Here is a 105,661-nt window from a genome sequence, read left to right as displayed (position 1 = left end):
CCGATTGTGTGTCAGTTTGTTGCCGTGTTGCCGTGAATAAAAGTGATTGCATCACCATCCTTGTGTTTCAATCTAAATTAAGCCTCAAATACCATAATTGGCGACGAGGAAATAGTATTTCACACATAATATAATATTATATAGTACAAAATACGAACGTGTCAGTATTACCCCCAGAATAAGAATAAAATTGCAAAATATTGTTTTTATTCACAGTTCAGACTCAATTACGAATAACAAACAAGTAACGTCTCTTTCACATGTAGTATTTTGATGATACTTGGCAAATAAATAAATTTTTAGAACTCGTTGGTACGAGTGAATATTGTCCAATTGCTATTAGGTAAAATAATTAATCTTTACTAAGAAGGTACTATTTATTATTAATTCGCCTACCCAGGAGAAAACTACGAATCGAAGTGATTGGAAAATATATACTTAATATGAGCTGAACCGGTGTTTTGATGCTCAGACAATTTTTATTAATTAGGTATATGGATATATTATATACCAAACTAGCCGCTCCGCGCGGTTTCACCCCCGTGGCTCCTCTCCTGTTGGTCGTAGCGTGATGGTATATAGCCTATAGCCTTCCTCGATAAATGAGCTATCTAACACCGAAAGAATTTTTCAAATCGGACCAGTAGTTCCCGAGATTAGCGCGTTCAAACAAACAAACTCTTCAGCTTTATAATATTAGTATCTATAGATAACCAACCATAAAGTTAACATCCGTTTAAAAAAAAAGTCGTGCGCCTAAAAGAATGAATACCACAATGAATACCATAACTAATAAGGGCTTGACATATTATTTCGTTTGTATTACAACAGATAATACTTATAATACTATACCTACTATGTATCAGATACCGCTCTAGTAAATAAAGCATAATATCATGAATGTGGGTAAGACGTTGGACAATAAATAACATTTCTGATAGCTTAGGTACTCCTATCCTACACACTACCTAAAAGTATTCATTCAAATCCGTTACATAACTGGGTTCATCTTCTCACTATAATCGCAAACCTTGGCTGGTAATATCTTCTTAACTCAATAGTTGGAAATAAATAACGTCATTAAACTATAAGTAAGTTACTTGCCTACGCTGTACAGCGTGGGTATAGAATGAAGATGGTAGAGCATTTTGTAACTTATAGTATCTACATTTTTTTGGTAAGAAAATTCTTCAAGCATCTTATGACACGACGAAGATTCTGAATAAAAATTAACATAGCATATTAAGTATAAAAATTAGGATACATTATTCTCTCGTCTCCTTATCCAGAAACAAAAATCTTTCCATAAAATAGCTCAGTCGCAACGCATATGAAAACCAAAAAACACATTGCGTATTTGTAAATCCTGCATACAAATGGAATATGACCCTGAGGCCTGACTCGCAATACGTCTTAAAAACTTTTTCAGCAAACTGAATCTCTCATGGTATAATACAGTTTGATTCTTAAGTAACTACGTACAATAGATGTACGTATCTAATATATGGATTCAGAATAAAACACAACATTATGTAAACTACAGTAGCTACAAAATGTTACTAAAATATGTTTCAAGCTGAATTTGAATATCTACGAATATAGGTTCATACTACTCGTATGAAAAGAAAAGCTTTTATTTAGAAGACAAAGCAGAACCCGAGTCTACTGTTACAAGTAAGTACCTAAATCTTTTACAATTCAAGTTTCAGGCACATAATTTTTTGCAATTACTAGATATTTAAATTAGTTTAAAGTATTAGGTTACATCCCATATTCATATGGGAAATTTATTGAAACTGTACTTTTGAAATATTTACGAAAATAGAGCTAATTTTACATTCAAGTCAAAGTCAGAACATGTGCGCGGTCGTTACCCTGAACAAAACGTTAGAGCTTTTCTCTTAGCTCCAAACGAAGTGCACTTTCTACGAATGAGATTGGATGACGTCAACGTTTTCACATTAAGGTCATACAAATTAGTTCTTAGTCATAATTCTATGATTGTTTTAAGACAAATGGTTAAAAATAGAGTTTTGTAGTTAGGTAGAGACATAATTATTTTTAAATAGATACAGACTTATCCAATGTTTATAGAGTAGGAATGTTTCTTTGTTCTCATAATAAGTAGGTAGGTACCCCACTATCAAACCGGACAATGTTGATCTAAACCTATAATGCAGCCTGTATATTTTATTAATATTAATCAAGATAGTGGCAATTTCAATTATCGTATATAACTAGACTTGTCCAGTGGCTACTTACCTACTAGTGTGTACTCCACAGTTATATTAGTACCTACAATATTATTTCCTATATAGCTATTGTACTTAATACTGTGCTAATACAGTCTGTAGCACTATGTCCAATGATACAAGTAGGTACCTAAATTTTACGTTATTTTATGAACGTAATAAAATAACGTAATAAATAATTCACGTCCGGAGCAAAATATGAATATGAAATAATAAAAAAGAATTTAATTCATAGATACTATTATAATGTATTAGTGTGCAAGGATGGATATATCTACCCGTATCTGCTTTTCATACTAAAATATCCAGTTAAAGCAAGAATAAATTATACACTATCGCACTGTAATTAACTAATACAAATGGAACTGTAGTAGTTATTATTATTGCCAGTAGGCAAATGATTACAACTCGTAGGTACTACCTACTATCATAATTAATCTTTTACAAAGGACGATCAATAATTAATTATATAGGCAATTCGCCTAATAAGTAACTAAATATGTCCGAATATTAAATAATGATCGATTTCTTTGTAAATATATTTCATGGATTGCATGGTGCTTTGTGCTGTAGGTAGGTAGATTAATATGGTACAAATATTATTAATAATGGTTTGTACTATGTGCCTACTGTTAAATCATTTTAATAAGTAGGTACCTATTTCTACAGACATCCATATAATACAGAAATTCACAATGAAAAAACAATACCTTTTTCGCCTCGCCTTCGGCCTTGGATAAAAAGGGTTTACAAGAAATTCTTACATTGATATTAGACTTAGGTACATTTGGATTTCCCGTATTAAAGTTAATTAAATGCTTAGGAACTGTTGATTATTTATATGTATCAAAGTCACCTTTTTACCACAAAAATAATAAACCTACAAGAAGAAGCTTATTCGATCCCGATCAAAAATTTCTGCTTAGAAATATAAAGACAATATTATGATAAGTCGCATGGTTTGTCCGTATTGTAAATACCTACCTATTTGATGCTCTGAAAAGCCAGTTTCTACTGATTGAAGCGTTTCCGCTACAACAACCGAATAATTTATTTTATTTGTTGGTTTTACTATCACACACCTGCATGAACAATGTATCCTACAATTATAGAGGTTACTACAATTTACCTCCTCAATTGTAATCTACATGATTTTTAATTTATCTTTAATTCCTGTTAAGTGGTTGGTATATAGAAGATAAGTCCGAAGGGAAGGAAGTACCTAAGGTACTAGGTACAATCAATAAAATAATTTATTCAGTTGTAAAATTTATCTTTCGACCGGTCGAATAGTGACCCGAATCACCGACACGAGGCTTTGATTTCATATCATAAATAATTAATACTTTTATGTAATATTTTATTCAATTCAAAACTTTCGAAAATTATAGAATTAAAGATATTTTTAATTATATTCATAGAGATTATATTCATCGTATTATTTTCATTCAGTTGTTTCAGCCTAATAAATTGAAAACTAGCGTAGTTATGTTTCTTAGCAATATACTTAGAATATTATTATAGAACCTAGTATTTGTATTATCAAGCAAAGTTCCACTTAGAAAATTTTGTAAGAATCGATTGTCGTAATGTTTATTTGTTCCCACATCACGTAAACGGCTTAACGGGATCCGACCAGTCTTAGCACAGAGGGATTTGGGAAACCGAACTTCGGGCGATATTATCATCAATTATAATAAACTTATCGAAAATCTTACGATATTTGAAAGATTGTGTCTATTCTCACTAGTTAATGAATTCTTTGCTTTTTTATTTTGTTAGGAAAGTGCTACGCAACAGAAATTCTTAAGACAGAAAATACTCTACGAAACGAAGTCCTCAGTCGTTTATATTTGAATAATACGGAGCATGATAACAATATTTAAAGTTTCATTCCGTTTAAATAAGAATTTTAAATAAAAAGTTCTATTTATTCGATATCACATAGAATCATTGATTTCATGTATAAAATATGCGCACAAATAAAAGCTCCGAGGCCAAACATTGTAAGTATTCGCCTGCTGTTTTGCCATTATTGTAGTTCACGCGAGGTCTTAGCAATCTAACCTCTACAATGCTCTACTATTGACTTTCCACCACCCTCGTATGATAGTAAGCAGACGTCTTATTACTATTAAATTCAAACGATATTCATAACTAGAACTCAATTATTTCTATCTCTATAAAAATATATACCTAAGTACATGTTACGTAAACTGAATATATTAAAAATGGTAAAGAAATCAATGATCGACTGATGTAACGACAAACTCAGTATTTTTCTTGAAAATAACATCATAGAAGAAATGACATTAATCACGGCGTTCTAAAAGAAACTTCAATGTTATGATTATAATAAAATATTGTCTTGTTTTATAATAAGGAGACGAACAAAAGAAGTGTATCGGGATGTGAGTGCGCATGCCCGTCACTGCGCCACTCGGCAGAGCGCTGCCCCCTGGCGGACTCACGACGCAGTGAATTGCGTAACAAAGCACACTCGCCTTCAAACCTTACTGAAAACTTTCGTTCCGCGTGTGCTAACGGATCGCTGAAGCTTAAAAGGACAAAAAAGTTTTTCGCGACGCGAAACCTTCGTTTGAATCGAATATAATACGCAATTTAATATTTTGGGTTTCGAATTATTTTTTGTTATGGAAAATATTTCGCTTTTAATCAATTGAATACTGTGTAAAGTGAACCGATGTGTATTTCGCCGGTCGCGTATATTTTAACAGTGCTAACGTTTTGAGTGTGCGTGCTATTTGGTTTTGTTTCTTTTTGCTTGTAAGCGAGTGGTGGCAGCGGCGTCCGGTGGGACCGCGCTGGTGGTACGAAGGAATCGATACTGCGGTGGGAGCGGCAAAGGTAAACTTTTAACGTCTTCTAAGTTTTAAATAAACTGTTATTTAAATTATGTTTTGCTTATTGTATTGATAGCTGTTGTGGTAAGTGGCTTTTTGTTAATTTATTTAACGCTCTTTTTAATTGTTTGTAGTTGTTACTTAGGAGTTCATGTAAATTCGCATTTTTTTTATTTTTTATATCAATTTTTTATGAAAGATCTACTTTGCCTCTTTTTAGCCTTAGAATGTTTATTAATATCCTAATTTACGGTAGTATAAATTACTGTGATAGAGTGCTCGAAAAATTCCCTGCAAAACGTCCGTTTTTAATGAGACTTGCCTAAAGTTATGCGTATTACAATATTTTGTCTGAGCATCAAAGTTTTATTACGTATTATTACTTGTCTATTGACATAAATTGTGTTTTGTAGAAAAATTGGGCTTAGGCCAAAGTATGACGTCAAATATCCTCAGAGATTTAGGTCACAAACAGGTCTGTCTGTGTCGATATAATCTTAAAAGGACAAAATAGTACCTACTTATGTAATTCGCTTGTTAAACTTTACGTAGAGTTTTTGAATATCTAGATATTCTCAGTTTCAAAACATGATTATCTGAATTTTACTAAACTACTGCTTCTTTAGGATCTTAATCATAATATTGGTGTTTTGTAAAATGAAATGACCAATTGAATGTATTAAATGTACCGAAACCCGAAAATTTATGGTGAGATTAAGTACCTCATACAGCTTTTACGAGTACTTAGTCGTAGTGGAGAAAATAAACGGACGACTCAGATTTATTGTCAAAACTAGAAAATGTTTATTGCTGAATTGTAGCTACAATGTAGTACTTCGCTCGAGGAATAATACTTCATCTATAAACAATAGATAAACTAAATCTATGTATACTATCTTCCCAAATTTGTAATTGTATTTAACCTTCTGCTTTTCTTTTTTTGGTTGCTTAGAAGAAATTGCTGTTAAGAAATAAAGCCGCCAATTGCTTCTGCTTTTGCCTGCTTTTGCCAAACTTTGTGTGTGGAATATGTAAATAAAATAAATAAATAAATGTAAAGTACATATATACAGATGAAATATTAGTTATTTCACGGTCTTTATAACTATTTACAAATTCAAAAATTGAAATTTCTTAAAATAGGTACACCTTTGTTAAAAAGTGTAGAGACATATTCGTGAAACTGTTCACTGTTGCTGTGGTCAATTCGCATAATCAGATCAATCTTATTATAACCATATCTCTAGTCAATTTTCCCTTTTTGGTGTGGACTATGAACTTATTCTTTTGGGTTCCTACATAAAGGTCATCCAATTTCAACCAAAGTACGCTCCAATATCGGATAGAAAATTAAAGCTTCCGAATATATCTAGGTCTCTCGTTACAGCTTTTAAATTTTGCTGTCTTGTTCTTTTTGGAAATTCATATTTTTATAAGATCTACACAACTGAAACAGATTAAAATTTCTAATTTAAACGTTTTGAGCTTAGTCTGTATATTAAAAAATTCTCTTTTATTACATTTATTCCATGAACCTATTTAATTAAAAATATAAAGTGTTATTGTAAACATTCATAGTTATCTACTCATTACATCAGGAAGCTTATGTTCATTGCAGATATTACGAGTATAATCATTTTGATAGTAAATTTAATCTCTAAAACGAGCATAAAAACTAGCTCCGGATACAAGAGGGATTATGAGATTAAAAAATTAATTGAAAACACAAAGAAAGTAATAAAAACAAGTTACTATGACCAATAACATTTCAACCACACATTGTATTAATATGCAGGTACGATGGAATGTTTAATGTTTATTTTGCCGTAGAGAGATACTCGGAAAATTACGTTGGTTTCGTGGAAAAAGTACGCATACTGTGTCATTTATTTATCGCCTCATCGTACTAGCAGAGTAAATTCGATCGTTACCTTAGAAGTGACATAATTTCATAAAAAGCTATAGGTACTTCCGATAGAAGTGAAAGCACGAAGGTAACAGAATTTTAGCAGGGAAATTTTAATTTTCGTAACATTAGCATGTCGGTGTCTAAAACCCGTAAAATTTTCTCCTACCAAAAGGCTGCTCGATGTGGTTAAAGAAGCTTTCACTGATATTATCAGTAATTGGCCCATATTCAGCCTGTGTCTATGATAGTGTTTTGCGAAAATAAAAATAAAAATTTATATCTCTTGTTTTTGTTTTGTATGCAAAGTTTAAATTTTCTAAGAATGATAGAAAATTACAAAACTCACTTTCATTTCAGTTGGGTTACACAAAAAATATAACATAATATACTAAATGGATGCTATGAACCACGCTCTTACGGAAAAATAAATAAGTACGTACAATGTACATACCGAATATGTGCAATTATTAACATGGTACAAATTACTTATGTTAGTATTCCACGTTGGAATGACATTTCACGCATATTGGTCCGCCATGTTTTCATGTTATTTTATTACGTCTGTATTTTTGCCCACTGTTAGCGTAGAATAAAATAAAAACAGAATTTAAAATTAAACTGAGTGCATTTTATTTAAATAACCAAATTGAGTTGTGTGTTTTTGTTGTGTACCTTTGCTTTACTTCTTTGATACCTATATATTGGCAAATAGCTGAGCTTTTATATTCACAAATTTTTTAAGAAAATAATCAGAAAAAAACAATATAACCGCCTACTTGCTTTCTAGTGAAACACAATATAATGATATGTATATTTATGTCTTTGTATAACGGTTAAGCGGTGATGCTCTATTGTTTAGTTATTTTTAAAGAACGTACGATCTACCAGCCCGTTCTATATAATTTACTACCTTTAAATTAAACGTCACATTTCCATCAAAATATACTTAAAGTCGTATTTATTTTACAGGATCATAAATCAACGAAAGAAAGTAGGTAAATTAAATACATCGATAATCGCAATCTTTATGAAATGTCAAATACGACGGACCTAGGTTGATCCAAAAGTAATGATAATTGGGTATTTCCTGTGCACATAAAAATATAAAATAAATGTTTTTTGCTTTCTCATGTACTCACTAAGTTATCACAAAAAAATCATATCAATAGGCCACGTTTCCAAGTATTTATATTAATTTGAATGTGAACCGTGGGTGCCAGAATGTTTCCCGACGAAAAGAAGAAACAGCGATTCGACATTTAGAGGGTGAAATTTCTAAATTTTTTATGAGATCAGGATAATTTTTTTGTCATGATTTGTGATCATGGATGTTACCCGGGTTCACCATGTTTATGCTGAAACCAAGAAACAATCAATAGCCTGCAATGGGAGCTTCCAAAGTGACGATGAAGAAATTCAAAGTGAAAATTGGTGGGATAGATTAAAGCGTTAGTTTTTTTGGGACGCTGAAGGAATAATTATGGTGGAATATTTTAAGAAGGTAGCCACTATATTGGGCTCTTACTACACAGACCAAATTAAAAGATTGCGGTAGGTTAATAAGGAAAAGAGACATGGTAAAATTTCGGGCTTGAATGCTGTTTCACCCAGACAACGCACCAGATCACAAAGCGTCAGTTGCAATGGCTGCCATTCAAAAATCGGCATTCCAAATGTTTGAACACCCACCCTGTTTGTTAGATCTAGCTCCTAGTTATTTCTATCCCTTTCTTCGGCACAAGAAACACCGTCTTAGCAAGAAATTTTAAGACGACAGCGAAGTGATGGCCGCAGTAGAGGGGTTTTTGTTGATGAAGTCAAAGTTTTTTTTTTTTAAGTTTAGGAAAAAAATATCGAAGTATATTATCTAGTTAGAAGACTATCTAGAGACATACATAATTATTTTAACTGTAATGACCTTGCTTATTATTGATTATCATTACTTTTGGATCAACCCATGTATGTAAATATGTTTGACATTTTGGATTACCAAGCTATTTCAGTTCGTATTTCTGAAATTGTATATTTTTACATTGATTTAGTCACGTTCATTACGCATTTAAAAATAAAGATGCAGTGTAATAATGTCTATTATTGGATTCGGCCTGAGCAAACGTCATACGTACTAGCGAATACTTGCTGACAATTATTCATTACAATCAATTAGCATTCCTCGGCCTAGTAGCAATTTGGTAATTAAGCGGTAAACAAACCATCATTTAGGAGACCATTCAATATTTACTTTCATGGCGACAATTTACCTAAACATTAAAATATGTATCAAACAATTTCGACGAAAATAGTCTATAATATTTTTTTAGCAATAATAGAACTCTTCAATATTTGAACAGGTTATTGGACGTTAAAATATGTGCCATACGTTCAATAGTGTCTAAGGTAGACAACGATCAGAATTGATTTCATGCAGGCAATAAAATGAAGCAATAATAGCGTATATATGAAACGGTAGCGAATGTATTATTCAAATGAGTATTTATAAAACTTTGTAACGATGAATTTTGTATTGGTATTGATTTAAAGTTCCACGAAGCCACTTTCTACTCAAACGATTGAAAGGTTGGTCTATATGATTAAATGATAAATGTTTCAAATGATCAACCCTAACAACCAACTCTACATTGCAAGATTACTAAATAATAGGGTAACCATTGAAAGGGTCAAACAAATTGCTTCATTAATCGATAGTCTCTACAGTTAAATAGGTGATTAGCCTTATTTTTCCCGCTTGACTCAGACTTTCTTCGTTCCACTGGGAATCGGAAAAATCGGGACAGTTGTACTGGCTTTTGTGCATGATTGCTCTCCTTTGAAACGGTTACGTGCAAACCGTTGTAGGTCATATACTTAAATCTAGCTATCCTAACGTTTCATAAAACTGACATTTCAGAATAATTTGTAATAATGTGAGTCTATAGTGTGTTTGTCTAATGAATGATTGAAGTTGGTTTAAACTATTTTATTAATATTTTTACCATTACCAAAAAATTATTCGAATATGCGACAAATGAAATGATTTACAAAGAACCTAAGTACTGGTAAGTAATAACGATCGATGAGCAAGTCTGCCTTTAGAATATATCATGTGGTCCACAAAGTCGGAATTTATTTCCATTTTTCGACAGTTGCCGGGGTAAATTTGGTCATTTGATTTTGTACGGCATCTGTGTCATACTATTTCTATACTACTTTTAATCAATTATTCCGCAACGCCGTACAAAAATCATGGAGACAAGGGGAGAAAATCTCTACCTGAACCTTCGAATTCTCATCTGCACTCAGGTGGACAGCTTACAAGTGACGTCATAGTGCTGAATCTTATTATTTTATGCTCTTATATCATTCTAGATAGGTCAGGTGGTGGGTCAAATGACCCATAATTTTTTCAACACGGGCCTGTAGTCTATTATTACGTCTTAATAATTCCAATATAAAACATTTACATTCTAGATTTTACTTGTAGTTTTTAGCTCCATTAGCAGAATCGCATGATAACAATAAAGATTACATTTTCGTTTACACTAAAAGATCACGAAATAATGCGCTTGCTCTATCTCTAGCTCTACGTTCGTTAGATGTAAATACACCGTTATCGCAACAGAATCAAACTACGAAAGAATAAATAGATAGTTAAATAATTAATGAAAAATAACAAATTTTAAGCTATTGCATAGCTTCTATCGCGGGCCTTGAGCGCGGGGACCGAATCCAGAAATTCCGTAACGAAAAAACCTCACGCTCCTCACTCCGAAGGGCACGGAGGTGTGGCTTGAAGGCATAGCATGCAATAGCTTTACCGCGGCAGTCCTCGAGTGCCACACGTCTTTTTTGTCACTGTAAGTACATAGTACGTTCACGATTCTATCCCGAATACTCATCAAACAGTGGCTTCATACACTGTTTGCATTAATTGTCTTGTTAGCACGCTCATTCTTTGTACAAGCTAAAAATAATACTCGTGTCTATATTTAGGCGAATGGTGTGTTTGTTTTGTTTAAACTTAGGCACGTTCATCCTAAATTATATATACTTACATGTCAAGTTTTCACGCCAAATTGTCATTTTAGATGATAAAACCGGGGTAGTTATAGTGCCACAAACTTATCTGACCCGGTGACAGTGTCACTGATGTCGCTTTCTTTTATATAAACAAAATATTCCGTATGAAAAGTCTGTGAAAATGTGACATTTCAAAATGGCGGCACGTAGTTCCAGTTTTTGCCACCGGGTCAGATAAGTTTGTGGCACTGTAGACAGAATTAGGTACGTAGGTGTTAGAAATAGTATCAACAATAATTTTGTAGTATTTTCTTACTATAAGCTTTTAAAAGATGTCAAATTAAATTAATCATAACGATACCTTGTAGTATACCGACGTTTATAATTTAAAAGACGAATACAATATAATTTTATATGCTACAATAATCATACATTCTACGTAGCCCGAGGTGCGCGCCAATAACTTCAAAGGAATTGTCTGTAAATTATAGAAGAGGTTAACTGGAACTACTTGTGCATTGAATTAATACGTAACTTCTAAAAATGTTATTTGAATTTCATTTAAATATTTGCTTATATTTTTCAACATTCAAAACGTATAAATTCGTGGAATAGAATGACATTACAATAATCTACTATCGTACAAAGTTCTTAAACAAAATTAGATATTAACTACTGATATAAGAAAACCAGATAGAAGTTATGCATAAGCATCAAAGTTTTAATTAAAATGTCAGAATCGTACTGACGATGAAGTTTAATGAGTTCCTAGCTCCAAAAAAATAAGAACGAAATGTAAATAAGACTATGAAAAGAGAACTTGACCCTTAGGGCTAGCTTATGTTTTGGAAAGCCAAATACTGAAATTGCGACTAAACTCGTAACTGCATAAAATATTCACCATGGAGCTGGTACTATTCAAATTACACCAAACCTTATGAATAAGATATAACGAGACATCGAGATGAGAGAGTAGGCAAATGAAGTGGAATTAATGATAGTCATTATTTAAAGTTATCATAAAATGAGCAAAGGAGCTGTAGCGACCAAATACAATTACAGGACTAACATTGCGACCGCGGCTTCGCATTCCAGCTTGCATTTTATGCGTGTTGTAGATAGGTATATCTACTAAATTCTTTCCTCTATTTCGTCATTTAACAATAAAAAATTGTTTGACTGCGTATCATATACCTAAGTCTTAGATCATTACCTAAGTTGATAATCAGTTTAGTATTTTGGGTTAAAAACATAATATAAGTTGGATTAGGATACGTATTGACAAACCTGTCTATCTAAAATGTTGCATAATAGATTTTTCATGAAACTGAGCAAAAAAAAATGAGTAAGAAAGCTTACTAAAGAGAGGAATAAACGGTATTTACGTCGTATTTTGATCTGATAGGTATCATTCTAGAAATAGAGTGTGAATTTTATAATCCGTGAGAACTAACTTTCATTACTAATTCCTTCATTTTTATACCGCACTAACTTTTCAATCTCCGCCGAGGTTAAGTTTAAATTTTTCATCTGCAGTTGAGATTGGGGAAAAAAGATTAAAATTGCCTGTCGAAATGGGTCGGCCTATATTGGTTTCCACACAATGTTTTTTCCGGCGAGTCTAACGACCAAAAATTTAATAGCTACTCCGAGGGTACTTGTGTTAACGATGTTAGCATTTACCTCATTTTGGGTATGGTGGGAACTGCCATCGTCACCCTAATACATTATACATACATATATTATATAACATTGTTTCTAATTTTATCATTGTTTGTTTCGAAAATACAACATAAAGTATGTGTAAAGATAAGATATAACGTAAAACGTTTCGTGGAAAAGTAAAATGAAAACCAAACTGCATTTTGATTTTATATAAAGGATACAAGGGGATAAAATATTGGTTGACAAATAATTTTAACTAAGTGTACTTATTTAATAAACATTATTTTCTTTCTAGCAATGATTCTTTGAAAATTTTCGGCGCAAAATGTACAAAACCAACGAATTCTGTTTCGTAACGGTCGATACGCTGTGTTCGTGGAGGCTTAGAAGCTCATAAGCCTGGCTCCGTTCAATGAGTAAACGTGAATTTGATACAAAATTGCTTTGTGGTCGAACTTTACGATTATTTGTTATTCTTTCTTGTTTATGACACTGCACGAAAATAATTTCGTGTATTGCTTTTATTAGAACGAACAAGTCAACTAATATTTTACTTATAAATATTTTTTTACAAGGAAATCGATTGGTCTTTTATATTTTTGGATAGCCTTTAAGTGGAAATTTACTCGATCTGATCGATCTTTCAGTCAGTCTTACCTTATTTTCACTGCTTGTGAATAAACCCATTACATATTAATTCGATCAAGTTAAAGGAGTTCCTCTGACCTTTTCGTTAAAGCCTCGAAAAAGTAGGTACCGCCCTCCTGGCCGACATTCGGTCACTACTAATTTTATTCGAATCCACCTAAATATTACACGCCAATTTTGCACAAAGAAAAATAAACATTCGTAACTACGATTATATCGATTGCTAAATTAAAAATATAAATTGTGAGTTGTACCTAGAGGTACCTTCATTACGTTAAATATTGTAAAATTATACTTATTCATCAAGTAGGAGTTTCCATTTCAATTCACACGATACTGAAACTCGTTCTTTTTCATTAAACTGCCATAGATTGCAGAATCCCAAAGATGTTATTTATTTAGCCGGTTATCTGAGAGTATCCGGCTTTATTTTGAGCGCGGTAAACATTTGCTTTATAATTCAGGCCGGTTGTAACTTTTGTTCCACACCGATACTATTAAATCATTTTGATATAAAGACAAAAATAAATTACTAAAAAAGAGAATTAAAACTACTTCTACGAATCGAGCTTCAGTTGACCCAGCCGCCTAAACAATGTAAATTATGAAGTCCCTTGTCTAAGATTCAGGTCAAATAAAACTATAAAGGTATAGGTAGCCACGAGCCAACCAATAGTCCATTGCCTGATAACCTATATAATGCTAACGAATTGAAAAATATAAGTATCATACAATTGTTGATGTGAAGATGTGAATTTACGCAAACATAATATAGGTAACTGAATCTGCTTTAAGTTTAGCTCTAAGATCCCCGACTGTTTAAAGATTGTAGTAGGTATTAAGGCTGCAGTCTAGCAAAATTGCGTTTTCAACAAGTTATTTGACAATTTTTTCCCGGCTAATGAAATGATAAACTGAATTTTTTTTTTCTTGTTTATCAATTAGTGTTATATACGCAATGCGCGTGAATTTTTTCACATTTATAAAGTTACTTTATGTTACCTTAATCAGGCCTTCAAGATAAGTCTCTTTCCCCCAAAATCATTTCGAGCTAAGTTTGTGCACTCACTACGTTGCAACCGATTACAATTTACATAATCTGATCAGCGCATTATTATCCTTATATAGTCGTTATTAAAAACTGCTGAATACAATTGCCGAAAAACTTATGATTTTCTTAATTAGAGCGTTATAAATTCATTAAATTTCCCATTTTTTGCCTTACAAAATCGATTGATAAATACTGCTAAAAGTTATTTTTTCCATTAATTTATTCGAGTTGGTTGAAGATCAATGAGTATTAATCCTTTAAAAATTTTTTTTTTGAATTTTGATAATTCTTTAAATATTAAAAAAATATTTAAAATAATAAGGAAAAATCCTAGCGAATTTCTTTAGTCGCGCTCCTTGGGCCGGAGCGTTCTGACGTGTGCTCTACGCTCGATTTTCCTTCATACCGAAGTGAAAGTTGCTCTACTTCATTAAATTTAATATTTTTGTTAATTGATTATTTTTATCTTAGTTTTGTGCAAATATTCGTATTTTTAAACATTTGATTTCGATATGGAAAATAAACGAAAAAAATACGCGTGTAACTAGTAACTACTAGAAAAAAAATTATCTTCGAACATATAGTTAATGAAACCAAATAGATTGCAAAGGTGATTGGCAACAATTTCTTTATTTTACGGGGTGTCAGTAAAGGGATGTATATTTCTTTAAAACTAAAGTAAGCTCATAAATTTTCTTATAATATAATTTTTTTGAAGTTCCAAAAATGTTTATTTTTCGTTTGAGAAATACAAAATATAATATAAACTTGTATTGAGAACTTGAACTTCCCAAGTTCATCCGGGGAAATCCCCATACGGGGAAAATGATTTGTTTACTCCAAAATTGATCCGAGGTGTTTTAATTTTTTCTTTTAGTCATTTTCAACGTAGCGGCATGTTGTTTGATTATTAATTTTGTAACTTAAATACAGGATGTTGGTTTTATATTCTGATCTTACAGACGCGCTGACAAATTTAGTCCACCATTTCTAGTTTAGTCTAACTACAAAACTACCAAAAAACTCTAAGTACCAATATTAAAACAAATGGATTATCATCACATCATCAAAATTCAGTGGGGTTGAGAACTAAACAAACAGAAGTAACAGAGACGCGAAGAATAAAAAAAGAGGACGAAAACGATAATTCGTTGATGCTTTCCCTTTTCGACGTATTGTTAGGGTACATCACCAATCTGCAAAAAACAAAACTGATGATTCCCAATTGCTGATTAAAAATGAAAAACAAATAATCGACAACAGTGGTGAAAATTTGCTGATCACAATGAAACATCCTTCAGTGGTAGCAGATTTACTCATTTAAAATGTATCGGTGAACAGCGTAAAGGAGAGGAGGACAGGAAAACATTATGAATGTGGATGGTGGATTGTATACAGGGTGTAATCGATAAGTATGTGCAGGCGATTATGACGTTATTATTGCAGGTATCAAAAAACTTAAAACTGATATCGAAATTACTTTACCTAATGAGCAAAATGACAATAATAACTTTTTAAAAGTATAACGAGAAATATCTAAAAAATTTACTTTATACACTCCCATATCAAAAAGGGAAAATGGGACTAGTAGAAGTTAAATGTCTAATTCCGGCAAAAGACATGAATGCGGAAGATGCGGTTAAAAAAAAATTTAATATTTGAAATACAATGCAAAAAATAACACTTTTGTCATAGATAAGAATCATGACTATTTTTTCCAAATTCAGGGACAACTAAACGTTGCAGAAGCAGAAGTCTGCTTATTTGCTGTTTGGACTGGAGTGAATCATTCGTTAAAAATAGAATATATAAAATAGAATATATAAAATAGAATATATAAAAAAGTATGTAACGTTTAGGCAAAATAAAATGATGGACCATTATTGGATTTTACATAAATTGCCTACTGTCAGAATTGATTGATTCGAGACTTCAGCATTCGATGCCCATCAAGGACCCATCCTATATCATTCAAGCGATTGAAAAAAAAGAGATAAATCCAGTGCAACCGATAAAGCATCAGAATGCTAGCAAAATATTTATTAGGTTTATCAATATAAATCTATATATTATACATAATATAATAAATCTGTAGAAGACGCGAAGACTGACATCCGCGCGGACGGAGTCGCGGACGGAAGCTAGTCAGAAATAAATATCTTTTGTTTTCATTTGCGTATTTTTCTATTTTATAATTTTTTAACACAAACATTACATTTTTTTTATTAAATACAAAATTTGTTTATCCGTTTTATTAGTTAAACTGAACAACTTTCACTAAGAAACTTAGGTCGAAAAAAATGTATAGAGTTATGCATTTTGTATGGAAAGCTTATTTTTTTTATATTTCGTACAAATTTCTTTGTAAAAGTTGATCAGTTATATAAACATGAAGTTGAAGATATCAATAGAAAGTATTCGCAAATTTTGTGTACTGATAAAAAAAAATCACCCGGTGTAATTTTCACGAAAATTGTTTCAAATTGTCATTTTTGGTACTTATTACGAATATTAAATTATACGAATGATTTAATTTTTAAAAATGAAGTGGAGCAACTTTCCCTTAGTACATTTGTATTATTTACATATAGGATGACAGGATGCATTTGTTTGCACTACTAGACCAAGCCCTTAAGTAGAATTTAATTTAATCAGATCTAATATTATGTAAAATATTATTAACTAATTACAACTATATTAGGTAATAAATATATATATAACCAATTACACAATTTAGGAAAAACAACGAATATAAATACAATTATTTATATTCGTTGTTTTTCTGCCTACCTCTTAAAGGTTACAAACGGGAAACGAAGTCAATAAAAATGGCAAGTATAATTAATCATAGTGAAATATTATAAAATGCAAATATCTGAAGCAATGCATATTAAATTTTAAAGTTGAACAACACATCCATCAAGCCAAACGGCGTGGAAAATAGTGTTAAACGATAGAGCGAGCATTAACATAATAATATTTCCCGAGGGAACACACGCCAGGGATAGATATAGGACCACTAGATTACCCAGATGGATTAACCCAACTTACCAACTATAACCAGCTATTGAATAGATTAAAATAATATTATTATGATAAATAACAAATCATAAAATTTGTAGTCCTATGTAGCAAAGCTTGAAACGGATACTAAATATTCGTCCCTGTAATTTTTTAATTTATTTTATTTGCACATGATGCTACTTTATAGCTTTAAACGTTTCAGTTTTATACAGTTCGAGAGTTGTAGAGATAGAACTAAAAGTTACAATGCGCTTATATTATATAGTTTCATGGTAATCTAATACTTACGGAAAACGTTAGAATAACCTGATTGAAGTGAAAACTTAGACTTAAATTACGTTATTTTAATTTAAAATACTTACTTGTTTTTCAAAATATTTGGTGCACCTGTGGGTGCACCCCAGTAGATAAGATGTCTTCACCCTCTCTGTTGACTATGGTTGACATTTTGTCGGAAAGTGAAGTGATCCATAATGAAGGTTGATACATTTATTGGCTGAAAGGTTGTAATAACATTGTTAGCACCGTATATGTTTTATGTAATAACAAATCGTGCTCTTCTGTATATGTAGACGTGATTTTCTTTCCCTTTATAAATATACGTTGCTCTACCTAAAAAAATAAAATGCGAATATAAATAAACTGAATTAAATAAACAGGTATATTATTTAGTGCTTTATCGCGCTTTCTTAGTTTTAGTTTAAAAGAAGATGAAACATGATGTCTCTCTTTTATACCAATAAATAATAAATCTAAAATGAGGAATGTCTTTTATCTTCTATGAATTCTCGGAGCGAAGATTCTTAACAAGTACCTAATTGTCTTCTGCTATACTATAACGTCGAGTAATTTTCTTTAGAAATCAACCCTTTCCTAGGTCGGTACTTTATGCAAAAGTCCTTGAGTCGAACATTTTAATTTTTAACATTATTAATCATAGTTTCAGTTAACAAATCATAATTTGCCATCTATACAAGATTTAGGTCATTATTTATACTTGTTAAATGTAGGAAGTTGGCACGACACCATGCAAATGATCTTTATCGACTTACCATACCGCTTTCCGGAATATGCTTACTATCTGGGGCATGCGACGGGCGAACTATAATTAATTCACATTCGTATTGTACGTGAAGCCTACTTCAAGATATTTTGCCGATTGTCTAAATGCATTCTCTTTTTTCATCGTCCATTGTAGATATCGCTTGTAAGAGTTATTATCATAGAATATACAGCCGCGTTAATTACAGGGTTATAAATAATTGTGAATAAGTACTTATAAAAAGAATACCCAGAGGATCTGGATAGTAAGTTGAAATACAAAAAACAACATAAAACGAATACTCACCATAAATAATGTCATTTAGTTAACTCCCTGAGCGGCCTTGAATTTAACAATAAATGTTTGTTCCAAAAATTATGGCATTTATTCAACTGTAGCACGTTTTATTAACATTAGATAATACTTTACTAGTGCATGTGTCGTTTTTGATATTTATATGTAATGAAGTTGCCCTATTGAATCATGCCTGAGCTCTACCTACTCTTAAACCTTTTTCCGATACGCTATCAACTACAATATTCCCCGCTGCATAGTATCTACCAAACCGCTTACACGTAATTGCAAATGTTTCCTGCAAATTGCACTATAAACACTAATAAACAATACGTTGTAAAGATTGTGAGAAAGCTATTGCATGTATGAGATCGATAAAATTAGCTACGCAATGTTGCCAAGTTGGCTTCTGCCCGTGACCGAAGACGACGACGGTGTTCGCGTCACCTAACGCTTGTCATAAGTACAATAGACTCACAACATTGCCTATTATTAATACCCTACTGACTACGCTGTATATCAATATCAAGGATGCTACTAGATTTTGTCAGCGCCAAAGGTTAACCACCAATGCAATGGAAAACATTTCCGTTACAACACAAGGTGGGAAACTTCGTAATAGTCGAACGGACATAAATAAATATATGGTGATATATTTCATCGATTAATATACTAGAAAATAATTGACGGTAACTTTAGTTATTATATCTTTACCTTCTGCACTGACGGAATATCTTATCGAAAATGGAAAAATACTAAAGTTTAAAAGTTTAAAAGCGCCACGTTGAGGCAAATTTAAAAATGTTCCGCATTCAGATAAAAAGAGAGATATTTCTTAAGAATCTTCCGTTCTAATTACTCATGTAAATTTAGAAATAGTCATTCCGACATTCCTTTGCATCGACTTATAAATATACCTATATTTGTTAGTAGCTTGAATATAGTAAGTCGTTCTGTAAGAAATAAGTACTCTGCCATCAAATTATAAATTTCTGCCGTAATTAAGCCTTCGTGTGGAGTGTCAGTGGGTCAACATGGTTCTATGTGATACATACTGATGATACTGAAGCATTAACTGGATGAATGATGGCTTACGTCGTAAATAGCCACTAATCATAATGAGGGTCTGCTATGCAATGTCGGGTGTTATAGTTCGCCTGTCGATCATTTAGTCAATAGCGAGCGACGCCATTTGCGCCGTAGACTGTGAAATTATATTAGAGAGTGCGTAACGCATTATGTAGGTATCTAGCTAGTGCCTTGTTTGTTAAATATTAAAAAATGTTAAGCACTTTATCTGACAGCTTGGTATGCACGAAAATTTTAGAGGCTTCAATTTTACGTTTTATTTTTTAATCTAAATCCTTATTAATATAACACACACACACACACACACACACACACACAATCACATCCTACTTACCATATCTTACTTAATTTTACATTAAATTGGTTTTAATTTATTTGAATTCGAAGATATTTAAAACATTTCCTTTCTTTATAAATACTTATTGGGCTTGATCAATGCTTACTTATACCTACAAAAAATTAAAATCTTTTCTCTTATCATTTGTAAAATTCTTATACTAGTATTTGTTCACATACGTATATTATTTTTACTACCTATTGGTGTACCTTTTAATTGGCGTAGCTTAGTATTTATTCATCTCAAAAATTGTATCACTAGCTGTAAGGTACCTTATCATAAATAAATAAATAAATAAATAATAACCCGCTACGCTGCCTATTCATAAAGTTTCCCACGCAAAAATAATCCCCAATGTTTATGCAGGACGTGGTGTACCTACGTATCATGTTTCATACGGGGATGTGTGAAAACAACAGCTGTAAATGTAGGCCTTATGTTGGTGGCGTTTATAAGTAATAAAACCGAGGTTATTTATAACTTTTTTACAAACGACGTTGCCTTTATTTTCTGACAGATATCGACTGTATTATTTATTCCCACTCGTCATGATTATAAAAATAGAAAAAATAAAAGGATCTTGACAATGATATATTACAAAATCATTTTGTACACATTGAACCTTAATTTCAAGTGGTATTATTGGAAACTGGCTGTAACAACTATGAGAAAGGTAAATAAAATATTATTACGTTTATCACCAATTCTAAGTTAAGATGAAAAACTGAAGTGTGAATCTACCAGTTCAGAAGAGCCAATTAAGCGAACTCGCAACTTGTAGAAACTCATTCCGGTAAATTGAATCGGATAAAATTTTTGTTTGAACAATCTCTCCCAAGAGAAAGGAATACGTCGAATACAAATGGGCAAACTCGTTGGGAACGTGGCCTTAAATAATGGTACTAAATAATTCAGCCCATTGTAGCCAGGGGACATTATATAAATTATTCTCTATTTTGTTATTAGGTACTTCTAAAAAGCAATTGTTTAATTTATTAAGTAATATTTTAACTAAGAACTCGCACATAAACAGAAATATGAATGAATCATGCGAATTGTGAATCTTTGTGTAGTAGGCAGTGATTGAAAACATTTAAATTATACATTGATATTCATAATATGTAACTATACAAATATTGCATTAACTATATAAAACGGTATGTACAAAACTCAACAATTTTTAAAATTTAAGTATAATTTCAACTTTCACGTAATTATACAACTAAACTAAATTAGAAAAGTAATTATACCCAGCATATTTTACGTGGACGGAGTGGCAATGGCATCACGTGAGTTATATTTAAAGCTACATTGCAAGCTGCCGCTTTTCACAGCTAAGTTTCAAAGGATTAATTATTTCTAGTGCGACGAGAAACCTGAAATAGACATGTTACTACTGTTATTTAATTACAACGTAAATTGACTGACGCTACGAGATTCACGGCCTTCGTAGCTCTTTTAAGTAGACCTTACAGAACTCCCCTCTCTTAGCTGACCTTCTCCTTAGCTAGTCGCATCTGTTAGATTTCATTTATTCACTTAGTTTGAGAAAGCAAGATGAAACATTAATACCTACTATTGCTATAGCCTATACGAGTGAAACCGACCATGACGCTACGAGTTTCACGTCACGGCCGACGTAGAGCTATTAGTTTACGTCATAAAATTCCCATTTCCTGAACTAACCCTTTGTGCTGGTACATTTCATTTGTAAAATTACACTGCGAAATAGGCGCGAAACGTTAACACTGTTATTCAATTAATGTTGAACTGAATTGTGGCTCTACGAGGTTTACATCACATATTACGTTATGAGTTAAGTTTCAGTGACAGTTTGCATAATAATTGAATAATAAACAAACATACACTATTCATAGATATAGGTCCTAGTCTGTATTCCTCCAAAAAAGGTGTAAAAGCCGAATGTTGTTCGATGCGTGTTGTTCTCCTAAAACATAAGGGTAATTAGCAAAGAGGACATCGCATGCAAAATATAGCCGTAATAAACTTAGTTTACTGAGTAATTATGTTCTGCTTTTGCAATCTTTTATGCTTGTAGTCACTATAAAAAGGCATCATTAATCGCGGTTTAAATGTTAAGCGCCAACGGAATGTCTTATTACATTTAAACAAATAGTCAGTGCATCAATTTACACTGATGCTCACAATGCAGACCACGAGTCTAGTGTGGACTAGGTGCGCATCTTGGTTCAAATAATGTATACTTACTTTACTGTGTTAACAGCCTTATTGCCATAAGTATCAACGAGATTGTGTACTTAATTTTTTAATAAATATTTTTTACACTTTGTGGCTTTTTATTCGGCGTGGTTCTGACGATATGTGAGTAAAGTAAACAATGTCTAAACGTAACATTGCTGACCTCGTATCCATTCGCTTCGCCTGCGACCACGCCCATTATTTCCGCACCATTACATTTCTTGTAGCTGTTACTGAAATCGTGGAGAAAAGTGCACATTTGGTACATGGGAGCTTAGTTTTTGTTTAGTTAAGAAAATATATTCTTACTACGACAAGGGTAACGCACGTAAGTGCTTCTTAATGGCGCATAAATAACGAATGTCGACCTCACATACTATACTCTTGTACGCATAAAAAGTAAAAGTATGAAAGCTATGTAAATCACAAAACAGATACATATGTTTACTAACAACAATAATTTCTGCTGGTATGTAATCTCACCTTTGTTATATATTGTATGTGCCTACAAAATATATGCTACAAATAAAGATTTTTTGCTAATAATTGTTCGCATAAAACTGTTGATACGTTGTTAAATTTTACAATCTCCATTTTGCTAATATATTTTATAACATCATCAAATAAAGTAATTTATAATAAGTAAGTAATATTTTATAGTGTTATTAGTCGTGTAAAATTAATAAGATTTACCACGATAAGTAGGTGTTTTTTCATGAAAAAATAACAATGTTATGGCTAGAGAAAAAAGATTCAATGATAAATTCGCGCAAATCCGTTAAACCGTTGTCTCAAAGATTCTCATATTACTGTGTTCATATAATATCAGGTTACCGTAGCATCAGAGGTCCCACACGCTCCTTCCCTAGCTCTACCATTATAACAGAATCCATTTCCTTTTAGGTTTCTATTTATTTGCTTATCCCGAAACACAATTTTATTATTTATAATTAATATAATATTAAATATCTAAAGGTTCATTATCATTAAGTGAGGCTAAAATAAAAGTTTAACATTCATTTTCTTAAACGCTTGTTTCAACCGCAACAATGGCAGTTATTATTTTTTATTCTAACGTTAAATACAAGCGTTTTGCTAAGATATACAAAGAATATTTAAAACAAAAGAACGTTGAATTCGCTATAGATAAATAACTGTGGTTTTATTGCTCTTTTTTTCTTATGAATACTAATTTATTTCTTATTTTAATCTACATTATTTTTCTCATTTCTAAAGGCAATCTCAGCGACTTGAAAAAAAAAATCGTTTTCAGTCAACATATAAGTATTTAAAGTATGTAGTCATAAATCATAATATAATTAATAATTTTACCTACGTATGGTAGACATAAATAATTTGGAAAATCCAAAAGTGCACGCCTCATAATTTTTTTTTAATAATTATTTATTAATTATTATTTTTGTTTATTTAATAACAATTAAACCACATCGAATCAGACCCTGAAAAATGAAAGGGTTCTATTCCTGAGCATACTCAAGCGTAAGAGAAAAAAAAAGACTCGATTAGTAAAGTATTTCGGTCGCTATCGTGTTAACAAGAAAATCCTCCGCACATACAGACACACGGACATCCAAGACAGAACTTTTTTAAACTGTTTTTTAACTAGTTTAAATAACAAAAATGACATCAAAAATATCATGAATGTTAAAAATAGTGTTTTTTTCTTAATATGTGTGTGTATGTATTATCTTACAAGTGCAATGTATGATACATAAAGACATTTTAAGTTTGAAAAATCAGATGTTTTGCGCGAAGTGACAGTAGTACCCACCTCAACGCTTCGCTTATGAGGCGTGCAATAGTCCTATATAACAAAACTGTCGATACTTTACACACAAATTGTTTATGTATGTAATGTAATTACATCTTCCGTAGTTAATATAAGAGAGCTATCATTTATTTATCATGTCCTATTTATATTTGATTTAATTAAATACCAGTATGACCTTAATCCAATTCCTAGAGTCATCACAATTAATCCCTAATCTAGATACAAATGGCAAAAAACTAGTATAAATCCTAATCCTTTGAAGGTATTTTCCGTATAATACAACACGATCCAATCGCATCAGGCAAGCTTTTACAGATATTGAATGAATCCCACTGATCCCATAAAGCATGTTTTGTTTTAAGGTAATCTCTTGTCTATTTATCTTGCTCTCATATTGTTATTCTGTAATAGAGGAGTGGACACATAGTAATTTTCCATAAGCTCCTTTAATAAATTGTAGTCATAAGTCATTAAGCTTTTAGTATGCCAATAGCGATGCTATTTCGGATAAATATGGATCAAATCTCAAAGACATTTCTAATAATAACTTCATAACCACTATAATATTACTGTGGTATAAAATAAATCTTTCAAAGCCATCAATCAAACCCCTGATTAAAATCTATTTAACAACATATTCATTAACCACAGAGTATTTTGTGTATGTCAAAACCACAGATAGAGAAAAATTGTAAGTAGCTACGATAGTTTATGTAGGGATATGAAAACTTATATATGATATGGTACCCTTTGAATATCTTTCAAGGATCAGGGTACATTATCCAATATATCAAATTCAAAAACTAACAGAAACCTCCCTAAATTAAAAAAGTGACGATCCGCTTGTAATAGCTTCACCAAATAAAAAATGAATGAAACGAAATACTTTATATACAAAAGAAGTCGCTGTTTACTTTGCTTTTGCATTACCAAAGGCTTCCCAAGCAAACATTTTCAAATAACAGATCCCAAGCCTCGTTTAACTCGCGCCGAAACAATTTGAGTGCGATCCGGACAGTAACAAAACAGTACATTACGGAACAATGGCTGTGTTGTGGCCCATCTTGTTTGTAAGACGGGATGATTTAATTAACTGTGCCTGTAAAATATACTACAACTTTCATAATTTCCAGGTACAATTTACATGTTTACGTGCTGTGAAACTAACCTAATGATTATTATTAGCCTAGTTGGAGATTCAGGTTTACGTTTTATAAATACTAATTTTTTTACCTACTTCTCTTCCCTGTTATATAAAAGTTATAATTTTCACATCTAAAATAAAGAGCCTGCTCCAAGAAACTATACAAAGAATGGCTGTTAAGATGTGGCACATGTAGAAATATTTAAAATATTACCTTCATGTTCAGGGTGTGCGGTAGGAATGGGATCAGAATTTTGCATACCTTCATCCCTTACCTTAAATATTTAGAATTCATTCCAAGAAAATATTTCATGACACGAACGTCATATTATTATTTATTCTCATATGACATCCACTGAATGACCCCTCCTAATTGAGCTATTTATTCTGGGAAAAATATATTTTTTTATATTTTTTGCGATAGATGATTATCAAAATAAAGACCATAGTTTTAGGTAATACAATTATAGTGAATGCCGGCCGGCTTCTATTATATTTATTAAATATTGAATGATAGGTGAATATTGGTACAATTAACGTAAATAACAATTATTGTAGATATCTACGCGTGCGTTACAACCTACCTACCTACCAAACGACGATATATAGATTTTAAATAAAGAATAAAGAAAATAAATGTACGCAGTAAAAATAAGCTATACATAGTCATTACATAGTGGAAAAAATATTTATCACAAAACGCAGCAAAGTCTACAAAATAGCTACAATATTTCCTAAAAATTGCGATCTCATACGATATTTCTAAGTCACGTTGTTGGTTCTTATTATGAATGTACGTGACTCATGTGTTAATATTGTGTATAATAAAGGCACCAAATTGCTCCGTGTACGTTTAACATGTACGATATTTATTTATACTACAATAATATGAATATAGTTGTTAGTAAATAACAGTGCCAACAGCCGATAGGTGAATTTCGTAGCACCGTAGGCAAGTAAGTAAGTAACATTCAAGATTGAAATTTCAAATAGCTGTTTCAACTCGTTTTCATTTTATGAAAGTAAATATTTTATCAGGCTATTTCGTTCCAGTTTCTTTTTGAAATAACAATAGGAAATAAAAAGAGTGTCGAGTACAAAACGAAAGGGTCAAGATTAAAATTAACTCAGAACATTACATAAGAGTTGCGGAAAGTTTTGATAAGCTAAGTGTTCTTGTGCAGCAGTCGAGCTTGGAAAATGCTGACTAAAAGCCCTCTTAAGACTTTACTAAGAACCTATTGACGGAAAGTACATAAGTAGTTTGACAAAGATTATATTACAAATTGTCTGACAACCTGTGATGTTTAGATATTTTATTATTTATTACCTGATGATCGTTAATAAGCTTATAAACAATCATCGGGTTTTTATCGATAGGTACTAATACATATTAAAAAGCTGAAGAATTTGTTTGTTTGTTTGAACGCTCTAATCACAAGAACTACTGGTCCGATTTGAAAAATTCTTTCGGTGTTAGATAGCCCATTTATCGAGGAAGGCCATATATTATATCATCGCGCTAAGACCAACAGGAGCGGAACCACGCGGGTGAAACCGCGGGGCACAGCTAGTGAGTTATAAAGTCTGTTTTACTACGCATGAAGATTTATAAACCTAGTGGGAAGGCAATTTTTATTGATTAACGAAATTCACTGCTCAATGGCGACACAATGGCGATCTTCAAAAGAAAAAATTTCAGATTCTGAACAGAAGGCAATCATTTGTTTACTCTATCATCCATCGTATAAAACGTGACCACATTATGGCCAACTAAAATAAGGAAATCGTTTTCCGACAATGCTACCTACAAGCAATAAATTTGATTTGTATGTACCTATGTATAATAGGTAGGCCGTATAAAATTAATACATATTTCATATACCTACATAATTATTATTGGCATTCAGTGTGGTAAAAAGAAAACACATTCATAACTTATTTTAGTCACTAAATAGATTAATGATCCCTTATCATTCCCTTAACATTCATATAACATTTCAGAGAAAAAGTTTACCGTACAATATTTTATACGGTAACTTTTTCGCCAATATAAACATGTTGTTAAATATTAAACAAAACTGTTCTGCATCCAAATAGAGCGGACTAAATTCAGAAGCAATTACAGTTGACAATCAATCGATACGATGAATCTTTAAACGACTTCGCCGACCTTTGGGTCGAAAGTGTAACGAATGCGGTATTCTAAAACAATATGTCTTAAATCTTTTTGAACAAAATCAATAAGCGTAGCTAATCGCTTTACTTATATTAAACGACATAGTGATTAAACATTGACAAATAGGTGTTGCTTTCACCTACGAATTTCGAAGCGCTAACGCTAACAACCTTATTTTTTCAGATACATATTATATTATTATAAATAAAAACTAAATCATTAACTTCGTAGGTTAGGTAGGTACTAATTGTGAGGACTAAAATAGTATGAAAATTTGCATAAACAAATGATTCAGTTTCGGACAACGTGACTGAAGAATTTGAGGCAAGATTTGTGTCAAGTCACCCAGTCTGTCCGTGTAGAGCCCTTTTTGGACTATTATAATATACATTTTCTTATTTCACAATGGACCATTCCTATAAACCGCATCGGAACATCTCTCCTAGTATTACCAAGATTTCTTATTGTACTTATAAAAAGTTCGCAAATTGATCAACGTTATATATTTAATAAACAGATCATTTTAAAAGTATCATCACAAAAAATTTTATCGATGTAAATAATTAACTTTATTTCGTATTCTAAACTATTTTATTTCAGAAGCTATGAGTAATTAAATGTTAGTGTCATCTTTGTCAAAATAATATTTACATAACGTGACTCATGTGTACCAAAATTATTAATTGCTCTTTCAATGTTTTAACTTTTAGTATTATTTTTAGGAATTAATTGTGTTGATTAAACCATTAATTTAGGTATGTTCTTTATGTATCGGTTTGTCTGACATTTTATTAAAATTAATATAGATTATTACCATTCAGTTATTCAGAAACTTTATACAATTCTGGAATTATTCATATGGATAAAATACGCATTTATCATAGGATTTCTTTAACAGGCAACACGAAAATGCGATGCTATAAATCAGCCGGAAACGTGGGATTTCGTTTCGTGAGGTCGTTTGTGAAAAAAGCTCCAAATTTCTATCCGTACCATAAAAGATCTTTGATATCACGCTGAAGGAACTATTTTTTGCGATATCCGTTGAGATTGGCCGCTAAATTAGGATCGAAGTTGGGTCCTTTTATACTAAAAACGTAACGTACTATTCTATATTTTTCTTAATGAGTTTGTTAGTATTTGTTTTATCTATAATTGATATTGTCCAGAAATAGCTCAATGGTGAACTATCGTCTTCCTAAAATATATAGATTGTAGGTACCTATACAGTTTTCCGTTAATATACTTCTAGAATTATATAAGTTAAATAAAGTTCTACGTAAAAAATAATAATAAGGTAATAAAGTACTAAAAATGTACTTACCTAAAAGCTTTTCTGAGTCTAGGTCGATAAGAGAAGGGTAGAGAAGAAATACTGAAATATTAATGCGAGATTACCTCTTACAAATGTATAAAAATAACTCTACATTTCTTCAAAATTTTCTTGTGTGCTTAGATGCTAGCAGCTTCCATAAATTATGTTTTGAGAGGAAATTACCGTTTCCATTGATGGCACAAGTGAAGCAAACGAATCCAGTTGGGAATCGAGTTACGCTTTACTCGCTAAATTAAGTTCAGCGTCTCAACTCCAAAGTTTAAATTTATTAGATACGAATTAGCTACTTCAAGCAAATAGGCTATATTTGAACATTTTCAAATAAATCCAATTGTTTAAATGATTAAGAGCAGAGTTAGGTAATCCAATTGCGTTTGACTTCAAACATTATTACAGAATTAACTAGGCACCTGTTTAACATTATCAGATTTTAGTCAAGACAATATTCATAATAGACGATAGTAGTACCCATCTATTGACCAAAACATTTAGTGAATAATAATTCTTTTACGCGGCGCACACATATTCATCACAAAATATTGTATATTTTCCAGAAAAACGAAATAAAACGTTTATAATTAGGTACCGATTATTTATTGCAGATATTGGTGAAAACCTTATAACTGCGAAAATTCCATAGTTTTTCGCATTCAACGGGGCATTTATTCATGTCTTTTATCGGTGTGTGGAAAACATTAAAACACAATTAATACAGTCGCCTTGAAATCTTATAAATATCTCATAATCAGTCTCAATCAGAGTTCCACCTATTAATAACACTTAGAAATTATTATAGACGAATCGCGTTTCAAACGCGATTAAAGTACTAAATGTTTTATTTAAATAAGCTGGTTACCTAGGGTTTTGTTAGCCTAGAAGTGTACAAGGACTATATTTGTAACTACGTTATAAATATAAAGTTTATAATCTAAATACAAAATCTGTGTAAAGAACTTATTTGTTGCGAGTGTAATGTGTATTAATTGTAAAGCTTATATTATAGGTACCTAGTTATCGTCCTATCTGTGTCCCGAATCTAAAGATACCTACGTGCCCCATATAAAGGTTTATGCCAAAATCTACTACAATAGACTAGTACGGGTTGATGGATGTCATAGAACTTTTTCTGTGTGTGACATGTGGATTTTGGGTCGCCACGATGTTTTCCTTTACCAATTCGTATTCCAAGCGGGAATAAGGTTGATGCCGAAATATTGAAATATCCGTTTATTTTTCTTCATCTACCGATCGCCTGATCTATTTCATTAAAGCGGCGTCGGAAGCCTTAATCAATTAGCCACAGCTACTTCCTATTCTTTTAAGTGATCGTTATTGCAGATGTATAAAATCAGTCATATTAATAATATTATGAATAGTGTCGTCTTTTACACGAGGAAGTTCATTCCTGCGTAATACAATATGACTTGAAATTACGTTGAGTAAACTAGTGACAAAATTAAAGCAGATATGAAAGCACTATGGGAACATTAAAAGCACTCCAACAGCCCCCAGCACTTTATTGTTATAATGTAAACATTACAAACCACTGAAACATCAAACAACTTTATCCCATACTGAATAATAAACTAGCTCTGTGAATATCTTAAGAGTTAAAGCCGACGTCATCATTATGTAAAGAGCATTTTGTAGTTCAATGTATAAGTAGCTATCGCTTCTTGAGGCATTAACTTTCTTTTAAATTCTATATTATAATTTGTACTGACGTGAAGTTGCACAGATTTAAATAAACTCACTTTTATTAAAAATCGAGGAGATAAAGTCAAAAGTACCCAATAGTACCTAGAACTTAAGTCGTCGCAAATGTAGAGACGGAAAGTCGGACGTTAAGGTATTTTTCTTTTGTTAGAATTTTCAAGTATCTCATTTAGTAGGTAAATTAAATTAATAAAATAATTAATAAAACTAAACTCAAAAAATATATTTAAAATAGTAGACCTTAAAATATAACTTGAAACAAAATCTATCTACATTAATACAATATTCAAAACGGAATTATTTCCGCATTTTTTTCAGTGAAATGATTCACTAACAGTCCTAAAACTGTTATCTTTGATATGATAAATGTTCACAAGATATACACTCAAAAAATTATGACACAACGAGCAATTAAAAATTTGTCACCAATGAACATCAACGCCAGGAAATAAATAGTTCAAGTACACGTTCCAGTTGGCCCAGTTTGTTATTTTAACACTAACCCAGATCTTACAACTTGCCAACATTTCAGCTTATGAGTGCTACTACGGAACCACTTTTCCAATCACGTATATAACGACATCAAGACTACAATCGTCTTACGTAATCCTTTGTTACTGCACAGCGGGCATAGGCTTATTGCTTCTACGTAGAACACCCATACAAATGACTATATAGTGTAGGTGTACAGTATTGCCACAGATAATGTCAGTATTGCTACTGAAGTTCAGAGACAGTTTGGTACAAGATACAGACAACTATGATGAGGTCACTGGACCCTCACCGTAACGTAATAATTGAACACATTTACATGGTTAAAGTTTTGATTGAATCTGTCATGACATTTTAATAAGAAATAAGAGAAGGTCAGGTTATTATCATCCCAATTCCCATTAGGAATTAAAGATGTATTTAAACATAAGAATTGGCTGAATTGAACTGAAATTTCGAAGCATAAATTGGAACAAACGAAGTATTACCTAAGATAATAAAATAAACAATTAAAACAATATTACTGGAAACATTGTTGCAAGATACAAGTACAGTTAAGAATTATATTTTATGCGTGTATCTAGATATTGCCTTTGTTACTAAAATTAAAACAAGATCCGTTCAAGTTCGCTTTGAAAAGGCTTCTTTCTTTAACATTGAGAATAGTATTATCGTTGTAAACGAGTTTATAACGTAAATGTAACACTCCTTGTTATTTATAACTACTCAATACTCCTATTAAATGTGTGAATTATAACCAAATTAACGCAGAACATGAATACAATAACCAATTTTAGGTTAAGATCTTCGAAGTTAGTACAAATCACACTACTAGCAATATTATTTTTAATGTAATTAAAAAATAATCATAATGACTAATTTCAATATTTTCAGTTAATACAGTCTCTAGGGTCATAGCGTGCATTGCTTAAACGACATGATAAAGACTGTTCACCCTTGGATTAAAGTGAATTATATTTTTCATTTACAATGGACGATAACATTGTATCTTAATGTCGTGATATTTAAACGCAAATTGTTACAATTAAAACATTCACAAAGTAATTGTCGAGAACACAATAGAGGAAACGAATCTCGGTTGAACACATTGTTAACACTGTCATTGTTTTAAAAACCCGGAACGTATGAAAAGGGCTTTCCGCTACTTTCCCGCCAAACCCATTTTATTTACAGTGATAACATTTTTATATTTTTAGATAAACCGCCATGTGGGTGAAGGCGAAAAAGGTGTGGACAAGTTAAGGGATTCACATGCCGACAATATTCTGCAGTCAGCAGAAAGGTAAGATTCATTCAAATATTTATGATACGGGTAGAGATTCTGTTGTAAAACTCATACTCAGAATTGTTTCCTTTTGATTACGAGTGTTGATACAGAAATCTTACATTTTTTTTTAAAAGATTGGAAAATAAAAAGACGACGACACACAGCTTTTAGCAAGTATACCGCTGCTTAAACATAGTAACTAAAAAAACTTCAATAATATTAAAGGACAACACCTCCAAATATTATTAAGGTATTTCACAATATTTATAATTGTATGTTACACTGAGTTGCTTTAAGTCTAAATCCACAAACCCAACCTTTAATTTTGGTAACATTCATTTCCCAGGGGCTTGTCTACTTTCATTTTAATTAGAAGGTTGCGGGTTAGATGTATCTCCAACACCATTATGAGTATTTTGGGAACTCACGGTTATTTGCGTCTGCAAGTTTTTGAGTTGTTTTGTTATCTCTGCCACCATCTTGAGTGGAAAAACAATTGCAGTATTTGGAACGACTCATAAAAATACTGTTGTGTCAAACGGTTAATTAGTACCTAATTTCATTAACATATTAAAAAATATCCTACAAAATATTTTACTCCGATTTAAAATTCGAAAATAATACAAATCATTTCAAAAGAAACATGGCGCGTTTTCGCGCAAAGGTCGGTTCGGAAATGTTTTATGGAACGGTTAGTAAAAGCTGTATTAATAGCGGCCATCACAACAAAAGCACGAAGCATTCACGTTAAAATTTGTTCGTAGCAAAGTCTTTTAGCTGACCGATGAAAAAGGATTCATTAGGCCGAGTGCCCGTTTCAGCAACTCTTTTAATCTATATAGTTTCAAGCGTATATTTAATAAACAGTGCATTTATTGTGTTAATGGCTTCCATTATTTTGATTTAATTTTCGCAATTCATGTGATGAAAGTAGTTACGTTGCTGTCTTCGTTATCTATTAGATAAATTATAACCTAACCACGGACAGGCAACTATTAAATTTAAGTTTATAAATTTCTAAAGAACCTGATTCATTTAGATATTTTAATATTTGACATAAATTATCCAACTTCGAACTGTGTTTATTTATTTTTATAATATTTTTTTACAAGGTACTTAATGTTTCTACAATTTAACGCTTGATTTCCCTGTTAGAGCTTAATTGACGTCATACCATTTCATAGGTTCAAAGTAGGTCACGTATTCAATTTCAGGTAACATAAAAACACGTTAGAGCCCCCGCAGACCGCAGACTTTTTATCGGCAGATAGTTTGGTCGGGCTCTTAATCAGTACGCAGATATAAGCAAATGCGCACACTATGACGATTAGGTATCGGCCGATAAACAAGTTTGATGGGCTTCCCGATTCAATTCAAACTATACTGTCGGCAAACTATCGGCCGACTGTATAATCAGTATTGGCTCCCTACCACACGCGCAAACACGACGATTTTTTAGTCGGCCGACTAGGCCAATAGTTCAGTTCGCTCCGAGCTTTGACAGCGAATGGTCGGCCGTGCATGTTTTGTAAAATGGCGTCGCTCAATTCTCAGTCGCTTATTTCGGAATTTTCGATCGTAACTTTGATCGAGGAAGTCGAAAAACGCCCTCCACTTTATAAGAAAGACTTACGCCCGTAGCACACCTCCGCTGCGATACCATGACCGCGGAACCGCTAGATGAATTCCGCTGTGATCAAGTGTAGTTTGATTAGTGGAACCGGCATCGGCGAAACCTCATACGAGTCAGTCAAGAATGTGGTCAAGAAGCAACGATCGAAGCGAAATGTTTCGTTATCGGAGTCAGAGGAAGAAGAAATATTATTGTGGACTTTAACATTGAAAAGACATAAAACTCGTAGAAATTGGGTGCATGAGATTAATAAAAAAAGAAAGAAATTAGGAGAAAACCTACTATGTAAAGAACTCGAGTCCCATGAAGATCGTTTCTATACATATACATATGTATTTTTAGAATGACCCCTCAGAGTTTTGATGATTTACATACTCTTTTACAAAAATAATGTAGTTCCGCGTTTTATTTTTTTCGGTTTTGACAAACACAGGCGAATACAATGCGGCACCGCAAACAAATAGCGGCGTGAACGCGGTAGTGTGGCTGGCGTTAGAAGAGATCGGCGAAACCGCGCGAAGAAAGAGATAAAAAATAGTTAGATGTATGTGTTAGAACAGGCAGTTTCGCTACTGTTCCGCTTCTCATACACGGGACAAGACAGAGCGAAACTATTGCGGTTCCGCTGTTGCAGTTCTGCAGCGGAGGTGTGCTACGGGCGTTAAAAGAGTAGGTACTCTGTATTTGACAAGTTGGTTGAAGCTAGTTATGCTCATTCGATAAAAGGCGAAAATTTTTTCGGGTAATGGAGTAATTTGGAATGCATAGTGTAAAATTTTCCATTTTAATCTATCACTAAAGATAAGATGCACCCAATACTCTCGGGCTCTCTTTTTAATTTTCCTCCTCCGGTGTATGAGAGCAATAATAACAATTCTATACAATGTTTTATTAATTTTCATTGTGCGGTGTGACCACTCTTTTCAACAGTTGGTTAGAAACTAGCAAATAGTCGGCAGACTGTTGGATAGTTTGCGCACTCATAACCGACTGAACTGTTTAGTTGGCTCGGTGTGCGTACTAGCAGGCCAACCCGACTAAACTATCGGCCGATAAAAAGTCTGTGGTCTGCGGGGGCTCTATTATACAAAGTGACCTTGCCACACGCTATTGCCTTGCGATTCTATTATACAAAATCACAATAATTTAGCATAACAAGATCCTACTTTCTTCAATCGATATTTGCTGTAACATAAACTGCGAAGTGATCAGATGCGGCACAATCTCACAAATATAAGGAAAAAAATATTTTGGAAATATAATTATAACGTAAAATAAACTATATCACTCATTAAATGATTAAAAAGATTAAAACTTTGGCAGTCTCTGCTGCTCTGATGTTACAAGCCTTGGACAATAAGGGCGTATTCAGAAAGAAAGCTTGAAACTTATAAGCGCTTATAAGCGCTTATCGGCGCTTATAAGCGCTGGTAGCCCGCGCAGGAAAATATATGAACATGCGCTTATAAGCGCTGATAGGCGCCGACAAGTTCCAACAAGTTTCAACAAACTTGTCGGCGCCGATCAGCGCTTATAAGCGCATGTTCATATATTTTCCTGCGCGGGTTACCAGCGCTTATAAGCGCCGATAAGCGCTTATAAGTTTCAAGCTTTCTTTCTGAATACGCCCTATAGCTTTAACAATATTTACGTCGGTAGGTACCTAATCGTTATAATATTATGATACAAACAGTTATTTATAGCTTTTGAACAAATTATGAAATATAAAAACGTCAGGGAATATTTCCCTCACAATCTTTATTTTTGTAAAAAAAATATACTTTATACAAACAAACAGCTTTTTTTTCAAACGTTATAATATGTCATTTTCGTAACGGTCTATTATGCTATGAGGAAAATCGCCATGGAATAGATCAGTGAAATAGGTTAATATAATCAATATACATATTATTGTATACATGAAACATACGACATAATCTAATGCCAACCAAATGATTCGATCGGTGTAGGCACTTGACAGCTGAATGCTGATAGGTTTGCTGCGTTGAATCGAGGGAACTCCGATAAAATTTCATTAAAATACCGAAACGCGTTGCAATATTCACATGCAGTATGAAAAGCCAAACAAAGCTTGAATAAAAGATAAAATTGATTCGTCGATAACTTGCGAATTGTTTGTCGACATATTTTATTTACTTATAACCATAAAACTCGACAATTTAAAGTAATCTTACGACAATATTATGCACAGTAACATTCTAAAATATTTCTGATAATACCAATTGCGTACCTATGTTTGTTTAATTATATTTTACCGTCTGTGTTTCACTAGTTGAAAGCTTCATTATTGCTGAGTTACGTAAAATATTTTTTTACCCGGGTCAAACCGAGTGAAGAATGGAGGAAGGCGAGGTTTTGAAATAATTATATTTCAAATTAATGTAGCGAAAAAATAAAATACAGTCTATGAATAAAGTACCACTTATCATTCCTTTCCTTCATGTTTTATACAGCAAAAAGCTGTTAGCAGGCATCGATTATCATTAAGCTTATGGTATTTTTAGCTTTTACGATGAACGTAGAAAAATACCGTACGCTGTATTTTCTGAAATACTACTCTTCAGTTCTTTTATAAGACTATTAATTTTTAATTAGTAATAGCGGGATAAAGCTTCTTTACCAATGCCAGCTACATCTATGCTATAATGTATAAAGGTTATATGAAAAGATTGTTGTCATGTACTGAAATAATTACTGTAACGTAAGTAACTTTTTTTTTCATCTAGATGTCCTAATATGGGTTGGTTATGCGTGGTGGCACGCGCCGGAGCCTTCTTCCTAATGCTCACCAGAGTATCCGCGCTAACGTCCGACATGTAAGTAATTACATATTTTATTCTACTATTACTCTAATAATTATGTAGTCCAAGAGCTAAAATTAAAAAATCAGATAAATTGAGCGTACATTAATGGTTAAGTGGAAGGTTTTTTAGGTATCTTTGTTACCTGTTTTTATCGTATCAAATTTGTAGCATTATGTTTTCAATGCACTTAATCAAACTAACATATTATTAGGTATCTGTAGCACATCATGTATTACTTTTTCCTGCAGTGGATGCTACTTTAAGGCAATATAAAACACGCTTTTAGCTCACGTAGTCCTATTAATGTAAAAGCTGTTCAAAACAATCTACGTAGAAAACTAAATGTAAGATTCGTGACGTAAAATACATATTGAAATCTACTGCGCGATAAAATATCAAGCTTCACTTTATTAAGGAACTCATATATTTTCCCTATCTCCAAAAATTACATGCTGAATTTGATCGTAAATATTCTCACGAAAACGTCGTGAAGATCATTTAACGAGTAAATTTATGCCGTAGAGATAGCACTCGTAACATGGGGTTCAGAAATATCACAACTCGAGTTAAAGACCATAATGTTATATGAATGGCATAAATGAGAGCTTGGAAGGACAGGCGAAGGGTGGCGAGGCGTAGCTAACACGGTCTCTGAGGCCGTTCAACCGTGAAGTATTATGATACATTTATAGAGCCGGGAGCATGAAAATACCATAAATTACAACGCTACTCACTACGTATGAAGATTATTCTAAGTTTAAAAAGACCTAAACTGAGTGACGTTGATAAATAATGTCAGTAGTTGTCCTACTGAGAGACGATAAACAGAAAAAGCTTCATACGAAAAACACTATACATAATATATTGGAGTTCATAATAATGAAATTTATTTTTATAGCTTTGCAGCGGGAAAGTCGGACAAAGAGATACTGGACAATCTACTGAAGAACTCCCGCTATGATAAAAGACTGCTACCGCCAGTAGACGGTAATTACTTAATTAATTGATAATTCTATTTTTGCTTCTCTCATTATAATGCACATTACCAAATTTTATATAGGCGTAGCTTTGTTAGCTATCATTTAAAACTTTTAAATAGCCAACTCAAGCTTATTACTAAAACAAGAAAATACTCTTTTCTTATTTGTTCCACTAATTTAGCTACGCTTATACGCATTGTCACATTGCAGATCCAGTATTCTGTTGTGGTCTTACGACGCCGAACGACACTCTAGCGCAGAATAGAGTCGGCCTCTCGTCCCTTCGGCCCCAATCGCACAACCGTGGTGCGTTCTGCTTAATGTTTATGAAAAGAGAAATGTTCTAGAACCTTTCGTTTTGTGTGTTTACTGTTCACTCCGTACGAGCCCTACTGCACGTAATGTTTAATGTTTAAATTTATTCTTATCACGCAATGTAGGTTGCTTTAGATTAAAAATTTATGTACACGTACTTTTACTTAATTCTCTGCACCTATTTATGTCCTCTGAAACACGTTTGCGTCACTTAATCTATGGCTTATTCTCGTTTCAAAATAATGTGTATTTATTGTGTTGAATAGTTATAAACGCCAAATGTTATTTGTGGAATAAATATAAACTGTTATTTTTCTCTTTTCACAAACATTTAGTAGATATTTCAAATCATTGGCATTTTTAAAGTAATAAACCGGGTCTGCAATGGTGGTTTTCTCATAAACTTTATCGACACGGGCATTATGACTCACGCTTTATAAGCAAGTCTTTCTATTTCATAACTTTCTCTCTTTCTTAGTTAATCCTATTAGCTTGTATACTTTTCTAGCTGAATAATTTACAGAAGTTTATTATAATCCCAACACGTTTCTATTAAGTTGTGCATGATTGTATTTCTTTTATTTTTGGTGTTTCTAGCAAATGTTAGTTAATGTATTTACCTATTTTATGTATAAACAGTAGTGCGATGTTAAATTAATCAAATACTTTTAAAAATGTTGTAATAATGAGCCAGTTATATGTTATATGTAGCAATGAAGGGCACATGAAATATACTCAATATGAACTTACTGGTTTTCAGGTGTCCTCACGGTAAATGTTAGCGTGCTACTTCTTAGTTTAGCATCACCAGATGAATCTAGTCTCGTAAGTCTATCTTCTGATTATCTTGCATGTTAATTTTCCACTTCTCCTTTGTTATTTATATTAAACGTATACATATATTAACTAACGTTATCCTTAACATTTATTTTTTCAGAAATACGAGGTCGAATTCCTTCTGCAGCAGCAGTGGTATGATCCTCGACTTCGTTATTCAAACCAGTCTCATTACGACTATCTAAACGCTATACATCATCACGAAGACATTTGGTTACCAGATACATATTTCATTATGCATGGCGACTTCAAAGTACGTCTTACTGTTAGCGATATATTCTCCATGTAGTTGACCTAAAATTTGATTTTAGGATTGTATGTAAAAACAGTTTACATTTTAATATTCCATTGTCTTTCAGGATCCAATAATACCGATGCATTTTGCGTTACGGATTTACCGCAACGGCACAATCAACTATTTGATGCGGCGGCATCTCATTTTGTCCTGTCAAGGCAGTCTCAACATTTTTCCATTTGATGACCCATTATGTTCTTTTGCACTAGAAAGTAGTGAGTAATAATTTACATGTCGATGTTTATAACTCTTTATTTATTTTTCTTATGTAGTTGCATAACGCGTTGATGTTAAATTACTTTTTAATTTCCATGGCCAAAATGGTCATCTATTTTCGGTGAATATTTCATAAGTTATAAGTTGTTCTTTATATTTTATTACCTATGAATTAAGATTGAAATCCTTTTGCGATATGACTCTACGATAAATACTATTTGTGGGTTAAATATTAATATGTTATAATTGATGAATGAATTCTAAGTATCATTGCCTGATGTGGTGTACAATAATCTAGCTGGAATTATTAGAAATGTATTAGGTATATAGTAAAATATCAAAATGATTTCAGTTTCTTATGAGCAGTCAGCAATAACGTACGTTTGGAAGAATGACGAGGACACGCTGCGGAAGTCACCGTCGCTCACCACACTGAATGCATATCTTATACAGAACCAAACCATTCCTTGTCCTATAAAAGCTAGCTGGAGAGGTAACAAACACTTTTTTATCACTAAACATGCCAACATTGCTTCAAATGGAATTATTTACATCAAAAATATATATAACCGCAGTTGTGCCTATATATATCGGCCCCAAATTATGTAGCTTAGTATCCCAACATCAATGTTTTCTTTGTTACAAGCACAACCTTATTCTTTGCACAGGGGAGGATATCGTGAATCAATAGAATATTCTGATTAACTCTTTTCAGCTTGGTCTTGTTTCGTGAAATTTTACTTTTAAGTTAATGCATTATAGATTACATTAGATAATATATTAGAGTGTATTTTTAATAGTAATAGCTTTCAAAAGTATCATATGGCAATAGAGTCGATGGTTATTTTGTATATAGCGATTGGTTAGTAGTGATCGATTGTCGCATGTTCATTTTTCATCCAGACACTAAGTATATGTTTATAAATTTCATTTATTAAATATAAATGTTGCATAAAGTGAAATAGATATAGAAAATAAAGAATAGTTCGTTCACATTTTTGCAAGCAGCTGATGGTATTTCACTTTACGAGGATGACGAAGAGCTGACATGTAATCTTTGCCAGAGACGCTTTGAGGAGCAAGGTACTTGAGTCGCACCGGATAAACTAAAAACGAGTCCGGTGATATCGTTATTAAATTATATAGCCCGCTTATGTACGAGTAAATGCGCTGTTGTGTTAGCGAGGAAGTCGATCGAGACGGGGCTAATAGTCAAACTTTTCATTACCATTTTCACTTGACATTTACGTGTTATTATTATTTTTTAATCGTGTGCACGTAACTTTGTGTAAATGCACGTGTTAGATTCTCGTTTTATTTTAATTGGATACTAAGACATTTCACAATAATGCTGACACACTCAATAAAGTACACAACACGCATTACTCTTACAAGCAGGATTGTAGAGTTTGTGAAAGTTTTTTTTGTTTGTAGTAATTCTGTAATACAAGGCCACTGAATGGAGTTATTTAGAATTAATAAGCATTCACAAGAATTTTAATTTCAAGTGTAATAAAAAACGGGAATCTTTTGAGCATGTTGCAGACGTTACGAAAGCTATTCAATCCACAGGTAACTACAGCTGCTTAAAGGTGGATCTAATTTTTACAAGAGACCGAGCATTTTACTTTACCACAGTTTTTATTCCTGGCATTATCCTGGTGACCTCCTCCTTCATCACCTTTTGGCTGGAATGGAACGCAGTACCAGCCCGTTCCATGATAGGTAAAAATGGCTGGCAATTGGAATGTTCTCGGTCTTGAAACTGTTGTCTTCTTCTCTAAGTATGTAGATGTGATGCGGCTGCCATAACACGCTCCTCTCTCACAGGCGCTCGATGCTTTATTGTTGGCAATGTAAAGTAGATGTACATCTAGGGAATGCCTTAATCACGAACGTAGAAAGTATTTTAGAAATTGCTTCGTATTTTAGGTAATTACAGCTGCCTCAGGGTGGACCTTATCTTCACACGGGATAGATCATTTTACTTCACAACAGTTTTCATTCCTGGCATCATTTTGGTGACATCATCGTTTATTACTTTTTGGCTGGAATGGAATGCAGTGCCCGCTAGAGTTATGATAGGTTTGTTCAGTTCTATTTTATTTGCTCATTATATATTGATTTCAATTTACTTTATTATTATTACCTATCTACACTTCAAGACCTTCCAATTAATTAGTAGCTAAAAGGTTTGGCTTAATTAGAAATGTACTTAGATAAACTTTAAATTTTGCATGATTTATTAAAAATTTAAAGTGCTTGAGCACCACACAATTATTTTCTTATCTCGAGTGCAACATGTAATTCATTCGCCTGTAAAACGCAGAGCGCTATGCTATTTATTCGTAGGTTAGTGATGTTACACCATCAATCGGAGACTTATTAAAATTTATGTATATGGAAACCTCTAGGTGTAACAACCATGTTGAATTTCTTCACAACATCCAACGGCTTCCGCTCCACATTGCCCGTGGTGTCAAATTTAACGGCCATGAACGTGTGGGACGGCGTCTGCATGTGCTTCATCTACGCATCTCTACTGGAGTTCGTGTGTGTCAACTACGTTGGCAGAAAGCGGCCTCTTCACAACGTTGTCTACAGACCAGGAGAAAATCCTGTCACACAGGTGAATATACGTGTTTTACGCAAAGCTGCTTTTTCTGTAATTAATCCCGCGATTGGTGTATTCTGGCAACTCATTGTAGTGTTAAATTTGCACTCGACGAATAGTGATACAATAGGCACCACGTTGAAGCGACTTATAAAATAAAACTGAAGACAGTTAATTTTATATAACTTTTTTTACTATATTTTCATATTTTTTTGCTTAATCCTACAAATTAATAGATTTTGAGAATTTTAACTAAATATTTTGAACAATTATATAAACATTTAATAGAAATTATAATAGTCGCAAAACTAGTTTTAATAAAAATAAATAAACTGCAGTGCACTAAATACTTCGCTATACCTCACAATTCATACGCAAAGGATTTAAAAACTTAAAAAAATTCAAACTAGTTAGTAACTTGAATAGCTACGAAATATAATAATATTTTAATATTTTTTTCCTTCGTGGATGATTTGCATTTCTTTCTATAATCTTTGCAATGTTTTCTTTTTTAACTAATCCACAATTCAGCATGGTTAATTGTGATATTGGTTTTTACGCATGTTGTTTTTATTTTATTTAAATCTGCATGCCATCAATTTTTGTTTTTATTTCTAAACGCAATTCGTAAAAAGAATAAACATAAAAATACATATGGATTTAAAGACTATTTTGTGTGGCCGCAGCAAAATTTTTTCATCGGAAATTTTACATTACTTTTACTCAGATCACATTGTAGGAAAAATAAAACATTGCAAAGATTATATTCGATGTCGTGAATACTGAACTTGTGATATATACGCGTAGTGATAAATTTTATTTGTGAATCAGTGTGCTCTTGTGAATAATGTTTGTTTGGCCACAACAATCTAGTCTTACATTCACGTTTGCACATCGTTAGACCATCTGCCACGAGTGAACAATCTGTCTGTATAATGTGTTCGCAGCGTCTACCCGCCGTTCTGAGCAGAATTGGCATTATACTGGCCAGTCCTTTGGTAAGAATTATCGCCATTCTCATTGGCACGATCCAAACACTGTTATATTTCTTGTTCTATAAAACACTGTCCTACTTTTTTAGTTGATTGAATTCTTATGGATTTAACGAGCTTACTTCATTAGATAGGAATGTTCTGTACATAAAATACATACCTACTCTGAAATCGAATACCGCTCCATTAACAGAGAAGGTTGGTTAGGCTTGAATGTGGGCTTGAACATTGTCGATGCTCTCACCTCGTGGTTAATATGTACTAGGAAACTTTGTCACATTGCAAGCACTTAACTAATAAAGTAGGACTAGGGCTCGTATTATTGGATGTATGAATGTAACTTAAAAAAGTATTAAGAGAAAATATAACAGGATAGTCTCTCATACCACCATCACACAAATTAACCATAGTCGCATGAGTAGTTTATGTAATTTGTAGTTATATTTCCTAGTTATGTAGTTCCCTGGTAAATAAAATGACTAAAAATAAATAAAAACAATAGGAAATATAAATAGGTTACTTCACAGAATTGGCAATACATATTAATGTACTGTAGCTAGTAAAAACTAGTTTTATTTTTCAGCTTACATAGAATGTATAGTGAACGAAATTCACGTAATATTTTGCATGTAAAATTTGGCAACGTGACAAAATTTCATAACCAATCAACCATTTTAATAAAAATATTGCTAATATCGAAGAAAATGCTTCGTTAAAAACATCGAGAAGTTTTGCAGCTTTTGCAATTCACTTATAATGAGCTTGCTTTGTCATAATAAATCTTAATATTCATCTATATAGGAGGCGATGGCATTCCTCCATTGGGCCAAATCTGAAACCCCCCAACCGGGATCAAGCGGTGCTGTAAGTGATGTCACTGAAACATCAAAAAAACCATTCGCCAACCTCCATTTCATCTTAGACCTGATATCACAAAACTAACGCATACTTTTGTTTTAATGCCTCTTCGGATTGCTACAGCCTGTAAGTAGCCTATCATTTAATTTATGTAGAGTATAATTTACATGTATTAGCTATATCGACAAGTTAAGCTTTACTTTTCACTCGTCACGGTCCTGTGGACTCACATAACTCAGCACCTCGATTATCCAAAGCATTCAGTAAATGCTATTAGACAGTAGGTGATGTGTTAGAATTCCAAGGGGTGTTTTAATAATTGTTAATTGTATAGGGTGATAAAAAGCGTGAATCAACTGGTGCAGCTGATTTAGTGACATGTACGACATGCACCGGGGCCCCCGGCTCTTGTACACACACGACCAATAACGGGGGCGTCACTGAGGTAAAAATACTTTATATATGCTTCAAGTCACCTCAAAGCTTCTTATGCTTACAAGATTTATTTTAATTATCAGTAAAGAACTTTAAAAATGGGGAGCTTTAAGGATATTTTGAAGGCTAATAATCATAATATATGAATAATATTGAATATTTAATATACTTTTAAGGTGCAATCTATTGATAATTTTATTTGCTGCCATCATTCATTTACGAAATAATATTTTTCAGCAATGTTTCGTCCAGGTCCGTAAAAAGGAGCCCCCTCACCCCATCCGAGTGGCGAAGACCATCGACGTCATAGCACGCATCACCTTTCCGACTGCCTACGCCGTGTTTCTCATATTTTTCTTCATCCATTACAAAGCCTTTTCTTAATGCTGCCTTAAATCCCTCGCTACAAGATGCTTTGTACAAATAGACCTTAAAAGCGTCTTAATATTTTTCTAAATCCCCATTTATCACCGCTATTTGTACTTTTAAAGAAATCACAATTTATAATAAGATATTTTTGATGAAGATAAGCGAGCACTTACGTATATGAAGTGTGTTTAAGTGACGAACAATTATGTTAGTTGGATTAAGTTACAATCAGAAGAATCATTCGCTTACTGTTAAAGTATATTTGTGATAGAAAATAAGAGGCGTAATTGGAGTTTATACAGGTTTTGAAATAGGTTCCATTACTTAAACAAAGGTCGATTATTAATTTAATGTGTATTTAAGGTAACGATAGGATAACGAGGGATCAATGTAATAACAATGTAAAAAATGATCTCGGATGCGAGATGTTCAAATGGTTATGTCGTCCTTGTAGTAAAGAAATCTATTTCAAAACTAAATTCAGTCCAAAGAAGTATTAATAATAAACAGATTAAATTACTAGCATATAAGAGACTATAATAATTTTATAATTATAGATTAAGAGATCACCGTTAGTTGTAGTTGTCATGCATGATACACATACATTGTGATATTACGTATTCATAATGACTAAAATACGATCGCTTTATGAAATCACGTTGGTACAATTACAATTATTATTTATAAACACCCTGTTTGTACTGTAAAGTCGATTTGTAATCCATTAGTTTTAGATATGGAACGCTCAAATTGTTATTACGTGTAAAGTTTACGCTTTAAATTATTTTGCATTCAAATTCAAGTCTTAATATTATGTAAATGGATAAACCATGAACATGCCTTCTAATGTAATTAGAATCATTTTGTTTTGCTAATCCTTACTCTTATATCTTAAAATTATTAAGAAATAAGTAACTACATAAGTAGGTAAACATGTTTGATCGCAGTCGTATGTTATTGTTACTATTTCTATTCAAATATGTTTAACAATTCCTACAATATTATACAATATATTTTATGTTCTACGTGTATATTTATTTTATGTAATATGTTTTATATATAATACCTATAAAATCAAAATTATTATGTCGTTTCAAAAAACGTTTACCCTTGAGCAAAATATAAGCGTAACTATAGAGTAACGATAGATATATTCTAAATTCTTCGAATGTATAAATATATATTATATACATATTTAATTCTCGTTCCCTCATAACGTCCAATACTTTAATATCTAAATGTTATTAATTTATAAAAAGCAGTCAATCTTTTGTAGATTTTTTTATACATGTTTAGCCAGCCAGACAGACAGCCTGCGCACCTTATATTCTAATAATTCCTGACATTTGTTTGATAATGTTAAAAATTATAAGCTATATGTAAATTGTATAAAGATGATGTTTACGCTATATATATACGCCGCTTTTATATTATATGTACCTAATATTTGTTATTGTACTTGTAGTAAAATTATATAAACACGGTTAGAACATCAATTCCCATCCTAGCGCACACTGCTATAATTAAAGACAACGTAGCGTTGATCATTTCATTTTAAAAAGGAAAATCCGAATTCTGATTAGAGTCACATTATGAGATATTTTAAATCCGTCCAACAACCTTTCATTCGCTATTGCACGCCTCATAAGCGAAGCGTTGAGGTGGGTACTACTGTCACTTCGCGCAAAACATCTGATTTTTCAAACTTAAAATGTTTTTAAATTTATTGGTTATTGACGGTATAATCTCAGACGATCAAATAAAATAATTATTATGTTATAAAATAATACTTAACTCACTAATCAATGAAAATGTGACAAAAATATAAGAACCCCTCAATTTCTACTAACTCCGAAAAATAAGACTTTATTAATAATTATATTATGTGTTTAATTCCTAACTTAGTTTAAACTCGGGTGCTTCTTTACGGCCTTTAAAATTTTACAAGAATAGGATATCACATTACACAATTATTGTGAACTTCATTCACACTGTAAGAAAAAGTTTCAAACGTACAAAAATGGTAATCCTTATTAAATTATTTTTGTTCGCTTTTCCATAAACGTACCTATAAATAATATGCTTGTTTATATTGCCCCTGATTTAACCAATAATATTTCTCGTTCGTTGTAGAAGCACCATACAGCACGTAGGCACCTATACTCGATTTTGCTTAAAATTTATGCGGACCAAAGAGTCAACGGTTTAAGATATAAATATTTGGATAAATCTAAAGTAATTTATATAGTTTAATCTTATCTATGTAATAAGAACACGTTTTGGCTGTGCTTTAAAACATAATTTATAATATTATTATATCTATTAATATGAGCCAAAGTTTTTCTGTACCCTGTCAATTGCTGTCGCAATTTGAATTACTTATAATATTGAATTGGTACTTATATAGTAATAGTAAGGTATGTCGTAGGCAAATTGTATAATTTCTTCGTTTCCAAATGGCTTCGTTGGCTTACAAACGCTCGGCGTTTTGTAAACCGAGAACCGAGAATTGGGTAAGGTTCGGTGTTATTTTAAAACTGGTACACATAAACAGGAGCCCCACTTCTGAGAGCACTATCTTCTCGCAACCGGTGGAAAAGTAAATGCTATATAGGTAAAAGATATATTTGAATGTAAAATGCTGAGCGTTTGTAAAGGTGAATTTAGGTATTAACAATTTGCCTGCTACAGATATAAATTTAAGTGCGGCGGTTGCCTTTATACATTTTTTTATTTGAAATTGGACATAATATTACAATCTAATGAAGATTAAAAAAAATGCAGTAAATCTAAGATTGGACGCTAACAACAAAATTGAACTAACTATTGTACGTCGACAAACGTATGCATACAAATATATCTAATATTATTAATTAAAATAATTCGCTAATTTGTACCTACCATTTATTTAGTGAAGATACACAAAAAGCGATGCTTTATTTTATTTTTAGCAGTCGATACCTATCTCGATAATATTAGCAAAACCGCTGCTTAAAAAGATAATATCTATAACCAAATACTTAATTATGTACATTGGGAATGTATACGTAAACTTTATCATATACATATATAAGTACCAAACTTATCTGTTATAAAATATATATTTGAAACAATAGGTTGCAGACAGCATTCCTATTTCCTACATAAAAAATACAATTTGATTGGCATATTTTACTAATATTAAATTGATAGATAAAATTACATATCATTCGCTTTATAAGACCGATAATAAATTATTAAGTACCTTTTATATGTATGAAAATTATATAAACAATATGCTTACTTATAAATATTTTTTTTTTCTATAAAAAAATCTATAGTTAAATAATCATTTTATTTTTATAATGTATCTACTTATATTCTAACTAATAGATAATGAATAATTATTATATTTGACAATTGTTTAAGTTTGACCTTTAAAAATTTAAATTCTAATGCAAGTTAAAGTGTTGATGTTAAACATCTGGAAAAATTTAGTACAACACCAACGAAAATTGTTTGTTTACCTTAAGAATTTTAAGCAACATACCATTTATAGATATTTATAAAGAAATTAGATGTTAAAGCATGTCTGCTTTCTATATTTTAGGAGATGAATAGGTATCTATTCTAGCATTGCTTTAAATAATCATAAGACGGATATTTTTTGTTATTCATAAAAAAAACTTGACAGAACGAATAAATTGGCTCATCCAAATTCGTTCCTATTCATATTTTCTTAATACCCTAATTTTTAATAAAATTACAGATTGAGTACCTTACCTTATTTGTATTCGTTCATAGATTTAAAAAATATATTCATGCCTTTGTGCTTTACTAGGCTAATTTCACGAATACTGCGCATGCAATATGTCAAATCGATATAAGTATATAAATTTAAGATAAAAAAAATTAAATTGAACAAACAGAAATGACAATTATTATCAATATTACACATTACAGATGCATCGTATCACATGCAAAAATTGTATGGCACCAATACATATACCTACTTATATTTAAGGGTACCTAATTAAGTACATATTATATCAGTATTCTCTGACCTCACTAAATTTTCTGAATGCTAACACCAAATACTAGGTACTGTGTTATTTAAAAATATGTAGGTATATGTATTGTATGTAACTACTGCACTAGGGCTAGCTTCGATTCAATTTACCTACACGCTTTAACTTAGCCTTCATAGATTAGTTCGAATTTCAAATACATACTAGTTACAAACCGTCTCAAATTCATATTTAAATGATTTTGGAACATTATATTAAATAATAGATATGTTATTTTTTAAGGAAATAAATAGATCTTCTCATTTATTTTATAGGCTGTCCTATTGGAATTGATTTACCACATTTGCGATTATTCTAATTCCAGCTTTGATTCGGGTGCAAAATAATGTATGTAGGTCTAGGTAGTAATAAACATACCTAGTTAACTTTTAGAATTTTTAGGTTCTAATGTTGTTCATTATACTTAATTATGATGATTATTCAGGATCACAAAAGACATTAGTGAGATAAATATGAAAGCTTACGTAGTTTAAGTAAAAGTTCTACACACTTTTCGTCTGTGCTGTGCACGTGTATGGATTTTTTTATTATAGTGAATTATTAATGGTAGGCATTTTAATTAAACCCATATTATAAAGGTTTTTTATTGAAATTGTTTTATTTATGATTATGAAAGTGATACAAATATTTCTTGAGAAATGTAAAATAACATATTCACGAATTGTTGAGCTAATTGACTTAAATAGTGTCCACCTGCCAACCTACAAAATTTTTTGCTTGTATGAACATAATACCTGTTTGTTATTTAATTTAATCAAGTAGTGCCATACACTTATATAGACAAATATCTGTGCGCCACACTTTTAAATATTTTATATTTAATATTTATTCACTTATTATTGTGAAGTTGTGAAAGTTTGTGTTAATTATTGTCAAGTTTACGTATGTTGTATATAAAGTACGCAAAATGCGCACGTCAAATTGTATATGTATTGTTGCAGTGTAAATAATTTTACTGTAAAGGTTATCAATTTCATTAAATAAAACACAAGTTCGAAATAAAGGCTGTCTTTAAAATTTGGTTGAAATATTATTTAAAATTAATTACCCTTTCCATAAAATATGGACATTCATGAAAATTTAACGCGAAAAGACGTCAATCCTATCCTATTCTATCCTACTAATATTATAAATTATGCGAAAGCACAGAATACATAATATGTAGTAGCTAAACGCTACAGAACGGTCTTGGCCTCCCGCCAAAATTAAACACTTACCTCACCCCGCACGATCAGGCTAAAAATGGTCCACATTTTTCTACAGGGACGATACGTAACGAAGATTGACAACATTAATCAAATTATTGACTTAAAGCAGTTTTATTATTTTGGATTTGTGAGTATCGTTTTTTTAGAAAATGGTTAGATATTGTGCTGTTTACGGATGTTTTTCATGAGAAAACGAAAACGATAATTTTGTATGGAGTGTCCGGGGTGTGACGAAAGTTTGTGATGATGGATGTATGTGTATATGTATGTATGTTTGATTGTACGATTAGGTACATTGAAATTTAGCACACATATAGAGGGTAACTTGGATTGGAGCGCGTATGCTCGGCACACACGCTCTTTTTTTAACGTTGGGAAATGCATTTACGCATCCCCTCGGTAGTTTCACTATTCACGATGTTTGCTTGACTTACCTACCTATATCATTAATTATTAATTGATCTTTATTTACAGCGTTACATTAAAGCGCTATAGCTAGGTGTCATCTATTGGATAGGTGGATCGCATTGTTGTACCCACATTGTATAATGTTATACCTGATTTATAAAGCGACATGTTTAATCACATCTCCCCTGATATCTCGATAATCGATAACTCATAGAGATTTGCCACCACGAGCCGATCACTGAACTCTTTGATAGGCTTAAAATATAAACCAAGTCATGAGAATATGTTTATTATACCTAGCGGGGCTACTCGAGCTAGTCTGTAAAAAAAATTGGCAATGCTTTGCTAGACAAATAGAACTCAATACAACTATTTTGACTATGGGGCCCAGTCAGTATTGCGCTTAGAATAAAATTAAAATAACTAGCGACCCGCCCCGGCTTCGCACGGGTGCAATGCTGATACTAAATACACTACAGAAAAACTGTGAACGTTGTCTAAAAAACATAGCGGCCCGGCCGGCCGGTACCGCCGCAAATGCTACGTCCCGCAATTTTTAAATCTGTAATATCTTCGAAAATATTCATTTAAATCATACGGTGTAAAGGGCCATATAGATCTATATTAAATGAACAATGTATTCAAGGTATTTAATTGGTTAAGAATTAATGCTGTATTGGTGAAAATCGCTTCGAAAATTAGCTATTATTTGTCGTAAAAAGTAAATGACAAAAAAATGTTATTGTGGATTATCCATAAGAGATATACCATCGCGGACTTTTCTGTAGACCTTTTCAATGTATATAATACTTAGTACATTATTTTGATAAAACTCGTAGGGTTTAGCCTGCGTTTGCAATATAAGCGGAAAAAATGTAATTTTTTACGACATCACATTAGAAACCTCAAAAATAACAGTACTTCTCCACTATTTAATGGATGTTATTATACATATAAACCTTCCTCTTGAATCACTCTATCTATTAAAAAAACCGCATCAAAATCCGTTGCGTAGTTTCAAAGATTTAAGCGTACAAAGGGACATAGGGACATAGGGACAGGGAAAGCGACTTTGTTTTATACTATGTAGTGATAAGCTAAAAGCCTAGTAAGTATTACGCTTAGAATAAAATAAAAATAATTAAAATAAGAAGCCTTCCTCCTTCCTTCGTCTAAATAATCTCTCGATTTATGTATTAATTCCAAGGCATGTTAATAATTGTGATTGGATTTAATACGGGTAGAAAATGCACATCATTCTAACGGTTGTACCTACTACCAACTTTACCAATGTACTAATACTGTATGGAGGGTAGACGGTAGACCGACGGTAGAAGTAAGGACGACCACCTCTGATCTCAGTGTATTGAAAAGTGTTCGTTGATAGGGAGCGCTACAGTAGCATTATTTATTTGTAAATATCAAATAAAAAATAGTATTGAAGAATTAGGTACCGAAAAAAAAATTGAAGTTGAAAAGTAAATTCTCATTTAAATTTTTCAACTCAGGATACTTCACTCTGTTTAGGCCTGTTTAGGCCATGTTTAGGCCAAGGCTTAGGGCCAAGGCATTAGCTACTATTATGTATTCTGTGGCCAAGGTTAGGCGAAGTTCTGAATGATATTATTCCTACTTTCTACACTAGCGCTATTTCGTTGACAGTACGAACAATAATAATTTGCTTTTTTTAGAAAAAGCAAATTATTATTGTTCGTACATACTTAGGTACCTATGTGTTACAAGTGGTCACATTTTCGACTAATCCTCCATACAAGACAGTCCTGCTTACTCGTGTCCTTACTTCTACCCACCTTCTGGCTTCTACCAATGCTTCTACCCTCCTCTTCCAATTAGTGTGCTAGACAAAGAATAGATAAGTATATATGTACTAGATGTATACGTAGGTATAGGCATTAGGGATAGAATAACCGAGATATAAGATTTTTTATGATATTAAGTGATAAAGGGTCTGATGAGTCGGTACTGTGGTCGGTACAATATTTTAAAATTTTAACCAATAGTCATAATATTATATTACACTGGTCAACAATGATTTTGTTACCCTGGATGTGAAAGTGTTTTCAAATAATTGAATGCATATAAAATATAAATCTATTAATTGTTTTGGTAGATTGGCTCTAGTTTTTTTTTAATCCTAATTTTCTTATTAGACCATAAAACGCACCATGAAATAGAAGGTACCTATATTTATTTAATATCATTTATTTATCACAAAGTTTTACTAATTGTTTTGTTTTAGTTTTTAATTAATTTAAATGGTTATAAAAATACAGAAAAATCATTAAAACTTATGAAATAGTACAAGGAAATAGATTTTATAGGCTGCCCTTCTATAGTTAATTTGGGGACAATAGTATCTTAAGGACCAACAGTAACCTATATAGTTATATACTTTTATTCCATAATAATTAGTTCCTTTTCGATGCGTTCTTCCTGTTTCTCACAGAAATGTCCAAGATTTACTGGAAATCTATCTAGGAGACTGTGGGGAAAGTGTAGCTTTATGCTCGTATTTGCTCATAGAATATTGAAGTTATTTATTTATTTATTTAACAATTTTATGTACCATTACAAATTTTACAATCATATAATATTTACAAAAAAAAAGGAAACATTCACAGCACATAAGGCAGTTATTTTAACAACTTTTACGCAATTTCTTTATGGGTCATTTTCAAAATATTTGTACGTCACGAAATTGTCAGTAAATTGTTTCGTTAGGAAATGTCAGGAAGTTGTAAAAGTAAGGCTGTATTCAGAATAAGGTAATATTACATATAAAAAAGTAAGAAGTCACTAGTTAAAAAAAATATATATTTTTAGTTACAAAATAATCAACAAACAATCAATTTTTATAATTCTCTGTTTGCTTTTCCTTTTCTTTTCTTCTATCATTAGCTTTTTTCCATTTTTGTCTTCGAGCTTCTTTTTCACTGTCATTAAGATCTGATATTTTTCTTTGTCTTTGTTTCACTTTCTCGAGGTGTTTTTTCCTTTTCTTTTCATATTTTTCAGGGTTTTGCTTTTTTAGTTTTTCAATGTATTTTTTTGCCGTTCGGCACCGGTTAGCGGCATTCTGAAACTAAAAAAAGCTGTTGGATATATGTATTTTGAATAAAAATAAAAACAAAAGTAAGCATCACTCGTGTGGGTGGAAAAGCGATCAACACTAAATGCAATAAGGCAAGCGTTATCCCATCAGAAACCACTTGTAAAATTGGAGGCCAAGACTCACTGATCCGCTTTCACTATAAAAAAGTTATCAGATCCCAGGAAAAGTCAAGTCCCTAAGCCCGACTTTACTAACCCTACATCATGGTTTAAAAAAGTATGGCCTGTAGTTACAAAAAAATAATCTTGAGAGATTTATTGTTTTTCTCCTTTATTTTTATTCGTTACATTAATTTAACACACATTTTAATATCTTATTTTCATACTTTACACATGAGACCACAGCTTTACCGTCTACAATTTACTGACGTCAGTAAATGTCAAGAAATTGTTCGTCAGTAACATGTAAAAAATAACCTAAGAAATACTTTTACACAAAACATAATCACATTTACCATTAGATTGAAAGTGTAATCTATTACTCTAGTCATAATTTAAGTATATTACAATTGCGGTAGGTGAATTCTTCAAAATGTACTTACTTTTGTTGAGAATACGTCGTTAGGAAATTGTAACTAAATTTTTTGCACAGCACACTACTGGACTTCTTCCATGTCTGGACGACGAACAAAATGGCGACGCGTTAATGTGACCTTACTTTTCGTGACATGACCAGTATTGCCAATGATTAGAGTTAGATTCCTCTTCTTTGTGATACAAGAAGTTGGTTAATTATGTCAATAAATCAGTGTCACGAAATTGTAACGATTGATAGGGACATTTTTATAATATGTAATTCTTCGTTTATTTAAGGTAATTTAAATAGTTTAATCTATCAGATATACACTTCAAACATTGCTTTTTAATTATGATACAAAAAAAATAGGAAGTTTCATACAAAAATTCTGATAAAAATATTGGTTTTCATTGTCGTCCACATAGGGGACAATAAAAAAATGTATGGAGCTTTTTTTGTTACTTTATTTTCACATTAAATTTATGTAAGAATTTGAATCGCAATTCATTGCTTTTTATCAGAAATGATATGCAGTATGCTTAAGTTTAGTCTGTAAAACGTTAACAATGATTTATTTCAGTCGTAACCATATTTTTTTCGAAGATTTTTTAGGGGGACAAACATTTTTTAGTAATGTACAATTATTTTGAAAACGACTCTTATAAATTGGTGCTTTAAATTTAGCTTAAATTTCCAATACCTACTATACCTCTCCATAATTTACATTCAGCATCAGTTATTAATTTTGTTAAATTTTCATAATTTTTAATTATTTTCGACTCGTCTGTCCTGTAGGGCCATCGATATTCTTCCTATACTTCTAGCTAAATTCTCATATTTATTAATTATTCCCTATGAATTTGCTTTTTCTAATCCCATTAATAAAAACCACAAGGGAATTTGGTGTACCTAGTATCCACTTTTCTGACCAAGTGCTACTCAGTTGCTTCAACTCAATACAAACCGTACATTGTTATTCATAAAAATTATTTTTTAAAGAAAATAATTATTATTCTGATATTCTACATTCAGTTTTATAGAAATGGGTTATGTCTGAGCGAAGAAATGTGCAGAAAACGTAATTCACCAAAAAAATAAACACTTGTTAGTAACCCGTATTCTGAAGAGCCGTAGGAGAATTAAATATATGAAAATCTAAATTAATAAAAAACTAGAGCCAATTAAATAATTTTAATGATTACATTCGCAAACTGGGTACTTGAAATATATAAATCTGTAGAAATATCCAGGGCAACAACAAAAAATTGTTTTTTTGTTGAGCTGTGTTAAAAAAGCTATGCTCCGTTATAAAATTTTGAAGCTATCCACCCTGACGAGACCCTGACAATGACATTGACCAGTGACCACTAGAGATTGACAGCCAATGTCATGAAAAAAAGATTAAATTCATAATTCAACGAAACTTGCACCAGTGATACATACAACCATTCTTATTTTATTGATGATTTAGTTTATAATTCAAAGTACTTCTTGTGGTGATAACAGATAAAAAAGATTGATATGAACGAGGCTTAAATTCCAGATTTCCTTTACCCATAATTGTGTACTTTTTGTTTGGCAAGTTGTTGCTAAGGTAATGTTTGAGAATTCGGAAGAAATGATATTTCTTCAGAAAATATAAATTAAAATGGTGTTTTTCAACCTTTGGACTGTATTGCATTGGTATTTAAGACCTTTCATAAAGTGGTTTCTTCGGAAAACAACACGACTCTGCGAGTTACAAAGAATCTGTTACGGTGATAAACTTGGAGCGCAAAGAACTTGCAATGTAGAAAAGTCATTAATGCTCTCACGCACCAGAGATATTAAAGAGGTCATCGCTTTTTTAGATGCTGTAGTCATTGAACGCAGATTTATTCCTATTAATTTTGACAATATATTAAATCCATCAATATCTATAATCATCCGTACGAAACAAATAAACACAAAATTACATCCTACCTTTAGTCCGACATTTAGATACTGTTTACAACAAATATGGTGCTACAGACAATTATTAGATGAAGTGGAAGACCTTAGGTGTACTCAATATGATAGCAAAAATTTACAACATGAGGAAAAATTGTTGACGCTATGGAAATTGTTGCAACCCAATGAGTTATTAGAAGACAGAGTGACCAAACAGTGGCAGAATATAGGTTTTCAGGTTTGTAGAACATTTACAATGATTATAGATTTGTGTTTTATTATAATTTTTGCTAACCTCAATTTTTTTGTATTATTTTTAACAGGGAGATGACCCTAAAACCGATTTTCGAGGAATGGGCCTGTTGGGTTTGGAAAACTTGTTGTTTTTTGCTTCAGAATATCCACAGGTGTCAAGCCATGTATTGAGCCACTCACATCATCCTAAGTATGGATATACTTATGCAATCGTTGGAATTAATTTAACATCAATGGCATACTACCTTCTGAAAGATGGATCAGCAAAGACATACATGTTTAATGCTAAGCAATATATACCTAATATAGATTTATTCCATAGATTTTATTGCTACCTATTTTATGAATTTGATAAAATGTGGATAGAATCTAAACCAGAAAACATAATGGAATTTTCTATGATATTCAAGAAATTTGAGAATTCAATTCGATCTCAACTAGCTGATCCAGCTTCTGTATTTAGAATAAAGATAGAAGTTGATACTATATAGTTGAAATCTGTTTTCATTGACTAACTTAAATTTACAATTGTTGTTCATAACATTTTTTTGTTTTATCTAAAACCATTTAGACTAATTTATTTTCTTTCTTAAAATAAAACAACTTAAGTATGAGTTTGGAATAGAAAGTATGTTTTGCTAATTAATCAAACAGTATTTTTTGCTTATAATAATGACAATGAATATATTTTTTATGAAATAGAAAATGTAGGAAGTTTTTAAAGCTCAAGCTTGATACATTTTTTATAGAAATATATAAAACTAGCCTTTTGTTAATTGACAATACCTACTAAAAATAAAAATTATCTCAGTTTACTAGAACAAAATAATTTGGCAGTAAATTTGCCTTTATTAAATTAATATAGTACCTAGTCAAAACTATTTATTTAGTTAAATTTTTATACATTCTCAAGATGGGTAAAAGAATGTTATCTTTATTAAATAAATTAATCAATAACAAAAAACAAATAAAGCATACCAGTAAAATAATTTACCCCATGCAATGAAAAAGCACACAAAAGTAGTAATTAATAGTTTTTTATATTAAAATTACATCACATATTTTAGCAATACAACACATTATTTTTATATTAAGTAGCTATATGTGTATTTTTGTAATAGGATTATTGTCTTTAGATAATAATTAATTGAATAACTTATTAAACAAAATACTGAGATGTGGCATTATACATGCTTACTAGTTAGTTAAGTTTTATGTCTTAAATACACCATGACATTACTTACTTCTGTTTAGATTTTAAATTTACATTAGACTTATAAAGAGTAGTTTTTTCATCTATACTATCATGTATAGTTTGTAGATCACTTGCAATATGAGTCTTGTAGTATGTAATGCTATAATATACAGGGTGTCCCAAAAAGAAGTGATGAACGAAAGCTGGGAGGTAGAAGACCAAGAGGGCTATCCGAATCACCCCCATGTGTGTTATGCGATTTTTCGTATTTTCGGAGTTATTACATTTTTTTCAATTTTTCATCTATCGCCGAGTACGATGAGATTTTTATTTATGGTAACGTGAATTATTGCGCTAGATGCTTGATTTTTTTTGTGTGCTAAGCTGAAAGATAGGCCAATTCAGTATGGTAACATTTACTATCGTTAGATCTTCGAATGGAATAAAAAAAAGAATTAAATGACAAGAAAGATAAAATTACCCAGTATGTTCATAATTTCAAGGGCCCATAAAAAAATAAAATCACATAAAAAAGGTTTTCCATTTGGCTTTTAAAAACTTGCTCTATCGATCAGGTAGCTACCCTAAAAATTTCATTTTATTATTCTGAAGGCTTCAATCGAAAAATTGAAATCTAAATGTGGTAAGTGCAAAATTTTTATTAACATGATGATCATTAAAACCAATAAATAGGTGTTTAATTACCAGAATTTTTTTAAATAGCCCCGCTGTTGCTCAGTGCAAGTGCGACATCACCGTAAAAAGTTGTCTTTTAAATGTCTGAATGCTTTTTTATCATTTTTAATGGTTTCTTCTGCTACTATGAATTTCCGGGTTATTTCGTCCAAATTGGGGCATTCTCTCAAGTAGCCGAAGTCTTTTTAGTATCCCCATTGAAACAAATCAATGGGGTTTAGGTCGAGGGACCGTGGAGGCCAGGCTTTAAAGCAGGCGTCACCGGCGCATGCGCAGGCTGCAACGACCAATCCATCTTTCAGGGTATTTTTGCCCTTTAGCCTGGCCTCCACGGTCTCCGGACATAAACCCTATTGAATTTTTTCCGTGGGGATACTACAAAGACGAGAGACTGCCACAATTTGGACGAAATAACCCGGAAATTCATAGTAGCAGAAGAAACCATTAAAAATGATAAAAGAGCATTCAGACATTAAAAAGACAACTTTTTACGGTGATGTCGCACTTGCATTGAGCAACAGCGGGGCTATTTAAAAAAATTCTGGTAATTAAACACCTATTTATTGGTTTTAATGATCATCATGTTAATAAAAATTTTGCACTTACCACATTTAGATTTCAATTTTTCGATTGAAGCCTTCAGAATAATAAAATGAAATTTTTAGGGTAGCTACCTGATCGATAGAGCAAGTTTTTAAAAGTCAAATGGAAAACCTTTTTTATGTGATTTTATTTTTTTATGGGCCCTTGAAGTTATGAACATACTGGGTAATTTTATCTTTCTTGGCATTTAATTCTTTTTTTTATTCCATTCGAAGATCTAACGATAGTAAATGTTACCATACTGAATTGGCCTATCTTTCAGCTTAGCACACAAAAAAAAATCAAGCATCTAGCGCAATAATTCACGTCACCATAAATAAAAATCTCATCGTACTCGGCGATAGATGAAAAATTGAAAAAAATGTAATAACTCCGAAAATACGAAAAATCGCATAACACACATGGGGGTGATTCAGATAGCCCTCTAAGTCCTCTACCTCCCAGCTTCAGTATATCACTACTTTTTGGGACACCCTGTATAAAATCTACTTATATAATATTATATATGTACCATGTTGTGTGTTCACTTATGCATTTTATCGAGCTTCTGTATGTACTGTTATAAGTAATACATATAACAAAAATAAATAATTTTAAACTATACATGTTGTATTATTCACATAAGCGAATTCCATTTATATTGAAAAACCCTAAAGCTGAAGAATTTATGCTAATTTCAGGAAATAAATACTTAATTATTTTTGTTAATTTATTGATGATGACTATTTGTATACATATAATAATTATAATGTTACATCATGCTACGGCCAAAAGAAGCAGATCATCAAACATTAAAGAATATGGGAGAACCTTTTGAAACAATAAATAATGAACATGATACTTAGTTACTTAGTAATTTATTTTTGTTTTCTTTATACATGTCTTAACTATAATATTTAATCAATCAATATATGAAATTGAGTATTTCATTTTATAATTCTTAGATGGTTTAGATATTTATGATAGGTACCAAAACAAATAATTATTGAGATGATATCAGTGTATCATCAAATTAAATAAAAAAAGGAATAGGTTTTAAGAAATTAAAGTACTCTTATTAATTAAAAGTGCCAATATATTATACCAAAAGAACTATAAAAATATAAATATTATGTAGTACATAGTGTTTGTACAGTGATTAGGATATTAATTATTAATTAGAGGAAGGCAAAAGTTGGTAATCATGAAAATTATGTATTTAGACACCTTTCTTTAGTATATAGTATTATATTTTAGAGAGACTAGGCCATGATTCATTGTTATTATATATTTTGTTCATGAAAAATATAATTTTATAATAGAGATCATAGTACTTATGATCAAAGAAGTTACTATATTATTATAAATTTGTTTCCATTTTTTGTATTCCTCTAAAAAAATCAAACTTTCTCATTAAAAAAAGTATAAATAATTAAAATTTGTAGTCCATAACTATTTACATTGGAATGAACAATAATGGACGGACTTTCTCAAAGATATATAGTTTAAGCTTAGAAAAATTTATATTATTACATTAAGTATTGTGTTTTGTACTTTAATTTGATGTTTACTTCTTCTTCTTGTCTTTTTTCACTTCTTTGGTAGGTTTTGGTTTCCTTGCTTTCATCAAGGCTATAAGTGCTGTTATTGCTACCAACCCAAATCCAGCTACTCCTATTTGCCAAATCCAAGGATGTTTCGCTAATATTTCAAGTCCAAGTTTAATTGAAAACTTAAGCATTTCCACACACCAATCAACTACATCATCACTGTAAAAGAAAGTGCTAAATTTCAAGTCTGAATGTGGGAGTCAAGGAATCTTCGGCATGAAGTAGCCAAAACACATCTTTGCATGCCAACTACACAGCTATTTAAAAAAACAAATATAGTAAATACTAAATATGTATAAAATTAAAAATACTTACAATGGCGATGATAAAAGTGGTACTGTCTCTGCTTTCACATTTTTGTACCAGTCTTGAGCAAATGTTACGAAAGATTTAATATCATTTTTAGGTAGATCATATCTGTACACTTTGCCTAAACGGAAGCTAAAATATAAATGAATTATTGTTACTTTATTGGAAAATCTATTAGAGATATATAATCAGGGTGGGTAATTGTGAACAGAGGTGACTGTAATAGTCCGGGATCCATCGCCCATTTTTGCAAGTGATTACTATCAAGCTAATTTTTCGTGAGTAGCTTTATTTTGATGAGATGCCCAATAATTTCATGTACGAAACTCTCGATTGTGGTAGCTACCAGAGGAAACAAGGATAAAATATTTTGATTTGATGGTTCTCAAAAATTAATTACTAACTGAATGTTTTTTTTTTTGTTTTATCTCAAGATAATTATCTAAATTATTCGAAAAAATAGTTGTCCTACAAAATCTATGGTTTGATCAAAGAGTCCCCCATTCCAATGTGTATCGATAACAAAGTCATCATAAATGATTACTAACCAGCTGATTTTTTTATTTTCACTTATTTAATACTTATACAGGGTGTCTCATAAGTACCCAACGATTTCATGATGCAAAAAATTTAACTTTTTATTGGTTTTAAAATATAATATTGACAAATTTAATAGAAAACAAAAGGAATTTTTATTTTTTGAAGCTTACATCGTTGAGATGGCGTCCATTACGATGCCGACATTCTTCGAGTCTTTGGTGAAAGTTTCTGAAAACTTTCTGAAGAAGAGGTCTATCTACGGACGCAATTTTTTCTCCGATGTTGGTCTTCAAGTCGTTCAAAGTTTGCGAAGAATTTTCATACACATTTGACTTAAGATACCCCCATAAAAAAATCGGGTAGCGTCAAATCCGGGCTTCTGGGGAGCCATTCAATGTCACCCCTTCTTGAAATGACTTTTTCGGGAAACAATTGGTGTAGGGCTTCAGTTGAGTGGTTAGTTGTATAGGATTTGGCTCCATCCTGTTGGAACCATGTCCTGACATTATAATGCTCACATTCTTGAAGCTCTGGCTCGAAAAAGTTGCGTAGCATGGCCACCTAATGCTTATTTGAGGTTGACGTCGCACCGAACTTGCCACCAACTCAATGTTTTCATCCGTTCTTACACTTCTTGGGCGCCCAGATTTCTTGCTTCCTGTTGTGTTTCCGGTAGTGTTGAAACTCCGGATCCATGAGAGTATGGTAGAGTTGCTGGGCGTTTCATCAATATGCCTCAATCGATAATTGAGACGATACAGGCGCCGTCGATTTATTGTTTTGAAAATAGGCGCGAACGCAAAAACCGCGTTGCTCTCCCGTGAACGACATGGCGGCAACTAAAAATCCTTGGAACGCGCTAGCTAATGCCGCACTCACCGCTCCCATCAGTTGCGCCGGCTAGTCTAGACACGCTTTTGAAATCGTTGGGTACTTATGAGACACCCTGTATAATTCAACAGACATATTGTCCTACAAATTGCGTAATAAATATTTGAGAACCGTCAAATCAAAAATTTTTATCCTTGTTACCTCTGTAAGCTACCACAATCGAGAGTTTCGTACATGAAATTATTGGGCATCTCATCAAAATAAAGCTACTCACGAAAAATTAGCTTGATAGTAATCACTTGCAAAAATGGGCGATGTATCCCGGACTATAAACAGCTAACAAGAATTTATTCTATAATCATTCGGGTGGATTTCCAAATGTTTCAAAAATCGGATTTATAGAATTAAACATTATAACATATTATACAGTTGTAAAAGAACATTAATTTAGAATAGGACGTATTAAAAGTGTAAGGGTAGTGGTTTCCAATCACCCCTGTTCACAATTACCCAGACTGACTCTTCTTAAAAAGTGGTGTATTTATTACTTACAAAAGGAATGCTGGTAATTTCTGAACTTTAAAACGTTTAGCTGTGAGAGCACCAGCCAAATTTGCGTCAACCCTTGCGACATTAACCCTGCCGCGTAGTGTTGCGCCCACACCCTCCCAAACTGCGTGTAGCCTTTGGCATTCAACACATGATGCGCCATAACTGTAAGATTTAATAGCATATTTATTTGTTTTAAAATATTGTTAATATTTTTGGCAATATATTTATTTTATGTTAAATTTCCTATTAATAATATCTAACAAGATAAAACTTAACAATAAATAAAATTTACTTCTTGAAATAACATTATTTGTGATCCTGATCTCATTTTATGCATATCTTTGAACTAGCTGCTCCGCGCGGTTTCACCCCCGTGGCTCCTCTCCTGTTGGTTGTAGCGTGATGGTATATAGCCTATAGGGCTATAGCCTTCCTCGATAAATGAGCTATCTAACACGGAAAGAATTTTTCAAATCGGACCAGTAGTAAACAAACTCTTCAGCTTTATAATATTAGTATAGATATGATTTTGTTCATACAAATATAAGATGCCGTAACATTAACATTAAACATTTACATTATTAATTATGAAAGATTTAAGTAAAAATAACTTTGTCATTTACTCACAACATAACAAACCAGTCCCCTGTTGTGGCCCCAGTAGCGGCCTGCGTCATGTGTTCAAATATTTTATCTGATAACTCTTTAACTGATGGAGACTGGTTCTTTTCCAAATAACCATATACTTCGCCCTCATCAGCCGCACCTGGAATATTATGTTAAAACTATAAAACCTAGGTTACTATAAATCTATAACACACCATTTTATTTGATATTTTTAATTTTGTATTTAATTTATTGTCATGTACAATGTATGACGAGTACAATATCGGGGCCTTCAAGCATAGAGTGAACAGGTAACTTCTACAGAAGCGCGTACCATCTTATACCACATCTCAGCTTAACATCGGGCGAGATTGTGATCAAGTGCTTCCATATTCACAATAAAAAAATATATTGTAATTATAATATTTGTTCTTTAAATTCACTATTTAGCATTGCATATGATAATTTTCAAATAAAATAACATAAGAAATATCATAGAAATATAAATAATGTCCAATAAATGTTCCAGAGGTGGCACGAACACCCTGTGATAGTAAGTGCCTAACAAAATTAAAAATGTATGCGTATACACACGTAAGAAGTGAAACTTCTTTATGACCTTAAAAATGTCATGCGTACGGCGTAACGCAAAAATGTCACGCGTACGGCGCAACGCAAAAATGTCACGCGTACGGCGTAACGCAAAAATGTTACACTAAATTTTTGTCCAACCCCGATAAAGAAGTTTCACTTCAAAAAATCTATAACACTTGTGGTTACGATCAAAGATAGCATGTAACTCACAACATGAAATGTCATATGTAGAAGAAGTCATCCCCTGTCTTTATTAAGAAAGAACAATACAAAGCATAACCTGTAACATTTAAAGTAGTGTATTACCATCATAAAGCAAAGGTACTCCATGTCTGAAAAATACAAGTGCAGGTTCCTTAGTGGGACTGTATAGTCTAGCTAGATGACTATTCACAACCTTCACAGAAGGTGCATTTAATTCTTTTTCAAAGTCTTCCTGTAAAATGTCTATTACTTTTTCTAGTTTGTCACATTCCTTACAATTTGGTTTATCTGAAAACAAATGTATACTTTAGTTATTGGGTTCTTAACTTAATATAGCTAAATTTTTGTCTGTAGGTACTATTACTGATATAGAAAGCTCTATAAAATTTATTTAGATATTCCATCACCTGTTACATACATTAGGTAACAGTTAGAGTATTAGATCAAGAATTCACATTATCATAGAAAGGTGTAGCAATTGCAGTGTGAGCAGTGACATGCATGCGTTCGTGGAATGAACCTTTGAGGTGTAAGAGGCAACTTTTATTACTTTGTGGGCTAAATTTTTGTAACTCTATTACCCTAGGAGCTAGGGCATCCTGGATATCATTGCATCTCATAGTAAAAGGATTCTTGAATGTGAAAATATCACATCACATTCAAGAAAACTATCCACATTGAGCTTATTGACTATGACACTTTTTAAGAGCTTTATTTATTTAACATTATGCCGTATCAAAAAGAAAAATAATACTTACGAAACAATACTATAAGTTTTTCTTGCTCTTTTATAAGCTGTAATAAATCATCATCGCTTACACTTTGTAGGTTTTGACTGCTAATAATATTAATGTTAAAGAAAAAGGTCAATATGAACAGTTTTAGCAACATTTCAAAAAGTTATAAAGTATTCCTGATGGAGTAAAACTTAGGAACCGGCTTTGACTATGAAGAGACGTTAAATCAATTCCTTCCTTACGGCAGCTTTAATTATTCTGAAATATAACATTCCGCAAACTATAATTTAATCTTAAAGACTAAACCCAATAAAATCGTGAAAGAACAAAATAATTATCATGGAAATCGCGTTGCTGACCGCTTACTTGGTAATGACAAATGACAATGTCAGTAACAGTACCAAACTACCAAACCGCAAACGTCAAAAGTCAAAACTCAACATAAAAAAGATAGTGTTGGCCGTAGAGGGCAGGGAGAATGAACGTGTTGGCATTTGACAACAGGTGAAGATTTGGAAAGAAATGCAATTTATTTGGAACTCTGGAATGATACAAACACAGGATACAAAAATGTCCAAAAGTATTTAATTAATTATCAATAAACGAAACTACATTCAAATTAAACGAACTAAAACAAATTGAAATGAGATCTCACTGAAAGAACCAGTGGAAGTTGAGATCGTAGTATTATTATTTATTATACCAAGATTATACCACGCAATGGCACCCAATTAAAAAAAATCACACCCTTGCGAATCGAACTTGCAACACATAATAAAGGGAATGGATCCGGTTATATGCTCCAAATAGAGCAATATACTTAAGTGTGGCTATGGCTTTGTATGGGGGAGGTTTTGGGGTAAATTATAAGATTGAGATAATTTGAGATAAATTGAGATATTTATTATTAATTCACTATAATGAGATGAGATGATGTAGCTCCGCCCGGTACGGAATCCGATCACCGATGGCGAACTGACTTATTGTGTGGTAAAATAATAATTAATATACATTATAATAGAATATGCAACATCGATGCATTGCATTCCGGGAACATGTATTGTCTGTACGATTAGGTAATCGTACTGGCTTCGTGCAATATACTTAAGTGTGGCTATGTCTGCACTGCATAACATATTTCACGTGTTTTACACGTCGTGCAGAAGATCCATCCATTACACATCACATGTCACCAAGAAGCATAGAAACTGAAAGTTTCCAGTCGATAGCTAACCACAAAAAAAAATTACGACTCCACTCGACGTCCTATAAACTATAAAGTAGTAAGTACCGTTCATCTCTGCGGTTCATGTTCATCATGTGTTCATCCGAATATTTTGCTGTGTAGCGTAGCGTCGCGTCGCGCCGCTACGCTGCCGCGTAGTTGCGTCCACGTTGCGTCTAGTGCGCTTGAACCTTTAGTAACATAATACATATGCCATTATTGTCATTTTTGACACTAATTTAAAAATTGACAATTGGCAAAATACGAATTGAAAATAGACTGCTCCACTTTTTTTAATTATTTTATAGTAAACATAATATATTTGGTGCTGATATTTAATTTACAGCTATTTATTTTATATAAGCGGTTCTTCCTTTTGCTGTAAGTATATTTTCCTGCTTCAAGGAAAATGAGTCTGCGTACTCCTTATCATAAACGCCCATAAGTTTGAAAGTTGGATACATTGATCTAACAACAAATGTATATTTACTGTGCATTTAATCGCTCCTTATTATTTATAACCTTGGCTTACAAACATGCTAGTAAAAGCTCTATATTATTGACGTTCGCCTCGAGACATTAAAAAAGGACAAAGTTTATGACTCATCTCTGATCTCACTGTTAATTTGTTTTCAATAGGATTCCATAAGCGAAAAGTAAGTTATTTTTAAAATGGCTGAAATTGAAGAAAAAGTGGTTATGACTCCTAAGAGTAAAACACCTACATCTACAACTTTAATTGTGGAGAGAAAGGCTGTAGAGGCTGAACCCAGTGACAAAATACATGTAGCAGGTGGTGACCATACAGGCATCATTATAAACAAGGAAAAAGTTTATGGTAAGCTTAACTTAATTAGTCTTATCACACCTACTATGTTCTGATAACATTATTGTATCATAACTAATGTATTAAAAAAATTTTTCTTACAAATGCACAAAAAATTGTATGAATAAACACAGACATTTCAATAAAACATGTAAATTATTGTTTCAGTTATTTTAATTAATGTGTAATATTGATATTTCTTTCAGAAAATGGTCTAACAGAACCATGTCATGCCCAATTGGAGTTTTGTGTGTATTTAGTGTCGTCTGTAGATGGCACACACACGAGGGAGGCGCGGGCATTACGTTTCTGGTTCAAACCGGAAGTATCTTTGTATGAATGCCCACATGAGGCTCAAGCATTTTTCAGAGAACTTGTCAGTCCCCAAAACTTCCCAAAAGGTATGTTATAGTTTATTTATTAATTGTAAATATAATTTCGAGCTTTTTCATGTAGAAGATTTATGATATAGTAATGATTTTTTACCACATAAGTCAAACTAGAAATGGCCATACTGTCTAAAAAAATAAATTATACATTATGTAAAATATTCACCAATAATTAAGTAAAGAAGAAGGCTAATTCAACTTTAATTATTTTATTCAGATTATGTTGGATTCATTAAGAAAATAATAAAATTGATGCAGAACAAGTATCATCAATTAAAAGTGCTAGAAGTTGAACTCAGACAGGAAGGAAGTGGATTACCACCACCAGGTAAGACATAATAAATACAATAATTTTATACTTATACATAATTTCTTTTGTTATTCAAATTTTGTGATACACTTGGAAGATGATATAAATATATACTAATATTATAAAGCTGAAAAGTTTGTTTGTTTGAACGCGCTAATCTCGGGAACTACTGGTCCGATTTGAAAAATTCTTTCGGTGTTAGATAGCCCATTTATCAAGGAAGGTTATAGGCTATATATCATCATATGGAGCCACGGGGGTGAAACCGCGCGGAGCAGCTAGTAAATTATAAGACTACACACTGAAAAGTTTAACAGGCAATGATAAAAAATAAGTCTGAATAAAAATTGACTGACTGAAATTTCATAAGGCCAAAATTCATATTATGCTTGTGTATTTTTTTTTCACAGTGAAATTTTCTTATTAAGGGGTGGATTTCCATTATAAAAAAATAACTTTTATTAAATTATGTTATTTATGGGTTACCTATCTATATATTATATTTTATATTTATATGATATACCAAATTATTGTTAATTGTATACTATTTATTTATATATTATACTTATTTAATACCTTTAATTTTATATGGTACAGAGGCAAATGGTGTGATAACGAGTAAGGATATTGTAAACAAATTATCTAATGGTAGTATGTATATTATTTTATTTTTAGTGTTGGCATGAGTTTGTCAAACGGTTTAACATCTTAACTCATTAAATTTTTTGTTTTATTTATTCACCCTATTTGGAAACTTAGCAACTAATAAGCATTAACTTTAAAGTTTGTACATTTTTTGTGTGTCAAAATATCTAAAAAAAAATACTAATAAAATCCAAATTACATTGTATAGCTCACTCTTAAATATCAATAAATACTATATTTCTTTTAAATCATTATTAAACCTGAATACAGTGTGCAACCATAAAATACCAGAATTTTATAGTTTGCAGTAACTTAGTAAGCACAATGTTTTTATAGTTATAAAAACATTAGTTTTAGTGGACCCCTTATTAGTTTTTAGCTCTAATTTCATATTACCTTCATTATAATATGCTATCATCGTGAGTAGTTTTTCCTACGGTATACATATTATACATCAAACAAAAGCATGTAGATTGATGCATAGAATTTAGGAACTGCGCACTATTCAACACATGTATATACACATGCTAATGTAAAGTTTTACCAAACTTGCATGTAGTGTACATTAGCCTTATAAATGTATAAATATGAAGATACTAATAAGTTTCATATTTTCAGCTTTCATGGAAGACAGTTTTGCACACCAAACACGGTTTTCGGAGCAAAGAGTGCTAGATATGATTGAAAATGCTTACCCAAATCCTTTGAGCGTTGATGATTTTGTTAAGTAAGTGTTTTTATGTTTTTTTTTTCGTGAAGTCAAAGAAAAAACGTATAGTTCCCGTTCCCGTGGGATAAAACCTATCCTATGTCCTTCCTAAATGTCTCAAGCTATCTCTACCAAATTTGAAGTAAATCCATGCATTACTTATTACAGACAAACAGACAATAATTCTTAAAACTATATTTTTGGCTTTGTTATCTATTGTACATCATGCCCTAAGTATTCTTTTATAAAAGATTTCAATGTACAGTTTTGACTTTCCGACGATTTTATTGTATGTATAGATTGTAATTAATAGATTTTGTAAAAGTCTGTTCTGAATTGAGAATTTGAAGGGCTTATAAAGTTATAATAATTTAAAAATATATCCAATGAGCTTTTTTAATATTTCAATAATGTAATTCATTAAACAAAATAGGTGAGTTCAATTTTGAGAAATGTATTTCTTTCTATCATAATAATATACCTACTTAATATGGATTCTATTTGTAGTGCCGAAAAATGGTCAAAAGCAGAGGTAAAGGATGCTTTAGAGTCGTTAGAAGAGAAGGGCCTGACTCGACCTCTGTCAGAAGGCTTATACATTCGTCAGCATAGTGTTGACACACAGGTATGAAGTATTCTTGTTAAAGCATATATAACTACCTATATGATTATAAAATAATATAAAACTCAAAGGTGACTGATATAGTGATCTATCAACACACAGCCCAAACCACTGGATGTATCGGGCTGAAATTTGGCATGCAGGTAGATGTTATAGGACGTAGGCATCCGCTAAGAAAGGATTTCCCGAAATTCTTGCGGGAACGGGGAAAAACTGGGATGCACGTACAAAGTCGTGGGCGGAAGCTAGTTATAAAATAAAATAAAACATTTGGCGTTGCGTGAAAAATGTTAGACATATAATTTTGATATACCAAACATACAGATTAATCTAACAGCGACTAAAATTCATTTCGCCGCGCCGTTTATTTGACGAAAGAGAATGCCAAATAAATTGACATTAATACGCTTCACATTCGCCCTTCGTCAGCCTATCCCTACGAAGACGTCGACGAAGGAAAAAGAAAAAAAGAGCATGGCATTCTGGTGTAATAATGTATCAGGTGGCCCTAGTGCACTATATTATATTTTATAATATACTAGCTGCTCCGCGCGGTTTCACCCCCGTGGCTCCACTCCTGTTGGTCGGAGCGTGATGATATATAGCCTATAACCTTCCTCGATAAATGAACTATCTAACACCGAAAGAATTTTTCAAATCGGACCAGTAGTTCCCGAGATTAGCGCGTTCAAACAAACCAACAAACTCTTCAGCTTTATAATATTAGTATAGATATAATATCTTCTCTTTAGGTTGTGAAACAAATGCCCACATTGAGTTCAGCCCGGCAGCCAACAATCGCAGTGGTCACAGCGCTGTATTGTGAAAAGCAAGCCGTTGACGCTATGATGGATAATCAAGAAACATATGTGCGGTATACAACTGTCGGTAAGTTCTTTATATTCTAATTTACTTAAATTGATGCTATAGGTCCGAAATTGAGGAGCCCGTTTATCGATCGTTTATTTCAATGACACGTGCAACCCTAATGACTGACGTCACTGGCGCGTTTTGCAACTCCGCATGCCACTAACGTTCTCGTCGACTAGAGTAAAAATACTGCTTGGAAGAAGCTATAATACGATCCAACTAAGAATAGGTATGTCAATGCCCTTTATGTGTCTATGCCTTATGTTCGTATGAAATGATTTATATTTACTTAAAAAAACCTCCTTGCATTTTAATAACAGCATTTTATTTTGCCTGATTCTTGCATCAAATGTAATTGCTTGATTTAGATTATTAATAATTCATTTGAGTTAATACGTATGACGTCACAAAATGGTGCTGAATCGATTCTATTCTTAGGACTATTACTATTGGATCGCATATTACAAGCTCAAGTGGCCGGTGCTGTTCCTCCAACTTCAATCAAAAGTTGGGGCCTAGATATTAAACATAAATGCTATACTAAAAAAAAAGAGCGCGTGTGCCGAGCATACGTGTCAAAAGTTAAACTTCTTTGGCAAGATACAAAGATACTAAAATCGTCGCCTTACTCTATAACATGACGGTGTTGCCAAGAAGTTCCACTTCAAAAAAAAATGTTGTGTGGTTTTATGAAACCACGGTAAAAGTGAAACTGTTCGAACTGTTCCGAACACTGCTTTGTGTAGCGCATGTCGCGTGACGGTCGGCTGCCGAGTAGGTATACCTACTCGGCAGCCGCGATACACGCGACATGCGCTACACAGACCAAAAAGTTTGAGACGATGTAATAAAAGTTTCACTTTAAAAAAGCTAAACTAAATTTTAAACTTTAAAATTAAGACGGAAAGGTTTTTTAAAATAAAAAAATGCTTTTATTTATCTGTACTTTATTTTGCATATTAAATACGCAGGTGGGACAACAGTATTATTCTTTATTTAAATAAGAACATAATCAATAGTTACTAGTCAATGACAATAAATAAATACGAAAAACATCAAATACGCATGTGCTGTACATATATTGTGATTTTAATTATAAAAATAGGCAAGTAGCATTAAGGTGATGTAAAATGTAGGAGGCATTTATTTTAGGGGCATTCGTGAACGCCTACTTATTGTGTTGTTATTTAATGTAACACATAGAACTAATACTAATACATACATGGCTACAATTAAGCACTTAAAAATAAGAAATTTCAAAAAACAGAATCAAATGGACGTTAAATATCTAATGGACTTAAAAACACACACACACAAAATAGATGCAGTTTATTCCTATCTTTAAATGCGATTCTGCCATGAAGACAAACATATTAAATCATAAATAATTATTCAAATTTACCAGTTACACATCAAGAGTATCATTGTTAGAAATAATTTTTATGTATCTTTCAAAAACTCAAGTCAGCTACACATTACAAAAAGTAAGGTATGGTACGCATACAATAGTATTTATATATTTTCATTATAAACAGTAAATTATATTATTCCATAATATTATAGTTATTATACATGTCAATATTAAATAGAATGAGATACAAAATTAATACATATTTATATAAAAATTACATAAATAATGAAGTTACACTTCTAAGCTAAATTCTACTAAAAATAATACTTATGTATCATTGTGATGGACGGGTGTAAAGAACCCCATGACTGAACAGTGAACACACCTTAAATTTTGATATTTGTTGAAAAGATTAAGGCTCTTGTGGTAAACATTTGTTTAAAAAACTACTGGTGTTCAAATGACAGAATGTCCAAATATGATTTTGACCAAATAGATGCCAATAATATGTACATCCGTACATGTTTACGAATATAAACAACATCCACTTTGCAACAAGCTATATTGCCAGCATTATTTTCAAAGAATCTTATATCTTGTTTCAAATTTGTTGCTAAACAAATGTTTACCACAAATACAAAGTTTATAGACTACAGGCATTCTATCATTAACTAATGGCAATATTCATTATTTTCCACTTTATTTTCTACATGGGAAGCAAATCTCTATATAATAATCTTAATAGCCATATCAAATGTGTCAGTTTCAAAAAGAGAAGTTTAAATTACTTACTTTTTCTATATCATTACTCAGACTTAAAAATTTAATATCATCAATATTATGATCGAAGTCAAAAGGTTCCAAAATGGTGTCGCCTTGCTCACCATCATCCTCCATCCTTGATCCAACGCTTATTAATATGGATGTTCGCCATATTTTAAATTTTAGTTTGAACTGCGCTTCTGTAACAAAAATATAGATACAAAATTTGTTTTTCATTTGATAAGTAGTAAAAGATAGTGTAGATATTGTATGCAATTTGTACAATAAATATATTGGAAATTTAAAAGACAACCTCCACACATAAATATATTTAAAATCTCACTTCACTATGACATTTTCTCAATTTAGTAAAAATAAACCGTTATTTGGTACTTGTAAAGTAGGAGCATTGAAATCAATGTGTAAAAATTCTGATTTATATATTAATTGGAATAACTTACTTTCAAAATACATACCCATCAACAAAGATGAAGATGATATATCTCCAACTATTTGTTCTTGGGCAACACCATTTATTATCTTTCTTAGTTTAATGCTTTCTTCTCCTGTGAAATTAAATTCCACTTCGCAGGCAACATTGTTATGATCTATTTTATATGTGCCTGTAATTAATGCTACAATTAACCTGAAATAAATTGATAAACATTGAGAAATAGTTCATAATTTATAAATTTTTATGATCATGTGATTTTAACTCTGTGAAGAGTTCTTCATTATGTTAAAGTCTTACCTTCTGCGGTCTGAGGTCATATGTCCAATAACTTCAAATTCATCTCCTTGCTTCAATTTTGTAGGCAAATTGAAAATGATCTCATTTTCTCTGTTTGCCATTATTTCTCCTAGTGCCTGACCATTGATTGATGTTCCATAATCAACCTCATTCTGAGTTCCATTACTGTGATAAAATTAAGAATTAAAATATACATATTTTGTTTGTGCTATTATAATTTATACATTTAAGAAAGTCAATTAATTACTGTGTATAGAAAATATGTTACATGATTAATACATACACGAAAGGAATAACCTACTCCATATCTTCACTTCTATACTAATTGATCCTATCGTAAAACATATACTTAGGTAAACAATAATATTACTCCTAATAATTGAGCAAAAACCATTTACCTGAAGCCAGTGCCCATATTCCACATTTAACACCACAGTTATATGAAATAAAAGTACAAAATATACGCATTAATTCCAATAAAATATATTTAAATAACACACATTTGATGCGCTATTTATTTTTCGCTACTTCTGTTGATCATTCATAACTCTAACCTTGTTACAAAACAGGATTTTTAGAATTTGACATTGACATTCGAATCTAAAGAGGTTCCTACGCAGGCGTACAACTTGTTAGACTATGTTGTCACTTTAGAATTCCCAGGATAAAATATACAATGAGAAATCGTTAATACGCACTGTACTTATAATAAAAAAATACGTATAGGTAATTGCTACACACTTAATAACTTTATAACTATATTAAATCTTACCCGAAAATACATTCACAACACACTTTCAACATATTGAATAATTACTTGTTTTCCGAAAAAAGAAACGTTATTACAATCCGAACCACGGATCCGAATCGACAGCTTGTTTAAAAGATTTTTCAAGGCGTATCAATAAATGATTTAAGATGGAATGCTGATGTCTGGTTAAGATGACGTAATGACAAAAACAAACACGCTGACATACTAACCGCTATATAACTACAACACCTTGGTTCTAAATTTTCACTACACAAGGAACACAGTTAGTTTCTTTAAGACGTCCATCGACTGTGCCGCTTCAGCACACGAATAGTTCGTAAGAAGACTTGGGTTGTAATAGAATAATATAATGTTTACATACGTTACTTTATTGGCACCTCTCTCGTGATTATAAGCATTTTAAAGTCAGTCTGGTTAAAAATAATTTGTTCCATATTCTAAGTGGTTCCTTATCATTTGCGTTTGATTAGGTACACGGCACAGTCACTGGGTTTTCTCGTAATTTATATTGAGGTGATAAAGAGGATTGATAAGTCATACCTAATACAATTATGCCCTTAAAAAGGGCAAGATATGTTAATCCACGCATTTGTTGATTTTAGAACACATAGCGAAATAATTTTTCAAATTGGGCCAGTTGTTCCTGAGATTAGCGCGTTCAAACAAAACTCTTCAGCTTTATAAAATAAAAATAAAAAATAAAAAAAATTTCTTTATTTGTTTCCAAAAATTAAGTATAAGTACCTAAATTATAAGAAAAAATAATAAATCTAAGTATGATAACTATCTTTAGGTTATTAATTCACTAGCTGTTCGGTCGCGGCAAAGTCCGCGTCGCAAATTTCCCATAGGAATCCGATATTTCACTAACCCCTCTAATTATCATCTTTAGACCCAAATTTCTTATCGTAAAATCGCCTCGTTTTGTATACTTTTATTAATTCATAAATAACATATGGTTACCTACCTTTTGTATTTATTGTTGATGAGCGGCATCAGATTTGTATTGCAAATCTTACGGTAGAAATATCATTCATCTAAAACACGCACTGGGGTTAAACTTTCTGGAACATATTTCACAATATCACTCCAAGACGCTTTGTTTAATACTGTTAACTAATATAAAACCTGCGTATAGGGACTTTCCTGTTAGGGTCTGTTATTTCCATAGTCTGTGAGTCTCGCTTTCGTCATTGGAAATTCTTATTAAATGCAAGATAAAAAAAGTCAATATAGGTCATTAAGCATAAGCTATTTAGAAATGCAAGGGCTTAGGTCAGTGTTGCGACTTGCGATCATTATAATATTTGAAGAGAATCTCAAAACACGGTCACGCTATTTGAGAATCGGAAGAACGTATAACTCAAAGTATAGAAGACTATACCAAGTAAACAGTCATAACAATAAAATGATTAGATTGGCCAATGATACCAAAGCGATATGTTATTCAGAAAAAATATTGGAGTATGCCGACTCTAAAAAAAAATGATAAGGTTCGTGAGTAGTGCGGTTTACTAGCCGCACTACTCTTTCTTCTACTAAAAGGAGAAAAGTAGTAGTTGTGATAATATATTTAGGTTTATTTTCGTCGTGCACTGAAATTATCTTTCCGTTTGGGGATTACGTAGTAGGGTTTTCGATATTACCCTTCTCCGAGGGTCTAAGTACGCGCAAATACATTTTCCACTTAAAAAATGGATAATCTTTAAAAGGTATTATTGCTTTGATAATGCTAAATAAATAATTCGACTTTGGTGCGCCGACATTTGTCTCTACGACCTCAATAATGTCAATTATATTGGGTATTGTCTGGCTGTGACTGTGACACGGCTTGTTTGATTCGACAGGTCACTTTGGATTTAATTTGTGGCGTAAAAATAAATATTTCGTTAAATTATCACTTTTATAGGACTTAAAAATTCACGTTAATTCACCTGGCGGTATTTTAGTGATATTGTTTTTTTACACTATTTACCTATGTACACGTCACACACGTACAGATGCCAGAACCTTAAAATTAACGTTTGGGTAAACCACAAAGTACATTCATATGACCTAAGCATTTCCTTATTGTAATATAAAGAAAACAAGGATAATAAAGTTATATAATACGACATTTTATTAACAACTTAACAAAGTTCAAATATGACTAGAGGTTGTATCACTTCATGATCTTTTTAAGATCACTAATTATTGAGCATTACTGTTCTTTAAAATCAAAGCTCAGTCTTTGAATGTGTGCAGAGCCTATAACGTTGATTTCCTCCAAGTGGCTCAGTGATTGAAATTCACATTGTTCGATAAAAGTTTCACCCGCCTCATTGCTTTCGAATAGTATTGAGATTATGTCAGAACGTGAAGAAATTCTTGATGTCGCTATCCATCTTATGGTAAACGTTACAAACTCTGAAACTAAAATTTATATTATTGTATCACGTATCAAAATGTGACAACAGTTTCTATTCAAAATAAGTACTTAGATAGGTACTTAAAGGAGGAGAGCTTAAATTATGGGAACTAGACAAGTGATAATCATGTTTTCATAATGAGTATGTTTTAAACGTTAATAATAGACACTTTCAATATTTAGGCAGTAGGCTCTACAACAATAATTATGCCTCTGATTTACGAGTTAGGGTCATTAACCACAAATTAATCAAATAATAATATGCAAAACCTATACCTGTTATTTGGCTTATATTATATGTACTGTCGTGTATGATAAGAGTTTGCGACAAAGCAACGATTTTTCCATCCTTTGGGCTGAATATGATACTGCAAATATTTTCGCTCATTGTTTTTGATATTAAATCCACTTGTAACCTGTAAATGTAAGTATATGAGTAGGAAAGCCACACTGTCTGTGGGAACTACCAGATACTTGTTACAATATATTTAATTTGACATGGAACATGCTTTTTTTTCGTTTACCACAATATATGGCTCTAGGATTTGTCGGATACCTCCATTCTTCATAGCGATACGTGTTTTGGTTCTCAAACCATACTAGTTAGTTTGATTAAGTAGGTAGGTACTAGGTAGCGCTTAGTTGAATTTCAACGTTTCTCGTCGTTATCGTATTATTTAAATAACAATAACAATAACTTTATTTCCAAAATATAAGATAGGTACATATGTAGAAATTCAAAACCCTTGCTCCCACACTAGGATTCCCTGTGTCGTGGGAACAAGTTTCTTCCAGTGGTACATTTTACTCCTTAGGCTAAAAATAAACTATTACATTAAAATCTTCTATATAAAAACATATATATATATTTTTTCATTACTTTATAACAAGATAAAACATATAAATGTATAATTACATAAAGGCCATTTGGCATATTTGACCCGGTTGATGAGAGGTTGCGTACAAAAGCCTAAAGCGACGGCCTCACTATACATTTTAGATTTTTTTAAGTGTATGGAGACAATATTCAAGTAGGTAACTATTATTATTTAAATACATAATAGTTTTCATCATCAATTTTCCGTACCGATAGGGTAAAAGGGTCCCGAGTCCCGACTCTATTATTGAAACATCGCTGTCCATACGTCTGTCACCAGGCATCATGAACCGTGATAAACATAAAAAAATTCAGAGACAATTTATTTCTGTTGCCGCCAATTATAACAACAAAAACATAAAAAAACATATAATCAACATTTGGGGGGGATTCCCGTACCATATGTGTTTTTTTTTGTTAAAAATAATTATGTAGTTTAAAATCGCTGTTTCCATTTTCCAATTTACGTGATGTACTTATACATTGTTTTGTTACTGACGTGTTTTAGGAATTCTATTGTTTCTTAACACCTGGTAGTCATCAAAATTTGCTTAACTGAATATCACTAGGTATCTACTCGTTAATTTGCATTAAATTTAATAATTTTGGCTTTTACGTAGGATCTTGCTTAAATACCTACTTACGTTTCAGAAAACTTTATTTTCCCAAACAAAGTTATGCTAGTTCCGTCTTGTAAACTCGTAGGGATTTTAAAAACTTTAATATCATTTTTGACATCGTTGTTAACTATTGTGTGGACTCTTCGTGGTTGCACATTCGCAACGTCAGACACTATAACACATAACACAAACACAACATCACAAACTTTCAATACCATTGTTTGATCACTATATTCTGATTTATTTATTTGCATATAATATTACGGCAAAGGATCGAACAGTATGTAATAATACGTGCTTTACTTCAAATGAATTATTGTGATCTGTTCTTACAACTTACAAATGAATCATCATTAATAATGATTGGCTATATAAGTAGTTGTATAAAAATTCAAATTCAGATAGTTTACGTTTTTACACCTAAAAATGGTTATGTAGCAGCGAATATAGGAAAATTTAGGCAGGTATACGAATATGGTAAAAGACATCAAAAAGGAGCGACTAATAAAAATGATAGGAGGAAAATATCATTTGAGAACTTTAAATGAATTCTTATTTACAAATTAAAACTGATGTGAAGATAGATATTTACTCGACGTAGTAGTGACGTTTTTTGAGCTTTTTTAAATAGAATAATTCTCTTTCAGGTGAATCAAATGTGTACACGCTGGGTACCATAGGAGCACATCGTGTGGTCACTACCAAGTTGCCCTCTGTAGGCCGTACGAGAGAGGCCATGACAGCAGCCGGTAACACTACTACGAGATTACTCGGCATCTTTCAAAAGGTAAATCGAAACGTTATGAAATAAATTCAGCTAAACTTTAGATTAGTATAGATTACTATAGATATAGATTAAGTATTTTGTGACTATAGTCACAGAATACTTAATAGTAGCTAACACATAGTGTAGATCGAATAGTGTGAATAGTGTGGTTTCTCGCAGTAATGTAGGTTCCAATGGAATATGGATAAATATTATTTTTAATAGCTTCAGATTTATCATATTCATGTAAAGTATTGGTATTAAAAAAAATCTTCTTTGTTTTTTACTATTTGCAAAACAAGCGTAGAATCACTAGAAACGTGTTATTATGTACCTAGTTATCCGTGTATCTATAGGTTGTCGGTATTTCCCCAATACGACTTACGAGTTAATTCTGTTATGTGATATAGGTAGGTATTATTACCTTCTACAATTGTCACAACTATAATATTTTAATAGTACCTATATTATATTCTATTCTAAGTAACAACAATATAAAATATAAATAATAAATCAAACAGTTCGCCTTGTGTGCATCTCAACTACATAATATAATAATATTACCCTCTTAAGTCTTAACCATGTTCAATGTGCGTATTATGAAATTGTTTATTGTAAACATATACCCATTCAGTATTATTTTACCTAATATAGATATAAAAAACGTAAATGTTTTCAGCAATATAACATGTTATAGGTAGTAAGTAAACAATCATGATCTGAATGGTGAATGAATTTATTGCAAATGCAATTGACCAATCATGTCAATAAGGTGCAATTGACCTATTATTATAGGGTCGCGTAATTTTGACGTGACAACGTCTTATAATTCGATAGCGTCGGCTGCACGCACGAAAAAACATGACTCATGCGGCGTTACCTTGCTCTGAGGCGTTCCATGTAAGGCTTGAAGTGCGAGCGAGAGCGCGGAACGAGCGACAAAGAAGCAGAAACGGACATTGTCACGTTCAACTATCGTCAGTAAACCGACTTTACAGACAACCAATTTTTTTTTGATACGATTTGAATTGATTTGAACAATTCGTCACATAACCAGACAACGGTGAAGATAAGGCGCCATTGGATCTGATGGAATACTTGACAAACATAATATTTTTGTTTTCGTATAATTATGGAGACTAGATAGTTAATAAGGAAACAGTTTCAGGAATTATTTTTATCATTTGTTGATATGTGTTATGCTTTCACTTTTTTACTCGGTGCATACCTACCTAACTACTTTATTTTAATATGTTGAATGTTTTCTGACCAAAAATTACGAAAAATATTTTTCATTGGCATTGTTAATCATCGATTTATCTTATCACAAATCGAATTAAATAATTGTGTAAAATGTTTTTTCATTTAAAATGATTAATCTTCTTAAATAGTACAAATCTATACTAATATTATAAAGCTCGGGAACTACTGGTCCGATTTGAAAAATTATTTCGGTGTTAGATAGCTCATTTATCGAGGAAGGCTATAGGCTATATAATATCATCACGCTACGACCAACTGGAGTGGAGCCACGGGGGTGAAACCGTGCGGAGCAGCTAGTAATATAATATTATCTTTGAAATCACGCGAACTGTAACCACTTTTCGCTTTTTGCTATTACATTCCCATTAAACACAACAAAAATAGTTTATTTACATTAAAAGCTTCCGACTCCAGATTCCATTCGTCGGGTTTCAATGTATTTAATGATTCAAAATATGTTTGCAATAATATTATCGTTTAAGATGTCTGGAGATATTTTGAGAGCGTTGAATAAGAGAACCATGTCTGAATTCCATGTTCTTTTTTTGGATTGGTTACAGAAACTAAATTTGTAATTGTATGTCTCATTGTAATTTATAAACGCAGCATAAAATATTATTTCATAGATTTTGAATTGGCAGGAATTTTAGTTTCGTTACAAAGTATGATTAGATGAAGATGAAATAGTTGTGCGAAAATAACTCAGGACTTTTAAGATACCCCGAAATAGAAACAGACGGCTTACTTTCAATCATTCACGAAACGATAAATATGAAAACATTATTGCCAATAGTTCCAAATTCCATTCTATAAATATATTTGATCGATTCGTTAGTAGTTAGTTGGTTAAAATAACTCAACTTTTTTAAGTTGTCCCATTCGCAAAACGTATGATAAATAATAAAACATTGTTTCAAAGGAGAATGGCGAATATGTTCTATCCCATAGAACAGGTCTATAATTGTTATATATTTATAGAATCAGTATATTTTTATCTACATATTTAATCCCCCATATATCATCAGTGTAACGATCAGGCCCAGAGTCCTATGGGAGTTTGCCATTCTCCTTTCATTCTATGAATAAATTTGATCAATTGGTTAATCATATATGTTTAGTAATAGGATTTTTATTGTTTTAGGTGGAATATGTGTTCCTGGTGGGTGTCGGTGGTGGGGTGCCACATTATACCGACTACAAGAAACACGTGCGCCTTGGGGATGTGGTGGTATCGACTCCAGCCACGGATCTGCCTGATAAGTATGTTATATAATATGTATGTCCGTAGATTAAATGAAAACCGAAGAAAAAAGGTTAGAAATTTTTTTAAGGTATAATAAATAAAACACTGATTTTAAAGAAAATGAGAATCCAGACAAATCTTGTTAGCTTTTCGTTCCCTGCCATTACTGGATAAAACAAATTAAAAGACTAAATAAAAAATTAAAATAAATAAAATAAAAATCTATCAGGAATTGCATCTAAATTGTTCTCAAGTCAATATCAAACAGACGTCAATGTGAATGTATGGTATAATTTTATTACTTATTTTTATAGACGTATTAAATTACCTTGAAAAACGTCCCACTCGATTTAAATGGTTCATCGACTATGCGGTAACGCCATAAAAAGAAAAACCTTGAGTAAAATTATCGTCAATATACAATAGTTGTTGTAATCACCGTTCCATATTTCTAATGTGGCACTATAAAATATTTTGTAAAGTTAACTTGAAGTCATAAAAATTTTTATCGTTGAAGACGAAATTATTTATTATTTGCGGACAGCTCTGTCACTCTGTGTTTTAGTTTTGAAAGGACCTAACTTATCTCCCTCCATTTTTAAACTTAAAAACCTAAATTATCAATTTTGGTGCACAGAGATAAAGCTACTTTCGCATTTAATATCAGTACAAATATGAGTCACTAGTTACATTGTACCTCTTCAAATCAACACAAAATCGGTTAATTAGTTTACGCGTGACCTTGCGCTCGTGTCTCTTAGGTTAAGTACTAGGTACTTCGGTGATATCACATTCAGGCGCATACGCACGTCACAAACGCGACGAAACGTGATATATTCCAACTGGGAATTTACCTTATAATGTATTCATTCATGCTAACATTGAGGATTATCTGTGTTCTTGTTACGACTATAAATAGGCGCATGTAATGCATGTCCTTTGTTTATATCCTCGTTTAAATTATAGTCCTAAACAATTTTGTAATGATAGTTTTGTATTGAAATCTTTGTATTTGATAAAAATGGATTTTTTTTGAAGTGAAACTTCTTTAGGCGCGATGAGGGTAAAATTTCAAGGTCGCGTCATGGCAATACCGTCACGTCATGGAGAAAGGTGACAATTTTGATATCTTTGAATCTTGCCAAAGAAGTTTCACTTCTGACACGTGCGCTCGGTATACACGCTCTTAGTACTTAAGAAAATACCTAGTTAGTTGACTTTTACTTGAAAAATACCTATGCCACAAGAAGTATTTCAAAGTGAAGTAAGATTGATACTATACATATAATATTGAGTTAATTTTTATGTAACACCGGTTATATGTGATTTTATTGTTATGTTTGTTTAAAAACGAGTATTCTGTGACTAATATTATCAACATAAATTAATAGTGCGCATTTAAATAACTAGGCTAATATGCTTAAATACATATTATTAAAGAAGTATTTCTTTTTATATCTTTCTCAAACAATTTAAAACTGTACATAATCTGATTCTCGAGTCGAAATGCACATGACACGCCTGTGTTAATAGAGCTAATTCAGTTAATCATACCTTGACTTTGTATGTGTTTTTTCACATGTATATGTTACAGTTCAAACTCTTTGTAGGTCAAAACCACATTTGACTGCAAAAAATAAAAATCAGTCAATCATCAGTTTATTTTAATGCTTAAAACTAGACTGATGAGACTATGTACTAATTATGCAGGTACTATGTATTTCCGCTTTTCCTAAAAACGATTTTGACTAAAGGCGTCAGTCTAAACCACATTTGACCGCAAAAAAAATAGTCAAAAATGTTTTTGACTGAGGGCATCGGTCAAAAACGTGTTTGACTGATTTTTGTATACAGGGTGTAATCGCTAAGTGTGCACAGGCGATTATTCCGTAACTATTACAGATATCAAAAAACTTTATTCTGATATCGACAGCCCTTTACCTAATGAGTAAAATGACTATAATAACTTTTAAAAATAAAACGGGAAATATCCAAAAATTTTACATCAAACACTCCCATACATTTAGTATGAGATATGACCTATCCTCAACATGTAATATGAAAGATTTTGGTTCTTTTTTTGAATTTTTGCTTAAATTACTTCGCAAATTTTAATAAAAATTCATTTAGAAACTGTAAACAGAGCTCGATGTGGAATACAATGGTATTCCAAAACGAGGACATCACTTCGAACATTTGCTTTGAACACAAAATGTATGGAGAATTCAATGTATGGGAGTGTTTAATGTAACTTTTTTGGATATTTCCCGTTTCATTTTTTAAAAGTTATTATTGTCATTTTACTCATTAGGTAAAGGGCTTTCGATATCAGTATAAAGTTTTTTTATATCTGCAATAGTGACGGAATAATCGCCTGTGCACACTTAACGATTACACCCTGTGACCCTGTATACAAATGGTTTCGACCGTCACTGATTTTTGATTTTTATTTTCATACTAAATCTAAAAATGTTGCCATATTTCAGATACGTCTACGTATTCTGTGAAAAGGCAGAACGCAATGAAAAGGGTGGCTGGGACTATGAGGTGAAACCGTACAAACCAATGAACTTTTTGCTTCAAGACATCGCTCTTAGAGTTGCTAATTGTAACGAGTTGTGGACATCATATGTACAAGATGGTAAGAATTTGCCTATATCCATGATAAGTTATTTTTCTTAAACGGTAGCTTGATCATATACCTAGTACATCTTCATAAACAGCTCCATCTATCAATTCACTATGCGTTAATTGTAATATGTTTTCCAATTTATTAGGTACTAGCGGTGCGCCCCGGCTTCGCCCGTGGTACATATTTCGCAATAAAAGGTAGCCTATGTCCTTTCTCGGGTATAAAAATATCTCTATAAGTACCAAATTTCATGCAAATTGGTCCAGTAGCTAAGGCGTGATTGAGTAACAGACAGACAGACAGAGTTACTTTCGCATTTATAATATTTGTATGGATTTGTTCTATTATTCAGGATTTGCTTGTCTTTAATTTGTTTCTTGGTTTGTCATTCTAAAAATGTATAATTTCAGCAATTCTTACGTTATGAAAGATACTTCAAAAATGAAGAATGTTTCAGTATCGCCATGTCTTTACTTGTCCTAATGTAAAAATCTTATATAAGTAAATATTTCCGATACAAAGTAAAAATTGTCCTTATTCTCAGTCTCATCTTGTCCAATTCTCATTCTTGTATAATTTACTACCTTACATGTAATTAAAAAATGTCAGCTTTGATTAGTCGAGTCCTCAACCATTTATAACACGTATAAAATCCATTACTAGAGAGGGCACCACGAACAAAATCTGTGCGACAAGCGCGGCAGCGCGGGGCGGCTAGTGATACACTTTGTGGATATTCTGCCTCATATTACTTATAAATTAAAATCAATCAATGTAACAAATAAATATTGTTTATCTTATTAAAAAAATATGAATAAACTTATCAATTAAAACCAATCAATGTAACAAACAAAAAAATGAGTTTGAGACGATTGACTCTAACTCGTGTTAAAAAAAGTGTAGTACCTTACCTAGCAATGTCCTCTCTAGTACGTAAAGTCCATTTCAAGAAAGAAATCCCGCAGGTGCAGCGCTGTATGCGCGCGTAATAATTTTGGCAGGGTTAAATGTGGAGAAATCTGTGGGGGAAATTATGTATCTTTCATTTAATTTCATTTTATAACCTACTACGACTCGAATATTTAGATAAAAAAATTGATATAAGTAATGTATTGGCCGATCTCCCCATCTCTTAAATTAGTTCCATAATTGTCCGCGGGACTTCTTTCTTGAAATGGACACTAGTACGTATCTCAATGATAAAATGGCAATTTTGCAGGTCTAGCCCGTCTAAAAGGCATCCCCGGTCGGTGGGAGGCGCCCGAGCAAGGCACGGACCGGCTGTGCGTGGACGTCGGCGACGGGGCCTTCATCGAAGTGTCGCACCCCGCGCCGCACGGCGATCACACGTGAGTGCTGCAGTTTTTTGTTATAAAATACTGTTGACTGTTGTTGTTATATGTAAGAAAGTTGGATCTTTTTCTCATGAAATCAAGAGCTGGGGCGGAAAAACCAGTCAGGGGCAGTATGAATTTAAAAAAATGATAAAATTAAATTATTTTTGACGTGACAACGTCTTATAATTCGATAGAGCCGGCTGCACGCACGAAAAAACATGACTCATGCGGCGTTACCTCGCCCTGAGGCGTTCCATGTTAAGCTTGAAGTGCAAGCGAGAGCGCGGAACGAGCGACAAAGAAGCATAATCGGACGTTGTCACGTTCAACTATCGTCAGTAAACCGACTTTACAGACAACCAATTTTTTGTTATAAAATACTGTTGACTGTTGTATGTGTAAGTTGTTATATGTAAGTGGGGAGGTTATTAAGAGAGTTGGATCTTTTTTCATGACTTCAATAGTTGGGGCGGCAAAACCAGTCAGGGGCAGGATGAATTAAAAAAAAATGATAAAATTAAATTATTTTTTATATTAACGCGGGCAACCGAGTTTATGGTTCGTTTGATGGTAAGCGATCACTATCGCTCTTGATTATTTGCTGAGATAAAACCTCTGCAAATGCGTTTCCCGCCTTTAAACGGTAAAGGGTAAGGAAAGGATTGTCGACTTCTTATAATGTGACTTATTCGGACTAATAATGTTAGTATAGATATTAGATACTAGATTTCCGCCCGCGGCTTCGCCCGCGTTTTCAAAGGAAAACCCGCATAGTTCCCGTTCCCGTGGGATTTCCGGGATAAAACCTATCCTATGTGTTAATCCAAGTTACCCTCTATATGTGTGCTAAATTTCATTGTAATCGGTTCAGTAGAATTTGCGTGAAAGAGTAACAAACATCCATTCATCCATACTTACAAACTTTCGCCTTTATAATCTTCTTATATATAAAATTCTCGTGTCACAATGTTAGTCTGCATACTCCTCCGAAACGGGTGGACCGATTCTCATGAAATTTTCTGTGCATATCGGGTAAGTCTGAGAATCGGCCAACATCTATTTTTCATATGTACCACGGGCGAAGCCGGGGCGGGCCGCTAGTAGTAGTATAGATATGTAATCCTAATTGAAAATATGTAGTAGGTAAAGCAATTTTGTAGTTCGAAGTAATTTTGTTGAATTTTGAAATTTCAAATTTGGTTTATATAATTATCTATTTAGTAGGTATACAGGGTGTAATCGTTAAGTGTGCACAGGCGATTATTTCTTAACTATTGCAGATTTTTGATATCTGCTATAGTTAAGAAATAATAAGAAATAATAGTTACGGAATTATCATCTGCGTACACTTAACGATTACACCCGGTATGTAATACTAGATTTCCGCCCGCGGCTTCGCCCGCGTTTTCAAAAGAAAACCCGCATAGTTCCCGTTCCCGTGGGATTTCCGAGATAAAACCTATCCTATGTGTTAATCCAAGTTACCCTCTATATGTGTGCTAAATTTCATTGTAATCGGTTCAGTAGTTTTTACGTGAAAGAGTAACAAACATCCATACATCCATACTTACAAACTTTCGCCTTTATAATAGTACTAGATTTCCGCCCGCGGCTTCGCCCGCGTTTGCAAAGGAAAACCCGCATAGTTCCCGTTCCCGTGGGATTTCCGGGATAAAAACTATCCTATGTGTTAATCCAAGTTACCCTCTATATGTGTGCTAAATTTCATTGTAATCGGTTCAGTAGTTTTTACGTGAAAGAGTAACAAACATCCATACATCCATACATCCTTACAAACTTTCGCCTTTATAATATATATTAGATTAATATCATCATTTAATATTATACAGTCACGGTGCACGTGTGCACTGCGCGCCAGTAGCGGGCGGTCGCGTGGTCGCCGGTGCGGGCGAAGCGCGCGCGGCGTTCGCGGCGCACGCACGAGCGCTCGCGTACGACTGCGAGCTGGACGCCGTGCTCGATAGCGTCGTGGGGAACAGGAAGGACTGCTTTGTTTCTATTCGAGGTGAGACACACATATACAGGGTGTAATCGTTAAGTGTCCACAGGCGATTATTCCGTAACTATTGCACATATCAAAAAACTTTAAACTGATATTGAAAGATATTGAAAGTTTTTGGATATTTCCCGTTTTATTTTTAAAAAGTTATTTTCGTCATTTTACTCATTAGATACAGGGCTTTCGATATCAGTTTATAGTTTTTTGATATCTGCAATACTTACGGAATAATCGCCTGTGCAGTGTGCACACTTAACGATTACACCCTGTATAGACGCACACACAGATAAAAAATGCGCGATCTGACACACACACGTGTATATGCTTACACAGAGCACGCGTAGAAGAACTCTCGCTCAGACATCACACGCACGCGTACAGTAGTTGTACTACAGTCAAACACACGTACATAATTACATACAAAGTAACAAATCACAATAACGCAGACGAGCTCGAACTGCAGAGCCAACAAGAAGCTATTTAACCTAAAAACCATGTACAATTAAAGCTCGTGGAGCCATCTAGTTATATGAGTTTGTGATTGTAGTATTTATAAAATTCAAAACTGTCGCAATTAACATATTGCTCTATGAAGTAAAAGTAGTTAAAATGTACCATTACAAAGTTTACCTATTTTGACATTCAGGAAAATGCTTGTTTATACCTTAAATCTTAATTCGCATTTTTAAATCAATTTTTCAAGGTATATCTGATTATCGCGATGGCACCCGCGGCAAAGAGTGGCAGCCACACGCAGCTCTGACGGCTGCAGCTGTCATGAAAACTATCATCGCCGCTATGGACCCGCCCACAGATTAAAAATGAGATTTTAACCTACAATTTCAAAAACGTAGAATTTACCCATTGTTCTGCCTTTATATATCATAGATATATCATTAGATTTCTTAGTATACACTTTATTAGGATTTTAATAATCTCGAGTATGTAGCACTAGCATGTCCTTTGAGAATAACATAGAAACAACATAGAAGATTGAAAATCTTTTATGTACAATGTTTAACATAGAAAGTTACAGGTTGACTTGCCTTATCTTTGACCCGTTTGTTATATAGAGTTGATAATAATTTATATACATTTTTGAATTTATACACCTAAAATATGTTGTTGTCTCCCCTTTGATATTTATAATGTTGAGAACATTAATTATTGTTATAGGTGTCCTATAAAGTTGACTATTTATTTAATATAAACAGGGCTCAAAATAAAGGGCTTATGTCCTAGCATTTTGTTTTTAGCATTCCGTTGTAAGAAATGTAATGAACAAGTACACTTTTTATTCCTAAAGTTACGGGCTTTCCTGCTACTACTATAATTATTATTTCTCTAAGTATTCACTGTTTTTGTATTACACATTGCCAGATGTTAGAGCTAATCTTAGATTTTGTCTAGATGTTTATACATTCACTGCCATAACGGCCTATTTATTATTATAAGATAATGTTACATAATATGTTGACCAATTTGTTGTGAAATATATTCTAAAACCAAAGTAGATTTTTGGCTGTTTTTAACAGGTCTAGTCACCTGAAATGTTTTATTTACATCTATTTAAGTGATTGCGTAAATCACGCGAAACACATTTTTTACATTTTTAGAATTAATATATTTATACAATATAGTAATGAATAGAACTTTACTCTAGAAGTAGAATGCAACTTATTTCCAGTTTTTGACGTCTTTGAAGTGATTAAATTATATTATTTGCCATAACCAAAATGAAGGTTTTGTTATTTTTGTTTGTGTGTCTTGATTGAATTATTTGTATATTAGATTTATGTTTGACATTACTTTGCCTGTGTTTCTCTATTATTTATTTGCACAAATAAAGGATCTAAAAAACTTGTTGTTTTACTTACCGATACATAATTAAACAACATAATATATACTGTTTATTAAGATTGACTAACATTCTTATGTGATGTTAGATTTACATTTAAACCAATAGAAACAGTATATTAAATGCTGGAATAGGTATTTAATAAACCTTCTTCCACACATTCTGCCTTTTTATATAGGGTTTTTAATTAAAACACTATGTTCATTCATGTCTTTTATTATAACTTATTTTTCACTTATATAAACTCCCCACAAACTGCTATTCAGGCATTTTATTACCATTTTGCCATAAATATTCTTGTCTTCATCAATCTAAAAAAAAAAGTAATATAAGTTAATATTCTTGAAACTGATTTGGATAATATGTAGGTATATTATGTGTAGGTACTAGGTGGTCTCTTGAATCTAATTGAATAATTTAAATTTAAATATTTTATAGTCCACTCAAGATGTGTTTTTATCTGTTTCATTTTTGAAATTATTTTACAAGAATGTTTTTTACATAATAGTTAAATATATTTTTCTCCAAAATACTTTTCAATGAGTAAATATTCCTTGTATTATTCTGTATACTTACAATATTTGGTCCATTTTGTAAACTATCATCACTCTGAAAGAAAAAAGTATATTTATAAATTATTTAACATGATTTTTCATACATGAACCTCACTGTGACTGTTAATTCTAATTGGTATATTCATTACCCATTTATTTGTCTAAATAGAGCCTACTTTGTACACTAATTCTAATGCATAGCCCCCTTTATTTACTTAACACATTTTTGACGTGACAACGTCTTATAATTCGATAGAGCCAGCTGCACGCACGAAAAAACATGACTCGTGCGGCGTTACCTCGCTCTGAGGCGTTCCATGTAACGCTTGAAGTGCTAGCGAGAGCGCGGAACGAGCGACAAAGAAGCACAATTGGACGTTGTCACGTTCAACTATTGTCAGTAAACCGACTTTACAGACAACCAATTTTTTTTTTAACCAAAAGTGCTTACAGTTAGCTTTTTCTACTGAAAGGCTAGTCAATAGAAGCATATTATAATGAAAAAGAAATAGACTTTAATACAAATTTACATTTTTATAAAAGGCAAGATACGATTTTTATTATTAATACAAGACTTAAAATGGGGGTGATACTGCAACTCAAACTTTATTTAAAAGTTCTTTTTTTACTTATGGAAGCTAATATAATTTTAGATCTTAATTAAATAAGTATAAAACTAGACAATAAGTATGTCTATTTAATAAAGTAAAAACAGTATGTTTTGCTGTTCACTGAAATTTTTGTTATTTGTCAACTAAAATTTTTATTATTATACACATTCTTGTACAATGTACATGCTATATTTAAAACTAGTATCAAGCCTGTTATAAATGTTACACATGCCAGCAATGTTTGCAATTCCATTGTCAAGCCTTTCAAAAACTTTCAGTAAGTCAACAATAACACAAATACAATTTTCAAATGGGTTAGTCACATCTGTTTGTTTTGCTTACAAAAGGCCATTAGTACAGTGCACACACAGAAGCAATGTGTCAATATGAAAATCATTTACTTGCATCAGTCTAAGAAGCATGAGCAGCATTTTGTCTGCCAATACTATTGTTGATCTTCTATAAGTTTAAAAGGGTTGTAATTTTAGTTGATAAGTTTATTGTAACTTGGCACATTTATTGATTAAATAATTAAATCATTCGCTTGCAAAATCAGAAAATAAAAACAAAATATAAAAATGTTAAGATAATGGTTGATTTTCAAAAACTCCAAAATGCAAATAAAATTAAACAAATTTTGAACTTACCAACATATTTAACCTCATCAAAAGCTTTTCTAGCTTTCTTAAGTTCCTCATTCATTGTAAGCAAGTCCTTAACACGAGCATATTTACGAAAATCCTTACGAACTAAGAAAATTATATCTTCAACTTGCACTCTGCCTGGTCTTCCAACTTCCATTGCTCTATAAAAATAATTTTAGTGTCATGAGAAGTTAAATGTTATTAAAACTTAAATTCATAACAATCTTTTACTATCTTACCTGTGTGTAGTTTCGGTTATAAACTCAATAACAAGATCTTCTAAAAAATCCACACTTTCAGTGTACGGATTTCGATCGTCACCAAATCCATACATCATACACCGAAGCTCTTTACTAAATAGTCTCTTTCTGCCAGAAGCTGTTGCCCCTAATTGTTGATCTGACTCCTCGTCATCAAACTAGAAAAATAAAGATTGTGAAGTTATAATTTCATCAACTATTCTGATACCAACTTTCATTTATTTCATCCTAACCTGGTCGTATTGTTCTGGTGTATCGGGAGTTGGAGTAGCCATGTTATTTAAAAAAAGGAAAAGACTTAATTAATATGTATTCACAAACAACAATTTAAAAATCAACAACAAAATTTCTGTATGAAAATGAAAACTACTCTATGATGAAAACTCAAAACCAAGTGTCAATTCATCAATTGTCATATTTTTTGTACCAACCTTGACGCGTTATGACGTCACGAGCGCTTTTTAGTGATGGGAATTTCATTTTACGCTAAATCGATTAGAGACGCCACTCACACAATTTCATTTAAATAATAAAAAGTGTTCTTAGCATAGATGAACAGGAGATTTATTGTTATTAGATTAAGTAAAAGAAGTAATGAAAGTAATTTTTGCCACAGAAGTAATGAAACAGCAAAGAGAAGTCATTAGATTAAGGATTTTACAAGGTTACAAGCACAGTATTACAATATTATTTCCTACAGTAAGGAATCGCCTTTGATGTCGCGCGATGCCACCGCCAGCGTAGTAGGTACTTACGCTGCCACACGAAAATACGCTAGGGTTGCAACAAATGGGAAATAAAACAATTGTGATTATTAATATTATGATGAAATCATTTATTCATATGTACATTCAAAATAATTGCGATTATTAAATCTGATGTAATTATTTGTTCATTCATAAATATATAATTACAGATATATTGCACTGCTAAATATTATTTACGTGGACACTTTATTTTTGGATGTTCTTAATTGTATATTAAAACATTTAACTAAGTAATGCATTCGCATTGGGAATTGGGATGTACAATCTGATTAGAAAATAATGAGGACAACATATATGTACATAGCTTTGATTTTAATTCAACAGATACAATTAATACAATCTTTCTGAAATATTGTTTCCTTCTGGGATTTCAATGTAGATTTACATCCGTAAACGGAACAGTTTGTGCGCGCCATAATAGAATATGTAGTTAAGTACCTATGTATAATTATTACACAAAAAACACGACTGCGTCGCGGTCGTCCTTTCGCGCTAGGTAAGGCAAACTAAGCGTGTTTGCCTTACGCTGCCCGCGTCGCCCGACCCCCGCCAGTTCCCCTCCGTTTCTCTAAACAAGTACATTCGTCGCACTACTGTAGGAAATATGGTAATACTGTGGTTACAAGTTTGTAGAAGAGCACAATGTGCATATATTGTAAATTCCCTTTCATTCAATTCCTATAGTAATCGCATAATTCTATAACAGCTATCATAATTTCAATTCAGAACCTAACTACCTAGTTGTTGTGTTTAACCTAGATTAAAAATACACAATAAGATAATTATTGTATGACTTTTATTTAAAATCTATACATATAATAAATCTGTAGAAGGGTCAATTATTCTGTACATTGAAAATATTGAAAAAATAAATAGCAACTGTTAATAGTGTTTATAGTGTTAATAGTGTTACTGGATCGATACCAAACCCAAATATGTGATTAAAAAAATTTTTGTCTGTCTATCTGTATGTGAAGACATCACGTGAAAACTACCGGTTCGATTTCGATGAAACTTGGTATAATTATACCTTATTATCCTGGGCGTAAAATAGGATACTTTTTATCCTGGAAAAATACGTAGAAAAAAATTAATCTTAATTTTTCAGTTTTATCCAAAGACGTTGTTCTGTAGAACCGCGAACACACGTTGCGTATAGGCCTAGCCGTATTTGGGTCCAATAGATATTTATAAAATGTCATTGTCAGAGTTACTCAAAATGGAGAAATAAACCATCCACACGAAGACCGACATCCGCGCGGACGGAGTCGCGGGCGGAAGCTAGTCTTCAAAATAAAACTCTTTAAAATAAATATATACAGTTTATTTTGAAACCATAACTACAGTCTGTGCGGTCAGTCTGTATTTGCTGCAGGTACAGTCCCTGCAGCAAATCAGTCAAAGCAGTTAAATGGAAATATTCAGTCCTTTGATTCCGTTTGAATCAGTTAAATGGAAATATTCAGTCCGAAAATTCGAAATATGTACTTCCATGAAATGCAATTACCATCACCATCTATATCATCATATTTTTATATGTTTGGAGACAATATCTAAAAAAATTCAACGGGTTGTTTTGTTACTGGGTGTTCAAACGTTGTTGCCATGTGCCCTTCGGTTCTAATTAACAACCTAATATTTCGGCCATCACTAAATTAGACGGACACCCATCAAAAGTAGGACCAACTATGCATATATTCGATTCTTTTAAATGTCTCAGACACCAGGTCAGTTTTTTGCTGTCCATTTGCCCCATCTATTAAAAAACATTCAACCGGAACCTAAAAATAAAATGAATCAAATCACTAAAATTTGTGGATCCGCACAATAAAATTACATAAAAATTAAACAATAAAAAATTACTAGATCACCTTCCACTTCGCATTTATACCAATGACTAAAAACACGAATGCTTCCTTAGCCTCAGGAGCTTGATCGGTATCTAAAACGCCTCCAAAATCCACATAACCAACAATTTTATTTCCATCCCATTCTATTTTTCTTCTTATCGCCATTTCGTCAATCGTGAGTGTAGATACGCGTTCACTGTCGTATACGCAGGGGATGGGATTGGCTCGTTACGTCGCCAGTAATTAGGGTAAACACACGTCCGCTCACGCCGAGGGCTGCTGCGTGACTGTGCTCCCCACTACCCGCGAACCCGAGACATCCAGGGATATAGTACCTATACTTTACTCAAACACTACATCCCTTCCTTATTCTATTTTTTTCTTTTATTAAAATATAATCGTTTACAACATACATTATAGACATACATTATAGAAAGCTATCAGACTGATTTAGTTAGGTATTTCATTAGCGGTATTCTTCGCTTTCATTTACATCACCGTTGTCTCCACCTTTATCCTGAACTTTCTGGACCCCTTCCATTCCATTCTCCCTCTGTTCTTATTAAGTTACATTACTTCTATGCTTTTGGCTAGTATCCACGTTTCTGATAAGTACGTATCCACCTTCTAATCGTTCTACACTGTTTCGAGTTGGTTTAAAGTTTGCTGTCAGTTTGTTACGCTTTTCCATCTCCTTTACATATTATACTTTATCACTTGTTATTGACCTTAAAATCTCCTCTTTCTATCTGTATGTTATTTTCTATTGTTTTTTAACCCCTTTTTCTAACATCGGAATTGTCAAATTCTTGTTCGTTATACAACCGAGAGGAAATTTTATCTTTATTTTCTGTCTTCCAGAGAATGCCCTTGTTTTCCAAAAGAATTTCATTTCATCGTTTGTTCTTCGGAGCTTGTTTGTATATTCCACTTTCCAGCTTGGTTCCGCAGTTTTCCTACAACTTCTCGAATATCTCTCCTTCTTCCTGTTTTATTTGTTGAAACATATACCTTTCGATAAATAAAAACACAAACTCAACATTTACTCATTCAATAAGACCTCTTCTAGAAGCTCCTTTGAACCGTCGCAACATAATTTCACGCTTTACCACCAATTCGGAAAGCATCATCCATGAATGGAACTGGCAAGAAACCCTTTAGCTATTCCTCTAACATCATGACAATATTACATTTAATTTAACATATAACATAATGATGATGCCAAAGAACTATCCCGTGGATCCCACGCGACAAGCCTCCATGGCTTTTTATTCTCCATAATACATATTATATTCCTTAATGCTGCAATAGGCTCACTGAACTAATACGTTTTATATTTAAGTTTTAAAATTACCAATACTAAACTCTTTAATTCTATCAGGAGTTCTATTGTAAAAGAGTACAATATCTTGACCTATTAGATAGCCGGAAAATAGCATGTCAATTTTATTTTGTTCCTTATGTGATAACAATGTCCATCTCCTTCTCTTGCGTATTATTGCAGTATTATTGCGTACATTTATAACGTTATTAAAATTTAATTATATACTGTGAAGTTACAGTAAGGATGCCAGTATCTCTTAGTGAGTCCCGCGCACGCAATTTATATAAATGCGTATGGGCCATTTGTGCAATATAAAAACAGTTTCAATATCTGCTGCCAAGCCCCATAGTAACCATATGTCATGAAAGTAGTTAATAATCCAATCTAGTCGTATCTTTATACGTGAAATGATGCCTCATGTTCCGAACTGTACGCAGCTGAGCTGGTCCTAGCAGCGGCAGTGCTAACATAGACTCCCCATTGTAGCTTCTCGTCTTATTTTCCTATAGCTGTGGCAAATAACTACACCGACTCCTTCAGAATCAGTTACATATATTTCAGGTAGACTGTAAATAGTCTCCTGTAACTCAGATCCACCTAACAATAACAAAGTGGCCCTATTTTTTTCGGTGCCTTTCGCGCATCCAAGAAAATCCAAGAACACCTTTTCCATCTTTTCCAACAAAAAGCAAGTGTTGCATTGTCATCTTCTAGGTCGAGTATACCAGGAGGGAAAGTAAGTTAGTCATTCTTTAGTCCAATAGGGACAACCTAAAATCAGGTTTGATTTTATGTGATAACACCGGTACGTATTTATTTATTTATTTATTATTTATATAAGGCACAGTTACAGGATATAATCCACAAACATTTACATCAACTTACTAAATTAATCAGTATTAAGATTACAACCCAATTAAAACTGCACACAACATTTAAATCATTACAATAACATAAAAAGTGAATACAGTAACTATATACCATCATTAATTATTAAGTCAAATGTTTTATCAATATATCACACAAAAAGTACTCATTAAAATTACAAGAAATGTTGTGTGGTTTTATGAAACCACGGTAAAAGTGAAACTTGCTTTATACCTACTCGGTAGCCGACCGTCACGCGACATGCGCTACACAGACCAAAAAGTTTGAGACGATGTAATAAAAGTTTCACTTTAAAAATGGTCTGTATGCTTTACATTAATATAATGAAGGCTCATACTGCCTACTGCTAACAAACAACATACTATATTATACGTATAGTTTACATTTTAAAATGAGGCCTATACAGCCATCGCAAATTTAAGACGAATGGTTTACAAATTTACGAAGGCCCGTCCTGCCCACACTACTTTTACATAAGGTTTGGAGGGCCCGTACAGTCTACATAACCAATTACGCAGGATTTACAATTTATGAAGGCTCATACAGCCTATATATACAATTACGTACAATTTACCATTTATGAAGGCTATATAACAAATAACGCACGATTTACAATTTATGAAGGCTCGTACAGCCTATGTCACCAATCACGCACGATTTTCATTTAATGAAGGCTCGTACAGCCTATGTCACCAATCACGCACGATTTACATTTAATGAAGGCTCGTACAGCCTATACAACCAATCACGCACGATTTTCATTTAATGAAGGCTCGTACAGCCTATACAACCAATCACGCACGATTTACATTTAATGAAGGCTCGTACAGCCTATACAACCATCACGCACGATTTTCATTTAATGAAGGCTCGTACAGCCTATACAACCAGTCACGCACGATTTACATTTAATGAAGGCTCGTACAGCCTATACAATAGGGTGGAGTGAAAAATATTTTTTTTCATTTTCGTTTCGGCATACCTGTAAAAAGATGTCATTATTGCTCATAAATACACATGCAAAATTATACTTTGCAGATGATACATTTAGAGGTGCCCCCAACATCATGAACTTTCAGAAATTTAAAAAATTTAGTCGAAAATCATTAAAGTTTAATTTTGACAAATTAACGCTAAATCAGATTCTGTGTTATCTCGTTGGTTGCCAACGGGAAGACACAGAACACATAATATTTCAATATATAAAAAAGAGGCTATCGCTGGCTACCAGTGGCTCTGGTCGGTGGCCCGTTTGCGCCGACTCTTATTGTAGGAAACGTTGATTTTGAACAGTGCCGTTAAGGAAATAACACTAATGTTAGTAATATTTCTTAATTATATTTTACACGTAAATATAATTAAGATCATAATTTAATATTTTTGATGTGAGTTCTATCCATAATTTCGCTTTGTTACAGTAAAGTGTTGGAAGTCAAAATCGACAAACGACTTGTTGTCCTGTATTTTGTTTACCAGAGAAGTACCCAGTGTCTCAATTACCAACTTATACTGATGCTAAGAAACTATTTCCTATTTATTAGATATGAATTTAAACCTGATAAAATAACAAAATTCATGATTTATCCGAAAGATTAGCTACGGAAATGTTTGATGTGTGGCGAAAAGCATCGCTTCCCACTATTAGCTTTAATAGAGTACTATAACTTATTCGACACACCATATTCGATTAATATAGACGCTTATTAAAACCTTATCAAGACCGACAAAGTAACAAAAAAGAACAAGAAAAGATAACTAAGTATTTTGTCACTCAGTACCAAAGGTTATTTGATATTTGAAGTTGCAAATGCATTTTTTTTTAATTCTCTTGTACTTGCTCAAAAGATTATACCAACTTAACTATGTGGCAAGAATGTAAGAAAACTGAGCCTCTGACTTCTAATTTATCTGAAGAAACCTTAAAAGACATCGTGAAAAGCGGTTTGACTACGTTTCAGAATATCAAAGATTTTCTATGTCTTGCCCAGGCCGTAAAGCATATTATCAAATTGGTGACATAAGCTTCAAGTGCAGTTTGCTGAGAAAGTAAACAAAATGATTTTATAATGGCAAGAGCATCAGTATCACGACTGCTGATGCCTAATTTTGAAAAAAAAACAGCGTTATCTATACTAATATTATAATCTATACTAATATTATAAAGCTGAAGATATTGTTTGTTTGAACGCGCTAATCTCAAGAACTACTGGTCCGATTTAAAAAGTTCTTTCGGTGTAAGATAGCCCATTTATCGAGGAAGGCTATAGGCTGTATATCATTACGCTTAGATTAACAGGAGCGGAGCCACGCGGGTGAAACCGCGAGGCAACCGCAAGCGCAGCTAGTACTAAATAATTACTTATTTCTGATATTTTCATTCCTCTATAATATCATTTTCATTAATGAAATACGTTAAAACAACTAATCAGGCTATTATTTAGTGTATCACAAAGAAGTTTGTTATATAATAGACTTGAAGGCCATAAAAATACTGTGATTAAAAAATAAATCAAAGTTTGCGAAAAAATCATATTTTTCTAATTTTCAATTGGGTTGGGGCACCTCAAAACATCAAGACAGGTAAACAATATTTTGTATGCTGAATTCACTCATTAAAAGGCACCTTTCTGTCGCTATGCCTTTTGAAAAAAAACAAAAAAAATTTCTTTCATACATTATCACTCCACCCTACTATACAACCAATCACGCACGATTTTCATTTAATGAAGGCTCGTACAGCCTATACAACCAATCACGCACGATTTACATTTAATGAAGGCTCGTACAGCCTATCCAATCACGCACGATTTTCATTTAATGAAGGCTCGTACAGCCTATACAATAAATAAATAAATATCATAGGACATCATTACACAAATAGACCTAGTCCCACAGCAAGCTCAATCAAGGCCCGCGTCGTGGGCACTAGGCGACGACAAATACAATATTTAATAAATACATATATAGACAACACCCAGACCCAAGAACAAATAATTAAGTTCATCACACAAATACCTGCCCCGACCGGGGATCGAACCCGGGAGGCAGCCCAGTAGGCAGCTACTTCACCACTGCGCCAACCGCGTCGTATACTTCTTGCATAAACCAATAATTTTATTCATTATTATTATTTTAAATTTGATTTGCACCCCGTGTGCAGTCTCGTCTAACTTGAAGATAGGATAGGTTACATTTCAGTTTATAGTCGCAAAAATATATATATATATTTTAATTATTTGACAGTCAGTTCTCTGTGTATCTGTTACTTCCAATTGATCCTTACATAATATGGCGGTATCTATTGACTGGATTGAGTAAGTATTCAATAGATGGCGCTATTTAATAATTAGAAGACTACGCGTTTGACCGTTCATATTCATAATTAAGACAAGACAACGTCTGTCGGGTCAGCCAGTATGTATATATTTATCGAATATAAAAATAATATTTACAATTGCATGATTAATATTAAGCGAAATACGTAGATCAAGCGTAGATCAATTATAAAGTTATATCTTTCGTTTGGATACTACTTACATATTATTTTATTTCATTTAGTCGGTACACAATTCGCTATAAGATACTACAGTTAATATATTTTGTATCCAGTAAGTATAAGTTGTAGTACCTACATAAAACTTCCGACTAAATACTCTAAATAGTTTTATGGCCATACAAATGTGTACCTACAGCGGGTACTGTGCAGTGTGCACGCGTAAAGAGTGTAATAATAATAAATAATAAAAATACTTTATTGTACACACAGATGAAGTTGACAGAAATACAATAAAACAGCAAAAAAGGTCAAGGTACAGTAGGCGCCGGATATTATACGAATTAAGTATATTTGAACAACTAATACGTAGAAGAGGAATTAGTTATGTCTTCATTTACTTTTTACGACAACATTTTATATAAACAAATATATCTCTGTCTCTATCTCTGCTAGAAAAACACACTGTCATATACGTATTATTTATTAGTAAATTATTGCATTCGTACAGTCACGTGGTCTCCTCAGAAAATCAGTGCAGCAATACCCTTCAATTAACCCTAGAAGCCTAATCTATATAGAACGTACACAAAGCCTTAATATACGTCTCAGAGGCGTACACATATAAAATGCCTTATTTTAGGTATATTGTTTAATTATTCTTGTTTTAATAAAGCGGAAATTTGAATTTGGGAAATAAACTAAAAATAAAACCACACTGTTATCAATTATAACTATAATTACAGTTGTTTGTTACAACATAAAAAACAATATGCATAAATTGGAACAAAAAAATTAACTTCTTCAAAATCAACTAAAAGATATATTATTTTTATAGAGTATCAATTTTTTTTACGCTAATTATATAATATATATTTTTAGATCAAACATTACAATTAACCAGTCTTTAGAGGACTAGATTAACTTTAGGAATAGACTACACATAAATCAACCTTGTGCTCGCCACACACAGAATTTTTTACATTTATTACACACTAATTTTGATATTCATGGTTGGATTAGTTTCTTCAGAGGGTCCAGATTCTTGTAATGACAAAACGAACTCAGACACCTCAATATAACGTAACGCTTAAAAAGATTAATATGAAAATTAAAAGGCAATATAATGCGTATAAATTGTACGTGCCGAAAAATAAATTAAATTTATTTTTAAATGACACTTTTTGGCCTAACGGCATAACTTTCAGGCGCTTTGTACAATATTTAAATAAAGCGAAAGGTCGAAGTCCTACTGAAATTAAATAAAAATGTTATTAATATGGATTCAGAAAGTAAAATGTATTGTAAATTTACTACTTTTAATTGTAAATCGATTAAAAGGTCTATTGATAGTGTTCGTATGATTTGTAGTGATTCAGATTTGGTAGCCTTACAAGAGACATGGTTACTACCTCATGATATACCGTTTATTGGAACTGTTTGTAATAACTTTGAATATACTGGTAAATCAGCAGTTGATACATCAGCCGGCTTACTGACTGGTAGACCTTATGGGGGAGTAGCCATTCTCTGGAGAGTTGGTATATTTGACTCTGTAACAGTAATACAGTGTAGTAGTTCGCGGTTGGTTGCTATAAAAGCCACAATAAGGGGCCGCGCAATAATTGTCTTTTCTGTTTATATGCCAACGGACTCGATACTTAATCTTAATGAGTTTACAGAAGTCCTTAGTGAAATAAATGCAGTCGTAGTGAGTAGCGATGTTGAATGTGTATTTATTCTAGGAGATTTTAACGCCCACCCCCAGGAACTCTTTTATAAAGAGTTGATTAATTTCTGCACGGATCAGTCCTTCATATGTGCTGATGTGATTAAATTAGGGGAGTCTGCGAGTAACTACACATTCATCAGCGAGGCTCACGGATGTAGGCGGTGGTTGGATCATTGCGTTGTATCTCAGTCTGCCTGGCATACAATTGTTAGCGTAGGAATAGACGAGGGTGTGTATATGTCAGACCATTTGCCTTTATTTATTAAATGTGACTTAGGTGCTGTGAGGTCACGGCACATGACCCGCGACATGAATCGGAGTTCGGTTATTTGGGGTGAAAGAAGTGATTCTCAAATTGATAGTTATCGCGAGATATGTGACGACCGTTTAAAAGAAATTGACCTCCCCCAAGAGCTGTTCAGTTGCAGTGGAGGGTCGTGTTCCTTGGCTGAGCATAGAATTGTTTTAGATCGACTCTATAGTAAAATTGTACAGAGTCTATCTGATGCGGCGGTATTGTCTTGCGAGGCAAGGCACCCTAAAAAAGATAGACGAAATAAATTATGTGGGTGGAATAGGTATGTGAGAGAAGCTCACCGGGAGGCGAAACTTAGTTTCAAGTTGTGGGTATCTCATCAGCGTCCGAATTCTGGCCCTGTTTATAATCAAATGTCTCTTACTCGAAAAATTTTTAAAAGTCGACTTAAATGGTGTCAGAATAACCAAGACCAAATTAAAATGGACATTATAGCTGAACAGCAGGCTTCAAAAAATTTTGTTCAATTTTGGAAGTCCACTTCTAAACTTGATATTAAGCCAAGTTTGCCGGTGAGTGTAGAGGGGCGTAATCAACCTGAAGATATAGCAAATATGTTTAGAGAACACTTTAAAGTGCGGTCACCTTTGGGGCCCTCAGCCGCGGTTTACGAGGAGCCCGGCAGAGGTGGGGATGAGCTTCTGCTTCATGTCTCTTCTAAGCAGGTTGCATCTATCATAAAGAACATGAGTAGAGGTAAATCTCCGGGACATGACGGGCTCAGTGTTGAACATTTAAAGTATGGGGGGTGTCATTTGCCGAGAATACTTTCCATGTTCTACACCTTATGTATTAGCCACGCCTATCTTCCCGCGGCTCTCATGAAAACTGTAGTCGTGCCTGTGATTAAAAATAAGACGGGTGACATCTCCGATAAGGGAAATTATCGCCCCATATCGCTCGCAACGATTCTAGCCAAGGTGCTGGACAGTGTGCTTGATGCTAGTCTTAATGGCTTTTTAAACCTCCATGACGCTCAGTTCGGCTTTAGACCCGGACTCTCCACTGAAAGCGCTATTTTGAGTCTAAAGCACACTGTTCAACACTACAACAAGCGTAGGACTCCTGTGTATGCTTGTTTCCTCGACCTATCCAGGGCATTTGATCTTGTGTCGTATGACGTCTTGTGGGGGAAGTTGAGGGACAAGGGTATACCGGTAGGCATTTTAAATATATTTAAATTCTGGTATGCTAACCAACAAAATGTTGTTAGATGGTCTAACTCATACTCCGAAGTGTATGGGCTTGAGTGTGGTGTTAGGCAAGGCGGACTTTCGTCTCCCAAGCTATTTAATTTGTATATCAATGACCTTATTGTCGGGCTCAACAGTACGCATGTCGGTTGCAGCATTGGAGGTGTCTGCGTTAATAATATCAGTTATGCCGATGATATGGTGTTGCTGGCTCCGACTGCGTCTGCTGTGTCGGAATTATTAAAGGTTTGTGAGAAATACGTTGAGGCACATGGTCTGAAATACAATGTAAATAAATGTAAATATGTTGTTTTTGGGGACACCGGTAAGTATCCTAAATGTACTTCCACCATAGCTCTTAATGGTGTAGATATTGAAAGAGTTAAACAATTTAAATACCTTGGGCATATGCTTACCGATGACCTCCGAGACAATGTGGACATTGAGCGGGAGCGACGAGCGTTGGCGGTTAGAGCCAATATGTTGGCTCGTAGATTTGCTCGTTGTAGTAAGGACGTAAAAATAATGCTTTTTAAGGCGTTCTGTCAGAATCTCTACACGAGCAGTCTATGGGCCAGCTATGCGGATCGATCGCTAAATGCTCTTCGTGTCCTGTATAACAATGCCTTCCGAATGCTGTTGAAACTGCCACGCTTCTGCAGCGCCTCCGGGATGTTTGCTCAAGCACACACATCGGATTTCTGGGCCGTCATTCGCAAACAAACAGCTTCTCTTTTAAGGAGAGTGCGGGGCAGTTCCAACAGTATAATAAGGACCATCGCGGAGGATGTAAGTGCGCCCATCATGGGACACTTTGTGCGTACACTTGTTGCATCAAAGCGACTTGTCTATGCGTAGAGTGTCCTATGGTGGACTTAGTTATTAGTTATTAGGACTTAGTTTTTAGTTTTTAAGATATAATTATTAACACTAATACTTAGGTTTTTTTTTTTTTTTTTTATTTTACTAACAAAATATGGATCTGCGATATCCGAATTGTATGCAAATAAAATAAAATAAATAAAAAAATATTTTCGTCCTCGCTTTGAACGTCGTCGATAATCTGGTCATCCTCAACTTTGGAATCTGAATCCTCGTGAGGACTGTCATCTCTGTTGAAAATTGCGATAATGTCGTCTTTATTTAATATATTGGACCGTAACATATTTATAACTGAAACGATGCCGAAAAAAGATATAAAATACACGAAAAACAATCAAAAGTAAAATCACTTAATCTTAGTTAAAAGTTACACAAAGCCTAAACATACGTCTCGAAGGCGTGCAACACTTCGATAAATCAAAAATGGTGGGACTTACCTTAACGATACAGGCACCGTCCTTTAGCTCCCGTCGACCACTGAGATAACTAAAGAGTACGACGCTCTAGCTTTAACCGTTAGAAAGAGACATCTGATATTCGAAATCGTGTACGCCTCGCAGGCGTAGATTAGGCTTCTAGGGTTAATGGTTGCTGCTTCGCGGTAATCCTTTTTGCCGCTATTGCTATCTCTTCTTTTTAATTTTATTAGATTATTAAGAATTGCATTTTTTCTTTATGGTGGCAAATAAAGTCTTCTATTTCGAAACAAATCATCATGTCATATTTATTAATTGTTCTGATACCGACTATTATAAATCATTATTATTTATAATAAGTAGTTACAGCCCTATAAATGTACATATTATTTACTATTATAAAACAGAGTGCAGCAATAACATAATTAAATCATATTATTTAATACAATCTACAAAATTTATGGTACAAAATCATTGGCCGCTTTGTTTGGCTTATTTAACCTCATGTTGGTAATTATAATAACTTTGGCAGACAGTGCACGTACTTAGCACCGCGTAGCTTTAATGTCACGCTCTGCTCATGTCACACAGATTGACTAACGTGCCTCGCTAAGCAAAGCCTAAATACTCGCAAACCATTAACTTAAGAAACTATTGCATTATCACCGATCCCTGATAAGTAGGTATGCAGATACTGAACCAAATCTGCCCGTTCATAACGGGTTAAAATCTAGTCTGAAGGACTGACTTAATACAAGTAGATGAAGCTATTAATAGCATGTTATAAAGAGAAATCATTTAGCAGAATATCATCGTTTGTATCATGAGTATATAAGTAAGAATTATCATAATACAATACTTTTGTACACGCTAGGTGTTTTCCTAACTAATAATATCAGTTTTACAATAATTATGTACTCAAATACATTAAAACGCAAATATTTCGTCGGACGCTTATATAACTTTTATGAAAATTATAACGTTAGACGTCAAGCGTCTGAGTACCTACACCCAGCGCTGGCGCTTGGTAGTCTGTTTAGCAGTATAGTTACTACGCAGTACAACCATAGAAAATATACTGGTACAACGCGTTTGACATATTATTAGCGCGGCGTCAGGTTAGTGTTACGTTAGTTTAGTGCCTTGACGTCGCGTACGTACGCATCCTATGTGTCAAACTCAAAGCCTAAATCATGATTGTCGCTTACCACTTGGACAAAAGAAAAACGTAACGTAATTAACATTAGTAATCTACCTCCCTTATTTTTATTTTTTTAATTATTTAAAATTATAGATCTGACCTTTATCCTCGTCGCCAAATGTAGATACGCGTTCACTGTCGTATACGCAGGGGATGGGATTGGCTCGTTACGTCGCCAGTAATTAGGGTAAACACACGTCCGCTCACGCCGAGGGCTGCTGCGTGACTGTGCTCCCCACTACCCGCGAACCCGAGACATCCAGGGATATAGTACCTATACTTTACTCAAACACTACAGTGAGGCAACAATATAGAGGATGCTTTGATTTACTCGCTAAGAACTTTAAAGCTACTAAAGTCTAAAGACTCAGTAGTAAAACCAGGACTCCCGTTTATACTTTTGTACCATTTTTGAATGGTGTGGGGATGTGGTAGGCACAGAGTAAACACTTTTTAACCGACTTCAAAAAAAAAGGAGGAGGTTATGTCACATAACATTGTAGGCCAGGTATTATTCAACCAAAGTTGAATTATAGTGTAATGTTAAAGCGAAGCTCCGCAGTGCTGGGGAATAT

General features: G+C 32.7%; 8 protein-coding genes across 15 annotated transcripts in view; 3 read left to right on the top strand and 5 right to left on the bottom strand.

Annotated features, from left to right (window-relative positions):
* The first annotated feature begins 5,106 nt into the window (after nucleotides 1-5,106).
* On the top strand, nucleotides 5,107-46,349 carry pHCl-1 (pH-sensitive chloride channel 1). The gene is made up of 17 exons (XM_090106169.1): nucleotides 5,107-5,120; nucleotides 32,289-32,374; nucleotides 36,740-36,829; nucleotides 37,716-37,804; nucleotides 38,008-38,103; nucleotides 38,873-38,937; nucleotides 39,050-39,202; nucleotides 39,309-39,459; nucleotides 39,813-39,953; nucleotides 40,469-40,543; nucleotides 41,033-41,185; nucleotides 41,393-41,545; nucleotides 41,875-42,089; nucleotides 43,022-43,072; nucleotides 43,868-43,930; nucleotides 44,259-44,369; nucleotides 44,597-46,349. Exons 3-17 carry the CDS (start codon nucleotides 36,750-36,752, stop codon nucleotides 44,741-44,743), a joined length of 1,743 nt encoding a protein of 580 aa, XP_089962295.1. The 5' UTR covers nucleotides 5,107-5,120; nucleotides 32,289-32,374; nucleotides 36,740-36,749; the 3' UTR covers nucleotides 44,744-46,349.
* A 9,117-nt stretch (nucleotides 46,350-55,466) lies between these two features.
* LOC149905052 (ELMO domain-containing protein 2) lies at nucleotides 55,467-57,603 on the top strand. Its single transcript, XM_090106681.1, has 2 exons — nucleotides 55,467-56,227; nucleotides 56,313-57,603. Exons 1-2 carry the CDS (start codon nucleotides 55,709-55,711, stop codon nucleotides 56,733-56,735), a joined length of 942 nt encoding a protein of 313 aa, XP_089962807.1. The 5' UTR covers nucleotides 55,467-55,708; the 3' UTR covers nucleotides 56,736-57,603.
* A 2,189-nt stretch (nucleotides 57,604-59,792) lies between these two features.
* Nucleotides 59,793-65,087, bottom strand: LOC149905051 (protein disulfide-isomerase A5). Its single transcript, XM_090106606.1, has 6 exons — nucleotides 64,722-65,087; nucleotides 64,066-64,251; nucleotides 63,187-63,325; nucleotides 62,560-62,721; nucleotides 60,643-60,768; nucleotides 59,793-60,486 (listed from the first exon to the last, which is right to left on the bottom strand). Exons 1-6 carry the CDS (start codon nucleotides 64,852-64,854, stop codon nucleotides 60,285-60,287), a joined length of 948 nt encoding a protein of 315 aa, XP_089962732.1. The 5' UTR covers nucleotides 64,855-65,087; the 3' UTR covers nucleotides 59,793-60,284.
* A 1,084-nt stretch (nucleotides 65,088-66,171) lies between these two features.
* Nucleotides 66,172-88,956, top strand: LOC149905048 (uncharacterized). 2 transcript variants are annotated; one of them, XM_090106604.1, is made up of 14 exons: nucleotides 66,172-66,306; nucleotides 66,565-66,763; nucleotides 66,958-67,152; nucleotides 67,358-67,468; nucleotides 68,048-68,101; nucleotides 68,714-68,822; nucleotides 69,312-69,429; nucleotides 70,179-70,314; nucleotides 78,484-78,623; nucleotides 81,007-81,125; nucleotides 83,595-83,749; nucleotides 84,960-85,089; nucleotides 86,928-87,103; nucleotides 87,801-88,956. In XM_090106604.1, exons 2-14 carry the CDS (start codon nucleotides 66,598-66,600, stop codon nucleotides 87,914-87,916), a joined length of 1,725 nt encoding a protein of 574 aa, XP_089962730.1. In that variant the 5' UTR covers nucleotides 66,172-66,306; nucleotides 66,565-66,597; the 3' UTR covers nucleotides 87,917-88,956. The 2 variants fall into 2 exon arrangements, with proteins under 2 accessions (XP_089962730.1, XP_089962731.1); XM_090106605.1 differs by lacking the exon at nucleotides 68,048-68,101.
* Nucleotides 71,227-74,988, bottom strand: LOC149905050 (uncharacterized). Of its 5 annotated transcripts, none has more exons than XM_090106609.1 (4): nucleotides 74,900-74,988; nucleotides 73,161-73,325; nucleotides 72,871-73,055; nucleotides 71,227-72,609 (listed from the first exon to the last, which is right to left on the bottom strand). In XM_090106609.1, the coding sequence occupies exons 1-4, from the start codon at nucleotides 74,926-74,928 to the stop codon at nucleotides 72,413-72,415; spliced, it is 576 nt and encodes a 191-aa protein (XP_089962735.1). In that variant the 5' UTR covers nucleotides 74,929-74,988; the 3' UTR covers nucleotides 71,227-72,412. The 5 variants fall into 5 exon arrangements, with proteins under 5 accessions (XP_089962735.1, XP_089962739.1, XP_089962734.1 ...); XM_090106613.1 differs by lacking the exon at nucleotides 74,900-74,988 and adding an exon at nucleotides 74,142-74,273; XM_090106608.1 differs by lacking the exon at nucleotides 74,900-74,988 and adding an exon at nucleotides 73,933-74,129.
* Nucleotides 76,133-78,113, bottom strand: LOC149905049 (uncharacterized). The gene is made up of 3 exons (XM_090106607.1): nucleotides 77,861-78,113; nucleotides 76,616-76,755; nucleotides 76,133-76,344 (listed from the first exon to the last, which is right to left on the bottom strand). The coding sequence occupies exons 1-3, from the start codon at nucleotides 78,088-78,090 to the stop codon at nucleotides 76,133-76,135; spliced, it is 582 nt and encodes a 193-aa protein (XP_089962733.1). The 5' UTR covers nucleotides 78,091-78,113.
* Nucleotides 88,957-89,155: 199 nt separating the features above from the next.
* Taf13 (TATA-box binding protein associated factor 13) lies at nucleotides 89,156-91,392 on the bottom strand. 3 transcript variants are annotated; one of them, XR_016457149.1, is made up of 6 exons: nucleotides 91,258-91,392; nucleotides 91,004-91,182; nucleotides 90,768-90,925; nucleotides 90,522-90,579; nucleotides 89,532-89,564; nucleotides 89,156-89,266 (listed from the first exon to the last, which is right to left on the bottom strand). XR_016457149.1 is itself a non-coding variant. In XM_090106333.1 (5 exons), the coding sequence occupies exons 1-4, from the start codon at nucleotides 91,297-91,299 to the stop codon at nucleotides 89,560-89,562; spliced, it is 384 nt and encodes a 127-aa protein (XP_089962459.1). In that variant the 5' UTR covers nucleotides 91,300-91,392; the 3' UTR covers nucleotides 89,156-89,266; nucleotides 89,532-89,559. The 3 variants fall into 3 exon arrangements, 1 of the variants encoding a protein (XP_089962459.1); XR_016457150.1 differs by having other exon boundaries at nucleotides 90,526-90,579; XM_090106333.1 differs by lacking the exon at nucleotides 90,522-90,579.
* Nucleotides 91,393-105,389: 13,997 nt separating this feature from the next.
* The window catches only part of LOC149905046 (uncharacterized), a 4,876-nt gene continuing 4,604 nt past the window's right edge, over nucleotides 105,390-105,661 (bottom strand). Inside the window, exon 4 of the mRNA XM_090106161.1 lies at nucleotides 105,390-105,661. This exon is cut by the window's right edge and continues 289 nt beyond it. The gene's annotated coding sequence lies outside the window, so the exon portion shown is untranslated.

Source organism: Colias eurytheme, chromosome 10, assembly GCF_061535395.1.
Source record: "Colias eurytheme isolate Ceu_HAF_F1 chromosome 10, ilColEury1 Martin Lab GWU primary, whole genome shotgun sequence".
In the NCBI taxonomy this organism is placed as follows: Eukaryota; Metazoa; Arthropoda; class Insecta; order Lepidoptera; family Pieridae; genus Colias; species Colias eurytheme.
The sequence above is the reverse complement of the archived record's forward strand: the minus strand, read 5'-3'. Positions and strand labels throughout refer to the sequence as shown.

Excerpts from the sequence above, each read along its gene's own strand:
- pHCl-1 (XM_090106169.1), top strand. The coding sequence starts at position 36,750 with ATGGGTTGGTTATGCGTGGTGGCACGCGCCGGAGCCTTCTTCCTAATG. Across the intron at positions 39,954-40,468 it reads TATAAAAGCTAGCTGGAGAG|CTGATGGTATTTCACTTTAC; the intron begins GTAACAAACACT and ends TTTTGCAAGCAG. Across the intron at positions 41,546-41,874 it reads GCCCGCTAGAGTTATGATAG|GTGTAACAACCATGTTGAAT; the intron begins GTTTGTTCAGTT and ends GGAAACCTCTAG.
- LOC149905052 (XM_090106681.1), top strand. The coding sequence starts at position 55,709 with ATGGTGTTTTTCAACCTTTGGACTGTATTGCATTGGTATTTAAGACCT. Across the intron at positions 56,228-56,312 it reads GGCAGAATATAGGTTTTCAG|GGAGATGACCCTAAAACCGA; the intron begins GTTTGTAGAACA and ends TATTTTTAACAG.
- LOC149905051 (XM_090106606.1), bottom strand. The coding sequence starts at position 64,854 with ATGTTGCTAAAACTGTTCATATTGACCTTTTTCTTTAACATTAATATT. Across the intron at positions 62,722-63,186 it reads GGGGACTGGTTTGTTATGTT|TTATGGCGCATCATGTGTTG; the intron begins GTGAGTAAATGA and ends TAAATCTTACAG. Across the intron at positions 60,769-62,559 it reads AAATTACCAGCATTCCTTTT|CTTCCGTTTAGGCAAAGTGT; the intron begins GTAAGTAATAAA and ends TTTATATTTTAG.
- LOC149905048 (XM_090106604.1), top strand. The coding sequence starts at position 66,598 with ATGGCTGAAATTGAAGAAAAAGTGGTTATGACTCCTAAGAGTAAAACA. Across the intron at positions 66,764-66,957 it reads AAACAAGGAAAAAGTTTATG|AAAATGGTCTAACAGAACCA; the intron begins GTAAGCTTAACT and ends TATTTCTTTCAG. Across the intron at positions 81,126-83,594 it reads GCCACGGATCTGCCTGATAA|ATACGTCTACGTATTCTGTG; the intron begins GTATGTTATATA and ends GCCATATTTCAG.
- LOC149905050 (XM_090106608.1), bottom strand. The coding sequence starts at position 73,964 with ATGTTGAAAGTGTGTTGTGAATGTATTTTCGG. Across the intron at positions 73,326-73,932 it reads TGTTGTGAATGTATTTTCGG|TAATGGAACTCAGAATGAGG; the intron begins GTAAGATTTAAT and ends ATTTTATCACAG. Across the intron at positions 72,610-72,870 it reads GATGGGTATGTATTTTGAAA|AAGCGCAGTTCAAACTAAAA; the intron begins GTAAGTTATTCC and ends TTTTTGTTACAG.
- LOC149905049 (XM_090106607.1), bottom strand. The coding sequence starts at position 78,090 with ATGCAAATAAATAAATCAGAATATAGTGATCAAACAATGGTATTGAAA. Across the intron at positions 76,756-77,860 it reads AAAATAAAGTTTTCTGAAAC|GTTACAAGTGGATTTAATAT; the intron begins GTAAGTAGGTAT and ends TTACATTTACAG. Across the intron at positions 76,345-76,615 it reads TAATATAAGCCAAATAACAG|TTTCAGAGTTTGTAACGTTT; the intron begins GTATAGGTTTTG and ends TATAAATTTTAG.
- Taf13 (XM_090106333.1), bottom strand. The coding sequence starts at position 91,299 with ATGGCTACTCCAACTCCCGATACACCAGAACAATACGACCAG. Across the intron at positions 91,183-91,257 it reads CACCAGAACAATACGACCAG|TTTGATGACGAGGAGTCAGA; the intron begins GTTAGGATGAAA and ends TTATTTTTCTAG. Across the intron at positions 90,926-91,003 it reads ATAACCGAAACTACACACAG|AGCAATGGAAGTTGGAAGAC; the intron begins GTAAGATAGTAA and ends TTATTTTTATAG.